General features: G+C 44.4%; 1 protein-coding gene across 1 annotated transcript; it reads right to left on the bottom strand.

Moving 5' to 3' along the window:
* Nucleotides 1-84,388: 84,388 nt before the first annotated feature.
* Nucleotides 84,389-136,661, bottom strand: casc3 (casc3 exon junction complex subunit; the record flags this gene model as incomplete). The annotated part of the gene is made up of 13 exons (XM_084328815.1): nt 84,389-87,043; nt 88,579-88,783; nt 97,062-97,258; nt 99,463-99,561; nt 105,617-105,796; nt 113,985-114,935; nt 115,092-115,159; nt 123,362-123,538; nt 125,628-125,776; nt 126,319-126,630; nt 132,680-132,735; nt 133,466-133,490; nt 136,470-136,661. 12 exons carry the CDS (start codon nt 136,659-136,661, stop codon nt 88,643-88,645), a joined length of 2,547 nt encoding a protein of 848 aa, XP_084184941.1. The 3' UTR covers nt 84,389-87,043; nt 88,579-88,642.
* Between the last annotated feature and the right edge of the window lie 7,518 nt (nt 136,662-144,179).

Here is a 144,179-nt window from a genome sequence, read left to right as displayed (position 1 = left end):
TGACAAGTAGTCCAAGGGTGTGGCTGCTGAAGAGAAAACGAGAGTAACGAACGCAAGGGTGGGGGCTAGTGAGGTGAGGAGAATGCAATTGATTAACAGAACTAAAGGAACAGAGCGAGTAGGCTTAAAGGAACAGAGCGAGTAGGCTTAAAGGAACAGAGCGAGTAGGTGAGCAGCGGACAAAACCTCACAATACTACTACTACTACCACCACCACCACCACCACCACCACCACCACCACCACCACCACCACTACTACTACTACTACTACTACTACTACTACTACTACTACTACTACTACTACTACTACTACTACTACTACTACTACTACTACTACTACTACTACTACTACTACTACTACTACTACAGTACTACTACCACCACCACCACCAATATCACTGCATCACACATCAATTTAAATTATATTATACCATGATATTATTTAAGTACAAAAGTGATACCATGGTGATACAGTAGGCCTACATGACCTTAACTCATTGAACGCCGACAACGTTTATATACGTGTTTGTCCGACAACCGTTGAACGCCAACCACATATATATACGTTATTTGATCGTTATTTCTTTTATTCTATATTTCTATTCATTACAGGCCCACTGACTCGGGGTTAACATGGGGAATCCTCATGCCAATGTAAAAGTGCAATACCGGCCGCATCATGCTAGACGGCGGTATCGAGCACCCTTTCTACCCTTGTATCTTTCTCTGTGGGACGGCCCCAGGTCTCGGGTTTCATTTTCCCTTGTTGGGCGAGATGAACGGTTGTCCCGGTTCCATCGAAGCCCGTCAAATATCTCCGATCCATATGTTGTGGTGAATTATGCCGTCGAGCAAATGGACATTGGATATAGCAGATGGCGATCAAACAATTGGAATATTGTTTTTGGATTACTCCCGGCCACAGGTAAGGGCGATTTGACGTACATTTTTGCTTGATCGTGCAATGCTTTCACACCGATCGGGCTGATAACCGTTTTTAGTGTTCAATGCGAATGCCGTTACTGAAAATCAAATAATCAGAAACGACCCCCGCCCCCCTTTCATGAATTCATGATGGAACATATTAGCTACGATCTAGATTTGATTTCGGAATAATAGTGGGTTCAGGCAAGAAATGGCAAAGTCTACAATGAAATCGACGTATACTGCCATAACTAAGCATTTCATGAATTACCCTAGACCGCTCTAAAACCATACTTATATGGATGGAAAAATTCTCTCTTTTTTACATCTTGACCGGAAGAAACTCAATGTCAAATGACTATTGTATTGTATCCATGGCTATAATATAGAATATAGATTTAGCTCTACAAACAAGGTGACTCCCATCGTTTACAGCGTGGCAGTAGCTACCACAGGATAAGGCTAATCCCCGGTGGCCAATGAGTTAAAATGTAAATTATTTATACTATGAAATTCTACCAGAACAAAGATGGTAAAATAATCAAACTACCATGTGACAAGAGATGTCACACCTCTATGTCACAACAAATTAGATCCAAGGGTTTGGGTTTGGGTTTGTTCATCAAATGGAGACTAAGCATACAGTATAACTTGTTCAACTAGACTTCCTCTTAGACCAGACCTGGGCCCTGTTTCATGTACGTGGTTCAACTAAGTCGATCAACATGTCCATTATCCAGCTTCAGTTAACCCGATGTTCAAAGCCGGGATTTTCCTGTTTCACAAAGGAGGATTCAGTCTCGTTAACTCAAGCCAGACTTGAGAGTCAGGCTCAAGTCAGGCTAGATGCGCGCTCCCGTTTTAGGTGGAAAGCCAGCACGTATCGATGGCAGAGACCCTGATTCTCAACGGCATTGATTGATTAATTGATTTAAGACTTTATTGACAGATTGCAATAGGCTCAATCGCCTCGCCGACAAGTTAAATGCGTTATCTATAGGCTAATTCTAAGTCCCTCATTACCTCAATCAATCAGATTATATTTCTTTAAACTTGCCTGCTGGATTGAATAATCAAATGAGATCTTGCTAGCGAAAATAACTAGTTAACTGTTATACAGAATTACGAGACGGCTTTCTTGCCCATTGATTGATGTATAGTCAATGTTTAACTTATCTCCAATGTGGTCTAATGGGTTGTTCTTTTGACTTCCACACGGACGACCCGGGTTCAAGACCGGGGTCCTTCTTTTTGCAATATAGGAATAATTCAATTTGGTGCACGTTGAGAGCTATATAAAGAATGACATCCTCAATGCATGTAGATTTATAATATTTTAACTTAAAACCAGGCTACTTTGGCGTATAATCATTAATATTATATTCAAAAAAATCATATTGGAAACACCGGGATTTGAACCCGGATCGCTAGGTTGGCAGACTTGAGCGCTACTGCTGGGCCACTGTGCCAGATGGGATAAATTCATTGTTTATACATTAATGAACGAGAGACCCGTGTTTAGAATATCCTTTGTTTTGAATGAAGTTTATCTCTTTATCCTCATTCATTCATGTGACGTCAACGGCTCATTCAATTTCTCAAATCCGTCAAACAGCGCATCTCATCAGACATCTTAATCCCAGTTACAATTAAAATAACCACATCATGTGTACATCGCACGAGCGAGCGCCACCGTCGCCACGGTATATATAACGTGCATTATTTAGGACAAAGTGAATTTAATATCAGCATTTTGGGTCTATTTTACATTTCAAAAGCCCCCTCTGGAAGAATGGAGCACAAAAACGTAATTCAGAATGGTATAATGCAGATCGTAGACTGTGGGAATAGTTTCAGGAAACGGGCTGTCACTTCTTTGCGGGGGCGTGGCGATAGTTCAGGCTAATTTGAACTTGAACTCTGCTTTCGAGCAGGCTCAAACTTTTGGATCTGTTGGCATGGTGATCTGGAAAATCCACGTATATGAAACCGGAAAGTCCGGCTAACCCAGTTATCCAGCTAAAGTTATCCGGCTAACTCAGTTATCCAGGTACATGAAACGGGGCCCTGGGCATTGATTCTGACCAGCCCACGAAAGATTACATGATTAAAAAAGAAATACATCTTTTATTTTTTATTTTTTTTTATTTTTTTATGTCAACGTTCACACGCACAATATACGCTTAGGAGACATGCTCAGAAGATGTTGGTTCTCTTTGGATCCACCTACATATGTGAACAGACATTCTCAGTCATGACGTTTACCAAGTCCAGGTACAGATCCTATCTCACTGATGAACATCTGGCAGCTGTGCTTCGCATCTCCACCTCAGACATGCAACCTGACTTTGATGGACTTGTTAAAGCTCAACAGAGACTGGATTTCTCACACTGAATGAAAAAAAAAAAGAACTGAAGAACACTAAAATGTGGAAATATAACAAGTGAAATGGGACACTTGATATTTTTCTTTCTTTTTTTTGCACAGTTCTGAAAACATTAAATGTTTAATATAGGCATGTAAAGTAAAAAAGGCTACAAAACTGGGACACTTTTCTTTACACAGTTCAGTGACATGTCTTGTTTATTTTTGCTATAAGATGATGTGATGTCTTTAGAAAGCTAAGAAAATCCTTGTTTCAATAGTATATGAAACTCAAAATGCCCTTTGTTATTAATGTTTCACATTTTGTTTATCATTTTGGAAATAAATTCTATTTGAATAAATGATATTTTTGAAAGCTAACCTCACCTTTTAATTGCCAAATAATAACATACACTCTTACCAGGGGTCAAAACAATGCCATTTACTGCTTTTTATATAGAAATAAAATGTATATTATGCATAATTGAGTTTGGAATTTTGGCCCGGCCCCCCAACATATTTTCAGTTGCTCATTCGGCCCCCTGGGAAAAATAATTGCCCACCCCTGTCTTAGACTGTGGTTACCAGACTCTAACATGATTCTATACTTCTCTTTTCTCTGGATCTCCATGGTCCGCTGGCCTCTCTCTAAGGTGAATAGTAAATACTGGATGGATGTGGACACATTTAAAAACAACAACAACAATAATAACAACAACAACAACAACAACAACATCAACAATAATACAAATAACAACAATAATAACAACAAGAAAAACAATAACAACATCACCAATAACAATAATAACAACAATAACAACAATAACAACAACATCAACAACAATAATACAATTAACACTTTGGTTGCCTAAGGTTAAATTAATGATATACCATAGATTGCCAGCGCTATTTGTCTATGGAGAAAGTCCCCTTCTTTGCAGGGCTATAACTTTTTAAATTCTATTGCTACATTGCCATTATTAGGGCCCATTCAAAGTCCTATATGTATTGTTCATTGTGTAGCAACGTTAAACTTTTTCATTCACATATTCATAGTAAAGTATGGTCTAATGTATAAGTATGTTTTCATCTCTTTCTGCAGCTTTCTCCAGAACGTGATATATAGCCCCAAATGCATTATATTGATGATGAAATACAGTTTGATGGCAATCAGCGCGATATAAAAAATTCCAACTAGACGTACTTCTAGAAGTTACTACACGTCATCTGATGTTGACCGGATGGGCGAGGGGGCGTTTATAATTCCGTGGGCAGCGTTATACCAATCATCTAATGTGGGTCAAATGTTCATCATAGCAGTTAGTGTCGAACACGGTAATATTACACGCTAAAACTCACCCCAGTCTCCGCGGGCCGTTGGGCGATCAGCGTGGGGTAGACAGTTTTCCATTATGGGATGTTGAAATAGTCGGTCCATTTCCAGGTTGTATAATAATATATACGTCCAAATCATGTTGTTTTTTCGAGTTATTTGCAGCGATCGATGTTCACTGTGTGAAGACGGAGTCTCTCTAACATTAGCGAGTGCCCGGACCCCATATGGAGTGAGTCCTACCGGGTTAAAGGTTGACATCCGGTTTCGATCTGCCGATCGGCCACCAGATGGCGGTCTTGAACCGCTAGAGGATTGAGAGGAGATCACACTTGTGTCTCAGGCCAGCGGAGGGACATTATGAATCCGATCGCAGATTTTTGAAATATTGATATAAAGACGACGTACAGCGTCCCCCGGCAACTTTAGCATGGCCAGCAAAGACGTCTAAAGACGCCCCCTGGCAGTCAAAGTGTTAACACTTTGATCGCCATGGGTTAAATTCATAATTTGCCATCCCTAGCCAGCTCTATTTGTCTATGGAGAAGTTCCCCTTCTTTGCAGGGCTATAACTTTTTTAATTCTATTGCTAGATTGCCATTATTATGGCCCATTCAATGTCCTATATCCATTGTTCAGGGTGTAGCAACGATATACTTTTTCATTCACATATTCATACTAAAATATGGTCTAAAGTATAAGTATCGTTTTCTGATAAAAAATTTCAACTGGACGTGGTTCTAGAAGTTACTACGTATCATCTGATATTGACCGGATGGGCGAGGGGGCGTTTATAATTCCGTGGGCAACATTATACCATTCGTCTAGTGTGGGTCATATGGTCATCAGAGCAGTTTATATGGAATACGTTAGAAAATAACGCTGGATCTTACCGTATGTTCCTCGCGCCGTTGGACGATCAGCGTGGAGTAGACCGTTTTCGATTATGGGATGTTGATCCTGATGAGCCATTTCCAGGTTGTATAATACTATATACGTCCAAATAACGTTGTTTATTGAGTTAGGGCGAGCGATTGATCATCCAGTGTGTTGAGATGGAGTCCGGCTACCGATCGTGAGTGCCCGGACGACATATGGATGAGCACTTCCTGTTTGGCGCGCCCCTCCCTCTTGGCCGATCTGCCGATCGGCCACCAGATGGCGCTCTCGAACCGTTGGACAGTTGAGTGGAGCTCACCAGTACATCTCATGGCTCCGGAGGAGAAATATGATTTCGATCACAGATTTTTGAATTATTGATATCAAAGACGAGTTACGGCGTCTTCGGCAGAATGAGCATGGCTAGGAATGACGTCTAAACACGTCATCGGTGATTAAAGTGTTAACAACAACAATAATAAGACTAATAATAACAACAACAACAATGGCAATAACAACAAGAAAAACAATAACAACATCATCAATAACAATAATAACAACTATAAGAATAATAATAATAATAACACCAACAACAACAACAACAACAACAACAACAACAACAACAACATCATCATCAACAACAAACAGTAACGTTCCACGTAGCTTCAAACAGTGCACCAGGGGTGCAGTTCTCCTCTGAGGACAGTTTGTTTATTACCGGTATTAAAATAAAACCGTACTCTCCCAGAATAACATGGTGCAAAACCTTTAATTCACTGTTTACCTTCCAAAGCATCACAATATCAAACTGCTGGGAATATCCCTGTAATATTACCTCTATGTGACGTGTGCAGACACGAGCTGGGCCCAGTGACCCACGCTGTAGTAGAGATGAGCTGGAAGAGGAATATGGGAGTAGGACAACATTGTGTGCGTGTGTGTGTGTGTGTGTGTGTGTGTGAGTGTGTGTGTGTGTGTGTGTGTGTGTGTGTGTGTGTGTGTGTGTGTGTGTGTGTGTGTGTGTGTGTGTGTGTGTGTGTGTGTGTGTGTGTGTGTGTGTGTGTGTGTGTGTGTGTGTGTGTGTGTGTGTGTGTGTGTGTGTGTGTGTGTGTGTGCGCGTGCGTGTGTGTGTGTGTGCGTGTGTGTGTGTGTCTGTGTGTGTGTGTGTGTGTGTGTGCGTGTGCGCGCGCGCGTGCGTGTGTGTGTGTCTGTGTGTGTGTGTGTGTGTGTGTGTCTCTCTCTCTCTCTCTCTCTCTCTCTCTCTCTCTCTCTCCCTCCCTCTGTCTCTCTTCCTCCCTCCTCTCTCTCTCTCCTCCTCCCTTCTCTCTCTCCCCCACTTATTTCCCAAACACTTACCTCAAAGTTGTTGAAATGGTTCAACTTCTCAGAGATGAGAGAGTCTGTCTGTTTATCGGGGGCTGACACCTTGATTACAAGGTCAAATTTGTTATTTTCAGTCCAAGTCTCATTCGATGCATCATGGCATACATGTCACACACACTCACATACATGTCATACACACTCACACACATGCATGCACACACACATGGATACACACAACATCTTTCTATGGATCTCTGCTATTTGTCAGTAACTGATGCATGATTCATACATTTATCTAATGACTGGTCACACACACACACACACACACACACACACACACACACACACACACACACACACACACACACACACACACACACACAAAGAAGGATGGAGGCAGGGTTGTGTGAGGGATAGGAGCTACCCGATGACATCATCTGGCTTCTTTGTGTGTCAGTGTGACAGTGACAATAGGATATACACACACACACACACACACACACACACACACACACACACACACACACACACACACACACACACACACACACACACACACACACACACACACACACACACACACACACACACACACACACACACACACACACACACACACACACACACACACACACATCCCAGCCAGCCCCCGTTCAGCTGTCAATCACAGCTAATCACCATGGTTACAGCACGGTACCTACAAAGCCTAGCTTCTGTAAACACGGTGACATTGAAGGGTTTGTAACTATTCTCAGCCTCTGATTCTGTTTTTACCTCATGCAACTACATTTGTTGCTAAGCGATATTCGGTTGGAAGAAGAACAGAAAAAAACACTGCTCTATTGTGTGGAAAGTGGAAACATTAGCTTATTATTAAAGATAACGGTGGTGTGGGAGCAGCTGCCATTGAATAAAGAATTTGGTGAAGAAGTAGCTTTCCTCGTGATATTTGGTGCAGATAATTGATACAATATAATTAACCACATCTGCCCAGTTGTACAGCCCTGGTCTATTCCTATTTCTATTAAATGTTTACTTATAATTGTACTATATTCTATTGTTCTATATTAGTTTATATCCCATATAATTTTATTCAACCTTATTTACAGGTGTACAGCCCTGGCCTATATTTTATTTCATAATTTTATTCTATTATATTGTGCTTAACTTAGCTCATAATTCATTTTATTTGACTCCATTTCTTTATTGTATAGTACATGTCTTGTAAATGTCTGTCCGCTAATGTCGCACCGATAACGTCCAAAGCAAATTCCTTGTATGTGAAAACTACTTGGCAATAAAGACCTTTCTGATTCTGATTCTGATTCTGATTCTGATTCTGATTCTGAGAAGTAGCTTGTTTCCTCGTGACATTTGATGCAGAAGTATAGCTTTCCTCGTGACATTTGGTGCAGAAGTATAGCTTTCCTCGTGACATTTGGTGCAGAAGTATAGCTTTCCTCGTGACATTTGGTGCAGAAGTATAGCTTTCCTCGTGACATTTGGTGCAGAAGTATAGCTTTCCTCGTGACATTTGGTGCAGAAGTATAGCTTTCCTCGTGACATTTGGTGCAGAAGTATAGCTTTCCTCGTGACATTTGGTGCAGAAGTATAGCTTTCCTCATGATGTCACACACTTGGCCCCTGAAAGGAGAGAGACTACTGTGGGGAACATTACCCAGAATGCCGTGCGGTCCACCTCAGAGCGAGCAACCACCGGGATGCTTTTAATGGAATGTGTACTGTATGGTCATAACACCCTCTTTGTGGCTGTAATGTTACTAGAGCAGCGGTTCTCAAGCTACAGGTCGCAACCCAAAGTGGGGTCGTGGGTAGGTGACAGTTAATTAAAATTAATAAAAAAAAAAAAAAAAAAAAAAAAAAATTTGAATAATAACAACATAGTGATGTAATTATATTTTGTAATTCAAATGTCTAAGTTCAACAACGTGTGCTTTTATTAAAAAAATCCTTAATTCCACATTGAAATGATGCGATACATTAAGTGTGGGGTCGCCAAAAACAATCCTAAATAAAATGGGGTTGTTGTATAAAAAAGTTTGAGAACCCCTGTACTAGAGCTACTGGGCTTTCTTATTATTTATTGTGCCTAAAAATGAATACAACCTTTAAGTAGACGTACTTATTGTTGTTCTGTAAAGTAATTCAGAACTGCAATTCTATAATGTACCTTAGAACGGGGGAAAAGACGGAGTAAAGAGAAATACAATTCTATAATGTACCTTAGAACGGGGGAAAAGACGGAGTAAAGAGAAATACCTATGGCTCTGACAGTACTAAACATCTAAATGGTAAATGGTGCATTTATATAGCGCTTTTATCCTAAGCTCTTTACAATTTGTTCCTCACATTTGACCCACATTCACACGCCGACGGCAAGGTGCCAACCTGCTCATCGGGAGCAATTAGGGGTTAAAAGTGTCTTGCTCAAGGACACGTCGACACACTGCCTGGGAGGAGCAGGAATCGAACCGGGAACCTCTAGTTTACCAGACGACTGCTCCACCTCCCAAGCCACTGTTCCAATGCTGTGTTGTATCAAATGGAACATAAAATAAAACATTGTCCAGCTAACACCATTAAAGATTAACTGCAGTCAAATGGGTCTATTTCACGAGCAACAGACTACAGATGGATGGATGGATGGATGGATGGATAGATAGATAGATAGATAGATAGATAGATAGATAGATAGATAGATAGATAGATAGATAGATAGATAGATAGATAGATAGATAGATAGATAGATAGATAGATAGATAGATAGATAGATAGATAGATAGATAGATAGATAGATAGATAGATAGATAGATAGATAGATAGATAGATAGATAGATAGATAGATAGATAGATAGATAGATAGATAGATAGATAGATAGATAGATAGATAGATAGATAGATAGATAGATAGATAGATAGATAGATAGATAGATAGATAGATAGATAGATAGATAGATAGATAGATAGATAGATAGATAGATAGATAGATAGATAGATAGATAGATAGATAGATAGATAGATAGATAGATAGATAGATAGATAGATAGATAGATAGATAGATAGATAGATAGATAGATAGATAGATAGATAGATAGATAGATAGATAGATAGATAGATAGATAGATAGATAGATAGATAGATAGATAGATAGATAGATAGATAGATAGATAGATAGATAGATAGATAGATAGATAGATAGATAGATAGATAGATAGATAGATAGATAGATAGATAGATAGATAGATAGATAGATAGATAGATAGATAGATAGATAGATAGATAGATAGATAGATAGATAGATAGATAGATAGATAGATAGATAGATAGATAGATAGATAGATAGATAGATAGATAGATAGATAGATAGATAGATAGATAGATAGATAGATAGATAGATAGATAGATAGATAGATAGATAGATAGATAGATAGATAGATAGATAGATAGATAGATAGATAGATAGATAGATAGATAGATAGATAGATAGATAGATAGATAGATAGATAGATAGATAGATAGATAGATAGATAGATAGATAGATAGATAGATAGATAGATAGATAGATAGATAGATAGATAGATAGATAGATAGATAGATAGATAGATAGATAGATAGATAGATAGATAGATAGATAGATAGATAGATAGATAGATAGATAGATAGATAGATAGATAGATAGATAGATAGATAGATAGATAGATAGATAGATAGATAGATAGATAGATAGATAGATAGATAGATAGATAGATAGATAGATAGATAGATAGATAGATAGATAGATAGATAGATAGATAGATAGATAGATAGATAGATAGATAGATAGATAGATAGATAGATAGATAGATAGATAGATAGATAGATAGATAGATAGATAGATAGATAGATAGATAGATAGATAGATAGATAGATAGATAGATAGATAGATAGATAGATAGATAGATAGATAGATAGATAGATAGATAGATAGATAGATAGATAGATAGATAGATAGATAGATAGATAGATAGATAGATAGATAGATAGATAGATAGATAGATAGATAGATAGATAGATAGATAGATAGATAGATAGATAGATAGATAGATAGATAGATAGATAGATAGATAGATAGATAGATAGATAGATAGATAGATAGATAGATAGATAGATAGATAGATAGATAGATAGATAGATAGATAGATAGATAGATAGATAGATAGATAGATAGATAGATAGATAGATAGATAGATAGATAGATAGATAGATAGATAGATAGATAGATAGATAGATAGATAGATAGATAGATAGATAGATAGATAGATAGATAGATAGATAGATAGATAGATAGATAGATAGATAGATAGATAGATAGATAGATAGATAGATAGATAGATAGATAGATAGATAGATAGATAGATAGATAGATAGATAGATAGATAGATAGATAGATAGATAGATAGATAGATAGATAGATAGATAGATAGATAGATAGATAGATAGATAGATAGATAGATAGATAGATAGATAGATAGATAGATAGATAGATAGATAGATAGATAGATAGATAGATAGATAGATAGATAGATAGATAGATAGAGATAGATAGATAGATAGATAGATAGATAGATAGATAGATAGATAGATAGATAGATAGATAGATAGATAGATAGATAGATAGATAGATAGATAGATAGATAGATAGCTGAATATCCTGCATTCTGCCTGCCTCTTGATATATATACATATTTATTCATTTATTTTAATTCTATAACTCAAATTAATTGAGAAACGTTATTGCACTTTTCTTTCTTCCAAGACAATTCCATTCAAAAGATTGAACTTGTATTCATTGTTTTCAATTGTAGCACATTATTGTCCGATTTAATTAGTATTTTCTTTATAAAAAAAACAATCTTTAATGAAAGAAGAGGGTGTGGGGGTGATTGATTGATTGATTGAAAACTTTATTAACAGATTGCAGAATGGGTACAGTACAGTACAGCTCAATACATACAATTGTTAAGGGGATGCAGACCAGAGAAAGACTTCCGTCTTGTTTACATCAGGGTCCCCCATTTTCAATTCATCATAACATATATGACACACATGACATACAGATAGATAGTACTGCTGTACAACTGTACAAGCAAAACTGTACATTGGAATATTGACAAAACCATACTTGGTCATTTACTGTACATTGGAGGGGGTTGGGTTAGGACATTTACAGGGGCCAGTTTCGAATTGCAGTCTCCCGTAGGTGTTTTTTGAGAGTGGTTTTGAAAGTGGGTAGTGATTCACATTCCTTTACAGCTTTGGGTAGGGCGTTCCACATTGATGTGGCATAATAGCGAAACGTGTTTAGTCCCTTGTTTGAGCCGAATCTGGGTTTAACATGATTTGTGGAGCTCCCTCTGGTGTTGTGATCATGGTATTCACTGACCTTTGGGAAGTATTTTGGTCGTGTAGTGTATCTTGTAGACCAGGCCCATTGCAAGTTGCTGTACTCTGTCATCTACTCTAAGCCATCCTAGGTTGTCAAAGTGGGCAGGGGTGAGGTGGGTTCTAGGAGTAAGGTCAAGCAGTAGTCTGACCAGTTTGTTTTGAGATGTTTGTAATTTAGTTTTTAGCGCCTTTGAGGTGCTTTGGTACCATGAGGTGCAAGCATAGTCGTAGTACCCTTGAATGAGTGCTCCTGCCAGAGTCTTCAGGGTATTCTTGTTTACCAGAGAGGAGATCCGGTACAAGAATCTAGTTTGTTGGTTGACTTTTTTTTATTACATTGGATGCCATTTTGTCACAGGAAAGATTTGCCTCTAGGATAGAACCCAGGTAGGTAATTTCTTCTTTCCTTGTGACAATATTGTCACCCACTGTAACTGAGAAGCCATCGGTCTTGCTGAGTTTGTTATTTGAACAGAAGAGAATGGACTCTGTTTTGCCCAGGTGTAATGATAGTTTGTTATCAGCGAGCCAGGTGCAGATTTTGCCTAGTTCCGAGCTGAGGGTTTTTTCAATCTGCAACTTGTTCTTGTCAGAGACCAGCAGGGCTGAGTCGTCCGCAAACAGGAACAAGTTGCAGTCACAAGCTCACGACATGTGGTGGTCTTATAAACAGGGTGCTCTTATTATATTCAGGTCAATACGGTAGCATGCTGCTGTTATTAAGCACACACACACACAACAGTTATATTGTCCCACACACACACCCACACCCAAGCCCAGACACCCAAGCCCACACGCAGTCAACACACACAGTCAACACAGCATAGAAACATGAAAAAGAAAACAGAGAGAGAGAATGGTGGGGGGAGAGGAGGAGTTCTATGTGGCTGAGAAAGAGGGTGTTTGTGTGTGTGTGTGCGTGCGTGCGTGCTTGCGTGTGTGTGTGCGTGCGTGCGTGCTTGCGTGTGTGTGTGCGTGCGTGCGTGCGTGCGTGCGTGCGTGCGTGCGTGAGGGTGTGTTTGTGTGTGTGAGGGTGTGTGAGGGTGTGTGTATGCGTGTGAGGGTGTGTGTGTGTATGTGCCATAATAACAAAAAGAGTTTGAAAGGACAGAGGGAGGGAGGGAACGGGTGGGTGGGTGGAGGAAAAGGTTGGATGGAGGAATGATTATAGAAAACAGAGTGGGAGAAGAGAGAGCGTGACAGGGAGAGAGAGAGGGGGGGAGAGAGGTGTGTGTGTGTGTGTGTGTGTGTGTGTGAGAGAGAGAGAGAGAGAGAGACAGAGAGAGACATAGAGAGAGAGACAGAGACAGAGAGAGAGAGAGACAGAGAGAGAAAGAGAGAGAGACAGAGAGAGACAGAGAGAGAGGTGTGTGTGTGTGTGTGAGAAAGAGAGAGAGAGAGAGAGAGAGAGAGAGAGACAGAGACAGAGACAGAGACAGACAGAGAGAGAGAGAGACAGAGAGAGACAGATAGAGACAGAGAGAGGGAGCATTTATCATAATGGTCAGTTAGAGTGTACAGGAGGGAAACTCTGTAATGTAATTGAAACAACTAATGGCTCTGTTCCTGGATACAGTCATCTCTCATAAATACCTCTGTATCTGGTTAGATAATATACACTTTCTTTTTCTCAGCACGTGTTACATCGTCAATCAAAAATAAAAGCAAGACTTGGCTTCATGTACAGGAATCGCTCCTGCTTTACTCCCTTTGCCAAACACTCCCTCATCCAAATGTCCATTCTCCCATTGTTTGACTACGATGCAATTTACATGCAAACAAGCGTGTCCTTGATCGCCTTAATGTTTTGAATCACTCAGCAATTAGGTTAGCTACAAATGCCAAAGCGCTTTACAATATTTTGTTCCACCCGTTCACTCACACATTCACACAACGACGGCAGAGACAACCATGGAAGGTGCCAATCTGCTCATTGGGAGCAATTAGGGGTTAAGTGTCTTGCTCAAGGACACTTTGGCACATTGCACGGGAGGAGTGGGAATCGAACAGGGAACCTTCCGACTACCAGTCGACCACTCTACCTCCTGAGCCACTGTCACCCGTCTTATACACATGTAGCATCCTGAATATTCTGCTAAGTATTCAGAAGTGCTGACTAACTGTTACTTTCCCTGTGTGTGTATAAAGTGTGATAAACAGTGTTCCTTTTGATATCTCGCCCGGTCTAATAACGAGGTGAGGTGCTACTCTTCTCCGGCTTCAGTATGGATCACTAACAATAACATTGAAGCATCTTTCTCCCGTGCTGAAGTGGTCCTATAGTGGGATCAGTTGCGGTTGCCAGCAGGGGGCAGTGGTGGCAGTGGTGGCAGGTGGAGCAGAGGAGAGAGGGAAGCAACGAGGAAGGGAGCCAGAGCACCAGGAAGCTCTCTTCGACCATGAACAGTCGCAACAGGGGCGTGTGCTCCGGAAAAGCCCTGTTGAAGGAGTGATGTTGAAGAGCCCCGTTGGAGAGCGACGGGTGATAAGAAGTACTTGCTAGTTGACGTGTTATCCTAGAAGTACCAGCGATAGTGTGTGAGTAAGCGATACAGAACGAAGGACTAACGTCCATAGTTAACGGGTTATAGTAGTAAGTGTGCGGTGTATTAGCATGCTGCTAACGGCTCCATCTGACTCCAGTAGACTACCGGTTGCGCGGCGCTGAAGACCGGTGGTACAGTCAGCCACGTTGCGTTAGTAGTACAACCGATAGCAGGAGGGTGCACTCAGACCCGCAGTTTAGCTGTGTTTAGGGTAGCCAAACAGTATTAGCTCGCGCGCCAGCATCAAACAACAGCCGCAGTGGACGTCTCCCCGACGCCGCAGAGGACGCCTCTTCCCACCAGCAGAGGTCGCCACCACAGCCCGCTCCTCCAGTTCACCACTGCCCATGCTGTTCACCCCAGCCCGCTGGCTGTGCTCGCGGGATCGCCCGACGCCATCTTGTCACCGGGACGAGAGGTGATAGGAGTGGGTCCGCCATCTTGGCTAAGTACGAACGGTACCTCGTGTGCCCACAGCAATGTCCATTCAAGCGAACGCTAACGACCAGTGTCTAAGGGGTACCCCAAACAATATAAGCCGGCTTTAGTGTAGGTTTTATTTGGTAACGTGGGCCCACATTTACTTGGTTTCTTTTGTATTTTTGTATTATTATTATAGTTATTTGAAATCCCAATGAATCATCTACTTTGTGCCTGGGTCTCCCCTAATCTAAGCAGGGTTATTATTAATGTATTGAGCACGCGGTTCCTATGATGGGAATAGTGTTCCCCTACATTACCAGTGAGAGCACCCGGTGCCGTTTATGAATATGTGCTATCTGAATAATCTGAAGTACAACTTGTAACTGATAAACTGACCAGGCTTCATATAAAGTAGACAGAATTGGGAGCACTGTGTGTGTGTCTGTTTCTTCCATATATGCTAACCTAACCCCTGGGTAAATACTTGTGACTGGTATAACTATTTAACCCTTCCACCCCATTCGCAGCACATTAATTAAAGGGTCTATACAGGTGGTCAAGGAAGGGTACAGCTTAAAGGGAAGCCCAATAACACTAATGAACTGACAGTCACCGGGTGTGGGAGGGCTGTCGGAGGTACTGGGGGAAGTGAGAGTGTGTGGGGAGCTACTGCTGACCGCCTTGGAAGGCGAGGGAGACCAGAGTACCATCCGCCAGGTTAGTAAATCCTGGGCCCCATCCACTCCTGCTGCACGCCCTCCAGAACGACGTTCCGGGCCAAAGACGGGGGTACATATAGATCCAATTCTATAGTATCCTGCTACCAGGTGGCTGTGTACTACTACTCCCATAAGCAGGGATAATCCACCCTTCTACACACATCTGTAAATTGGCCATCGTTTCACTCTCTATGAAAAATGCTTGGCTCACTCTCATTTACTCTCATTTACTCTCTCTCTCTCTCTCCCTCTCTCTCTCTCTCTCTCTCTCTCTCTCTCTCTCTCTCTCTCTCTCTCTCTCTCTCTCTCTCTCTCTCTCTCTCTCTCTCTCTCTCTCTCTCTCTCTCTCTCTCTCTCTCTCTCTCTATACTGCACTTCCTAACACATATAAATGCCTATCTTTAAAAAGTATTATGTCTAAGTGTCCTTGAGCAAGACACTTAACCCCACTTAAGCTCCCGATGAGCAGATTGGCACCTTGCACGGTTGCTTCCACTGTCTGTGTGTGAACGTGTGAGTGAATGGGTGAATGTGAGACATGAATTGTGAAGTGCTTTAAAAGTGCTATATAAATGCAGTCCATTAATCATTTACATGTACCATAATCCTCTCCACTTCTGGTTTTCCCACCATAACATCATCCGTTTGTTTACTGCTGTTGAAATTATGCTTCAACTGGATGTACGTGCTCTGCAGAGCCCCCTGCTGGTAGAGGTTAGTATGACACAATGCAGCCTGTTATTCTTGTTTCATTGTACAGTATTCATGTCCCTATGAAAATGATGCAGACATCAATGTTTTCAACCACATTTGTAAAATAGTACAATTTTATTGTTAGTTTTTTTTTATCTTATCTACTTTTCTCCCCATTTTATATTTTTCTCCCATCCCAATTCCGTATAATCCAATTCTACCCTCCCCTGTCTCGAACGTTGTTAGACCATGCCTCCCACTGGTCGGCTGCAATGTGGACCAAGCCTTGCATCACGTGTCCCCTCCGGTACACGAGGAGGCAGCTGTCGCATTTTTTCACCTGTACAGCGCGATCTCTCAGCGGCGAGGGTCTGCGTGGGAGGGACACGCTGCCCCCGTTGCTTCCTGATTCTGCTGTACAGGCGCACCAACCGACCTGTAGGAGTCACTGACCACAACGTCCGATCCCCACCCACCGGCTTTCCCACCCCCTAATACTGCCAATTGTATTAGTATGAACGACCAGCCAAGCCGGAAGCAACGCCGAGAGCTGGGCTCGAACCCAGCATATCCTGCGTTAGTGGCGAGCGCCTTGCCCACTGCGCCACTTAGCCGCCCAATTTTATTGTTAGTTAAAGAATAATATAAACAAAAATAAACAATTGTGACATTTATACAGCATATTGAAAAGGTGTGAATGGAGATCTGATGACGCGAATCAGCCACTGATTGGAAACTAAAATAATATATTAAATATTAAATGAAATCCCATAAATACTTGGTTTGGTCATCATCTTTTCTGATTTAGATTTCCTAGGACTGTTTTCTGAAAGTTAAAGCGCAACATGATCAGTCGTATCAAACATATTGAAATGTATCAAATGTATACATTTATTAGAAAATACTGTATTATGGGAATGCTGAAATTAAGTCCTGATTTACTGATATATAGAGAATAATCTTTCACTCAAAATTTCAATTTTGAATTTATTTTTTACTATTACAGACAAGGTTAAGCTAGGCCAGCAGTTCTCAAACTACGGGTCGCGACCCAAAGTGGGGTCGTGGGTAGGTGACAGCGCATTGGCAAGTAAAAAGAATAACCGTCTGTAGTGTGGTAGTGAAAGGTTAACCTTCTGTGGTGTCTGGTGTGGTAGTGAAAGGGTTAACTGTACTGGTACAGACAGGGCCGCCTCAGGGGGTGTGCGAGCAGTGCGGTCGCACAGGGCCTCGCGGGAAGGGGGGCCTCGCACAAAAAAAAATTAAAGAAAATAAAAAGAAAATATTTGTTATTTATTGTTTTTTTTATTTATTTTTTATTTATTTTATTTTTTTTGCGAGGCCCCCCTTCCCGCGAGGCCTTTTTTCATCACAGACCTAAAATCTAGTTTTGCTTATATGCTTATATATTTCACATTAGACACGTTCCTGGCTCTGAGGCTCTGCAGGCAGCAGAATTGGTTTCAATGAGGGGAGGGGTTACAGCCAGGTAGCGTCTGTTGAGTTCATTGTGTGTGTCTGTGTGCGTGCCGGGGGGGCGTGAACCGACTCATTGCCAGACGTGAGCGATTCGACTCACGCTCACGGCAATGAATCGGCTCTTATGAACGAGTCGCTCATGACCGACCCATCACTAGCGTCTGACTATTTTGCGCGTGCAGCATTGGAGGTTATGCCAGCCAAGATGAAGAGGACATCGTTCGGCAGATGGACTGAAGATGAAAGTTGTTGCATGTTAGACAGTTCAGTCAGGCTAGCCATCCCGGCTAAAGACAGGGACAGCTAGTTAGCTTTAGCTACGTTATAATATTAAGTGTGGTTCAGTCGGGATATAGCCATGATGATGTCGGCTAGTAGCTAGCTTAGCTAAAGGCTAACTAGCGTTAGCTAACCTAGAGACAGCGCGTGCAGCCAAGATGAAGAGGATGGTCGTTCGGCAGATGAACTTCGTCAACTCGACGCGGTTGTCTCCATCCTCTTGGACGTTTGGTGAGTTTTTAATGCACTCTATTCTATTCCCGCCATGGATCTCTCTCTCTCTCTCTCTCTCTCTCTCTCTGGAGCCAAACTGGCCGACTAGCTGTTGTAGTACTAGTAGCTAACGGTGTGTGGCCTGGTGTCAGCACCTGTATTGCTTTTCTCACATTGTACAGTTTTTCAGTGGTAGCCGCATAGCTTGCTTCTGCGTTAGCTAATGGTTAGCGATAGCCGTGTTGAGCTAACTGTTAGCCAGTTAGCTGTTTAGCTACGACGTTAGCTGCCGGCTGCGCTCGGCTGGGAACGTTAGTTTGATGCTATCAGTTAGCCTAGAGTTAGCTGTTAGCTTGTGCTACGACCATTGACATTAGCCGTGAGAATAGCAGGGGGTTCTGGCACTCTGACTACGACATCATCTTTGACAGAAGATGTAGTCGGGCCTGCACCATGACAAGGCTCCGGCCATAGCTTCTTTTTGTCCCGCCAGCGAGAGGCCTTTCGTCAACGTGGAGACCTGTGTTGCGGCCTTTCGCCCTGCGTTCCTTGGTGCAGGTAAGATGAATGAAAATGTCATGACATTACCCCACTCTTCCTTCCTTCCCCTCCCGAATGTTTTGTTAATAACGATGTTTTTTTCCAGGCAAAACATATGTTACTTCACAACATTTGGAGATACGACATGTGCTGTGTGTGAATTGTCTTGGTCGTTTGTGTAGCTTGGGTAGCATTGGGCCGTTGGCCAAAGCTGTGTGTGGCCTGGTGTCAGTACCTGGCTAGCCTATTTAGCCGATGTCGGCCATTGGCTCCTTGCTGCTTTGTTTTCTCTGGTATAGACCCTCTTCTCTTTGGATTTAAGTGTTGATCTTTGTCTTTTTGGATCTATGTATATTCATGTTGCCTTTGTGAAGTTATCTTTTCCTTCTGTTTTGTTCTTCCATTAAAAGTTGAATATCCTTTAGGGGCTCATCTTTGCTTATCTCTCTCATACATGCTCTCTCTCTAACACACACACACACGACAAACACACATGCTCTCTCTCTCTCTCTCTCTTTCTAACACACACAGTCTGCCTATGGCGGCCTTTCTCGATGGCTAGGCTGTGCTCGCTGAGTCTGTACCTAGTCAAGGATCTTCAGTCACAGTGCTCAGGTATTCTGCCACTGTGTACTCTCTGTTTAGGGCCAAATAGCATTTCAATTTCTTTCCAATGTGTCTCTCTCTCTCTCTCTCTCTCTCTCTCTCTCTCTCTCTCTCTCTCTCTCTCTCTCTCTCTCTGTACACTGTATATTGACTGTAGAACGGGAGCTCTCTCTCGCTCTCTCTCTTGCTATATGTTGACTGTATGTATCATGCCCAGCCTCGGGCAGCGCTATTATTTAAGAATATGTTGACTGTATGAAAAAAAAAAAAATCTTTTTTACCTTTTGGTGGGGGGGGCTCACGTTTAAATCTCGCACAGGGCCTCGCATTTCTCCCAGGCGGCCCTGTGTACAGATATTAGAGCATGATTGGCAAAGTCGACAGAGCTCAATTTCAAATGAACACTAGAATGGGTTCATACTGTAAAACACAGTATGAAGATTTGTTTTTATTTTTATTTTATTATTATATTAAAAAATGTCAGATATCGTTTGAAGAAGTGCGTCTTTAGTCAACGGTGGAAAATTGAGCAGGTTTCAGATGTCCTGACTGTGGTGGGAAGTTCATTCCAACATTGTGGAGAGAGGACAGAGAATATCTCTTTGATGACCCCCCAGGAGCACGAATAGGAGTGGGTCTGAGGCGGCCAGAAGCACATGGATGAGGCGGGACGATGGCCTCTGGTCCAGCCGCATGCTTTTTTTCCGTAGCCTCTGTGAGCGAAGACGCTCTTTGATTGCAGCGAAGAAGAAAAAGACGCTCTCCGATTGGCTAACCCTAACCCTAACTCTAAGCATAACCACTTCGAAAGAGGGCCTAAGCATAACCACTTCGAAAGAGGGCCTAAGCATAACCACGTCGAAAGAGAGCCTAAGCATAACCACTTCGAAAGAATGCCTAAGGATAACCACTTCGAAAGAATGCCGAGAATATATGTACAAGGCGGAAGAGACGCTTCGGAGCTAAACCAGTCAGAGAGGGTATTTTCTTCTTCGCTGTACTAGCCAATCAGAGACCATCTTCGCAAACAGAGGCTACGGGAAAGAATCACGCGGTCCAGCCTGCGTCTAGTTTTTTACCAACGGATTTCCAGTTCCGCGTTCTGCGATCTGATTGGCCACTGACGTTTCTGGTGCGATCTGATTGGCCACTGACGTTTCTGGTCATGTGACATGTGCGCCCAATCGCGTGACGCGCCCATTTCCGCCTCGAACAGCCTGCAAACTACCTAACGCCTAGTTTATCACTGGTTAAGCTTAGGCGACTCTTTCGAAGTTGGTTAAGGTTAGAGTTTGGAATCAGGGCTGGTGTTCTATCGCCATGCTCTAAGACAAACTCTAACCTTAACCAACTTCTAAAGAGTGCCTAAGCTTAACCGGTGATAGAAACAGGCGTCATACGATTGGCGCAGATGTCACACGACCAGAAACGTCAGTGGCCAATCAGATCGCAGAACGCGAATGCGGAACTGGAAATCCGTTGGTAAAACTAATCAGGCGTCCAGCAGCCCTCATGCAGTGGTTTTCAGCAAACACTCCCTGCCTGGCCAAACCCTATTATGCAGCTTAATCCCCTTTGGCCCATAGACTGTCCACAGCTTTTAATTTTTTTTTATTATGAAGATACCTCTAATAACTTTGTTAATTATCTACTTTTTATCATGAAGCCCGTTTATTTGGTGAAGTTGACTAGTAGAGCAGACAGCATCTATCTATCTACACAGTAAATTTCGCAGAGTAAATTTTACTCAAACTGAGTACATTTAATTTGAAATTTACTGTGTATCAGTTGGTGAAGTTGACTAGTAGAGCTGACAACATCTATCTATCAGCTGGTGAAGTTGACTAGTAGAGCAGACGGCATCTATCTATCAGCTGGTGAAGTTGACTAGAGCAGACAGCATCTATCTATCAGCTGGTGAAATTGACTAGTAGAGCAGACAGCATCCATCTATCAGCTGGTGAAGTTGACTAGTACTGAACAGACAGCATCTATCTATCAGCTGGTGAAGTTGACTAGTACATTCACATTTACATTTAGTCATTTAGCTGACGCTTTTATCCAAAGCGACTTACAAGTCATCAGGAAGGGTACAACACTATCAACTCTATCTAGTAGAGCAGACGGCATCTATCTATCAGTTGGTGAAGTTGACTAGTAGAGCAGACAGCATCTATCTCCCAGCTGGTGAAATTGACTAGTACTGAACAGACAGCATCCATCTATCAGCTGGTGAAGGATATCGGCACCTCTGGGAAGTTGTGGAGTGAGGGCGGCTGTCTGAGCCAGAATGAACTGGGCTGCTGTGGGCCAAAGCTGTGGGGGTGAGGGCCGAGACTGAAGCCATACCGAATGCTGCCGCAGGTGGGACAGAAGAGAGGTGTGAAGCTGTGCTGACCTGCGACTGGCGGTGGTCTCTCCATCTGCTGTGATATGGCCGTCTGGGTGTGGCTCACTGCATGTCTCTGTGGGGCTTGAGAACCGGCCTGGGTGCATGTCCTGAGCTCCCGCTGGAAGCTGTCGATGCGCTCCTGAACCTCACTGGTCGACCACTCTTCAGCCACCCTGATGCTGAGCCTGTTGAAGAGGACAGGGTCTGGACAGTACTCGATGAACATCATTGACACTTCACATCCTGGATCCTCAACCCTACACCCCTGCCTCTTTAGACACCCATCCGCTATATCGATAGCATTGTTCAGTCTAATCCAGTACTCCATCACTCCCTCACGTTGCAGTGGCTTGGTATTATGGAAGTCGGCCATGGGCATGGAGGAGTAAGATAGCTCACCGAAGTGCTGCTTCAGTATGTCAAAGTTCTGGTCGGGGGTTTGGATGGGGTCAAGTGTGGGGTTGTGTCGTGGCGTAACCCTCACTACATCTTTCGCCCGCCTCCATTAGCTTAGATCATATCTCTTGTGACTGCTGGTGTTTCGGTGTGTTTCTCTTCGTAAGATACACCCCCACTACTTCCACCCACTCACAAACAGAGTATTTATCACTGCTATCGCCCCTGGAAATCGGTGGCTCCTTAACATCCGACTGCACGATGAGTTTTACACCAGACAAATTCAACTCAGGAGCTCTCTGCTCCGATTTATGGCTCTCTGTTGACATGGACCCAGTAACACTGCTGATGGGCCAACTCTGAGATGAGAGCACGCAACTCACCATGAGAAGCTGTTTGTGGGGTTGGCAATTCACACCGGGGGATCTGGGCACCAGTGGAACAAAACCGTGGGGTTTGCAACCCTTGGCTCCCCTCATAGGAAAACAACAGACAACAGCAAAACAGCCGCCTGGGTTACCAATGTCGGTAATGAGCACGGACAGGTACCTTTTTAGAAAATGACATTCTAAAAATGTATTTCCCTAATCAATTACACAAGCACTACTTTGCTGATTGTTTTCTTGAAATGAATGGGCAGCCATATTGCCATCCTTCCTCCAGGTTATATAGTACCTCCATGCTCTGGTCTGCTCAGTTTATCTTTGCAGATTACAGTAAATCCCTTTGTTACTTGTACTATCTCTGATGCAATGAGTTGGGAGGGGCTTGACAGAGTCATAATACTGAAGCGAAAGCAGGGAAAGAGAAACCAACTGTATAGAACAGCGGTTCTCAAACTACGGGTCACGACCCAAAGTGGGGTCGTGGGTAGGTGGCAGTGGGGTCACGCATTGGCAAGTAAAAAGTATAACCGTCTGTAGTGTGGTAGTGAAAGGATAACCTTCTGTAGTGTGGTAGTGAAAGGGTTAACCTTCTGTAGTGTGGTAGTGAAAGGATAACCTTCTGTAGTGTGGTAGTGAAAGGTTAACCTTCTGTAGTGTGGTAGTGAAAGGATAACCTTCTGTAGTGTGGTAGTGAAAGGGTTAACCTTCTGTAGTGTGGTAGTGAAAGGATAACCTTCTGTAGTGTGGTAGTGAAAGGTTAACCTTCTGTAGTGTGGTAGTGAAAGGATAACCTTCTGTAGTGTGGTAGTGAAAGGATAACCTTCTGTGGTGTGGTAGTGAAAGGGTTACACTGTCTGTAACTGTAAAGTCGACAGAGCTCAATTTCAAATGAACACTAGAACGGGCTCCATAGGTTCCAAAATTCCATTCCAATAATCAGGGGTGGCAACCATGCAAGGTGCCAACCTACTCATCAGGAGCAATTAGGGGTTAAGTGTCTTGCTCAAGGACACTTTGACACGCTAACCCGGGAATCGAACCGGGAACCTTCCGATTACCAGACGACCGCTCTACCTCCTGAGCTACGGTTGTGTGTGTGTGTGTGTGTGTGTGTGTGTGTGTGTGTGTGTGTGTGTGTGTGTGAAAGATGTGTATCGTGTATGGAGGAAGAGAGGAGAGAGAGAGCAATAGAGAGAGAGGAGAGAGAGAGCAATAGAGAGAGAGAGGAGAGAGAGAGCTGAGTGTGTGTGGGAGGTGTTACATCACGGATAACGAGCCAATTAGAGAGCAGAAAGGTCCCGCTCAATACCAGCAGTCACTTCATGTCTCCAAGTCAACACGGTTACATAATATTTCCTCTCTCTCTCTCTCTCTCTCTCTCTCTCTCTCTCTCTCTCTCTCTCTCTCTCTCTCTCTCTCTCTCTCATTTTTCCTAGTCTCTTTCGCCTCTCTTGTGATATTCATGTTTTCCACGTCTTTCATTGGTCTGCATCCCCTTAACAATTGTGCGTATTGAGCCATCCTGTATTGTACCCATTCTGCAATCTGTTAAATAAAGTTTTCATTCATTCATTCACACACGCACACACACACACACACACACACACACACACACACACACACGGACACACGCACACACACGCGCGCGCGCGCACACACACACACACACATGCATACATTCTCTAGACATGGCTGCCGTCCCGTCCCAACCCCTGCTGAACACGCCGCCTTCAGCTGTCAATCAAAGGCTAAATGGCTAATCTGCATGGTTACAGCATGGTATGTATGTACCATGGCATACATTCAACAACAGACATAAGCTGCGTCTCAATTCAGGGGCCGTCTGCCTCAAAGGCTGCATTTGAAGAGCGTATGCGTCACAGCGGCGCGACATAGCATGTCCCACGCAGCAGCTAGCCTGTCCCACGCAGCACCTAGCCTGTCCCACGCAGCACCTAGCCTGTCCCACGCAGCACCTAGCTTGTCCCACGCAGCACCTAGCCTGTCCCACGTAACACCTAGCCTGTCCCACGCAGCACCTAGCTTGTCCCACGCAGCACCTAGCCTGTCCCACGTAACACCTAGCCTGTCCCACGCTGCAGCACCTAGCCTGTCCCACGCAGCACCTAGCCTGTCCCACGCAGCACCTAGCTTGTCCCACGCAGCACCTAGCCTGTCCCCTGCAGCACCTAGCCTGTCCCCCGCAGCACCTAGCCTGTCCCACGCAGCACCTAGCTTGTCCCACGCAGCACCTAGCCTGTCCCCTGCAGCACCTAGCCTGTCCCACGCAGCACCTAGCCTGTCCCACGCAGCACCTAGCCTGTCCCACGCAGCACCTAGCCTGTCCCACGCAGCACCTAGCCTGTCCCCTGCAGCACCTAGCCTGTCCCACGCATCACCTAGCCTGTCCCCTGCAGCACCTAGCCTGTCCCACGCAGCACCTAGCTTGTCCCACGCAGCACCTAGCCTGTCCCCTGCAGCACCTAGCCTGTCCCACGTAGCACCTAGCCTGTCCCACGCAGCAGCACCTAGCCTGTCCCACGCAGCAGCACCTAGCCTGTCCCACGCAGCACCTAGCCTGTCCCACGCAGCACCTAGCTTGTCCCACGCAGCACCTAGCCTGTCCCACGTAACACCTAGCCTGTCCCACGCAGCACCTAGCTTGTCCCACGCAGCACCTAGCCTGTCCCACGTAACACCTAGCCTGTCCCACGCTGCAGCACCTAGCCTGTCCCACGCAGCACCTAGCCTGTCCCACGCAGCACCTAGCTTGTCCCACGCAGCACCTAGCTTGTCCCACGCAGCACCTAGCCTGTCCCACGTAACACCTAGCCTGTCCCACGCAGCACCTAGCTTGTCCCACGCAGCACCTAGCCTGTCCCACGTAACACCTAGCCTGTCCCACGCTGCAGCACATAGCCTGTCCCACGCAGCACCTAGCCTGTCCCACGCAGCACCTAGCTTGTCCCCTGCAGCACCTAGCCTGTCCCCTGCAGCACCTAGCCTGTCCCACGCAGCACCTAGCCTGTCCCCTGCAGCACCTAGCCTGTCCCCCGCAGCACCTAGCCTGTCCCACGCAGCACCTAGCCTGTCCCCTGCAGCACCTAGCCTGTCCCCTGCAGCACCTAGCCTGTCCCCCGCAGCACCTAGCCTGTCCCCTGCAGCACCTAGCCTGTCCCCTGCAGCACCTAGCATGTCCCACGCAGCACCTAGCCTGTCCCACGCAGCACCTAGCCTGTCCCCTGCAGCACCTAGCCTGTCCCCCGCAGCACCTAGCCTGTCCCACGCAGCAGCTAGCCTGTCCCACGCAGCACCTAGCCTGTCCCACGCAGCACCTAGCCTGTCCCACGTAGCACCTAGCCTGTCCCACGCAGCAGCACCTAGCCTGTCCCACGCAGCAGCACCTAGCCTGTCCCACGCAGCAGCACCTAGCCTGTCCCACGCAGCAGCACCTAGCCTGTCCCACGCAGCACCTAGCCTGTCCCCCGCAGCACCTAGCCTGTCCCACGCAGCACCTAGCCTGTCCCCTGCAGCAGCACCTAGCCTGTCCCACGCAGCACCTAGCCTGTCCCACGCAGCACCTAGCCTGTCCCCTGCAGCAGCACCTAGCCTGTCCCACGCAGCACCTAGCCTGTCCCACGCAGCACCTAGCCTGTCCCCCGCAGCACCTAGCCTGTCCCACACAGCACCTAGCCTGTCCCCTGCAGCACCTAGCCTGTCCCACGCAGCAGCACCTAGCCTGTCCCACGCAGCACCTAGCCTGTCCCCCGCAGCACCTAGCCTGTCCCACACAGCACCTAGCCTGTCCCACACAGCACCTAGCCTGTCCCACGCAGCAGCACCTAGCCTGTCCCCCGCAGCACCTAGCCTGTCCCCTGCAGCACCTAGCCTGTCCCCCGCAGCACCTAGCCTGTCCCACGCAGCAGCACCTAGCCTGTCCCCCGCAGCACCTAGCATGTCCCCCGCAGCACCTAGCCTGTCCCACACAGCACCTAGCCTGTCCCCCGCAGCACCTAGCCTGTCCCACACAGCACCTAGCCTGTCCCACGCAGCAGCACCTAGCCTGTCCCACGCAGCACCTAGCCTGTCCCACGCAGCACCTAGCATGTCCCCCGCAGCACCTAGCCTGTCCCCTGCAGCACCTAGCCTGTCCCCCGCAGCACCTAGCCTGTCCCACGCAGCAGCACCTAGCCTGTCCCCCGCAGCACCTAGCCTGTCCCACGCAGCAGCACCTAGCCTGTCCCCCGCAGCACCTAGCCTGTCCCCCGCAGCACCTAGCCTGTCCCACGCAGCAGCACCTAGCCTGTCCCCCGCAGCACCTAGCCTGTCCCACGCAGCAGCACCTAGCCTGTCCCACGCAGCACCTAGCCTGTCCCACGCAGCAGCACCTAGCCTGTCCCCGGCAGCACCTAGCCTGTCCCCTGCAGCACCTAGCCTGTCCCCTGCAGCACCTAGCCTGTCCCCCGCAGCACCTAGCCTGTCCCACGCAGCAGCACCTAGCCTGTCCCACGCAGCAGCACCTAGCCTGTCCCCCGCAGCACCTAGCCTGTCCCACGCAGCACCTAGCCTGTCCCACGCAGCACCTAGCCTGTCCCCCGCAGCACCTAGCCTGTCCCATGCAGCACCTAGCCTGTCCCACGCAGCACCTAGCCTGTCCCCCGCAGCACCTAGCCTGTCCCACGCAGCAGCACCTAGCCTGTCCCCCGCAGCACCTAGCCTGTCCCACGCAGCACCTAGCCTGTCCCCCGCAGCACCTAGCCTGTCCCACGCAGCAGCACCTAGCCTGTCCCCCGCAGCAGCACCTAGCCTGTCCCACGCAGCACCTAGCCTGTCCCATGCAGCACCTAGCCTGTCCCACGCAGCAGCACCTAGCCTGTCCCACGCAGCACCTAGCCTGTCCCCCGCAGCACCTAGCCTGTCCCCCGCAGCACCTAGCCTGTCCCACGTAGCACCTAGCCTGTCCCACGCAGCACCTAGCCTGTCCCACGCAGCAGCACCTAGCCTGTCCCACGCAGCACCTAGCCTGTCCCACGCAGCACCTAGCCTGTCCCACGCAGCAGCACCTAGCCTGTCCCCTGCAGCACCTAGCCTGTCCCACGCAGCAGCACCTAGCCTGTCCCCTGCAGCACCTAGCCTGTCCCCTGCAGCAGCTAGCCTGTCCCACGCAGCACCTAGCCTGTCCCACGCAGCACCTAGCCTGTCCCACGCAGCACCTAGCCTGTCCCACGTAACACCTAGCCTGTCCCACGCAGCACCTAGCCTGTCCCACGCAGCACCTAGCCTGTCCCACGCAGCACCTAGCCTGTCCCACGCAGCACCTAGCCTGTCCCCCGCAGCACCTAGCCTGTCCCCTGCAGCACCTAGCCTGTCCCCTGCAGCAGCTAGCCTGTCCCACGCAGCACCTAGCCTGTCCCACGCAGCACCTAGCCTGTCCCACGCAGCACCTAGCCTGTCCCACGTAACACCTAGCCTGTCCCACGCAGCACCTAGCCTGTCCCACGCAGCACCTAGCCTGTCCCACGCAGCACCTAGCCTGTCCCACGCAGCACCTAGCCTGTCCCACGCAGCACCTAGCCTGTCCCCCGCAGCACCTAGCCTGTCCCCTGCAGCACCTAGCCTGTCCCCCGCAGCACCTAGCCTGTCCCCTGCAGCACCTAGCCTGTCCCACGCAGCACCTAGCCTGTCCCACGCAGCACCTAGCCTGTCCCACGCAGCACCTAGCCTGTCCCACGCAGCACCTAGCCTGTCCCACGCAGCACCTAGCCTGTCTCACGCAGCACCTAGCCTGTCCCACGCAGCACCTAGCCTGTCCCACGTAACACCTAGCCTGTCCCACGTAACACCTAGCCTGTCCCCCGCAGCACATAGCCTGTCCCACGCAGCACCTAGCCTGTCCCACGCAGCACCTAGCCTGTCCCCTGCAGCACCTAGCCTGTCCCCCGCAGCAGCACCTAGCCTGTCCCACGCAGCACCTAGCCTGTCCCCTGCAGCACATAGCCTGTCCCACGCAGCACCTAGCCTGTCCCCTGCAGCACCTAGCCTGTCCCCCGCAGCAGCACCTAGCCTGTCCCACGCAGCAGCAGCTAGCCTGTCCCATGCAGCAGCACCTAGCCTGTCCCACGCAGCACCTAGCCTGTCCCCTGCAGCAGCACCTAGCCTGTCCCAGGCAGCAGCACCTAGCCTGTCCCCCGCAGCACCTAGCCTGTCCCCCGCAGCACCTAGCCTGTCCCCTGCAGCAGCACCTAACCTGTCCTATTTCTGTCCCATTTCCACGGCTCCTTCAAACGCGGCAGAGAAACACTGATTCGGGACAGCCAAGTATCCCAGAATGCATTTCACACCAACCAGCGGCAATGGCAGAAGGCTGAAAGCTGCGAGCTGCCTCTCTTGATCCATATAGGTGTAAGTGTGTGCCGTGACGTGAGGGCTTCTCCAATCTGTGCCAATCTTGGCACCAAGAGGCTTCCTCCTGATTGGGCCCCCTGCGTCAGTCCCAATCTCCTCCGTGGACCAGACCGTCTCGGTTCAACCTTCACGGTCTACAAAGGCGTGAATTGAGACACAGCTATAGACTTGGTCTGAACGTTCGGTAGACTACGCGCCACTGTATTTAGCAGGCAAAATAAGCACATACTGTAAGTAGAGTTAAAATTACCTTGAAGCTCTCAGGTGTAACAATCTGCCCCTCCTCTACCTACCAGGCCATGGACTGTTCCTCCAGCTGTCTCTACCTACCAGGCCATGGGCTGTTCCTCCTGCTCTCTCTACCTACCAGGCCATGGACTGTTCCTCCAGCTGTCTCCTCTACCAGGCCATGGACTGTTCCTCCAGCTGTCTCCTCTACCAGGCCATGGGCTGTTCCTCCTGCTCTCTCCTCTACCAGGCCATGGACTGTTCCTCCAGCTGTCTCTACCTACCAGGCCATGGACTGTTCCTCCAGCTGTCTCCTCTACCAGGCCATGGGCTGTTCCTCCTGCTCTCTCTACCTACCAGGCCATGGACTGTTCCTCCAGCTGTCACCTCTACCAGGCCATGGACTGTTCCTCCTGCTGTCTCCTCTACCAGGCCATGGACTGTTCCTCCAGCTGTCTCTACCTACCAGGCCATGGACTGTTACTCCAGCTGTCTCTACCTACCAGGCCATGGACTGTTCCTCCAGCTGTCTCTACCTACCAGGCCATGGACTGTTCCTCCAGCTGTCTCCTCTACCAGGCCATGGACTGTTCCTCCAGCTGTCTCTACCTACCAGGCCATGGACTGTTCCTCCTGCTGTCTCCTCTACCAGGCCATGGACTGTTCCTCCAGCTGTCTCCTCTACCAGGCCATGGACTGTTCCTCCAGCTGTCTCCTCTACCAGGCCATGGACTGTTCCTCCAGCTGTCTCCTCTACCAGGCCATGGACTGTTCCTCCAGCTGTCTCCTCTACCAGGCCATGGACTGTTCCTCCTGCTGTCTCTACCTACCAGGCCATGGACTGTTCCTCCAGCTGTCTCCTCTACCAGGCCATGGACTGTTCCTCCTGCTGTCTCCTCTACCAGGCCATGGACTGTTCCTCCAGCTGTCTCCTCTACCTACCAGGCCATGGGCTGTTCCTCCAGCTGTCTCTACCTACCAGGCCATGGACTGTTCATCCAGCTGTCTCCTCTACCAGGCCATGGACTGTTCCTCCAGCTGTCTCCTCTACCAGGCCATGGACTGTTCCTCCAGCTGTCTCTACCTACCAGGCCATGGACTGTTCCTCCTGCTGTCTCCTCTACCAGGCCATGGGCTGTTCCTCCAGCTGTCTCTACCTACCAGGCCATGGACTGTTCCTCCAGCTGTCTCCTCTACCAGGCCATGGACTGTTCCTCCAGCTGTCTCCTCTACCAGGCCATGGACTGTTCCTCCAGCTGTCTCTACCTACCAGGCCATGGACTGTTCCTCCTGCTGTCTCCTCTACCAGGCCATGGACTGTTCCTCCAGCTGTCTCCTCTACCAGGCCATGGACTGTTCCTCCAGCTGTCTCTACCTACCAGGCCATGGACTGTTCCTCCAGCTGTCTCTACCTACCAGGCCATGGACTGTTCCTCCAGCTGTCTCTACCTACCAGGCCATGGACTGTTCCTCCAGCTGTCTCTACCTACCAGGCCATGGGCTGTTCCTCCTGCTCTCTCTACCTACCAGGCCATGGACTGTTCCTCCAGCTGTCTCCTCTACCAGGCCATGGACTGTTCCTCCAGCTGTCTCCTCTACCAGGCCATGGACTGTTCCTCCAGCTGTCTCTACCTACCAGGCCATGGACTGTTCCTCCAGCTGTCTCTACCTACCAGGCCATGGACTGTTCCTCCAGCTGTCTCCTCTACCAGGCCATGGACTGTTCCTCCAGCTGTCTCCTCTACCAGGCCATGGACTGTTCCTCCAGCTGTCTCCTCTACCTACCAGGCCATGGACTGTTCCTCCAGCTGTCTCTACCTACCAGGCCATGGACTGTTCCTCCAGCTGTCTCCTCTACCAGGCCATGGACTGTTCCTCCAGCTGTCTCTACCTACCAGGCCATGGACTGTTCCTCCAGCTGTCTCTACCTACCAGGCCATGGACTGTTCCTCCAGCTGTCTCCTCTACCTACCAGGCCATGGACTGTTCCTCCAGCTGTCTCTACCTACCAGGCCATGGACTGTTCCTCCAGCTGTCTCTACCTACCAGGCCATGGACTGTTCCTCCAGCTGTCTCTACCTACCAGGCCATGGACTGTTCCTCCAGCTGTCTCTACCTACCAGGCCATGGACTGTTCCTCCAGCTGTCTCCTCTACCAGGCCATGGACTGTTCCCCCTGCTGTCTCCTCTACCAGGCCATGGACTGTTCCTCCAGCTGTCTCTACCTACCAGGCCATGGACTGTTCCTCCAGCTCTCTCTACCTACCAGGCCATGGACTGTTCCTCCAGCTGTCTCCTCTACCAGGCCATGGACTGTTCCTCCAGCTGTCTCCTCTACCAGGCCATGGACTGTTCCTCCAGCTGTCTCTACCTACCAGGCCATGGACTGTTCCTCCAGCTGTCTCTACCTACCAGGCCATGGACTGTTCCTCCAGCTGTCTCTACCTACCAGGCCATGGACTGTTCCTCCAGCTGTCTCTACCTACCAGGCCATGGACTGTTCCTCCAGCTGTCTCTACCTACCAGGCCATGGGCTGTTCCTCCTGCTGTCTCCTCTACCAGGCCATGGACTGTTCCTCCAGCTGTCTCTACCTACCAGGCCATGGACTGTTCCTCCAGCTGTCTCTACCTACCAGGCCATGGACTGTTCCTCCAGCTGTCTCCTCCTGCTGTCTCTCCTGCCACGTCATGGTCTAATGTTCTATCATGGTTTAGTTTTTCAAGTTTGTTTCAAGTTTCAAGTTCAAGTTAGTATTTATTTGTCACATATAAGTAATATGTTCTGTATGAGCCCCTGAGAATGTGCTTCAAAATTAAAGGAGGAATAACACTATACAATATACAATACAATATACAAACTAAAGTACAACCTAAGTACAATCTAAGTACAGTGAAAGACAATGGCTGCGTTTACATGGACAGTTTATTCCCCTTTTCATTCGGAATTAACGTTAAATCCTATTTAAAGTTATCATGTAAACATCTGAAAATACTTAATTCCGAATGAAAATGGCCATTCCGAAATAAAATCCATTCCGATGTAAGTGGCCGGTTTATTCCGTTTATCATTCCGAATTAAAGCTTTTTCTGTCCATGTAAACGCTTTTTCGGAATTAGTTCCCCCCGGTCTTTCTGCGCATGATCGCGCATAGGCTACAGTACACATAGATGATCGCGAACAGGGGCACATATTGTTCCATAGCATACGCCTTCAGTTGATCATGACAAATCCTCTCTTACCTTGACGATTAAAAAGCCTCCATAATTTAGTAAATAAAGCTGTAGCCAGCCAGCTAGTATTGATGCTATACAAAATGCTATCCACAAAATAGCTACATAGCTAACCAACTAAATACAATGGTATCCTGAGGTAACGTTAGATACAACGTTTGCTAGTCGAAATGACTGGACACACACAGGGACAAGTTAAACATCAATCAATTAATTTATTCCAACAGGTAGTTTGAGCTGCATATGAGCCGCGGTCTTTCTCTCCTCTCCTTTGGAAACTAATGATGATACGTAACGTTAGCTAGAAAAAGCACAGAACCGGCCGGCAAAAGTCAAGCTGCTAGCAACAGACACTATAATACTTCCGTCGAAGGATTTCAAAATAAAAGAGCGACGTCTAAAAGCACCGTAAATAGGTTTATTTTGTACATTATCTAACGTTAACACGAACCTAAACTAACTTTAGATTAGTTTAGGTTCGTGTAACGTTAGATATTGTAAATAATAAACGTATTTACGGTGCTTTTAGACGTCGCTTTTATTTTGAAACCCCCCGCCCGGAAGTAAAAATTATGCTTATTTGTCTGCTTGTTATCAATGGGTTGCTACATACGGGGTACAATGTTACATAGGCTGTGCGTCGATGTTGCAGAAGCATAAAGGCCTGCAACACCTTTGCTTTGTCGATGTTGTGGTGCAGTTGCTTTGAAGTTGCTGTAGCATTTAGAGGCCTTTAACGTTAGCAGAATAGACACACCGAGAGTCTGGTTAATGTTGTTTGGTACGCTAGCACAGTAGCTGAGAATACCGGTCGCAGCTGGTTTGTTTACTTCTGGTAAACGTAATGACGTTAACATCCTGTTTACGTTTACCCAATCAGAAGCCTTCCCAACCCCAAACCTTACGATGACTCGAAAACTCCCGATTAGACAGTGACTTTCATGTAAACACCTTGTCGGAATTAAGATTTGACATGTAAACTCGCATGATTTTTTTTTACATCCGAATGATTTGATTCCGAAGTTATAATTCGGAATTAAAAGTCACCATGTAACCGCAGCCAATGAGGTACAAATGCAGACTTAATGAGGTACAAAACCTTTAAGGCAAGGTGCAAATGCAAATGAGGAATGAATGTAGTGCAAATCTTTCAATAATAGATTAATATAATGTAGTGTTAAAGTGTCTAAAGTAAGTGTTAAGGTGAGGGTTTGTTTAAAGTGAGTGTGTGCATGTGGATGTGTGTGCAATGAGTGTAGATGGATGGGTTGATGATGTTACATAGAGTCATTGAGCATCCTGATGGCCTGGGGATAGAAGCTCCTTCTGAGTCTCTCTGTGCTGGCCATGAGACTCCGGTAGCGCTTGTCTGACCGCAGCTGTGCAAAGAGGCAGTTGTTTGGGTGACTAGAGTCTTTAGTTATTCTCTTAGCCTTGGCCCTGCAACGCTTGGTATAAATGTCCTGGAGAGTGGGAAGCCCACCTCCAATTGTGCGTTCGGCCGATCGGACCACTCTCTGTAGTCTGCTGCAGTCGTCTGCTGTGCTATTCCCAAACCAGGAGGTGATGTTACCAGTCAGGATGCTTGAGTAGAACTTCTTAAGGATCTTCTGACTCATATTGAACTTCCTTAGGCGCCTAAGGAAGTAGAGGCGTTGCCGTGCCTTCTTTATTACACTGTCAATGTGTGTGGTCCATGTCAAGTCCTCGGATATGTGGACTCCGAGGTACTTAAAACTCTCTCGACCGGTTCCCCGTCGATGCTGAGGGGGCTGTAGTCCCTAGCCCCCGACCTCCTAAAATCCACAATCATATCTTTTGTTTGCTGACGTTCAGGGAGAGGCTGTTCTCCTGGCACCACAGCGCCAGGTTCTCTACCTCTCCCAGGTAGGCCCTCTCGTCGTTTGCAGAGATCAGGCCCACCACAACTGTGTCGTCAGCAAACTTGATGATTGTGTTGCTGTTGTGCTTTGCCACACAGTCATGTGTGTACAGCGAGTAGAGGAGGGGGCTCAGAACACAGCCCTGTGGGGCACCTGTGTTGAGAGTGATGGATGAGGAGGTGCATTTGCCTGCTCTCACCACCTGGGGTCTTCCTGTCAGGAAGTCCAAGACCCACTGGCAGAGGTCGTACGTAGTTCAAGCCCAGGTCTCTGAGCTTGACTACGAGCTTGGAGGGGACTATGGTATTGAATTGGAGCATGGGGCATCATTGATCAAAATATTTTCAATTGGAGACAAATGAGCAGCTACTCCCAGCTGCAGGTGAATACAACAGGACAACCAGGCATACTATCACATACTGTGCCTTTAAAGGATTAACAGGGCCATACTGCAATCACATACTGTGCCTTTAAAGGATTAATAACCAGGGCCATAATGCAATCACAGGTGTGTGTGTGTGTGTGTGTGTGCCTTTAAAGGAGTAACAGGTCCATACTGCAATAGCTGACTGTCTCTTTAGTAACAGGGCCATACTGCAATCATTGACTGTGTATTTAAAGTGTCTTTAAATCAAACTCTGGCTTGAATAAATCATCCAGGCACTATTAAAGCTACACTGAGATCGTATGAGCTCTTCATTGTGAACTAGCAGCAAGTTACAACCTGCAGCTAAAGACTGCTATTCATAGAATTATAACACACACACACACACACACACACACACACACACACACACACACACACACACACACACACACACACACACACACACACACACACACACCTGCTTCAACCATCGGTAGGCTCTCTATCGCCGCAGGCATGAATATTCATAAAAAAAGGCAGGTGGTAGTGAATATTCATGATACACATATTATCTCATCTGACATGATGTGATTGGTGGAGAGACAGTCTGTGTCTGGTTGAGTGACGTGGACCAGGGCCAATGAGATGCCAGGCTAACTCCTCCTGCTCATGAATATTCACTACCACCTGCCTTAGCTGATAACACAGGCACAATAAGACCAGGGCCCAATCCATTCAAAAGGCAGTCCACTGCACAATGGAAGTCTAAGCCATATAGGACAGGCGTACGGTTTAAAGGCTAATATGACTCAATTCAAGAATTCACATAGAATAGAGACCCAAAAAACCAAACAGCAAGAGAAGGCTTTAGCCCTAGTCAATAGACACACTGATACAACCCTAGCGCGTAGACACATGGCAAAGATAAACGCCACTCTATTTTAAATGATTGTGTCACCATTATTAAAGAATACAATTTGACTTTAGTCATTAAAGGCAGTAAGGGGAACCCCAACTTAATGTTTACTGGTAATACTGTCACCCCACAGCAAGAAGGTCCTGGGTTCAATTCCCACGTGGGGACTAGGTTGCCAGGTACCCAGGTAAGATGACCCTTTATTGATCCCCTTGGGGAAATTCGGGTTTCAAAGCAGCATGGGGGGGGGGGGGGGGGGGTACTGGGTGGGGGATGCACAGCTTCACAGTCCTATATACACTATAAGTATACTTAAAGTATAGATACAAATACAATATAATATAATAAAAAAAAAGTACAAACACAAGATAGTCCCGTGATGAGAGTCCAGTGATATTAGTCACTAGTGCAAAATACATGTGAGTGTGAGTCTCTGGGTGGGGTATCTCCCAGGCCTTTCTGTGTGGAGTTTGCATGTTCTCCCCGTGCTTGTAAGGGCTTTCCCCTCCAGAAAAAGAGATAAACCCAATGGAAAAACATGCAGAACAGATCGCTAACGCTGTCGCGTCCCTGGCGAAGACGGACAGGAGCGCTTGGATCGGTCCCCGGGGCGCGGCCCCTATCTGCTCCTGGCTGCCCCCTGCTGGGGGAAGGACAATGGGGAGGATCAGGAACAGAGAGGACATTTAATTGGCGACCCAAAGTAAAAGACTTCTTCAAATCCAGTTTAATCTTAATCTTAATCTTAATATTTTGAGAGTGAGTATTCAGATACCCGCTTGGAAACACAGAGGAGGAGTATTCAAAGTCTGTCAAATGCTATTCGTGGACCAGCTTTAGTTGATACCTTTTAATCTGATTCTCATCGTTTATAATATATTGCAACTCTACAATGTACAGAATATGTCAGTGTGGTAATAACACGATTGATATACTACATATCGACCCAGAGAATAATTTAGTTATTGACAGTTATTGAGAGTAAATTAGTTTGAATATGGCCACCGGTGATGTTATCTCTACACACTCTCACTCCCTCTCTCTCTCGCTACCCCTCTCTTTGTCTCCCCCCCCTCCCCCCATAACTCCCTCTCTCTCTTTCACTTCCTCTCTCTCTTTCACTCCCTCTCTCTTTCACTCCCTCTATTTCCCTCGCTACCTCTCTCTCTTTCACTCCCTCTCTCTCTCTCTTTCACTCCCTCTCTCTTCCACTCCCTCTCTCTCTTTCACTCCCTCTCTCCCTCGCTCCCTCTCTTGCTCGCTCTTTCTCTTTCACTCCCTCTCTCTTTCACTTCCTCTCTCTTTCACTCCCTCTCTCTCTTTCATTCCCTCTCTCTCTCCCTCACTCCCTCTCTCTCTCTTTCACTCCCCCTCTCTTGCTCTCTCTCTCTTTCACTTCCTTTCTCTTTCACTCCCTCTCTCTCTTTCACTCTCTCTCCCTCGCCCCCTCTCTCTCTTTCACTCCCTCTCTCTCTCCCTCTCTCTCTCTTTCACTCCCCCTCTCTTGTTGTGAGTTTGAATCTGGCATAACACCCTCTCCCCTCTCCTGTGGTTTCCCATAGTGTCCTATCTAGTGAAGCAGAAACGCCATGAGAGGAAATACAATTATATATATATATATATATATATATATATATATATATATATATATATATATATATATATATATATATATATATATATATATATATATATATATATATATATATATATATATATATAAATACATATACATATCTCCCCATATTCTTCACAGGCCTAGGATCAAAGAGCGGGGAGCTGTAGAGAGAGAGCAGCATTAGTCGAGCTGTTTAGCCTCTGCCTCTTCATCACTGGCTCTCACAATATACTGTGCCATGCTCTTATTTACACTGGAGGAGTACACAGTCTTTATGTAGTAATATAGTACTGTGGTATTATTTACACCGGAGTAGTACACAGTCTTTATGTAGTAATATAGTACTGTGGTATTATTTACACTGGAGTAGTACACAGTCTTTATGTAGTAATATAGTACTGTGGTATTATTTACACTGGAGGAGTACACAGTCTTTATGTAGTAATATAGTACTGTGGTATTCTTTATACTGGAGTAGTACACAGTCTTTACTGTAGATGGGTGTCAATCTGATAATGATGCTTAATGCCTGAGAAGGCATCCATCCAACAGCAACAATATCCCTTTTTACAAGTTGATTTTTATAAATGTATTCAAAGTCAAACCTTTATTTAACCTCAGAAAACTCATTGAAGGCTAGCCCTCATTTTCAATAATGTCTGTCTCTAAACACTGTCTCACAAGAGACATGATAACCTGTCTGTCTCTACACACTGTCCCACAGGAGACATGATAACCTGTCTGTCTCTACACACTGTCCCACAGGAGACATGATAACGTAAGGTTATGTATATAACCAAGTTCTGTGAATGCTAGTGACGCTCAGTGTCATATTGCATATATCTCGCTTCAGCGTATATACACTGAATAATTTCAAAATGTACCTTTACATACCAACATCCGTCTGACCACACCCCCATCTGCTGCCTATATAAGCAGGGGTGGGGCCACACACTCATCTCCTTCCCAAAAAATGTCACCACAATGAAAGATCAAGGGCCGCAGTGGCGCCTAGACGCTGAGCGTCACTAGCATTCACAGAACTTGGTTATATACATAACCTTACGTTCTGTTTCATGCTAGCTTCCGCTCAGCATCATATTGCATAACAGGAGCTGAGCGGGAGCTAGAAGCTCGACAAATGTACCCCACTGAGGCCCCTCACGACCATCAGACCGAAGAGGACCCAGCCCCCCGACCCTCCCTAATGGAGGGATACCCTCCCTATTGGAGGACGGGAGGGAGACGGATCCGACCGTGCGAAGAGAAACTCGAGCAACTCAACGCACAGGGTGAGCAGACCGTGGCTTGACCCCACGACTATGCACATGCACAACCCGCATGCCACCAGGGAACGGACGGAAGGAACAACCCTCGTTACTGCCCCCAAAATCACGGGGTCAAGACCAAACTCAACACTGTGGCAAGGCCGTAGAAGCGGAGCGCGAAGGAAGACCCAGACCCACTGAAGGGACTGGAGCCCCTGGAAAAAGGGGGCCCGGAGAGGTCAATGACGCCAGGCATCAAGACCTCACCAGGCGGTCACTTAGTGACACCGCCCCCCACATTGCCAGCGTATTCGGACAGGGCCCCTCCAAGAGCGGGCCATCCCCCCCACTAGTACGCCGCCTGGCACACTGACCCTGCAACACAGGCAGTCAGCATGGCCGTAACTTGAAGCACTCAAAAGGCTAACCATACTATTCTCCAACGACGGAAATTAGAGAACAGTACGGGATAAGATGGGACATGGACAAGATTAAATACTTAGGGGTGAACATCACAAGAGGGGTGGAGAAACTGTTTGAGGCGAATTATACACAGATAAATCAGAACATAAAGAGAGACCTAGAGAGATGGACAGTAATGCCCTTGGACTTCAATTCAAGAATAGAGGTCATTAAAATGAACATACTATCAAGGTTACTGTACCTATTCCAGTCACTACCCATACAAATACCACAGAATCAATTCAGGGAGTGGGACAGACTGATATCGAGGTTCATATGGGCGGGGAGAAGACCACGGGTCAGATATAAAACACTACAACTACCAAAGGAAGAGGGAGGGATGGCAGTACCCAGCCTACAAGATTATTACTATGCAGCACAACTGAGAGCAGTGACGTGCTGGTGTAACGACAGATATGAGGCAAGATGGAAAGACATTGAAAAAGAAGGGGAGGGATACAAGGTACAAGCTCTGGTGGGGGATAGGGAACTATTTAAAGAAAAAGAGGGACTATTAGATCCAATCACCAAATGCACCTTGACCATATGGAACAGAGTAGTAAAAACACACAAATTGGAGAAGCAGTCAGGGGTCCTGAGATGGGTAGCACATGACAAGAGATTCAAACCAGGGAGGTTAGACCATGGATTCAGAAGGTGGGAGAGGGGGGGGGCAACAGCAATATGCAAAATGATAGAGAAGGGAGAAATGCAGACACTACAAAAATTAAAGGAGAAATTTGGACTAGAAAACAGGGACCATTTCAGATATCTACAGGTTAGAGACTACTACAACAAAGAAATAAGGGGGGCCAAAGACGAGGAACAGAATGGAATAATAAAGATGATAGTATGGGCATACGAAGGGGGGCAAGGAAGAGTAATATCAGCAATATACTGGGCTATAATGACCAGCAAGGGACACACGACCGATTATATAAGGGAGAAATGGGAGAGAGAACTAGAGATAGGAATAACAGGGAAGGAATGGGGGAACATATGTGAGGTACAACATTCAACAACAGGATCGAGAATATGGAAAGAATTTGGATGGAAAAACATAATCAGATTCTTTATAACCCCAGAGCTGAAGGGAAAATATGCACCAACACAAAAAGCATGCTGGAGGATGTGTGGGAAGGAGGGGGCAAATCACACGCACATATTCTGGGGATGTCAGAAGCTGAAGGGGTATTGGGAGGAGATAGGGGAAGCAATGATCAGAATATTAGGATACGGGCTACCACAAACAGGACTGGTGCTTTACTTAGGAGACCTGACACACGAGGGAATACAAGGGGGGGACAAATATTTAATAAAGATAATGTTGATAGCGGCCAGAAAAGCAATAACGAGACTGTGGTACAAGGAAGACCCACCGACAATAGCAAAATGGGTAGGAATAGTGGAAGAAATACAGGATATGGAAAGGATAACACACATGCTGAGGTTACAGGAAGAGAAATTTGGGGAAAGATGGGGAAAGTGGGAGGATTATAAAAGGAACGAGAACGACATCACAGAGGAAGAACCAAATGCAACACAAGAGAGCGAAGGGTAAAGGAGGAAAGATGTTCAAGCAGGGTCTATGAACCCATGTCACACACCTGTACTTTAGTTAATATTTTCTATTTTGTTTTTGGGATATTACAAGTGCTGAATGCTTTTATACCTTATTATTTATGTCTGTTTAACGGTGTGATATTAAATATTCAGGGATGAGGTGGTTTGTGTATGGGTGAACCAAAAGGCAAAGTGAAAGTTAATAAACAAGAGAAAAAAAAGAAAGGACGAAGGAGAAGGGAAGAAAGAAGCTCAAGGAGGGTCTCTGGACCCAGATCACACATACAAACCTTAGTCAGCATTTATCGTCTTTGAGTAGGAATTACCTGTTTATGCCTGTTTAAGGGAGATACACAATCAACCTTTATATCAAATACCTAGAAAACAACAGTAGGGGAACCAGACAACTAACCAAGTGATACCCATGTAAATATTTATGTGCACTGTTTTTCTTTTTGTTTTTATTGTGATGCTAGTTTCTTCATTTTTTATTATTTATTTTTTGTAAGTGCTGTCTGTCTAAATAACTGTTAATAAAAAATTTAAGTTTAAAAAAAAAAAAAAAAAGGCTAACCATAATGGAAGCAGGCAGCGCACCGGGGAGACGACCCCAGAGGGGTCGATCCCTTAAACCAGGCAGCAGGCTTTAGACCCGAGCCTGGAGCACTGCGGGCGAGACAGGCGCCAAAGGGGTCAACTGAAAACAGCACCCCGGCGGAAGGGGCGTATGCTGGCATTGTTGCGCACCATGACAAAGCCTCCACCAAAAACCCCCACCCAGAGGGGTCGAGGCAGAGAAGGCTGACACAATTGGCAGACGTCATGAACGTGCAGGGGCACACTCAACCGGGTAACCCGGGAGTTGACTCTGCTCCAACACACCAGGGAATCAACCACCCTCTTGGTACCACATGCGGTGGTTGTTCCTATAACCCCTCAAGAAAAAACTCCAAAACACACCTGCCGGTATACACTGGCTATACCGCAGTACAAGTGTTTCAGTTTTCAAAAAGGGTTATTCCAGGCATATGGGTCGACGAAACATTACTTCGGACCGGGCCCGGCGGCTCGGGAAGCACACAGGGTTACCAGAGGAGGTCCAAAAGACCACCCCAACAGCCCCCTCTTCGCCATGCGTGAGAAAGGAGCGAAAAGAAAGGAGAACCAGCCCCTTCATGATAGAGCCAGGTACAACGTGTACCCAACAAAGGGTCTCCATGACGCCCAACCCTGTGACACCCGGGCCGACCCGGCATTTTTTCCCCCGAAAAAAGCACAAGTCCCTCAGGGTACCAGAACAGCAGATCTGCGTCCCCGGCGGACAACGGGTTAACTGACCTGGACCAGCGTGACCAGAACCAGTCCTGTGCCCTAACCACGCCGACATCCCCACTCCAAGAGAGGGGGTAGGTACGCGTGTCGATCTAAAACATGAAAAGAGGGCGCCACCCAGACGGTCCCATTCGTACCACGCTCAGTGGCCCACCCCAAGGGCGTGAGACCCCTCTACCTATGTTCTGATCTATTCCGTTAACATCCCCCAGATATGAACGAGAATTCGTCAAGACAAACCTAGTAAACTGGCGCTCGGAAGAGACAAACTCCAACCCAGTTGCCCTATAAAAACGCAGTTTTAATAACGAGCAACCAAGGCGCACCAGCCTCATGCGTGATTCCTATCAGAAACACCCAGAGCCAGCACTATGTACGCATCGAGACCCAAACACATCAATGGATAGTCTAACAAGACACCAGACATTGTTCCTCCAAGTCGCCTGGGAGAACGACAAGGAGCCGTCGTGCTTCATGTTCTTTCCTATTTTTATTTAAAAAAGAAAGAAACACAGACTGACATGAATCCCACGTGACGCGGCTGAGGGTAAAAATAATTTTTTCATTTTTACATCCCACCACCCTCTCCACAGGGAGGAGACGGGAATCCCCAGAGAGACTTCCCACGCGAGCTGTATAGATTGAAAAGAAATATTGCAACATTGAGCTATGTAACACTTGGGTTAGGGCTCTCCGAGGAGGAGGCACTGAACCAATACACACTCAATAATCGAATTGAATCGAATACACACACAATGGAGCAGAACTCCTTTTTGAAGTTCTACTCACCTTGACAATCTGAGGAGAGTCCGAACTCACAGAAGGCACTTCTCCCCAAGGAGGAGCTTCGTGAGGAGGAGCTCTGACAACTCCCTGAAACAGATCCATAACATGGAACCTGAACAACTCACAGAAGTCTTACCAATAGAGACGCGCTCAGTGACGTACTCTATGGCGGGGAAATTTCGGCGGTGCACACGCCCAATCTTTCAGGGCGTGGGACCAGGAAACTCCCCCCCCCCCCCCCCCCCCTCCACCCTGTAACGTGCCAAACAGCAACGTGACAGGAACCTTGAAGGACAGGGGGTTTTAACCCCTGACCAATCAGAAAAGGGGAGGAAAGGATTACCAGTTCACCCCTTTACGACCCGTCACCCCTGATACGATGTAATGACAAAGTAGAGCATGACACAGTCATAGCATGCTACATGAAGCATCTAACAGCTTCACATAGCTCATGTGCTAACCTGCTATCTGAGTTTTGCTAAGGAAAAAACACAGCACAGAGAGGGCCCCTTTAAGAGCCCCGGTCCAGACTTACACATGTGCTTCTGTGGGCCAAACCTAACCCAGTTGTAGATCACAACGACACACACAACCCTTCATCACAACAAAAAATGGCAAAAGTACACTCTTACTACAGAGGAACGCCGTTTTTCATAACGAGAGAAGACACAAGTCCTCGATTATGTAATGGCCACAGACATTGCTAAGCACACATGATAAGTGACCAAACAACCGTTTCTTTAGGAAAAAATAGTTTCTCAAGCGGAAGCACAACCCCAGCAACTTAAGCTGAGGGTTACATCGTATCCCCACAAACACAGTGACACAATATATTGTAACCAAACATGTCTGAGAGGAGGAGGGGGGGAGCCCCAGGGAACCGGGGGGGTCCCCCCTCCTATCTTACCCTTGATACGACCAAGTTGAACAGGTACCCCTGTTAATATGTGAACATGCTGTTCATTGTCATCACAGGCTGAGAAAAAGATTCATTCCTCAATTACATGTCACTAAGCATAGCTTCACAGGTTAACTAACCCTCTTAGTTGTGAGTTCACCCACGTTACAACGTTACATGAACACACATGTTCTCATCACAACTAACCAGTTCATTTTCACACATGTAAAAACAACGCCGATTTACTATGGAGAGAGAAGCTATACCAGTGACAAGACAATTCACACACAACACGAGTCGTATCCTCAATGTATTGCAGCAACACATGTTTTGGAAACATCGTTATTACAAAACATTTAGAAGGGAAGAAAAGAAGAAGTGTTTAAAGTCCGGTCAGGACTCCTACCTTCACCCTGAGCGCCGGCCGAGAGAACTGCTGAAGTGGATTTCCCAAGCTATTTCGGTTCTGCTCTGTTCAGAACCGGGTTGTTTAGTACTCTGCGTTGTGATTCAATACCTTTAAAGCTCTGGGAATCACTTCTCTTCTTTCAGCGGTGCAGGCAGAAGGAATTAGGAGGAAAAAGGTTATATAACAGCTGTTTAATCAAAGTTTAAGAGTGTATACAAATTACAAATAAAGAATGCTATAGTTGTGATCAAAAACACTATGCCGTAATTGAACAAAACTAGGCTAATATAACAGTAAAGAGAATGCTAGTTGATAAGTGGTTGAAAGTCTTTGTTCTCTTGCTGATAACAAAGCAGTTGGTTTTCCCTCCAAAAAGTTCCTTTGTCCTTGCCCGCCTTGCTTGTGGATGAGATGGTGAAGGAGGTCTTGTCGTGTCGGTTGGGTTTTTCAGAGTTCCTCTCCCCCTCCCCACATCCCATTATATCCCCAAGGCCCAGTGTCTCGGAGTGATGACATCATCACATTCTTTCCTCCAATGCCAGGCCGGCTAAGCTTGCATTTGAAAATAGGGGTTTGGCTTAATAGGCCAACCCCCTTCACATAAACCCAGATATATTTCTTTACCACAAAGCCTGCTGACTTTCAATAAATTGCTACCAAATCTAATCATTCTGTTAGCTTACATCAATATTTTATAAACTGAATAGACTATAACTGAATAACAGATTAAATTAGAACTGGATAGAATAGACCAGAATAAAACTGATTAGCATAGATGAAGAGGATAGAACAATCAATTAATCAAATTGAACATAACTGAAAACAGAACAGACACATTAACTAATTGTAGACATTGAATTTCTGCAAACTGTAGTTCAGATCAATACAAAATGCTCATATCTCTGATCTGTGTGTGTGTATATATATATATGTATGTGTGTCTATGTGTGTCTGTGTGTGTCTATGTGTCTGTGTGTGTGTGTGTGTGTGTGTGTGTCTATGTGTGTGTGTGTGTGTGTCTGTGTGTGTGTGTCTATGTGTGTGTGTGAATGTGAGTGTGTGTGTGTGTGTGTGTGAATGGGTAACTAAAGCTTCCTGCCCCCCACCCCGGACGAAACCCAGGTGGCTGATTGCGTAAACAGTTGTTGTAAACAGTTCCTCTATTGTCTTGGTTTGAAACTTGTCTACTCAGCTGTTCTCACAGGACCGTGACTCTGTATCTTTAGACTCGGCTGTTGCCCACACTTTGTATGCAAATTCACCTTTGTTTGTGAACTCAAGACCGGCAAAAGGGCAGAGTAATCTAATCACCAGAAACATATATTTGGCTGACTTGACTTTAGCAGCTGTTTTCTCTAAATATAACACATTGTTTACCATTTGAGATCTATGTTGTTCCCAGAATCTACCACATTCCCCACTTGGATAGTTTACCTATCCTTAATATGTCAAACATAGATATCAATCTCTACACACTACTATCTAGATAATACTTAAGACATTTTAAATCATATTAGGATAAAATATATATGGTTTGCCATACTCAGATCCTAAAATTCAAATTAGCAATTTCAGTTTTTGTGAGCGTGTGCACAGTCTTTAACAACCTGTTCTCGTACCAAGATCAATTTCCATTGGTTTCAACTGTGAGTTGTCAAATTCTGACTTGGAGCATTGAGGAGGGGGGTCTATGTTTTCTAGATTTGACCCGGCCTCCTCTTTATTGCTCAGAGCTGGTGCAGTTCACGACTGCTGGGTGCAACTCCCCATTCTGGGAGGTGGAATTTAGAAAGCAAATTGCCTTTCTTATCACACCCCATCTTCTGTCAAGAACATCTTGACTCGTGTTGACCTCTATTAGGGGGTAGAGCCCCCTGCTGTATTTTCTATTGCTTTCACAGTGGTGGGGAGGTCGTCGCTGGCTGCTCGACCCCTGTTGATCCTTGGATGTGGAAGAGCTCCACCCTTTCGCTGGTTGACTCCCTGGTCAATGGTTGAGGCCTTGCTTCTGTTGACAGCCGGAGTTGTTGCTGAGGCCTAGCCGCCTGTCTCCTCGTTGGTTGCCTGTCGTTTCCCTCTGAAGCCTCAAGACTCGGTCACTGCGTTGGCCGAACCTCTCCCGGTCCTAGAGGTAGGCGTCCCCTGGTTCTCCGCAGTGTTGTGGCTCCCCATGGAACCGCTGGGTAGACACTAGCCAGTGTCCTGGATCAACAGTACCGATGGAGTCCTTGGTATTCCTTGTACCACACTTGGATGACTGCTGACTCCCCAACCTCCCATCCGTATCCTGCAGTGAATATATATCGCTTCGGGGGACAGTGCAGGTCACTTCTTACCACAACAATTGATTGAGAATCCATACTTTTCCTCCCTCAGACTCTCTTTACTGGTCTGAGCTTTGACAACTTCCTTTTCCAAATCATTTATCTATATATTTCATGGCCTCTAGATCATAAATATTCAAAATTCTGAAAAATTCACATGGCTCTCATTATATTATGCTGTCAAAACAGTATACTCCTCCACCTCTCGATGTGGAATACACATTCAAACATCGTTACCTTCGTCCTTTGGACAGCTGCACCCGGACCGGACGGTCAGCACTGACACATCCACTCTCCCAGTAATCCTGTGTGTATGGCAACAAATCACAGTCCGCCTTAAACACACATCTTCCACACCACAAGCCAATTATCAATTGCACATGTTCACACCCTACACAAGACTAATTTGGCCAATAGCGACCAAACCTATTGAGCTTCATTAATGTACAGAGAATCATGCTTCCCAACACTTTCACCAATCACGACACACCCCCAGCCCCTAAAACCGGGTATTCAATGGGCGGAGAACAAAAATCCATAACTAGCTCATGTTCCTTCACTTTGTTCCCAGTCCATTTTACAGACATATACTACCCAGTCCTGATGTGTCGAGATCACTCCCAGCTTGCCAGGTACCCTAAGAAAAAATATACAGAAAGAAAGAAAACAGAAAACAAAACATACAAAGAAAAACGCTTGCCAAACCAAATAAATGAAAAAATAAACTAAACTTGTGAGCTCTTCTTTTTTCTTTTCAACTAATTTTTAACCTATCATCTAGAGGCCTATGCACCCCTGTATTAACTAAGAAACAAAAAGGGATATCAAATGAATAAACAAAATGAACGCTCCCGGCCTAAGTCAGGAATTGCTCGTAACACACTAGAAAAGAGAAGTAAAAATAAAAGTAAATAAACACCTATATCTATTGCTCATAACTGTTAATACGCTTCTATCAATACCATAAAAAACTAGAAACAACTATGGGTCTTTTTAATTTCTTAATCATGCAGTCCACCCCTTGACCAATCTGAATGTTGACCAAGCATGGATAACTTACTGACCACTAGCTTCCGCAGTGTCACATCATCACACTGTCTAATATTGAATACCTAATATTAACTGTTTAACATAATTTGATCCTCTTGTTAGTCTGATTAGTTCATGCATTTGTCAGTTAATCACACAACCATTTTAGTAACTTCCATTCATAGCCTAATCACCTAACCCCTCTCTTTATTTTTTATTATTCTATTTTTATTCTAATCTAATTAGGAGCATTTCTTATTATTCAATATATCCCATCTGTACCCTAATCAGTTGTATATGTTTTTATTCTGCCGGTGGCCTCTGCAGACATGACCTTTGAAAATGACCTTTCAGTCCACAGATCCAGCAAACCTGTCCGTGTCCCCTGGGTTGTGGGACCCGGTGGGCCGCCCGCCTGTGATCGGATGGCCCTGGGGTCATCGGGCCCAGAACATGTCCTGGCGGTATGCCATCATCGCCATGGTTCCCTGGAGCCTGTTCGGAGGAGAAAGCCACGTACCTATTTGGTCCAGTCACAGTTCCTTGAGAGGGACCCGTTGTTGGGAGGGGCCCGCCACCTGTTTCTGTACAAACACGCCCTGTTGTCTTATAAGGCGCCGCCTCTTTCCCCATCTCAGTGCTGGCGGCTTGACTCCCCATTGCTGGGCTCCGCCTCTCATCTTGGCTTTGGTGCTGCGGGGGTCCTGGACAGGGGGAGTTCGCGGGCTGTGGACACTGTACTTGATACCGACCTTGATTTTGCCCACGTCCACCTCCTCTGTTCCCCCCTTGAGGACCTCCTGCTGTGGATAGATAGTGCCCCAGGCCACATTCCCGTGCAATATGACCAGTCTCCCCACACGTCCAACACACCACCTTCCGCACCGGGAATCCATTCGGATTCCTGCCTCTGCCTCCACCTCTTCCTCGTGGGTGCCACCTCGTGGGTGGTCCTATTGGGGTTTGTTGTTGTTCCGGCGCAGGACCCCCTGGTGGCCCCAACTGGGCCCGTCTCTGGCCATCTGGTTCCCCATTGGAACCTGTCTCCCCTCCGGGCTGTGTGGACTGGATTAGGCCTTGGAGATATTCCACTACCTGTCTAGCCTCGGCTAGCTGTTGTTCGAGAGGGAGGCACGTCTTTAACTGGCAGTCATCTGCAACGGACACTTCAGCGTGGATCGACTCGGGTAATACAGTTGTCTCTGGGTCGCTCGCTGCAACGACTCCCTGTGGCGGAGTAAAAGACATTATTTCCAGTCCCTCCGTCACACTGGACACCAGCGGGGAGTCGATCACATTCCAGTCAATCAGGTTAACGTCACTGTCCAATTTGGTCAATGTAATGTCTGCAGAGGTTATCAGCATTACCCCACTACCGACATTATTTCTTTTTATCACCTTTCGTAATCTCTTTTTCTGTTTCTTAATTTGGGTACGCATTCTATACCGGCCTCCTTTAACCACAAGGTTCTGTAATGGCCTGAATATCTTCGGCCATTTTTTCGTCACTTTTATCGTGACATCTCCCGTCGTTGAAATAGACAGATTGTCTACCCTTTCTATGGTCAATGCATCTAACCCTCCGGTTGCTCCTATCTGTGTATTTTCCATTCTCACCTTTCTTCAAACACTCGTAACGTCACCGTTTGGAAAGCAAGTTTCTCTGTATTCAAACTATTTTTACCAAACTTGAGTTAATTTCACTCACACTTCTATATTGGTGTAAACAGGAATTGATAACTCGCTCTTGTGATACTATACCCCCTGACTGTCAACAGTCTCTTTGATTTCCCTGTTGGGGTTCGGAATTTTCAGTGCTGGCCATCCGTCCTGGAGCAGCTGTGAAGAGAGAAGCAAAAAATACACTTAATTATCAGTGACATTTCCCATTCACAATCCATCATTTATCTTTAAGCATGGAATGTCGGGCATCTCCTATACTAAAATCACTTGAGAGCATTTGTGCAATCTTCGTTTTTGATTTATCAATGACACAGCCTTAATCTTTTTTCAGTTGTCTCCATTGGAAAACCAGACTCTCAATCCTGTTGTCATGACCCTCCTTAATACAACTCCGGGGAACTTATTTTGCACCAGCCTCCTCCTTCTGTTGGTCAATCAGAAATTTGTTATTTACAGCCTATCATTTCTAAACATCTGTATTGGACATGGTAATTTAGGTGCATAATCTCACTTTTACTCTAATTGTTCTTTGCAAATGACTATGTGTATGTGTAACTATATTTATTTCTGTCCGTGAAAGCCTAGTATGTATTTCGCTCATATTACATTATACATATCAGTAACATACATATTTTCCATTCATAATTTCTCACACAGTTACTATATTTCCCCCGTAACACCTAACCCTTTAGGTGTTAAATAACGCGCTCCTCACGAGAACAGAAATCAATTTTCAGTGTCTTATGTCACTGAAGTCCCCGTGCATTTAGAACAGTGTCACACAACCCGTTCATAACCACAGGCGCCGACTCCATCCCCACATTGAAAATCCTGCCGACCAATGACATTCCACTGGTCAACTCGTCCTGTGGCCCACGGCATCACCCCCAGTTTGCAACCTGGAACGCGAAACCCCGGGCCCCCTACTCAAGGATATTCAAAGATCATTCCACTCACAACCACTGCCACACACATACCGCACCTCTGACACCACTCAACCACCGTAACCACAGTCACCCAAATACCCACACACAATATAATCCGATGTGCGTAGTGTGGCAGCGAGCCTTCGACGAGTGCACGCATAGCGCACCCCCGTTAATGCGCGGTGGCAGACAGCGAGCCCACCCCCGCCACGACGTTTAGCAGTCCCCGTACCCCTGTTAAAATGAAAAATGTGCGCAGTGTGGCAGCGAGCATCGACGAGTCGCACACATAGCGCATCCCCGTCAAAGCGTGGAGGCAGACAGTGAGCTACGACGAACTGTCTACCCACACCCCCATCGCAGGCGCAGCCGAGCAGAGTAATTATGCTCCGACTTACGGCCCACCAACATGAACGCCACACAAAAAACACTGACACGGAGCCCCCGCCTTACCAGCCGGAGCTTGTCCAAATGCAAGGAAAGAAGTACGAGCGCCTTGTCGACCAAAGCGTAGCGCCACTGGTTCAACACGACCGGCCGCCACCCAGGGACCACATCATATGGTCCATACGCAGCTTCGTCAACCTGAACCCACATTGCCCCGGGTCAGCAGCGCTACATTTCCCCGTTAAGCCAGAGACCGGAAGGTAGCCCGAGACCTGGAGAGAGCCAGAGAGCACGGCCCCATCGCCGGTCGAGTACGACATCATTGCCCTAACGCCAGCCAATACCACCACCAGCACTAGAAATCCCCTAAAAATAACAATAAAACTGAATATGGAACAACAACATACGCATAATAAGTCCCAAACTCAACCAACCGCCTTTGAACCCTACAGTAAACAGCAATAAACAATAAACCTAGCACTACACCGCGTTTGAAACCCATAAAAAAAAAAACATACTTATATACAGGCCCAAACTAGGAGAGAAAGAGAGAGCGTTTCGGGGGGGCCGAGGGGGGAAAAAATATATGGAAGTGAGGCGGTGTGGGAACAAGAGCCCTCGTCCATACCACACCACATCACAACATAATCTGTGCCCATAACCATGAGGGGAGTGAGGGGGAGGGAGTGAGAGGGGGGGGGGGGTAAGAGAGAGAGAGAGAGAGGGAGGGGAGGTGAGAGGGAGAGGGAGAGAGGGGGGGGCGAAAGGGAGAGGGAGGGAGGAGAGGTGAGAGGGAAAGAAAGAGAGGGGGGGGTGAAAGAGAAAGAGAGAGAGAGGGAGGGGAGGCGAGAGGGAGAGGGAGAGAGGGGGGGAGGTGAGAGGGAGAGGGAGAGAGGGGGGGGCGAAAGGGAGAGGGAGGGAGGAGAGGTGAGAGGGAAAGAAAGAGAGGGGGGGGTGAAAGAGAAAGAGAGAGAGAGGGAGGGGAGGCGAGAGGGAGAGGGAGAGAGGGGGGAGGCGAAAGGGAGAGGGAGGGAGGAGGGTGAGAGAAGGAAAGAAAGAGGGGGGGGGGGCGAAAGAGAAAGAGAGAGAGAGGGAGGGGAGGTGAGAGGGAGAGGGAGAGAGGCGAAGAGGGAGGGAGGAGGGTGAGAGAAGGAAAGAAAGAGAGGGGGGGGTGAAAGAGAAAGAGAGAGAGAGGGAGGGGAGGTGAGAGGGAGAGAGGGGGGAGGTGAAAGGGAGAGGGAGGGAGGAGGGTGAGAGGGAGAGGGAGAGAGGGGGGGAGGTGAAAGGGAGAGGGAGGGAGGAGGGTGAGAGGGAGAGGGAGAGAGGGGGGGAGGTGAAAGGGAGAGGGAGGGAGGAGGGTGAGAGAAGAAAAGAGAGAGAGGGGGGGAGGTGAAAGGGAGAGGGAGGGAGGAGGGTGAGAGGGAGAGGGAGAGAGGGGGGAGGTGAAAGGGAGAGGGAGGGAGGAGGGTGAGAGAAGAAAAGAGAGAGAGGGAGAGGGGGAAGGGTGAGAGAAGGAAAGAGAGTGAGAGAGGGGGGAGAGAAGGAAAGAAGGAGAGGGGGGGGGGAGAGAAAGAAAGAGAGAGAGGGAGAGGGGGGAGGGTGAGAGAAGGAAAGAGAGAGAGGGAGGGGGGGGGGGGGTGAGAGAGAGTGTACGAGGGGGAGGGGGGGCCAAGGCCCCACAATCCACCGCCAGACTAAAGCACAACAATTCAATCTCACTCTACCAGCACACTAACCCCCTAATGAAAACGTTCTGTGAGCAGAATCCAAAAATATTCATCCTGTCCTCTTCCGCCCCCTACCGTATTCCCAAATAAACTCCACCCTCCCCTTAACAATGGACGCTTGGTGCCCTCCCAAGATGGACGCCGGTGCCCCTGCTAAGATGGACGCCCCCCGCGAGACATCCCGAGAGCCCCGCCATGCCATGACGTCAGCACAGTTAGCTTAGCTCCGTTAGCCACGTCGCGGGCCGTCAGACCGCGCACCCTTAAGACGTCACAACCGGCGACCAATTTAGCCGTTAGCGCGGCTAGGTAGCATTAGCTTAGCTTCACCCATGACCCCATAAAAACGTCCCCCAACGACCCAACGACCCGTTCCGCCGCGCGGGCCGACACCTCGCAATGTTAATATAACACCACATTCCCCACAACAGAATCCTAATTCCCTCAAAACGCCAGTGTAGCGATCTAAGCAGAAATATAAAAACATAACAGCCCTCAGGCCGCCGCAAAACTCTAGTTTGACCCCTCTGTCGTCACCACCGGCGAGCTTAGAACGACTTCCGGGTCCCCACAACATATAATCCCATTCACCTAAAACATTATACAACTATTTTATCCGCCACGAATATGAAAACGTTTAAGTGCCTTACACATCCCCGTAATCTCAAGACACCATCGATCGACCTTATACATTTGAACCTATGTCTATTTGTCCGCCGTATCCTCCGGTCGCCTCAGAGGCTAATACAACAGCTAACTGCTGCTGCGTTCCACGGGCCCCGAAAAACCGGCGTTATCATTACATTTCCCCACGGCCAACCGGTGACTTAAATTACACATTAATACAACAATATTCTCATACATCGCTTTGACCCTTTTAACCTCCTTCCAGTTAAGAGTACCCTCCTCCCGTTCGGATGCACTCCTTCCCCTACTTAGATGCACCTCTCCCCGTAAGGTTTAGGCAGTCCGCTACGACGGTACAACCAGCTCCTTTCTTAGGACTGCCTTGTCCGACGCCGGCCCCTCTCCCCCAACAGAGATGCAGGTCTCCACTTCCGGCGGTAAGGTCTCCTCACATGAACGGAAGAAGTCCCCTTATTTTACCTTCAGGTGCAGTTTAAGGCTGGGTCCCTTTCCAATCTTAGGAGAGACAATCCAGATTCCTCTGAATTGACACCCCTCATCCCTCTGCTTCCCAGCATTTTCTTTTCAAAAACACTGATCACAGAAGCACAACTCGCCTACTAACCCTGTATCGGCTAGTAAGGTTACTGTGGCCTGACTGTACATTGAGCCAGGTGCATTTATGGTCTCCGCCATAACGCTCTCCCAACCGGCTGGCGACCCAGTCGATAGCGACCTCATAGTCCGTCATCAAGTCAGGACCCCAAGCGGCTGACTGTCCGTAGTACCTATCAGCCACTCAGTTTAGAAACCGACGGTCTTGTCCCCACCCCGCTTGCTCTGGGCATGGAAATATTGACCGTTTTCGCCAGCCTTGCCTGTTCACGGCAGGAGCTGTGCCCCCTACGGTGCACCGCCCTGCTCCTAGGTGTGGACTGTCGCCCACGTACCACCCAGTGCCCACACCAACTTACGTGCGACGTTTCCTGGGCCGACTAGGCGGTACCACAGTGGTATGTTATTTCATACCTCGTTACGCACGAGGGCCTTCAGTTTCTCCCCAGCACTATAGGATTGTGTTTAACGTGCGCCCAGACTCTTGCGAGCCCACTGCCGCCTGTTAGTGGCTAGAGGTTCGGGGTGCCTAATCCCCTCCCTAACCACCAATCATACCTAACCATAGCCATTCTCCAACCATTCAATCATACACGCTTCCTAACTACAAATAAAAATACAAACCTCCATTCAGACTCACATACTATTGTCCCTCGAACGTCGCACGGCAGCTCTCACATCCCGTTTCACTCTATTCAATAACTACCGCGCGACTATTAAACCCGAAATCAAACGTAATCGCACACACTTTTATACTGAATGTATAAAGCTTACCATAGCTGTGTAATCGAATTCCCACTAAGTACTTATCAGTCACCTTAACCGAATTGTTTTTAAGCACATAGTCCTCCTTGTATCACAGCGCACGCAATTCAATCAACACGCCGGTTCGCTGAAGATTAAAAAGGATCTCCGGACCCGCTCGATATTATGCCTAAAGACGAACATATATCTTCATTTAATTCGGCCGATAGTTTCCCGCAGACACATGTTCCGTCTATCATGCTCAGCCAGCAAACCACTATTATTGAGCCTCTTGAACACGCCGGCCCCGTTTATATTAATCAATCTCGTGATATTCCTGTAATCGCACAAACCACGTTCCCCGATTACGCAGGTCCTAAATCATCTTATACCAAGCCGATTTACATGTTCTAAATAGCGACAGAGCCCATCTATACAGTATACACGGCTCTCTCCCCATTCAGGACAAGCAAATTCCCCAACTATTACAGCGCCCTCTTCCTGAGAATAATTTTAGGGATCTCATATACTCAGGACGCGCCCCTGTCGCACGCCACCAGATTACCGCGCTTCCTGGCCAGAAAAGCCTTTCATCTGTCGCCATCCGACGCTTTGACCATTTCCCATAACCAGATAGTTTGTGCCCACAATACGTCTTCATATTACATGAGGCCTCCTCTTTACTTCACATATTTCTACATGAGGCATTAACCTTTCCCAACCCCTTGTTGTTCGAACTGAGCAGCCCATTCTTCTTCAACACTCACCTCTCTCACAGGAACGAAGCTCACGCAGTTGTGTCCTCCGTCGTCCGCCGATGAGGTTGATGAGTGAAGGGAAAAAAATTATTCTCGTCCAGGGCCGCCACTTGTTCACGGGTCAAACGGCACCAAAATGAAGTGGATTTCCCAAGCTATTTCGGTTCTGCTCTGTTCAGAACCGGGTTGCTTAGTACTCTGCGTTGTGATTCAATACCTTTAAAGCTCTGGGAATCACTTCTCTTCTTTCAGCGGTGCAGGCAGAAGGAATTAGGAGGAAAAAGGTTATATAACAGCTGTTTAATCAAAGTTTAAGAGTGTATACAAATTACAAATAAAGAATGCTATAGTTGTGATCAAAAACACTATGCCGTAATTGAACAAAACTAGGCTAATATAACAGTAAAGAGAATGCTAGTTGATAAGTGGTTGAAAGTCTTTGTTCTCTTGCTGATAACAAAGCAGTTGGTTTTCCCTCCAAAAAGTTCCTTTGTCCTTGCCCGCCTTGCTTGTGGATGAGATGGTGAAGGAGGTCTTGTCGTGTCGGTTGGGTTTTTCAGAGTTCCTCTCCCCCTCCCCACATCCCATTATATCCCCAAGGCCCAGTGTCTCGGAGTGATGACATCATCACATTCTTTCCTCCAATGCCAGGCCGGCTAAGCTTGCATTTGAAAATAGGGGTTTGGCTTAATAGGCCAACCCCCTTCACATAAACCCAGATATATTTCTTTACCACAAAGTCTGCTGACTTTCAATAAATTGCTACCAAATCTAATCATTCTGTTAGCTTACATCAATATTTTATAAACTGAATAGACTATAACTGAATAACAGATTAAATTAGAACTGGATAGAATAGACCAGAATAAAACTGATTAGCATAGATGAAGAGGATAGAACAATCAATTAATCAAATTGAACATAACTGAAAACAGAACAGACACATTAACTAATTGTAGACATTGAATTTCTGCAAACTGTAGTTCAGATCAATACAAAATGCTCATATCTCTGATCTGTGTGTGTGTATATATATATATGTATGTGTGTCTATGTGTGTCTGTGTGTGTCTATGTGTCTGTGTGTGTGTGTGTGTGTGTGTGTGTGTGTGTCTATGTGTGTGTGTGTGTGTGTGTGTGTGTCTGTGTGTGTGTCTATGTGTGTGTGTGAATGTGAGTGTGTGTGTGTGTGTGAATGGGTAACTAAAGCTTCCTGCCCCCCACCCCGGACGAAACCCAGGTGGCTGATTGCGTAAACAGTTGTTGTAAACACTTCCTCTATTGTCTTGGTTTGAAACTTGTCTACTCAGCTGTTCTCACAGGACCGTGACTCTGTATCTTTAGACTCGGCTGTTGCCCACACTTTGTATGCAAATTCACCTTTGTTTGTGAACTCAAGACCGGCAAAAGGGCAGAGTAATCTAATCACCAGAAACATATATTTGGCTGACTTGACTTTAGCAGCTGTTTTCTCTAAATATAACACATTGTTTACCATTTGAGATCTATGTTGTTCCCAGAATCTACCACACTGCAACACTGGTTAACGGGACACAGAGTCGAACCCAGCATCTCCTGCGTTGGTGACGAGGGTATGTCCGCTACGCCACCCAGCCGCCGTTCTCCATGTTGACGAAGTCCTCGCTGGCACTGGCACCCGGGTGTAGGGTCGACTAACATCCTCTGTCAAAGATGACGTCGTAGTCAGAGTGTTTAAGGCATGTTATAGTCACAGTAACATTTCAACAGTGTAGCATTAAGCTAACAGCCGTCCGACTGATAGCAACAAGCTAACGTTTACTAGCCTAGTAAACACAACGAGCTAGCGCCGCAACTAACAGCTGACTGGCTAACACAGTAGGTCACAAACTAGCACACCAGCTAAGCAGCTATCACCTGAACTGTACACAACGACATAATAAGCCACACTTCAGACAGGCCGCCGCCTGAGTCCCTCCCCATCCTAAGAGGGAAAAGAAAAAGAAATGTCAAACACAGTTTTCAACTGTGATTTACCAGACATAGAGCGGAGCCAGCACAATTCCCATCCGGGCTGCAGCCGACTTGAGCATGGAACTCCCGATAATGAAGATCCATGCCCACATTTCCTCGTTTAGGGTGTACTTCCACATTCATGTGAAAGATGGGGCCTGCACGGGACAGAGAAGCATCCGCTCGTCCAGAGAATCCCGGGTTTTAACCAGGTCTCGGTCGCGGCCCACTAGGTTGACCATCATGGGCGTCAGACCAAGATCCTTCGTCCGCCGCTTAAGAAGCCGAGCAGAGGACCCCAGTCCGGGGTCGGCTTCCGTAAAATTGTCAGCTAACCCCCAAGCGTTAACCGACAACTAGCGCTTGCAAGCAAAACAGTACTCACCCAACACGAAAGCACCCAGTTTCTCACAACAGCCGGTGCCTCCCACAGTCCAGCTGTGTGACCGGAGGGTCAATACCCATCCAGCCGCAGCAAGGAGGACTGCAGTTGGGGAGTATATCAGCGGCGCGAGCCCCTAATACGAAAAATCCGGTGGAGGTCAGAATGATCATCATCTTCCAGACACTCCAGTGACGAAGACAATATCGCCGTATTTTCTCGAAAATAGTGAGAGAGAAAATAAAGATATAATGTCAACGTATCTCCTTGTTCTTCTGTTTTCCTTTCTCCAGCTAATACTTTCTTTTCCTCGCCAAGTGATTGGTATACAGGCACTTTCTTGTGGTTGAAATTTGAGAAGGAGATGAGTGTGTGGCCCCACCCCTGCTTATATAGGCAGCAGATGGGGGTGTGGTCAGACGGATGTTGGTATGTAAAGGTACATTTTGAAATTATTCAGTGTATATACGCTGAAGCGAGATATATGCAATATGACGCTGAGCGGAAGCTAGCATGAAACAGAACCTGTCTGTCTCTCTACACACTGTCCCACAGGAGACATGATAACCTGTCTGTCTCTACACACTGTCCCACAGGAGACATGATAACCTGTCTGTCTCTCTACACACTGTCCCACAGGAGACATGATAACCTGTCTGTCTCTACACACTGTCCCACAGGAGACATGATAACCTGTCTGTCTCTCTACACACTGTCCCACAGGAGACATGATAACCTGTCTGTCTGTCAACACTGTCCCACAGGAGACATGATAACCTGTCTGTCTCTACACACTGTCCCACAGGAGACGTGATAACCTGTCTGTCTGTCTCCACACACTGTCTCACAGGAGACATGATAACCTGTCTGTCTGTCAACACTGTCCCACAGGAGACATGATAACCTGTCTGTCTCTACACACTGTCCCACAGGAGACATGATAACCTGTCTGTCTGTCAACACACTGTCTCACAGGAGACATGATAACCTGTCTGTCTCTCTACACACTGTCCCACAGGAGACATGATAACCTGTCTGTCTCTCTACACACTGTCCCACAGGAGACATGATAACCTGTCTGTCTCTACACACTGTCCCACAGGAGACATGATAACCTGTCTGTCTCTCTACACACTGTCCCACAGGAGACATGATAACCTGTCTGTCTGTCAACACTGTCCCACAGGAGACATGATAACCTGTCTGTCTCTACACACTGTCCCACGGGAGACGTGATAACCTGTCTGTCTGTCTCCACACACTGTCTCACAGGAGACATGATAACCTGTCTGTCTGTCAACACTGTCCCACAGGAGACATGATAACCTGTCTGTCTCTACACACTGTCCCACAGGAGACATGATAACCTGTCTGTCTGTCAACACACTGTCTCACAGGAGACATGATAACCTGTCTGTCTCTCTACACACTGTCCCACAGGAGACATGATAACCTGTCTGTCTGTCAACACTGTCCCACAGGAGACATGATAACCTGTCTGTCTCTACACACTGTCCCACAGGAGACATGATAACATGTCTGTCTCTACACACTGTCCCACAGGAGACATGATAACCTGTCTGTCTCTACACACTGTCCCACAGGAGACATGATAACCTGTCTGTCTGTCTCTACACACTGTCCCACAGGAGACATGATAACCTGTCTGTCTCTACACACTGTCCCACAGGAGACATGATAACCTGTCTGTCTCTACACACTGTCCCACAGGAGACATGATAACCTGTCTGTCTCTACACACTGTCCCACAGGAGACATGATAACCTGTCTGTCTCTACACACTGTCCCACAGGAGACATGATAACCTGTCTCTCTACACACTGTCCCACAGGAGACATGATAACCTGTCTGTCTCTACACACTGTCTCACAGGAGACATGATAACCTGTCTGTCTCTCTACACACTGTCCCACAGGAGACATGATAACCTGTCTGTCTCTACACACTGTCCCACAGGAGACATGATAACCTGTCTGTCTCTCTACACACTGTCCCACAGGAGACATGATAACCTGTCTGTCTCTACACACTGTCCCACAGGAGACATGATAACCTGTCTGTCTCTACACACTGTCCCACAGTAGACATGATAACCTGTCTGTCTCTACACACTGTCCCACAGGAGACATGATAACCTGTCTCTCTACACACTGTCCCACAGGAGACATGATAACCTGTCTGTCTCTACACACTGTCTCACAGGAGACATGATAACCTGTCTGTCTCTACACACTGTCCCACAGGAGACATGATAACCTGTCTGTCTCTCTACACACTGTCCCACAGGAGACATGATAACCTGTCTGTCTCAACACAGGAGACATGATAACCTGTCTGTCTCTACACACTATCCCACAGGAGACATGATAACCTGTCTGTCTCTACACACTGTCCCACAGGAGACGTGATAACCTGTCTGTCTCTACACACTGTCTCACAGGAGACATGATAACCTGTCTGTCTGTCAACACTGTCCCACAGGAGACATGATAACCTGTCTGTCTCTACACACTGTCCCACAGGAGACATGATAACCTGTCTGTCTCTCTACACACTGTCCCACAGGAGACATGATAACCTGTCTGTCTCTACACACTGTCCCACAGGAGACATGATAACCTGTCTGTCTCTCTACACACTGTCCCACAGGAGACATGATAACCTGCCTGTCTCTCTACACACTGTCCCACAGGAGACATGATAACCTGTCTGTCTGTCTCTACACACTGTCCCACAGGAGACATGATAACCTGTCTGTCTCTCTACACACTGTCCCACAGGAGACATGATAACCTGTCTGTCTCTCTACACACTGTCCCACAGGAGACATGATAACCTGTCTGTCTCTACACACTGTCCCACAGGAGACATGATAACCTGTCTGTCTGTCTCCACACACTGTCTCACAGGAGACATGATAACCTGTCTGTCTCTACACACTGTCCCACAGGAGACATGATAACCTGTCTGTCTCTACACACTGTCCCACAGGAGACATGATAACCTGTCTGTCTCACTCTCTACACACTGTCCCACAAGAGACATTGTAAGTGTGTGTGTGTGGGTGGTGTGTGTGTGTTAATCTGATGACAAATAAAGACTTATATTTCTACGTATAATGCGACCCCTGTGGGGTCAGTCCCCGTACATATGGGAATATGTAACTGGGTGGAGAGATAAGTCTCTTCACTCAGAGAACCACGGTTACGATGTAACCCAACATTTTGCTGACCACCAATCACCAGCAGTATAGGAGAGAAGCTCCAGAACCCTCTCCCTAATCACATGTCTGGGTATCACTGGCCTAGTTGTGTCATAGCCTCAGCCTACTCGTGCCCTTAGCAAACACTGCCACCTGCTGGTAGACTCAGTGAATAGCAGGCAAAAGACAGATACAAATATAGAACTCTATCCACACACAGCGTGAATTCCAATAGAATATAATATGTTACGATGCAGGTAGGATTTGAGTTCCAATTGTAGAGGAAAGAAGGAGACGGAGATGTGGTTTTGCTCTTCTTCAATAGTGTGTCCTTTTTAATGTAAGAACACTAGCAGCAAGGATAGCAAATGAACACAAGAAAGACGCCAAGCGTCAACTGAGAAAAGACTTTAAGGCTAAATACAAAATCAAAGTAACAGCCACGAAAGGTTCCAGCACAAGTTCTGAAGACGACTGCACGCAGGACTGTCTGAAGCTCCAACAGGGAGAAAGAGAACAGGAGGTCATTATAAAGCCACATTCAAGACATACCACAGGCATCAATTAGTGACAGCATAAGTGACAGCCAGTGACAGCAAACCAGAGGTGACAGTCAATCAGTGCAGTGCCAGCAAACCAGAGGTGACATTCAATTAGTGCAAATACCAACAACAGGGTGAAGGACTCCAGAAAGACAGTAGGGTTCCTAGTCCTAGAATAGGACAGAAACCCAGAACGTTACAAGAATATAATAAAGTATATTACATAATATGTATATTGGGATAGATACATATTGTGAACATGAACAACTGTCTTCAGAGAGTATGGGCTCATTACATTTACATTTAGTCATTTAGCTGACGCTTTTATCCAAAGCGACTTACAAGTTCTGTATACGACAAGTCATCAGGAAGGGCACAACTCTACTAGCTGAGTAACAATGTTCATCAAAGTGTTGAGTGCTACAGTGTAGGTTAGTATATTAGGACAAGTGCATGACAATATAAGGTATAGTTGGGGTTAGATTTTTATTTTTTTTCATTGTGGGGCAAGGACTGAGAATAGGCGGCTTCTCCTTGATGACCCTCCCGGAGCTCTGATAGAAGTGGGTCTGAGACGGCCAGAAGATGCAGAACGTAGGGGTCTTGGGTCCGTGTACGTCTTGATAGTTAGTTTTTCGTTTCAAACGGAAATACGGGGAAAAAACTGAAATACGAGGTGTTTTCCTATTTCCGTTTGAAACCAAAATCGAAAAAACGGGGGGAAACAGAAATACGGAGCTGTTTTTCGTATTTTGTTGTCGGAATCAAATTAAGAAAAGGAGTAAATAATGGCCCAATTTAGGTTTTTGCCCATTCCTTATTTCGTTATTCCTTTTTTATTTGAAGAGTGAAGAACAGAACCACGTGACAAGTAAAATAAAGGGTGCATTACCATCCGGGAGACGATAGGGGGCGGTATTTTCCCAATGGAGCTCAGAGAGAGTTTGCAGCACTGACGTGATACTAGATTGATGAAATATGAATTCAAATCGCTAATAATAATAAAAAAAAGCTATATCGCGTCGTTGGCAATAAACGGTCGGCATGAACAAACGACATATAGCGTCGTTGGCATTGAAAGTGTTAAGAGGGACCCCCCCCCCCCCCTCCCGCCATCCACCCCGAGAAATAGGACTCCCCCATATCCCAGGTCCGCTATACCCGGGTCCGAGCACCCAGCGACACAGGACCCTTGAATTAAATTGGGCCAGGCTCAGTAGAGGGGAAGGAGGGACTCCCCCCCACCGAGCCAAGCCCGCTACCCCCCATGTCACCAAGAACCCCACCCCACGCACATCGACCCCACAACACACAAGACCCCACTGGGCAAAGCTCAGCCGCTCTGACCCCCTTAAGAGAAACCCCTCCCTCCCGCCATCCTCCCCAGAAACAGAACACCCCCATATCCTAGGTCCACCATGCACGGAGCCGAGCACCCAGAGCCCCCACCCCGACCACCAGGCCCCCGGCCCACTAGAACCCCAAGCCCAGGCCCGCAGTGGCCAGAGCACCACGTTTATTATTGTCCAACATTTTATTTGAATTTTTATCTTTCATATGATAGTTCAGTTCCAGAGCTCCCGGTCAGGTTTCCGAATGTGTTCCATCTTGTTCACAACCGTCTTAGTTGTGCGTCATGTGTGTTAGTGTCTTCAGTTTAGTCTAGTACGTGATATTTATATTATATGTCCCGAATCAAGACCCAATTTTTCCCAACTAATGTGTTCACCTTGTCTGTATTCTCAGTGGATTGTGTGGTATTTGTAGTGTGTCTCGAGTCATAACATCTATTCATTATCAAATAATATGCATATGTGGTATTGAATCTTGGTTGGTGTGTGTGACCTCAGTGCTTGAATCCTGTTTGGTGTGTGAGATCTCGATATTTGAATCCTGGCTGGTCTGGCTGGTCTGGTTGATCTCGGCGCTCGAATCCCGGTTGGTGTGTGTGGCCTCAATGCTCGAATCTTGGGCGGTCTGGGCGATCTCCGCGCTTGCATCTCGGATGGTCCGGTTGACCTCTGTGCCCAAGTCCTGGTTGGTCCGGGTGTATCCAGCGTCTCTTTGTCCTTCTTTTGGGGGAGGGGGCCATTTGTTTTATTTCTTTTGAATTAGCCTCCATGCTGCTCTGAATATTCTGTATTGCATCGAGTCCGGTCTGCATGTTGGTTTACATGTTAGCATCGTTAGCGTTCTGCATTGCTTCTAGCCCGATCCGAATGCTAGCTTGCATATTCATTGTGTTAGCTTCCATGTTAGCTTGTAGCTTCATCATCCAGCCAGGCCTCGCTGTGGTCTAACGTTATGTTAGCTTGTTTTACCTGTTGCGTCATCCCCTCGTGTTGTACCTTTCCCTTCGTTGTATTTTCTTTGTTGGGGGTCATTCTTCTCTCACTTCTCGAGTTTTGTGCACTGGGTCTCGTTCATCGTTCTTTTATCTTGGAGTTGTTACTTTTTATCGTGTTTTATAACTTTTTATTACCTTTCTTGAATTTTGGACCGGGAGCTCTTTTGAAATGTGGACGCTGAGGAAGATGCTGAAGATAACATGGAAGGATAAGATCAAGAATGAGGAGGTACTGAGAAGAGCGGATATGCAAGGAGGACAGCTGCTGGAGAGGTTGAAAAAGAGAAAGATGGAGTTGTGCGGGCATGTTCTGAGAGGATCCAGCGGGGAGATGTTCAAGAAGGTGGTGATGGGGAAGGTGGATGGAAAGAGAGGAAGTGGAAGACCAAGAAGAGGCTGGGTAGACGACGTCTGTGATTGGAGCGGAGTGAGAGGCGGAGTCACGGAGTTGGAGAGAAGAAGTGGGGACAGAATGGGTTGGAGAGTGATAGGCAACCTTCGGAACGAAGAAGCCACCTAATGATGATGATGAGCTCTGTTCTGCAGCTGCTCACCTGCTCCTCGCCAAACTGGAAGTCGCTACATGATATTTTATGTGAAGTAATAGCCTAATATGGAAATAGCCTGTGTGGTCCGTGTAGCCTACACTACAACCTCGATTCTTGAATGGATCAGTAAGCCGTGACATAGTCGACAAATCATATTGATTTGCAGTAGGCAGGCTTTTTATTTGATCAACAGCAAAATAATCGTAACTACATGTAATGTGTATTTTGGCGCATTCGTATAGCCTCCGGTATTTCATCAGTGCAATACAGAGACGTGCCTATATGCCTAATTTCTATGCGCAATTTGTATATGTCCATCGTTACTTCTGTCACTGTGTATTCTAACGTGCAGTAAAATATTACATGGACTTTGTAAATACATGTAGAGTTAAGTGTGGAAAAACATACCATCTAAAACTATACTTACAGAAACTGACCAGCAGGTGTCGCACTGTCAATTATGAAGTGTGGTATTACAAATAAATTTCTTAGGCCTGCCTGCCACATAATTATGGCATCACTCACCCAAATGTGCTTTCTTTTTCCTCAGACATTTCATAATGTAGGCTATTTGGTCTAAAGACTGAGTTTCCACTGTGCTGTGGAAGAAGAAGCTTCTATCCCCAGGCCATCAGGCTGCTCAACGAACAATAAACACTATGCAACAACCATCAAATGCACACAGCACACACACATCCACACGCACACACTCACTTTAAACAAACAACACACTGCAGCACCCACTCTCCACACTTTAGATCACCTAAACACACTTTATATTTATTGGTAAAGGATTTGCACTACAACTCGTACACCTTACTGTAAATTGTACCTAAATTGTACCTCATCCCATTTCTGCTTTGCACTATATAGTATTGTATATTAGTATATTGCATAGTATATTGTATATTGTATGGTAACTCAGTTACTTCTAGTCTGCATCGAACATTGTACATATGTCTATACTGAACACTGTGACCTCTATTTTTACTTCTTTTTACATGCTACTTTATTTTATTTCATACTTATCTTGTCTAGCACAGTCTCTGGAGCGTAACAGTAAGAAGCATTTTGTATAAAAGTATTCTGTACTTCTGTATGACAACTATTAAAGAAACTTGAAACTTGAACTTGTATGCCTTTGGAAGATAGCACAGTTACTCCTGATGAATTGAAAATGGGGGACCCTGATGTAAACAAGACAAAAGTATTTCTCTGGTCTGCATCCCCTTAACAATTGTGTGTATTGAGCTGTACTGTATTGTACCCATTCTGCAATGGGATGGTGGTAAGTTGGAGGAGGGTGGTTATGGGTAAGGAAGGTTAAATACTAGGGAGAACAGGTAGGTTTTGAGTCTGGATTTGAAGGTGGAGAGTGAGGGAGAGTCTCTGATGGTCTGAGGGAGGGAGTTCCAGAGTCGGGGTGCAGCTCGTGAGAATGCCCGGTCACCAAAAGTAACTTTTGAGTTTGGATGACGGGACAGTGAGGGAAAGAGTGGAAGAGGACCGGAGGGAACGGGTGGGGCGGTAGGGGAGAAGGAGGTCAGTCAGGTAGTGGGGGGGGCAGGCTATGGAGGGCTTTGAGGGTGAGGAGTAGTGTTTTGAAGTTGATGCGTTCCTTGATCGGGAGCCAGTGGAGGGAGTGGAGGACAGGAGTGATGTGTTCGCGGGACCGGGTGTTAGTGAGGAGGCGGGCGGGCGTCAGGTGACACTCCATGGCCAATGGGCTATGAGTACACAGTATCTATTCTCTAACTCCAGAGTACACAGTATCTATTCTCTAACTCCAGAGTACACACTATCTATTCTAACTCCAGAGTACACAGTATCTATTCTAACTCCAGAGTACACAGTATCTATTCTCTAACTCCAGAGTACACAGTATCTATTCTCTTTTGAACAAATGTTTTTTATTTTTCCTTTTTTAACATGAAACTAGACAAACAATACAGTAACAGTAATAATCAATGATAAATCACAGGACAATGACAGACATAATAATAACAATAATGACAGTCCAGTAATTACAGTATCTATTCTCTAACTCCAGAGTACACAGTATCTATTCTAACTCCAGAGTACACAGTATCTATTCTAACTCCAGAGTACACAGTATCTATTCTAACTCCAGAGTACACAGTATCTATTCTAACTCCAGAGTACACAGTATCTATTCTAACTCCAGAGTACACAGTATCTATTCTAACTCCAGAGTACACAGTATCTATTCTAACTCCAGAGTACACAGTATCTATTCTAACTCCAGAGTACACAGTATCTATTCTAACTCCAGAGTACACAGTATCTATTCTCTAACTCCAGAGTACACAGTATCTATTCTCTAACTCCAGAGTACACAGTATCTATTCTCTAACTCCAGAGTACACACTATCTATTCTAACTCCAGAGTACACAGTATCTATTCTAACTCCAGAGTACACAGTATCTATTCTCTAACTCCAGAGTACACAGTATCTATTCTCTTTTGAACAAATGTTTTTTATTTTCCCTTTTTTAACATGAAACTAGACAAACAATACAGTAACAGTAATAATCAATGATAAATCACAGGACAATGACAGAAATAATAATAACAATAATGACAGTCCAGTAATTACAGTATCTATTCTCTAACTCCAGAGTACACAGTATCTATTCTCTAACTCCAGAGTACACAGTATCTATTCTAACTCCAGAGTACACAGTATCTATTCTAACTCCAGAGTACACAGTATCTATTCTAACTCCAGAGTACACAGTATCTATTCTAACTCCAGAATACACAGTATCTATTCTAACTCCAGAGTACACAGTATCTATTCTAACTCCAGAATACACAGTATCTATTCTAACTCCAGAGTACACAGTATCTATTCTCTAACTCCAGAGTACACAGTATCTATTCTCTAACTCCAGAGTACACAGTATCTATTCTCTAACTCCAGAGTACACAGTATCTATTCTCTAACTCCAGAGTACACAGTATATATTCTCTAACTCCAGAGTACACAGTATATCTCCGTGCTCTATTCTCTAACTCCAGAGTACACAGTATCTATTCTCTAACTCCAGAGTACACAGTATCTATTCTCTAACTCCAGAGTACACAGTATCTATTCTCTAACTCCAGAGTACACAGTATCTCTCTGTGCTCTATTCTCTAACTCCAGAGTACACAGTATATCTATGTGCTCTATTCTCTAACTCCAGAGTACACAGTATCTCTCTCTGTGCTCTATTCTCTAACTCCAGAGTACACAGTATCTCTCTCTGTGCTCTATTCTCTAACTCCAGAGTACACAGTATCTCTCTCTGTGCTCTATTCTCTAACTCCAGAGTACACAGTATCTCTCTGTGCTCTATTCTCTAACTCCAGAGTACACAGTATCTCTCTCTGTGCTCTATTCTCTAACTCCAGAGTACACAGTATCTCTCTGTGCTCTATTCTCTAACTCCAGAGTACACAGTATCTCTCTCTGTGCTCTATTCTCTAACTCCAGAGTACACAGTATATCTCTGTGCTCTATTCTCTAACTCCAGAGTACACAGTATCTCTCTCTGTGCTCTATTCTCTAACTCCAGAGTACACAGTATATCTCTCCGTGCTCTATTCTCTAACTCCAGAGTACACAGTATCTCTCTCTGTGCTCTATCCTCTAACTCCAGAGTACACAGTATCTATCTCCATGTTGTCTCTCTGTCTTCTTGGTCTGTCCTTCTCGTTGCGGAGACTCAGAGCAGCGTAATGGACGTTGTCTTCGTTGTGGCTCTGGTACAGACAGAGAAAATCAACCAAAAGTCAGACGTGGAAAGTACTTTTACTCGAGTATTATACACAAGTACAGTTTCGAGTATTTTTTATTTTTGAGTATAAAATATATATATTTAGTTTTTACTCCACTACATTTATCACTGCATTTATTTACAAAATGTTATTGCAGTTGCTTTGAAGACCAAGGTTTTGCATATGAATCATAATGTATTGATTAATTATATGTTGATAGAAAATATCTTTCAAATTGTAAGTCTGCCTGCCAATATTACGTAAAAGAAAGTAAGGGTCAGCATAACTGATCATCAACCACTTACTGTAACATAACATTTAGAGGTTCCATTAACATGGAAGAGTGAGCACTCCAAAGCAATAAAAGTTTGTAAAACTTTTTTTCTACAGTAAAATTGCCCTTGGAAAACCTTATAAAAACACAATACAAATAAATGGATAAACACACCACTGCATCTGGATGAGAAGCTGTCAAACCCGCCGAATGTCCTGAAATGTATCATAAATAATGTGATCAATCAAGCCATCAATTCCACATCAGTACTACTGCAATGCAATGTAAGTCATTTGGACGTTACTTACCGCTACACTGTAGACATGTTTTCTTATTAATCTTGATGATGTAAGCCAAGACAATTATCAGGATGAAGAAAACTGCCAATGCTGCACACAGACAATACACCAGGACAGGCACCGCTGTTAGACCAAAGAAAATATGAGGAATATTAACTTTATATATAATTAATTATATATTTCTTTATTTTTTTATTTCCTTCAGCTCTCTCAGCACTTTTATAGGGATTCTGGTTCACAGAGGGAGCAACTTGTCTGAAGTGTAAAGAATCAGTTGAGTAAGTGTAGTTGTTGGATTAATCTTTATTCTATTTTATTCTTATTTTTAATAGTATTATTATATTCTTATTCTTATTTTTGTCCTATTGACTACCTAAATGTTTATTGTTGATCAATGTGAGTGATCTGTAGTGCCAAATTTCCCTCGGGATTATTAAAGGATTTGAGACTAAACACATTATATCCCAGGGGCGTCGTTTTGGTATGGCAAGGTATGGCACTCGCCATACCTTGGCTTGTGACAAAATCATCTAATTTGCATGTCATTTGTGACCCTCCCTCCTTGCCATACCTTGGCTTTACTGAAACGACGCCACTGTTATATCCTATATAATTGTATAGGAATTCCTCGTTTCTTTGTTTACATACATTGTTTACAGCTTGTTATATTATGTTTTCTTTTTTTGTGGCCATCTTGGTCTACATACTTATTGTTACGTATACTATATATACTTATTGTTTATGTGTCTTGTAAGCCCATATGGGCATACATCTGTATGTAAGAAAAAAAAGAAAAAAAAAACATCAATCAATCTATTCTATTCTATTAATCTTTTAGCACCTACCTTTGATCTCCAGTGTGGTTCCGTTTCCAAACTGCATCTCCTCACACGAGGCCACAGCGCAGTAGTAAGTCCCAGCGTCAGAGGAGGAGACGTTCTTCATGGGGAGGCTGTAGAAACAACTCTTTGTTGTTGCTGCTGCTGTTCTATGGCTCTCCCTACATTGATCTGTATGGCTGTTAATTAACCCCAGTTTAGCGTCTCCTGAGAGTCTGAGCCAGTAGACAGTGTGGTCTCCATCACAGGTACTTTGTACTGTACAGTTCAGAGTCACAGAGTCTCCTGGATGGACTGACTCAGACACCGGCTGCTGAAGCACAGCTTGGATTTTGGACCCTGAACTTTTCACATGGAGCATTACTACTGAAGATTGGATATAACCTGACAGTAGTATGTGGCTGAATCTGACAGCTGCACTTTGGAGATCTTGAGATGGTTTATTCCTTTTTCACTTTGAACTGAAAAACGAGGATTATCCTTAAACTCATCGTAAAATTTTGCCTGCTTGTCAAGCACCATGCGGGATGCTACTAGTTGGAGGTTCCCTCCCCAGGTTAGCTTGCGCCAGGTTAGCCTGTAGTCATCAAAGTCACAGGGATAGCAGGCCAAAGTCACTGTTCCTCCAACGTCGGCTGTCACCAAACCTCTCTGCGGTGGTTCTCTGTCTGAGATCTGAGCCATATGGCCTGCAACACAAAAATGTAATGAGGGATTTTCTGGGAAAAGGGAGTTCTCTTTTTGGAGAGCATTACAGGAGGAATAATTATAGTAAAGATGTTTAAAATCACCTAAAACTTAAATACCACTCAGAAATCTAAAAGATCTACAGTATATTGCACGCCCTGTGTATTCCAAGGTTCAAAACAGTTATGGGCAAATGTTCTTTTAAATTCTGGGGAGCCACAAATTGGAATTTGCTAAAATACAGCTAAAATGCATCAGTAGCCGACACACAATTTTAAGAAAAAAGTGAAATCATGGCTCCTCGACAATGTCAAAAACTAAATCTTAAAATGCATGAAAATGTTGTCTGATACATTGTTGTCTGTGGCTATGTTTGTATTGCATTTAAAATGTGTATGCAGTTTGTCAAATTGTTATTTATGGGCATGTTTTGTATTGCTTGTCTGTCTGAGACCAAGGACCACAATGGAAATAAGTCTTGACTTTTTTGTGTAGCATCCTTGACGTTTTTCTGGAATCTTGTATTTAAAAAAAATGTCTAATAAAATAAAATCAAATAAAATCAAAGCCCATTTATTATACCATAGCCTACAGACCAAACTTGGAAAATCAGCCATTCATTATAGTGCCCCTACTACATGGAACTCTCTTCAGATAAAACTACCTATAACACAGGGGAAGTTCAGAGGTTTACTTGCAGGCCTGCCTGCAACAGTCTGTAACTGTTTTTAACATACTTATATTAGTGCATTGTATAGGTGATGTGGTGTTCTTCCTAATGCACTTCATCTATGTATATGTTTACTATGTAATGAATGAATGAATGAATGAATGAATGAATGAATGAATGAATGAATGAATGAAAAAGTTTATTTTTGAACATGTATTCTCCATATTCCTCCAAACAAATCACAATATCAAGCTCTGTCATACATAACAATCATAATGAAAAAGAAATTAATCAAAAAGTCAAGAGCAATGTAGTTAGTTTGTTGACATGTTCAAAAAACGAGTAGAGGGAAGCTAAGCTTATTGATCCCTACCCCATTACATTTAAAAAAAAATCTTCCATTAAATTTTACTTGATTTAACATAATTTAGTATAATACATTATATACTATACTTTGACTTATAGTACAAAAAGAAAAAACGTGAGTCACTTGACAGTAAATACAATACCACACTACATAACACAATATAACATAACTTTGTTTATCCGCATTACTCAAGTCTATATTTCTCGAATGTGTTTTTTTAAGCTAAATTGTGCAATATGTTTACTAATTTTGATGTATTCAGGTAAATCATTCCACAACTTCACTCCACAAATGGATATGCACATGCTTTTCAGCGTAGGGTGTACCATCAGTGGCGTAGTTTCAGTAAAAGGCAATATGGCGAGGAGGGAGGGGGGTGAAGGGGGGGGGTTTCCCCTCCTTGGTGGATTTTTTTTGTCAGATCAGTTGTGCAATAGTCACTTTTGGTGAGTTGTTTCTATACAATTCAGTTATATGACATTTAGGTATGACACAGGACTACACAAGCATTTTTAGTATAGAAATGTGTCAACAGACTAAAGCAGGGAACCACAATATTTTGCATACGAATTATGCAGAATATAATATCATAACTATCTATTACTTTTCTTGCAATTACGCCAATTTTCCTTAGGTACGGTTTTGAGGTGTGTTCAACAGAATGTAGTATCAAAAACACATTCACAAAAAGTATGGGTTACTGAATGCTGAACTGCACTGTTATAATCACTAAGCCATTGTAAGACCTTACCTGTGTCCCTGTATCACTTGTCTCTGCTGCCCTTTGATTAAAAAACGTCCCTATGTCCATTTTCCTTTTTTTGGCATATTTCAGTTAGTCACAGTAAAAGTCACCTACTGTAGTAAAAGTGAGATCATTGACAATATCAAAACATGCTAGGGCTGTACCGAATAGTTCGAAGCTTCGTTCATAATGTTGACATTCAAATTCTAAATGAACATAAACAATTGTAATAATAAAAATTTAAAAAATTTCTCTGAACCATCTTTGAATGTTGCCTGGGATTAATTTATATCTGGCTTTGTATACAATGAGAGCAGTTTTGAAATCAACTAGGTCCATAAATTTCAATGTTTGTAGCTTTATAAATAAGTTATTTGTGTGTTCATAATATCCAACATTGTTTGATTGATTGATTGATTGAAAAGTTTATTAACAGATTGCAGAATGGGTACAGTACAGTACAGCACAATACATACAATTGTTAAGGGGATGCAGACCAGAGAAAGACTTTCGTCTTGTTTACATCAGGGTCCCCCATTTTCAATTCATCATAACATATATGACATACATGACATACAGATAGACAGTACTGCTACATCTATACATTTATGACATATCAGATTTGCAAATACAGTACTGTTTGTGATACAAAAGTGTCCAGCAAAGGAGTGTATATACATTTGGCATAGAAACTGTACATTGGAGGAGGTTGGTTGGGTGGGGTTGGGTGGGTTGGGTGAGGGCTGTACATTGGAGGTGGGGGGGGGGGGGGGTTGGGAAGGGGACACACACACATTTTACACTGTACATTGGAATATTGACAAAGCCTTACTTGGTCATTTACTGTACAACTAGGTTAGGACATTTGTAGGGGCCAGTTTCGAATTGCAGTCTCACGTAGGTGTTTTTTGAGAGTGTTTTTGAAGGTGGGTAGTGATTCACATTCCTTTACAGCTTTAGGCAGGGCGTTCCACATTGATGTGGCAAAATTGCGAAACGTGTTTAGTCCCTTGTTTGAGCCGAATCTGGGTTTTACATGATTTGTGGAGCTCCCTCTGGTGTTGTGATCGTGGTATTCACTGACCTTTGGGAAGTATTTTGACTATTCTTATTGCTTTTTTTTGCATGGTGCATATTGGTTGTAGAGTGCTTTTGTAGGTGTTACCCCACACTTCCGCACAGTAGTTCACATATGGAAGGAAGAGCGTACAGTACAGTGTATACAGTGTTTTTTGGTTTAGAATGTGTCTTATCTTACATAAAACACCAACACTTCGTGCCAATTTTGTTCTGACATATTTGACTTGAGGTTTCCAGTTGAGTTTGTGGTCTATTATTACACCCAGAAATGTATTCTCAAATACCCTTCCTAGTTTAATACTATTTAATACTAACATTTATTTTATTGTATCACTATGTACATATTGTAAATAATGTATGCATTGAAATGTCTGTAAGTCTCGACGATATTGAAAATGAGGGTGACCTCAATTGTCCTTTTTGAGAATAAATAAAGGTTTGAATGAATGAATGAATGAATGAATGAATATGTTGTTGTCATTGTACCAGCACAAGTACACCGCAAGTACAACAAACCAGAGTGCAAAGTAGTAGTAAAGTGCATACCTTTTCCCACAAGAAGTAGAAATATCAGACCCAGTGTGATGTTCTTCATGGTAGTCATCTGTCTCTTGAACGGAAAGAGTTGAGGAACAAACACAACTCTTAAAGAGACGAGGATGTGTGTGATTGGTTGAGCTGGTTGGTTTGCTCTGTACTACCACCTACTCCTTCTAAATCTACATGTCTCATGTACAACAACTTTGCCAGACTTATGAAGTCCGCCATATTGGAATTTCCACCATCTTGGATTATAAAAAAATATATATATATTTTCCCTACTCCCCCTAGCCTGTTCACCTGAACACAGAGGTCCTCTACAGGAAGGGACAAGGCAGGACAACACAGAGGTCCTCTACAGTCTACAGCAGGGCTATTCAACTGGCGGTCCGCGGGCCAGATCCGGCCCGCGGGATGATTCTGACCGGCCCGCCAAAGATTACATGATAAAAAAAATATATATATATATAATTTTTTTTTTTTTTTTTTTTTTTACTTTTTTCTTTTCATGTCAACGTTAACACGCACAATTGAGCCAAAAGTCACTCAATTAATGACAGATTTCATTGATAAATTGAGGGAAAACTTTGCAAGTCGATTTGATGAATTTGACATGTCCAGAGAATTGATGCATTTTGTGAGCAACCCATTTGCCAATGTAGCTGCTATTTCCACAAAAGGACAAGAGTTCCTTGCATCACTTCACATTGATGAAGGTCTCCTGCAACTTGAAATAATTGACATGCAAGCATCATCTGCTCTGAAGCAGGCACTTGAGAATGAATCCACCACAACATTTTGGATAAAGTGTATTCATGTCAAGACATTCCACAAAATAAAAACGCTGGCAATATCTGTGCTAACAATGTTTGGCTCAACATACACCTGTGAATCCAGTTTCTCTCACATGAATGCCATTAAAACAAGCAACCATGCCTCCTTGACAAATGAGCATTTGCATCACTGTTTGCGGGTAGCCCTCACTTCCTATGAACCCTCTTTCTCTGCCATTGCCCAGTCAAAGAAGTGCAATCGCTCTCATTAGATGTGTGTATGTAGGCTAGGCCTGTCTGCCCCCCACCCCCCTGATGTTTGAGAGTTAAGAGTCGACAATAAGTGCTAATAAGATGCTGTGATTTGCTGTTGTTGCACAGACATGAAGCACTTTTTCATAAGCTCAGCTGCACTATAAATGTGTTTTTTTGTTCAAGTGTTGATGTTAGAATGTTCAGATGCACATCATGCACTTGTTTGTTTTTTATTTTATTTTTATATTGAAATGTTGAAGAGGAGATGTTGCAGTTGTTGCACAGTCATAAATGAAGCACTTTCTGCAGGAGATGTTGCAGATGTGGCACATAAATGAAGCACTTTTTTTGAAAAGTATACTAATTTTGCAATGTAGTTAAAGGGGAACTATCTTATAAATGGCCTTTTTCAGTGTTTAGCATTGTTTCCTAGCTATGTGGACTTATATTAATATGATCTATGTCTCTAATTCTCATATTGGCGCATTCTTCCAATTCTCCTCTCACAATATTCACCCTCACTGAACTGAGTCATCTGAAAATGTGCTGATTTGTGATGTCAGAGAGACACCGCTGCATGATAATCAGCTGAGTTTCCACACAGTTCCCACTGTGGTTGGAGCCCAGGCTCAAAACGGCAAAAAGTGCCCAAATAGTGAAAGAAATTGTAAAATAGTTCCCCTTTAAATAAAAGTTGTGAAAATGTGGTTGCGTGTTGTGTCAAGTGTACATATATTCATAGCACGGGGAGGCGCCGTGGCAGTCCGGCCCCTGGCCCCTTGGGTTTCTGACAATGTGGCCCCCTGAACAATTTAGTTGAATAGCCCTGGTCTACAGGAAGGGACAGAGCAGTACAACACAGAGGCTCTACATCTACAGGAAGGGACAGAGCAGGTTGTTCTTCCTGAGGAGACTCAGGTCCTTCAATGTGTGCAATAGACTGCTGCAGTCGTTTTACCAGGCTGTAGTAGCCAGCGTCCTCTTCTATGCTGTGGCATGCTGGGGGGGCTACATCAACTCGAGGGACACCAACAAACTGAACAAGATGGTGAGGAAGGCTAGCTCCGTGGTGGGACTTGAGCTGGTCAAACAATTTTTCCTCATATTTCTTTATATTCACATCTAATTGTATTGCCTATATTTTAGTTTTTCAACTATTTCCCTGCCCATACCTGTACCTCCCCACCCCCCTCCCCCATGCATGCTGATTCCCACATGTCCTCTAGGCCGGGGATCAGTAAAGGAATATCACAGTTATCAGGGAGGTTTTACATCAAGTTGATCCAACTAAATAAAGTAGTGGTTAACTTTTTTTAAGAAGCCCGTCTGAATTTTCATTTCAGTTGAACAAGCACTTGCTGTTTATTTTTTCATTTTTTAATTGACTTTGCTATTTACTATTTTTTTAATTATTATTATTATTATTTTTTTTTGGCTATTTGAAGCAGAAGTACATTGTACATTGGAGGGGGTTGGGTTTGGACATTTACAGGGGCCAGTTTTGAATGGCAGTCTGCCGTAGGTGCTCTTTGAGAGTGGTTTTGAAAGTGGGTAGTGAGCCGTTCCTTTACGGCTGTGGGTAGGGCGTTCCATATTGATGTGGCATAATTGCGAAACGTGTTTAGTCCCTTGTTTGAGCCAAATCTGGGTTTAACATGATTTGTGGAGCTCCCTCTGGTGTTGTGGTCGTGGTATTCACTGACCTTTGGGAAGTATTTTGACATGTACATGGGTACCTTAGTGGTGTAGTGTATCTTGTAGACCAGGCCCATTGCAAGTTGCTGTACTCTGTTGTCTACTCTAATCCATCCTAGGTTGTCAAAGTGGGCAGGGGTGAGGTGGGTTCTAGGAGTAAGGTCAAGCAGTAGTCTGACCAGTTTGTTTTGAGATGTTTGTCATTTTGTTTTTAGCGCCTTTGATGTGCTTTGGTACCATGAGGTGCAAGCATAGTCGTAGTACCCTTGAATGAGTGCTCCTGTTAGAGTCTTCAGGGTATTCTTGTTTACCAGAGAGGAGATCCGGTACAAGAATCTAGGTCTTTGGTTGACTTTTTTTTTATTACATTGGATGCCATTTTGTCACAGGAAAGATTTGCCTCTAGGATGGAACCCAGGTATGTAATTTCATCTTTCCTTGTGACAATATTGTCACCCACTGTAACTGAGAAGCCGTCGGTCTTGCTGAGTTTGTTATTTGAACCGAAGAGAATGGACTCTGTTTTACCCAGGTATAATGATAGTTTATTATCAGCGAGCCAGGTGCAGATTCTGCCGAGTTCCGAGCTGAGGGTTTTTTCAACCTGTAACTTGTTCTTGTCAGAGAACAGCAGGGCTGAGTCGTCCGCGAACAGGAACAAGTTAGTCACAAGCTGATGATGCAGAGAGACGTGTAAAGAGACAGGCAGAGAGCTGAGGGCCAGTCTTCCTGTGGTTGACACCTTGACGATGATGTTTGTCGCTGCAGTGGAAAATAACAGGGGCACAACCAACGCTACACAGTAAATTTCGCATCATCAGCTTGTGACTGCAACTTGTTCCTGTTCGCGGACGACTCAGCCCTGCTGGTAAAATTTACTCTGCGAAATTTACTGTGTACTATAAAAGTAACATCAATGTTGGGTGGCTGGGTGGCGCAGCGGACATTGCGCTCGTCACCAATGCAAGAGACACCGGTTTCGAATCCGGCTGTCGGCGTTGCCTCCGGCTTGGGCTGGCCGTCATACTAACTCAATTGGCAGAGTTAGCGGGTGGGAAGTCGAAGGGTGGTAGCCTGGTCGTTGTGAACAGCGACTCCTACAGGTCGGTTGGGGCGCCTTCACAGCAAAGTCAGGAAAATGGGGGCAGTGTGAGCCTCCTACACATTACTCCTCGCCAAATGAGAGTCCGCGCTGGCAGGTGAAAAGATGTGACAGGCTGCCTCCACATGTATCGGAGGGGACATGTGATGCAAGGCTTCTACCCTCCCTACAACCGGCCAGTGGGGGGCATATGCGAGCAACGATCAGGACAGGGGAGGGAGAATTGGCACGAGAGGTAAATTGGGATGGGGAGAAAAATCACAGAAAAAGGAGGAGAAAAAGTAGATAAAAAAAACATCAATGTTGATATTTAGATAAAAAGATTATTTTGTTTAAAACAACCTATTGTCCGTACAACTCTCAAAAGCAAGTGCATCTCAGTTTGTGGGGTATCCATTTGGAATGGCCTTGATGTAGCAATAAAAACAAGTAATATTATTGAAATGTTTAAATGCAGATATAAACAGGAATTCTGCAAAATGGTAGGCTTGGGGTGATTTGTGCCAAAGGGCCTGGGTTAAGTTGTGCCAGATATTCTCTTTGTTAAGTTGCTCCAACTTATTTTATTAACTATATATATTACTTTATTGTATTTTATTGTTATTGTACATTGCATTCTTGCATTTGATCACTAAAACGATGTGATATTCTTAATTTTAGACCAAAATCCATCATGCCACGCAAATATACAAACGGAAGACAGACAGGGTTTCAACTCCTCTTGAGAAGTTGGAAAGAGCAGTGAAAGAGGTGCAACAGGGGAAGACTATACGTCAGGTTGGAAAGGAGATGAAGATCTGCAGGATGCTTTTACCGCTTTTGAGATTAAAATGATCTGTTTTACGTAAAATTATCAATGGCACAATTTACCCCAGTGTATTCTCTCTAATGTCACAACTTACCCCGCACCGGGGGCAAGTTGTGCCAGAAAACCACATTTTTTTCTAAAGCTATATTTCTGAAACAGTTTATTTAAGGTCCAAAGTGATTGTCCCCAGGGATGCACAACATCCTAAACTATATGTACATATTTTAGTTGGGGGCATTACTGTAATCCCCTTGCTTTAAAGGCACTTTAAGTAAAAAGTGGCACTACTCACCCCACTCTTCCCTACTGTTTGTGATACAAAGAGTAAAACAATTTTTAAAAGAGAGTTTGATGAAGAAACTGTACATTGGAGGTGGGGTGGTTGGGTAGGGTGGGGAACTGTACATTGGAGGTGGTTGGGTAATTAACTGTACATTGGATTATTATCGACAAAACCTTACTTGGTCCCACGTGGTATCGTGGTATTGCTGATTGGCTCTAGCATGGTATGTTTGTGTACAGCGAACAGGTCTATATTCCACCATTACTTTTCCTGATATTTTAGGTTTTTGCAGTGGTATCGTTTTAGAATCGGTATCGTGATACTTAGGCTGGTATCGGTATCGAAGTCAACATTTTGGTATCGTGACAACACTACCTACTATACTAATATGTCTCTACTACCATGCACTCAACACTTCAATTTGACAATGTTAATTAATTTAACAAACATGATGGTTTTACAAATTCCAAGTGTTGTCTTGAGGTGTTGATACATTTATAGATATCCACTGGAACAGTGTAGATTGTTTTAGGGTGGATTGTCCTTTTAAGTCATCTCACATATAACAGAGGTGAGTCGATACAGAAATATATTGTGATATTTTACAGGCAGATATAAAAAGGAAATCCCAATATTGTGACTAGTATCGTGATAATATCGTATCGTGGGTCTTCTGGTGACTCCCACCCCTAGTAATTTACACTTGGTGTAAAGTGATTCTAAAATTAAGTAATTATAAAATGAACACAAACAAAACAAAGCAACTGTTTACTATATACTTTATTCTTCCGTCTCTGGACTAAAACAAATCTCCACAAACAACAAACTAAACATTTGTCGTCATCGTTGCCGTTCTAACATTGAAACGGCTGTGAACAGTACGCCTCCTTTCACAGTGAACAGTCAGGTGGTCGGGTCAAATATATAGAACAGAGATATGCCATCAGAACCAGGAACTGTTGGGCCTCAGTTCACTTCAGTTCAGGGAGGTGGGCTTTTATTTAACTCAAAATATTCGAAATATCGTGAACATTAACGATCTGTTGAGTGGAAACCATTTTAATGTTTTTACGTTGGATAATAATTCTAATGTGTACTTGGTTCTGCATCATATGACCTTGTATTATTTGATCCAGTTCATCCATTTGGAGACACAAGGCTTTTCCCACTTAGACTTGGAAACACTGACGTGATACAAGTCACGTTGTCATGAAAGCTCAAATTATACCAAGTGAATAACATGTACATTGTTTTGAATAGATTGAAATAGAATCTAAAGGGATTTCAGATCCCTGGTTAAGAACATAAGTTCTCCTCAATAAGGCAGACGAGACGAGAACAAACACCAACGCCAGGGCTGCTGCACATGACAAGAGGCTCCTCTCCCCGGGGGATGTGATCAAGATGCTCCTCTAGTTAGGGATGTGATCCAATGACACTTTAAATCAAGATGCTCCTCTGCTTGGGGATGTGACCAAGATGCTCCTCTAGTTAGGGATGTGATCCAATGACACTTTAAATCAAGATGCTCCTCTGCTTGGGGATGTGACCAAGATGCTCCTCTAGTTAGGGATGTGATCCAATGACACTTTAAATCAAGATGCTCCTCTGCTTGGGGATGTGATCCCAATAACTTTTGGGATGGGACTAGTGGGGGGACCTGGGAATACAAAACATCTGAATTCTGAAAATGTTTATTTTAGATTTGAAAAACTTAAACTGGGTGCTCAATCTAGAAATGCTAGATTAGGGATGTGATCGGCACCAAGTGAAAAAGTAGGGGAACACAAATTTGCATTATAAGTGGTTCACACGCATTATGACTATACAGCTAATAAACAAGTAAATCTTGTACCAGTAGAGATGAGAAAAACATCCCCCCAGCTCTCCTAAGGTGTGAGAAAAACATCCCCCCAGCTCTCCTAAGGTGTGAGAAAAACATCCCCCCAGCTCTCCTAAGGTGTGAGAAAAACATCCCCCCAGCTCTCCTAAGGTGTGAGAAAAACATCCCCCAGCTCTCCTAAGGTGTCATGACGATGAAAAGCACTTTTAGGAACTAGAAAGTTCCGTCTCAAGAATAATATACATATCTTTTTTTAACGTTTGAACTAGCCTACTTAAGGTGTGCTCGATGTTGCCTGCCGTACCCTTGAAATAGCCCTAGAAAGTGTTAACGTCAACATCACTTACAAAATAAGCTCAACAAAGCACCCTGGGTTTTTTTTTCTCCCATCCTTTCCAACATTTTAAATCTCGTGTTTGAACTGATAATATGACTGGCTAAAGCACAGGGCATAGAACACCTAGCATGATGATACTAGGCTGAGTCATGTTGCCATGGAAACATTTGAAAATTACGAGTCCCATAATAAGCAGCAGCATGACTCCTCCCAGTCTCATCCTGCTCTTATTATCCTAGTAACACACACACTTTGGAACAAGAACACTGCTTTGGTTCAAATTCAGAGGAAAATACTAAAGGTTGACTTTATGGTTTAGATTAAAATAAGAAAAGAATAATTCTGGTTAAGTGGTTATCATCAATCTAGATGTGATAAATTTCTCATCAATTGAATTCCATAATGAAGGGAGTTTTTTGTGGACACTTCAAAGTTCACTGCAGACTCCAGGTGTCATTCCACCCGAAGAGGCAAACCGACAGACAATGTTACCAAAAACGAAATCTCCACAAACTATAATATATATATTCTTTCAAACATATCCAACTGCCTTCAGATAGAACTATAAGGATGGGTCAGTGTCGTCATAGCAACGTTCCAAAATGTCTTCCCGTTAGCGTTGGAGACAAATGGCATTGCAAGTAGGGCTGACCTTCGAATTTTTTTTTGGCAATCGAAGCTTCGGGGCCGAGCTTCGATTTTAATTTGAAGCTTCGAATTAAAAAATTTTTTTCTTATGTTGTGGGACTTGTACAGCACTTTGGTAAACTTTGTTGTTTTTAAATGTGCTCTATAAATAAAGTGGATTGGATTAATGAATTAAGTAGCCCCTTTCGTGACTGTGACACAGCCAACACGGCTGTGTGATTTTATTCAAGGTGGATCGCTGTTGTCTTTTGAACAACTTCAGATTTCATGGGAACTACCAATCCCCCAAATCAAGAATGTTTAAGATGAATGAAGTAAGATTTTGATTATTTGAAATATGGCCCGTGTAGACTAAACTATGCACAGAATTATGTCAGTCTACAAGGTCCGGCAATGTAGACCTTGTAGACTCCACTACAGACCAATAATCAGTGAATGTTCATGCATTTTTAAGAAGGGCTACTTCCACAAAAAAACAAAGAACTCACCAAAACATCTCAGTAGCACCTTATCTAAATGTTCTATTTCATATATGGAGATTCATATTTATTTATGTATTGCATGCATTTCTACATTTTATTTCCCATTTTGTTTATTCATCCCAGTATCTTTCTTTCTTATGTGGAATTCTACAAGGCATTTACATTCACATTTACATTTAGTCATTTAGCTGACGCTTTTATCCAAAGCGACTTACAAGTTCTGTACGACAGGTCATCAGGAAGGATACAACTCTATCAGCTGAGTAACAATATTCATCAAAGTGTTGCATGTTACAGTGTAGGTTAGTTTATTAGGACAAGTGCATGACAGTAAGGTTAGTTAGGGTTAGATTTTTTTAAATTTTATTTCAGATAATGGTTGAAGAAGTGCGTCTTTAGTCGACGGCGAAAGATTGGACGGGATTCGGCTGTCCTAACTGGGGTGGGTAGTTCATTCCACCATTGTGGGGCAAGGACTGAGAATAGGCGTGTAGGTGGTGTATATGTGTTTGAGGATGATATCCTTCAAACAGGCAATAGTGATGATATAATTTGGGCAGTGCTGAGCTGGGTTACTTTCCTCCAGTGTATTTGTCCCCCGGCCCCACCCAATGGCCCCATGCACACACACACCCCGAAGTTTATTAAAAAAAAAAAAAAAAAAAATGAAATCTTTTTTTTTTAAACTTCGATTTTTTTTTTATGTTCGAAGCTTGTGCCATCGAACAAAGCTTCGAAGCTTCGAAGTATTTAAGACAGCCCTAATTGTAAGCCGTAGCATTGTCTCCCAGTATAGACTAACTTGTGAGTGTTGAGGCTGTGACCGTCATTATTCTAGCCTTTGTCGAGAAAATTTTTTCTGTTAAAATGTTTTAAGCCAGCAGAGATGTAGCCAGAAACACAACTCTACTCTATTGAGATCGACATGACAAGCTTTTGGTCTCTACACTGTAAAACTATTTTGTTGGCTCAAATTATATTTTTAAGTAACCTTTTTGTTGAATCAACACAATAGGAATGATGATATTTACCCTGCTCCTATTCAGTTGATTTAACAAAAACAAATCCAATGGAAAAAGGTTAGTGCACACTGTAAAGATATTAAATAAAATTCTCTGAACTTCTATTTTGCATGTTTTTTGCAGTGTAGGTTGAACACAACAAGAATTACCCTTTAAAAACAAAATGAGAATGGCGGCTAAGTGGCGCAGTGGGCAAGGCGCTCGCCACTAACGCAGGATATGCTGGGTTCGAGCCCAGCTATCGGCGTTGCTTTCGGCTTGGCTGGTCGTTCATACTAATACAATTGCCAGTATTAGGGGGTGGGAAAGCCGGTGGGTGGGGATCGGACGTTGTGGACAGCGACTCCTACAGGTCGGTTGGTGCGCCTGTACAGCAGAATCAGGAAGTATCGGGGGCAGCGTGAGCCTCCCATGCGTTACTCCTCGCCACTGAGAGATCGCGCTGTGCAGGTGAAAAGATGCGACGGCTGCCTCGTGTACCGGAGGGGACACGTGATGCAAGGCTTGGTCCACATTGCAGCCGACCAGTGGGAGGCATGGTTTAGCAACGTGTGAGACAGGGGAGGGTAGAATTGGATAAAAGGTTAATTGGGGAAGGGAGAAAAATAGAAAATAGGGAGAAAAAGTAGATACAAATAAAAATAAAAAATTAGAATGGTGGGCATATTATGTCGTTTAACCTCAACGGTGTCAGAAATCTACGTTAAACGAAGAATATACACTTAGCGGTTTGCATAACAAGATGGATGCCATTCTGTACGTCAGTGCTTCTCGAACCTTTGCGTGTTGAGGCCGAGGACTTCCATCAGGGATCCTCGTCTTTGAAGATATTTGATGTCACATGTGATTTAATCCATTATTCCATAACAGTCTATACTGTAGGCAGAGAGATAACTAGAGGGAAGAGCAGAATAGTCATTCTTAAACTCTCTCTAACATAGTGACGCTGGGGGTCCCCGAGCCCCACGTTGAGAACCACTGCTCAGCCCTCGAACCTTCCCTGGCGATACGCTACGTGATGCCAGTTCTGACAGGAGTGACCTGGGCTCAGCGGGCGCAGCAGCCTACATGCCCCACGCTACGTGATGCCAGTTCTGACGGGAGTGACCTGGGCTCAGCGGGCGCAGCAGCCTACATGCCCCACGCTACGTGATGCCAGTTCTGACGGGAGTGACCTGGGCTCAGCGGGCGCAGCAGCCTACATGCCCCACGCTACGTGATGCCAGTTCTGACGGGAGTGACCTGGGCTCAGCGGGCGCAGCAGCCTACATGCCCCACGCTACGTGATGCCAGTTCTGACGGGAGTGACCTGGGCTCAGCGGGCACAGCAGCCTACATGCCCCACGCTACGTGATGCCAGTTCTGACGGGAGTGACCTGGGCTCAGCGGGCGCAGCAGCCTACATGCCCCACGCTACGTGATGCCAGTTCTGACGGGAGTGACCTGGGCTCAGCGGGCGCAGCAGCCTACATGCCCCACGCTACGTGATGCCAGTTCTGACGGGAGTGACCTGGGCTCAGCGGGCGCAGCAGCCTACATGCCCCACGCTACGTGATGCCAGTTCTGACGGGAGTGACCTGGGCTCAGCGGCCTAGATGCCCCACGGTCAGTAGGGAGAGTTTCTCAAGTGTGGAGGAATTCTCTGAATAAAGACGAGGGGAAAAAACTAAAACAAACTCGAGGGATTCGTTAACGTCTTCAAAAACAAATTTAAACAACTGGGATACAGTTAAATCCACAACAAGGGGAAATCATTTCAACCCCAATACAAAATGAAACATTTTGGGATTAAAACAAGACAAAGAAAATAATAAACAACATTCTGGGAGTAAAAACAAAACTAAAAAAATAATAATCAGAAAGGAAAGTCAAAAATAAACAATAAACCGAACTGAACATTGGAGGTCCCTGCCGACGCTCAAAAGTGACCATTTAAGAGTTAGCTAGCTGGTCGGTTGCACTAGTAGTATTACAATAGGTTTAACTCTGCTTTTCCTCATATCAAGCTTCTATATACACATTTAGATATCTATGTACAGCCACGTAGTCAGACAATTGTCAAACAGCATTTACAAACAATTTCCTAGTCTTTTTTTTTACCTGCTTGGAATACCACATCAGAACAATTCAATATAGTTTGTCCATCCCAGAAAAGTATAGTAAATCTAACACCCACCTGGCAGCCCAGTATAGTATGATAAATCATTAAAAAAAAAAAAAAAAAAAAGCATTTGTATATACTATTGGGCCAAGGCCTGCATAATAACTTGCATCCTCCTCTCAGTAGTCTAACAGTAGTATAACATGTCTGGTTATAACTACACTTATAGGTAACTGGCACTAACTGGAGAGCCATTTTGGGTCCCTTAGGGTATCATTCTGAATAGGAGGAGACACAAAATGGCTACCAAAAGAGAAGCACGGCATCAAGGGAAACCAAAGTGATCAATGTATGCGAATATAGATAAAAATATATATTAAATGACAGCTGTAAGGATGGAAGCACACTACAGGATTTCTTGAACCAACGACACGCCGAAGTTGCCGTCCCAGACAGATGAGCCTCTGCAGGAAACAATGGTGTAGGATGTAGTTTTAAATATTGATATTCCTTTAGTTTTCTAAATCTTGGTCGTGTTCATCCACCCTTTTGAGTTCCATCAATGCTCTTTGTCTGGGGCAGCAAGGGGGCGGAGCCTGGAACATCTGGGATCATTCTATAAGTTCCAACAGGCCAGGCTCACTAAGCCAAGCTCAGAAATGGAGGAGAGGGGGGGGGAGAGACAGGATTTAAGATTTAAAGTCATTTTCCCTTGATGAGTGGATTTAATTATGCTAATAGAAAATGACACAAATAATACAGTATGACTGAAACGGAAACACGGGTGCTTTGCTGGGAAGAAGGAATGGAGAGAATCGGGAGGGATGAGAATGAAAACCAAAATATACACCTGTCTGAGACCAACAAGAACCACTCGTGTGACTCTGGAGGCGTTCGGTAGGGATGGTATGACTGCGTGTGGGAAACACAACTTTACAGGTTTGTCGATTAGTCGACAAAGTGACTAGTTGTTGACTAGGAACATCTTCTAGTCGAGGACAGCCGTACTGGCTAACTGAGAGACACGTCGACGCTTGGTGGAACGGGACTCTGACGTCACCGTGAAAGCAAACACAAGCGTAACACTTCCAAATCAAGAGATTCACTGCGCCGCCCTCCGCGTGTCATCCGTCGCCGCTGAGGTCGTCACCAACGGCAGGAGTAATAGCAGTGGCGCTTTAACACATTCGAATTTTTTAATATAGCGTGTATGGGAAAGAAACGGCAATCGATAATCTATATAAATGCGTTTGGGCCTATAACTAGCGTTTTTGGAATTACAGCAGAAAAGATTAAAAACATACTTATATTCTAGAAGGTATTAACACAACAATGTATGAATGAAAAAGTATAACGTTCCCACATCCTGAACGATAGATAATCGATGTTGAATGGGCCATAGTAATGTCAATATATATAGCAATACAATTTAAAAAGTTATAGCCCTGCAAAGAAGGTAAACATCTCCATAGGCTTTCAACGGTGGCAGACTGGGTACTTTGATGGGCACAACCCCCGGCGCGCAATGTGTTAAGAAAACTGAGAATATTGTTCACCATGGAAACAAGAACGACCACTTCAGAAACTATCCATCACACTGTCCTGTCCGTCTGTATCTTATGATGATAAATGCAGGGATGACAGATAAACACAGGGGAGGAAGATACTTTGATAAATTCCACTTTTTTTTAAAGAAATTTCACTTTAAAATAAAATATATTTTAACTCAGATTTGAGTTTATTTTTGTCAGTATTCAATATGATGCATTCTGACAATATAGTCAGGCTCATATCGTTCTGCAGCTGGATATTCATATTGAAAATGACATCACACACAACACACGAGTTGGTATGCTTGTCGTTTTATCAATTTTTTTTGTTTTTCCAGACTTAAAACAACGCCCACACAGAGACCAGCAAAGCATCAAATATATTTTCCATGTTTCACCAGACCGGCATAGGGAGGAAACGCTCCACATGCCGGTACCACCTGAGGTTCCGACCCGGTCCTCAGACAGACGGACAGAACACATCCTCGTCTGAACACCACCAACCATCACCTGCTACTACTTTTAAACAACAACAACACAAAACTGAAACCATACCAAATGGAAAAACAAAAACCAGATGTTCTGGACTGCAGACCCCCCCCCCCCCTCTCTCTCTTGACATGTGTCCATCCCTCCCTCTGTTGCTTCTTTATGTTGTTGTTCAGACCCCTTCTCCTCACCGCCTCTCCCACCCTGCTCCTAGAGAGAGAAAGAGAGAATGGGGAGGGGGGGGGCAGATCACAAATCAAGACTGAACTGTCCATAACATATTGTCGTTGCAGTCATGCAAAGCCTTGTATCTAGAAAAAATTAAGAATTAAGAAAAACAACTTGATTTTTCGACCCTGCGGCTTAACTTTCACTCGCTCTTCTCTCACAGGCACACAGCTGCTGCAGCAGGGCACGCCTTGCCCCTCCCCCTCCCCCCCACAGACCCAGGTCAACAAACCCTTACGGCTCAGAGCTCCTCTTTCAACATAACTGAAGCATTAAACAAAATGGCCCAGTCAACTATTCACTTTAGTTTAATACGTGAGGCATTGTCTAACGTTATCTAGCTGGCTAGCTACTGATAACTCGTGATATCAATGGCTGATATCAGTTTGGCATTGGTTTTCGCAGGTGCTGGCTTGCGTTGGCTAACTAGCTATCGTTCCGTGAGCTAACGTTAGTACCTAGCTAACGTTACTGTTTAAACTAAAATGTTAATAAATGGGAGCTTCCTCAAACAGCCATCTCTTTCCCGACAATCCCCTCTGTGCACGAACCCTTACATATGGTAATTAAACATTAAAACACCTGCGGCTTATATATGTACACATCATTCAATTTAGCTGCTGCGGCTTATATTCAGGTGCGCCTTATAGTCCGAAAATTCCGGTATGTAGTTGTGACATTCTATCCATGAGTTTGAATGGATTCAGGCAGGGTTTTAAATGCATTATGCTGCGTTCAGATTCAGGCAGGGCTTTAAATGCATTATGCTGCGTTCACAGACTCAGGCAGGGCTTTAAATGCATTATGCTGCGTTCACAGACTCAGGCAGGGCTTTAAATGCATTATGCTGCGTTCACAGACTCAGGCAGGGCTTTAAATGCATTATGCTGCGTTCACAGACTCAGGCAGGGCTTTAAATGCATTATGCTGCGTTCACAGACTCAGGCAGGGCTTTAAATGCATTATGCTGCGTTCACAGACTCAGGCAGGGCTTTAAATGCATTATGCTGCGTTCACAGACTCAGGCAGGGCTTTAAATGCATTATGCTGCGTTCAGATTCAGGCAGGGCTTTAAATGCCTTGGGCAAACGTTCTACCTGCCCAGAGCAGAAAACGGCGTGCCCTTGAGCATTACCCATGCTTGACTCGTGTAGGGCCAGGGCCCTTTCGTATATAGTCACAACGTCGGCCTACACGTTATGGAGTGGATTAACCGTTTCTGCTGACCGTCTGAAGCTTCCCGGTCCGCAGGGGAACCAGACCAGAACTGTACTACTGGCACTTGCATCCACAAAATGTGAACTGTCCCTTTAACCCTTCACTGCCACACTACAGAAGGTTAACCCTTTACTATCACACTACCGACGGCCGTCGGTAGTGTGATAGTAAAGGGTTAACCTTCTGTAGTGTGGCAGTGAAAGGGTTAACCGGCTGTCGTGTGGCAGTGAAAGGGTTCTGTGTATTGTCGCAGTGAAAGGGTTAACCGTTTGGTGCAGTGAACATCGAGGTCAACTCACCTGTGTCGTTAGTCTGTGTGAAGGGTGGAGTCAGGGTGGACAGGTCGGAGGTGAGGGGGAGGGGCTACTCGAGGGCGTAGGGCATGTCTGGGGGGGACTTGATGGTGACGGGCTGGGAGGAGCGGCGGGGCGGCGAGGGTTTGGGCTGCGCCTGCTGCTGCATGGTGTCATAGTAGGTGACCCCACCGTACACCTGGTGGTGCGCCTGGGCAGAGGGAGAGAGAGAGAGAGAGAGAACATTTGTTGTAGTTAAAAGAAGAATTCCACCAAACTCACAATGATTGTGTAGCTTTCTATGGGGTGGTGGAGGTTTTGGTTGAGGTAAGAGAGGCTCGAGTAGTCCATTGGAAAGATACCTTGCACTTTAGTTCTGGGTGATGTGAAATAAGTTAATATTGAGTATTGATTTATATACTGTGCATTTATGTGAATATTAATAAGTGGTAGTTGACTAACTATTGATTAACTATATTATTTCATTTTGGATGTATGGAATGTATGGAATTATATTATTTCATTTCGGATGTATGGAAGTGCACTAGTTAAGGCTTTTGCATTGAGATGCTGTTTATAATTCACGTGTGATCCGGGGACTTAGCGGGGAGTAAGGCTGTAATTGGTCGAAATACGTCACGTGGGGCGTCTGTGAAAGAGGTAAACAGGAAGTTGCGGGGAATTTGTCAGTAGAGAAGGGACAAGAGAAGGAACTGGTGAGTGGATGTGAGAGTAAACTAATTGTTTTACAGAACGATAGTAGTGATGTGTTGGTTGACTGAATGTTTGATTGTTTCAAGGTTTGTAACCTGTTGGAGAAAAACTTTAAGAGAATTCGACAACGGAGTGGCATCCTGTCTGTAACTGAGGGGTACAATTCCCTGACTGTATTGAGTGTATGGTATTATTAAACCACTACTTAGTTATGTACTTTAATTACTGGCCATACAGTACATGAATATATATGGTGAACACCCACACAAGAATACGGCAATGACACATAAAGTTCTATTTAGAGGGTATTTATTATTATCAGAGCAAGCAACGTTAGGTTACAGATTGAGAATTATACTCGCGCTTGTAAGGCGAAGAACACACGTAAAGTAGGTCAAGAGCGTAAGTCAATGAGAATAGTAAGATGGGTCTAAACTGACGCCACCTGTAGCATAGCAATTACATAAGGCACACTAGTACCAGCTGGAGACACTGGGGGGTTCCCTCCGGGTGTAAGCCGGCAGGGTAGAGGAATGTTCGGGTACAAAGTCTGGGTCAACGAGGAATAAAGAGGCTCCAGCTACGGGAGTCGGTACATGTACTCCCTTGATCGGCAGACAAAGCAGCAGTTGTAATCCAAGTATGCTCGACAGCATGGACGACAGCCAGCCAGCCTCTTCCTAGAGGCGGGCTCGAGTGATGATCCTCACGGGGGGTAAATCCCAAACGATAGTGGGTCGACGGTTCTCTGCTCCAGCAGTCACGGTACCAAAGCAATATAATCCAACCAGAAAGGGTTCTGCAGTCGCCGGTGTAGATTCTCCTGTGCACTCTGCTTCACATTAAACTAGGTTGAACTTGACGTTATTTCACTAAACTCCGACACTTTTACTATCCTATTCGCACATGTTCTAAGTGCTCTATTTAGACGCAAGGTTGCTCACTTCACTTGGTCGTTGACTCGTGGTGAAGGGTTTACTAGTAATGAACGAACTGCTGCTGTTTACACCTGCGCCGTATTTATACGTAAGTGACAATCTAGTGCCAACCTGGTCACTCTTTGGTTCTGAATCACTACACTGCCAAAGGCATGTTGTAACATGCCCCAAACTCGCCCACTGCACCTGTCTGAGTACGAGACTGCCTGGAGCCTGGGGGGGGTGTCCAATAGGAGAGCGCATATTACTCTGGTTTGTACGCAGGTAAAGGGATATTCCGTGTATATACACAAATAATATACAGGGGGTATAAAACGATATACAAATATTATACAAGGGATATCAAGCAATAAATATATATATTCGGTTTAATCTGACCCTTTGTAACACTGTCCATCCCTTCACCCCAGCTGCGGGAGTATAGCAGCACAATGATTAACTGGTCTCTGACACTACTGGATGTCATTTATATGGGAATCTCTCCTGCATGTGTAATTGGAGTGGGACAGGCCAGCATTGAGCTGTGGGTCGCAGCGGCCGAGAAGGTTAAGGCCACTATCTAGCAGCGGAGCGGGGTTGGGATGTTGGTGTGTTGGTCCTGGGGGAGGAAATGTCTAATGTCTTTTGTGGCGTTTGTGATAATATAATGTTTGAATTTTTAGGTTCTGTATTTATTATTATTTTTATTTTTGTATCTACCTTTTCTCCCATTTTCAATTTCTCCCATCCCAATTTCGTATTGTCCAATTCTACCCTCCCGCCTCGAACGTTGTTAGGCCATGCCTCCCACTGGCCGGCTGCAATGTGGACGAAGCCTTGCATCACGCGAGGAGGCAGCCGTCGCATCTTTTCACCTGCACAGCTCGATCTCTCAGTGGCGAGGAGTAACGTGTGGGAGGCTCACGCTGCCCCCGTCACTTCCTGATTCTGCTGCGCAGGCGCACCAACAGACCTGTAGGAGTCGCTGTCCACAACGTCCGATCCCCACCCACCAGCTTCCCACCCCTAACACTGCCAATTGTGTTAGTATGAACGACCAGCCAAGCTGGTAGCAACGCCGAGAGCTGGGCTCGAACCCAGCATCTCCTGCATTAGTGGCGAACGCCTTGCCCACTGCGCCAATTAGCCGCCCTTGTATTTATTATTTGTATTACTTTTTTTATTCTACTGTTATTCTATTGTCATTATTGTCTGGTGTTGTTCTGTTTATTATTATTATTATTCCTGTATTATGTGCGGTCATGTTTTGTTTTATATTCTATGTAAAAAAAATTATAATAATTCCACCCATAATTCACATTATGTTCTTCCTGTGCCTCAGGACAGTTTAGTCAGTATTTGTGAACACGCACCACTCTCTCCCAAAGCGATCGAGAGTGCGAGAGAGAGAGGAGAGAGAGAGAGAGCGAGAGAGAGAGAGAGCGAGAGAGAGAGAGAGCGAACCCTCCAATCGGTGATGTCACTGGGATGTGAAATCTGGGGCTGCTCCTCAGACGATGCTCTTGACTTTATGGAGGCCATTAAATGTTTTTGGTTGAACGTCTAATATAGCCCAGGAACCAACTCCAGGTGTAATACCAGTACCATGGTCAAGGACGATGGCAGGAAAGCTAGCGTGTCTTTAGGTGTGGGAGGAACCAGAGTCCCTGGAGGAAAGCTAGCGTGTCTTTAGGTGTGGGAAGAACCAGAGTCCCTGGAGGAAAGCTAGCGTGTCTTTAGGTGTGGGAGGAGGAACCTGGAGGAAAGCTAGCGTGTCTTTAGGTGTGGGAGGAACCGCCTGGAGGAAAGCTAGCGTGTCTTTAGGTGTGGGAGGAACCACCTGGAGGAAAGCTAGCGTGTCTTTAGGTGTGGGAGGAACCGCCTGGAGGAAAGCTAGCGTGTCTTTAGGTGTGGGAGGAACCACCTGGAGGAAAGCTAGCATGTCTTTAGGTGTGGGAGGAACCACCTGGAGGAAAGCTAGCATGTCTTTAGGTGTGGGAGGAACCACCTGGAGGAAAGCTAGCATGTCTTTAGGTGTGGGAGGAACCACCTGGAGGAAAGCTAGCGTGTCTTTAGGTGTGGGAGGAACCACCTGGAGGAAAGCTAGCATGTCTTTAGGTGTGGGAGGAACCAGAGTCCCTGGAGGAAAGCTAGCGTGTCTTTAGGTGTGGGAGGAACCCCCTGGAGGAAAGCTAGCGTGTCTTTAGGTGTGGGAGGAACCACCTGGAGGAAAGCTAGCATGTCTTTAGGTGTGGGAGGAACCAGTGCACCTGGAGGAAAGCTAGCGTGTCTTTAGGTGTGGGAGGAACCAGTGCACCTGGAGGAAAGCTAGCGTGTCTTTAGGTGTGGGAGGAACCACCTGGAGGAAAGCTAGCGTGTCTTTAGGTATGGGAGGAACCACCTGGAGGAAAGCTAGCGTGTCTTTAGGTGTGGGAGGAACCAGTGCACCTGGAGGAAAGCTAGCATGTCTTTAGGTGTGGGAGGAACCAGTGCACCTGGAGGAAAGCTAGCGTGTCTTTAGGTGTGGGAGGAACCAGTGCACCTGGAGGAAAGCTAGCGTGTCTTTAGGTGTGGGAGGAACCCCCTGGAGGAAAGCTAGCGTGTGTCGTATCCATTGACTTGAACATTTTTGATTTCAACAAATAATAATGTGTAACTGTGACTGCTGAAATGCCAGAAAACAGGTTGAAACAACAAGCAGGAAACTGTGGGCTAAATAAGACTGTAGATCGCTTACTGGACGTTGTAAAACCCCCACCAGGAACAAGCAACTGCTCGTCTGTGTAAACAGCACCACATTCCGGGGTGTGAGCATTGCATCAGTGAACAGGAGGCCAAATGGAACTGATGTGCCTCTTTGGAACAGGACATTAATGTGTAGAACTGTACTATCAAAGGAGACAACTGAGAAAGATAATCTGTGTTAAACAGGTATTCTCTAGTCATAAAGCTCAGTACTTTACAGGGTTTAAAGCATACTGTGAATATTGGACAAAGGCTATTCTTAAAACATAATTGAATATAGGTGTGATCTTGCTCCGTCTATCTCTCTCTGAGAAAATACATGTAGAGTTCTGGGGTATTAACTGTTTCAACTGTTTATTATGTATTCCATACAATACATAATAGAGATTCATAACTAAGTGTCTATACATCTGTAGAATGTAAGTTTACAGGCATTCTAAGTAACTGCCAGGGCCTAACAAAAATAATGGTTGGTTTCAGGTTGCCGACCGACCCTGCCGATTTAGGTGCGACCCAATATATTTTATGAGTTTTAAAAAAAAATTATATATTAAAAAAAAAAAAAAAAAAAAAATCCGATTTTTATTTTTTTTAAATAATAAAGTTTCATAGAAATCTTAGTCAAACATTTAGTATTATGGATATTAAACATGCTGGCAGAGTACATGCATCCATGTTGTTGTGAACATTTTAATTAAATAAAGAAATTCCCTATCCATAGTCGCCGTGGGAAAGAATAAAATAAAAAAATAAAATAAAATAAATTCCCTACCTACCCATGGCCAAACTGACAACCAACCTGAAACCAACTATTATTTTTGTTAGGCCCAAGCAGGCTGTTGGTACATCACTGTAAATGCCAATGTCTGTCATTATAGTTTAATTCAAATATAGACTGCTTAGCATTGAACTATGGCTAATTACATACACCGGTTGAATATTACATTAGAAGTTATGAAAATAGATCTGTTTTCATTGGGGTCATTTGCTACAACAAGTACTGGCTTTGCTCTGAGTAAAACCGGGGGAGAAGTCAAAATGCCACCTCAGCAAGATGTCACAGAAGGGGACAGCAGACCCCCTTTAGGTGCAGACAACACGCCTATATATGGGCAGAAAGGATTTGGAGGAAGAACCCAGAAAAAGCACAACTCTTGTTTTGTTTTGAAGACATCTGATCGGTAGAGACAATGTTTTGGATGTAACTATGATTGGCTGAAAGTAGTCTAACCCGTGATGTCATGCTTAGTATAAAAGAGAAAAACAGTAATAAATCGAGAGGTCAGACACCCAGTCTGAGCCTCCTCCGTCCCCATTCTTCAGATGACAATATGTGTGAGTACTATTCTGTTTTGAATGTATTGGAGGAGAGGTCAGGCACCCAGTCTGAGCCTCCTCCAACCCATTCTTCAATTGACAAACGTGTGAATATGTGAGTATAGACTTGTTTGAATGTATAGAACTGAACTGTTAGTTTGACTAGATGTGTAAAGCCAGTTTGATGGGCTCCAGGAATGAGAGAGTATCTATAACCATGTATTCATATTTGTTAAATGATTAATCCCTGCGGCCGGCCATCTTTGTCTCCCGCGTTGTCTTTGTCCCGTCTGATCTCCGTTGGCCATTCTTGGCATGATAAAGTGTCTCTAAACTCCTCTTTGAGTCCGGAGTTTAGGTCAATAAGTAACTGGCAGTCGTATGACGTCCCCGCCAGTGATGTTTCGATAAAAAAAGTAGTAAAAACAAACAAAACAAAATAATAACTAAAAATGTGCACATTCGCTGAAACCAGTGACTCCTGATCACAGCATCTCTCCCTCCAACTCCTTCACCATCTTCAGAGCGGACCGTACAGAGGCCTCCGGGAAGAGCATCGGCGGGGGTCTCTGCCTTATGACCAACAACGGCTGGACTAGCCCCGGGGAAGTACAGATACTCTCCCATTCATGCTCCGCCGACATGGAACACCTCTCGATCCAATGTCGCCCCTTCCATCGTCCACGCGAGTTCACTGCAGTAATCATGACTGCAGTATACATTCCTCCCCAAGCGAACGTCGGCAGGGCGCTAGCGGAACTACACAACCATCTAAACACACACCAGATCAAGCATCCAGACGCGGCCATGATTGTAGCCGGGGATTTCAATCAGGCGAATTTGAAAAAAGCCATGCCGTCTTTCTTTCAACACATAGTCTGCTCCACAAGGGGAGGAAATACACTCGACCACTGTTACACCCCGTTCAGAGCCGGATACAAGGCTGTACCGGCTCCACCATTAGCGGGAGCGACGAACACGTCGGATCATGCCGCCATCTTGTTGGTCCCTGCTTACAAACAAAGATCACGTGACGCCGTCGTGTCACGTGAGGTAAAAAGATGGACCGACCAATCAGAGGCCACGCTTCAGGACGCATTCGATGACGTCGACTGGGGAATGTTCGAGAGAAGCACCAGTGACGTCAGCGAGTTCACAGACACCGTTGTGAGCTTCATAACAACACTCGCTGATAGTATCGTCCCCACAAAGAAGGCGAGGGTGTTCCCGAACCAGAAACCATGGGTGGACAGTACTATCAGAGCAGCTCTGAACTCTCGCACCACTGCTTATAACCTTGGCAGAGAGTCAGGAAACATGGAAGAGTACAAGACAACAGTCTACACTCTGCGCAAGGCTGTTAAACTTGCTAAGAGGACGTATGCCGACAAGATGGAGGCACAAATGGCACAGAATGACACAAGAGGCTTATGGCAGGGACTGAGGACGATAACTGACTACAAAGTCAGCGCCCGCTCAATGGGGAGTGACGACGCCTCCCTTGCGGACCAGCTCAACACCTTCTACGCGCGGTTTGGTGCAAACAGTGGCGCTGCTAGCTCAACGGCTAGTGACGTCACTGGTGCGCCGGCTGTTGTGGAGGGGGGGGGGGCATCCGCGGGGGGGGCGGGGACACGCTAGCTTTCCTCCAGGTGGTTCCTCCCACACCAAAAGACACGCTAGCTTTCCTCCAGGTGGTTCCTCCCACACCTAAAGACACGCTAGCTTTCCTCCAGGGGGTTCCTCCCACACCTAAAGACACGCTAGCTTTCCTCCAGGTGGTTCCTCCCACACCTAAAGACATGCTAGCTTTCCTCCAGGTGGTTCCTCCCACACCTAAAGACACGCTAGCTTTCCTCCAGGCGGTTCCTCCCACACCTAAAGACATGCTAGCTTTCCTCCAGGTGGTTCCTCCCACACCTAAAGACACGCTAGCTTTCCTCCAGGCGGTTCCTCCCACACCTAAAGACATGCTAGCTTTCCTCCAGGTGGTTCCTCCGGCTCCCACACCTAAAGACACGCTAGCTTTCCTCCAGGCGGTTCCTCCCACACCTAGACATGCTAGCTTTCCTCCAGGTGGTTCCTCCCACACCTAAAGACACGCTAGCTTTCCTCCAGGCGGTTCCTCCCACACCTAAAGACACGCTAGCTTTCCTCCAGGGGGTTTTCTTTCAGAGAAATATTTTATTAGCATATTTTTATCATCAGAAGCATGAATAGTCTCTCCACTACAATAAAAAATAAAGATAAATAAATAAACATCTAGACATGATTTTTGAACGTTAACAGTAGGCTACCGGGTAGCCGCTAAAACGCGAATCAGTTGACTATCACTTTCCGTAGCTAGCCTAGCACGCTAGTCAACTTTCTCGGCTCATCTGCAGTCAGCCGCCAGAGGCGAAAATGTGTGACAAACGAAAAGGAGATGACGGCAGCTCATCTGCAAAAAAAGTTAGGACCTACAGCAATCGCGAAAATTACATCACCATGGGCTTCACTGAGGGACCAGACAAATGACCTGAGTGTGTGATTTGTGGAGAAAAGTTGGCAAACTCGAGCCTGAAGCCCAGCAAGCTGAAGAGACATCAGGCGTCTAAGCACCCAGAAACCGTTGGGAAGCAGTTTGTTATTAAAATGAAAAAAAAAAAGTATTAAAATGACAAAAAAAAGTATTTTATGGTATTTTATTAGGAGGGGGGTCCAGGAATTTCATCAGAGATGTTTGGGGGTCCCTGGGGGAAAAAAGGTTGGGAACCCCTGCTCTAATTGATTTACATGAATAATGTTTGCGTGTACCTGTGGGTTGTGTACTTGTGGGTTGTGTACTTGTGGGTTGGGGTACATGGTGGGGTAGGGGAAGGTCATGACACCAGGAGGAGGGTAGAAGGGCGGAGCCAACAGCTGTTGGGGTTGCCCTGGCGACAGAGACACCGGAGGGGCTCCGTAGAGGGCGGGGTTAGCCATGGGGCCGCCTGATTGATGGGGATGGAGACCTGGAGAGAAAGAGAAGGCATGATGAGAAACGCTACAAGGATTTTGGATGGATTTTTTATTTTAATGTTTTTTTTTTTTTTTTTTTTTTTTACAGGAGAAATGCCACTAACTCAGTCATTCACTCTGCCCCTAGTGGCAGCTCACATGTATGGTACTTAGTGACCAGTTCAATGAACATCTTTGACACCATTATTATCAGCTAGCCTTTATTTCAAGCTTTGCCGCCAACTATAAAACTATGTGAAATAAGCAGCTAAACAAAGCTAGGATGTGAAGACCAGATAAAGATGTGAAAAAAGATGTGAAGACCAGATAGATGTGAAGACCAGATAGATGTGAAAAAGATGTGAAGACCAGATAGATGTGAAAAAGATGTGAAGACCAGATAGATGTGAAAAAGATGTGAAGACTAGATAGATGTGAAAAAGATATGAAGACCAGATAGATGTGAAGAAGATGTGAAGACCAGATAGATGTGAAGACCAGATAGATGTGAAGACCAGATAGATGTGAAGAAGATGTGAAGACCAGATAGATGTGAAGACCAGATAGATGTGAAGACCAGATAGATGTGAAGACCAGATAGATGTGAAGAAGATGTGAAGACCAGATAGATGTGAAGACCAGATAGATGTGAAGAAGATGTGAAGACCAGATAGATGTGAAGACCAGATAGATGTGAAGAAGATGTGAAGACCAGATTGTGAAGACCAGATAGATGTGAAGACCAGATAGATGTGAAGATGTGAAAACCAGATAGATGTGAAGAAGATGTGAAGACCAGATAGATGTGAAGAAGATGTGAAGACCAGATAGATGTGAAGAAGATGTGAAGACCAGATAGATGTGAAGAAGATGTGAAGACCAGATAGATGTGAAGACCAGATAGATGTGAAGAAGATGTGAAGACCAGATAGATGTGAAGAAGATGTGAAGACCAGATAGATGTGAAGAAGATGTGAAGACTAGGGATGCCCCGATCACGTTTTTTGCCACCGATACCGATCACCGGTCGTCGTGAGCCATATCGGCCGATACCGATCCGATACCGATCGTTTTTGATTAAAAAGAAATTAAAATTTATTTTATATAATTTTTTTTTATATATAAAATATATATATTATATAATTAGACTTGTACTTGTATTATCTGCGAGACATCGCCACCACGCAACAAGTCAAAATGCTCGCTATCTGCAAACCGCGCCACTGTCTGTGTACTCTAGTAGCCTCCAGCTCCAAAAAGGATTCTCCGGCGCTGCAGCTGGGCCCTATTGGTATAACGTTACTACTGTCACATTCAGCAAGCCCTCAGCTCGAATACGCATTCAATCAATGTTATAAGACATTGATATCAGGAGCTATCTGTAGCTACTGCTAGCCGGCTAGATGACGGAAGACAACTATTTAGTTCAATCGGACATTTCGTTTTGAACTGTGAACTAACGTCAGCTAACGCAAGCTAACGGAGATATCAACATGGACTACTAGACTTCCTGGGGCATTTGTTGATATCCGGAGCTATCAGTAGCTAGCCGGCTAAATACCGTTAGACAATGCCTACTAAAAGTGAATAGTTGACTGGGTAATTTTGTTTAAACAGTAACGATAGCTAGGTAGCTAACGTTAGCTCAGGTCGAATGCACTATCTAGACTCAGCAGAGGAGGTCCGCCTCCTCTGTGTTTACAAACTCTACACGGGTACGGGCGGGGCTAGGGAGGAGGAGCAGTTTGCAGGTCCTGTGCGTCTGAGACAAGCGAGTGAGATATCCACTTGATCAGTTTCCGAGATCGGCGAATATGACTCATTATCGGAATTCCCCGATCGCATATTTATACTGATTATCGGCCGATAACGATCGGTGGCCGATCGATCGGGGCATCCCTAGTGAAGACCAGATAGATGTGAAGACCAGATAGATGTGAAGAAGATGTGAAAACCAGATAGATGTGAAGAAGATGTGAAAACCAGATAGATGTGAAGACCAGATAGATGTGAAGACCAGATAGATGTGAAGAAGATGTGAAAACCAGATAGATGTGAAGAAGATGTGAAGACCAGATAGATGTGAAAACCAGATAGATGTGAAGAAGATGTGAAGACCAGATAGATGTGAAGAAGATGTGAAAACCAGATAGATGTGAAGACCAGATAGATGTGAAAACCAGATAGATGTGAAGACCAGATAGATGGCTCCACTCACCAGGGTGAGGGATGTGCATCTCCGGTTGGACCAGCATGGCTTGCGGTGGGATGGGAGCAGGGCTGTCTCCGTGGGCATAGATTGGTCCCTGGTACGACACTGCAGAACAATTTCAAACGTCAGCAGTATAGATGGGTGAATAATCTAAGTAAAAGCCGTTAGTCAACAGTATGTTTAAAAATTTAATAAAAAAAAAAGTGTATCAGTAAGGCTTAAATATCCAATTCATAATGAACAACTTTTTATCTAAAAGGGCTGTACGTTTACTTTTTTTGCACATGGCACTGGTGCTACAGAGGTTGATAGTTTTGTACCACAGCCCAAAATCTTGTAGTAGTATAGTATAAAATTATGGATACCCCGATCACGTTTTTTGTCACCGATCGTCTGAGCCATATCGGCCAATACACTGCCGATACCGATCGTTTTTGGTTTTATATAAATAAATAAAAAATGTAAATATATAATTTTTTTTATATATAAAATATATACATTATATAATTATACTTGTAGTTGTATTATCTGCGAGACATCGCCACCACGCAACAAGTCAAAATGCTCGCTATCTGCAAATAGCTCCACTGTCTGTGTGTATACTCTGCTTTCGTCAAATCACATTCAGCATGCCCTCATCCACGCGCAGCCTATGAACCATTGTACCCCGGATGTTCTAGGTTCCCTAGATCAGGGGTTCCCAAACTTTTCAGGCCAGGACCCAGAAAATAAGGCGTCAGAGAGCCCCGGCCCAATGCACATCGTCAGGCTTTTTTTTTTATTTTTTTTTGCCAGGCGACCGATTTTTTAAGCCAAATATCACTTCAATCCTATTAAGTTAGTTCAAGTTAGTTATTCATTTATATGTGCCATTTATGAGAGGGCTAACTTGTTGCAAATAATAATAGCCTCATTAAAATACTATTGTTGCTTCGGTTGTTTTCAGCGTTTTATGTGCATAATCTGTTATTTAGTTTGAAATGTTCGTTGAAATAAGTAGATTTTTCGTTTTTGTTTATGTATTAAGTTAATATAAAACCATATAGTCACATTTTAGAATACAATAGAATAGAATTTTAGAATACAACTAGAAACACTGTCCTGGCCTGCTTCTAAGTTCAGTGGCCTCCAATTATTTTTTTTTAATCATCTCGCGGCCCACCCGTGGCTGCTCGCGGCCCACCTTTGGGTCGCGACCCCGACTTTGGGAACCACTGCCCTAGATAGATGAAACTTCCCTTCTCAACCAACCTATTGATAACAACCCATATAATAGCCATGTTTATGTTTGCTCGTGTTCTTGTATATGGTGTAATATAGTTATATTTAGTTTGTTAGTTAGTTCGTTAGTTTAAACTTTAGGATAGTTGTAACGTTAGTTTAGCTTCGTTTTAACGTTAGATAATGTACAAAATAAACGTCTTTCCTGTGTTTTATTTTGAAACCCCCTGACCGCAAGTATTTATGATGCTTCGCTATCTGCTTGTGTAGTCCGGTTCTGTGTTTGTTCAGTTGGTGTCTTTAGATTGTTGGTGAACAACTAACTTTAGGTTAGTTTTAACATGAGCTAGCAGCAGGGATGGACGCCGTTGTGCAAATGCAGGCAGCTACAGGCACTCGAGGAAGAGCTGCTGAATTTAATCGGCAGGAGAGAGAGCTCGTCAAAGCCGCATATCCCTGTGGCTGTGGTGCGGTCGTATAGGCACGAAAGTGCAGCCCAAACTACCTGTTGTATTAAATTAATTGATTGCTGTTTAACTTGTCCGTGTCCAGTCCTTTCGATTAGCCCCACCGTTCATTGTAAACAATGATGCATGTAATTATATTAACGTTACTGTGTTGTTGTAGCTATGTTAATAAATTCTGAATGGCATTAACGTTAGCTGGCTGGCTACAACGAATTCTCACAAGCTGGCATCGTAAAATATCAACACCAGCCATGGGTATACCGTTTTCTAAATTGTGGAGGCTTTTAATCGTCAAGGTAAGAGGATTTGAAGGCGTATGCTATGGAAGTCCCCTGCGGCTCCACTTTGTTGAAATGTACATAACTAGGGCTATAGGATAACCACCGCTTAATTCACGATCGATCGGGCATCCCTATATAAAATGTATCTAAAATCTCTAAAAACAACCACACGTAGTGCAGTTCATTACTTAAATAGGTATGTGACTGGCAAAGGACATGAATCTTGCATACAGGGCACACAAAATCCAAACCTAAACAAGAAATGTTTTCAGACAAACATTTTATCTTTATTTGTCCATAATGGTAAATTGCAGGGACATAACTGTATACAAGACATCAATATGTTACGCTTCAAATTAGCAGAGCAAATCTGTTTAAATTTGTCATACAATGTTTTTTTATTGAGAAAGTGTGTAAATCACTAATGGAACAAAAACAACAAACTGCGTGTGTGTGCGCTTGTAGTACTCCTTGAATGAGATCATCACACACACCATTGCATTACGGTAATCAGGAGTACAAGGAACTCTGCATACCTTTGTTTCACAATGAAAAGTGCTTTAAAAATAAAATTATTATTATTATTGTAAATAACCCCATAAAAGGTTTATTATTTTTTATGGTACTTGCTTCCTATTTGTGATGTTACTGGTTTCTAGGGCTGACCTTCGAAGCTTTTTTTGGCAATCGAAGCTTCGGGCCGAGCTTCGATTTTAATTCGAAGCTTCGAAGAAAAATAAATTAACACTTTGATCGCCATGGTTCAAATCAGGGTTCGAAATTAACAGGGGCTTGGGGCAAAATGCCCTCGAAAATTGACCAAATGCCCTCGAAAATCAGTTAAGGGGGGCAATAAAAGCAGTTTACTAATTATATATATAATTATATATATGCTCTACAGTGCGAGCATTTCCCTCGTATTTGCCCCTAATAATATGTGTGTGTGCGAACCGGAAAAATCATTTACTTGCAGTGTGCGAGTGAAGATTACAAACAGCTCCGCTGTTAATAGTTGAGAAACTGGACTGAAATTCAGTTTTTGGGTGGAATGCCAGGTTTGTTGCAATGAGGGAGGGAGGCGGGGCCCGCTGCGTGTTACAGGGTGCTTTGAGAGGGGCGAACACAGACAGGGGGAGAGCTCTGCTTTCATCAAGCATAAGCATTACACTGCTATCTTAACGTTAGCAAGCTAAGCATCTGCATAGCGCGACCTGTGTAACGTTAAGTAACTTGTGTTCGGCGGGGAAAGACCGTTCCATTTGTAACACAACTTCAAAGAATAACATCCAAATCCGATTTCCTTCATTCCACAGCGCTGAGCGCGCAACGTATTTCATTGATACTCTGGCCAGAGCCTATACTCAAACGTTCCAGTGCTGTATCAATTTGAAACAAGCCTCTTGATTGTTGGAATTAGGGATGTTAAAAATAAAATGGCTAATAATATTATTCAATATTAGACATTCATTGATCCAGAGGCAACCAGCTATTCGTCTGCTATTTGTAGATATCAAGACAACAACACAACTTACCCTCAGGGACAATCATTTAATCTATTTAGATAGAGTATGTATTAGGGATGTCCCGATCCACTTTTCAGAGGATCGGGATCGGATTTTTTTTTAATAAAAATCGGCAGTCAAAAAAAGATTTTTTTTATTTATTTATTTTCAACAAACATGACCATGTTCACGTCTTAAACTCATACGGAGGCCTTAGTTTTGGTTTTAAATTACATATAATATATCATTAATGTATTTATTGTCACACAGAGCAGAATAATTGTCCACAACAAACACATCCCCTTTAATTTACACCGTTGCAACAAACACATTCCCTTTAATTTTAGACGCTCACATCACAACAACACGTTGTTCCCCGAAACACGGTTATCCACTGACTTGAGCAGCTGCTAGAGGTTTGTAACTAAGCATTTTAAAATAGAAAGTCAAGCCAGTCCAACAGCAATTGCAATGTTTGCAAGGAGGACATTTCGCGTGGAGGAAAAACTCATGAAGCAGCAAGAGGCGGAGTTTTCAGACTAACTTTTCAGATAACGGCAATTATTTGCTGTGTGACTGAGGATTATCGTCGGCGTTTCAGACCAGAATGGAGCTAATCATTACGTAAGTCGAACACTGAATGTATACTAATGTGCAAACATATATTGAAACTTTTAATATTTCTCATATGAAGCACATGAATGTAATAACAAGAGCCGCCGCGCTCGCGCCCCGGACTATAGGCAACAGAGGGGCTTCTTGCTCCGCCAGTTTCTGACACAAATGCGTCAAAATTGATTACTAATGTGAAAGATCGGATCGGGAACGATCGGAATCGGTAGATATTTAAAATCACATGATCGGGATCGGATCGGGAGCAAAAAAAGGCGATCGGGACATCCCTAGTATGTATGTATTATTTACAGATAATTGAAGGTACCTCAAAACATGAAACCAAGCCATGTCACACATCGTGTGTGTGTGTGTGTGTGTGTTACTTGAACAATTGTCACTGTGCTCCTAAATTTCTTTGTGTGCTCCTAAATTTGTATTTAGATTTTATTTATTAACATTTTATTTAGGAGCACATGTGCTCCTTGGGAAAAAGGTTAGCGTAGAGCCCTATATATGGAGACATTAACATTACATGATCAAACATAGGGACGAAGACTGTAAAAAAAAGTCTCAACAATGTTTTATAATCTTTATGTTAATTTTCATTATAAAAATTGTGCCCCCGAAATAATTTAAAAAAAAAGCCCCCGAAAATCAATTAAGGGGGGCAAAAAAAGCCCTTGAAAAAAAATGTTAATTTCTAACCCTGGTTCAAATTCATAATTTACCATCCCTAGCCAGCTCTATTTGTCTATGGAGAAGTTCCCCTTCTTTGCAGGGCTATAACTTTTTAAATTCTATTGCTAAATTGCCATTATTATGGCCCATTCAATGTCCTATATCCCTTGTTCAGGGTGTAGCAACGATATACTTTTTCATTCACATATTCATACTAAAATATGGTCTAAAGTATAAGTATGTTTTTATCGTTTTCTGCAGCTTTCTTCAGAACGTGATTTATAGCCCCAAATGCATTATATGCATGATGAAATACAGTTTGATAGCGATCTGTGCCAGATAATAAATTTCAACTGGAGGTACTTCTAGAAGTTACTACGCATCATCTGATGATGACCGGATGGGCGGGGGGTCGTTTATAATTCCGTGGGCAGCGTTAGATGATTCATCCAGTGTGGGTCATATGATCATCATAGCAGTTTATATGGAACACGTTAGAATATAACGCTGCAACTCACCGTGGCTTCCTCGCGCCGCTGGCAGATGAGCGTGGAACAGAATTTTTTCTATTATGGGATGGAGAAATGCCCGATCCATTTCCAGGTTGTATAATAGTATATACGTCCAAATCATGTTGTTTTTTTGAGTTATTTGCACCGATCGATGTTCACTGCGTCAAGACGGAGTCTCTCTAACGATAGCGAGTGCCCGGACGACATATGGATGAGCACTTCCGGTTCGACAAGTAATTTCCTGTTGGCGATCTGCCGATCGGCCACCAGATGGCGCTCTTGAACCGCTAGAGAGTTGAGTGGAGCTTTGCAGTATATCTCAGGGCCCCGGAGGGGAAATATGATTTGTATTGTGTGAGATGATGACTGAATAAAACTACTATCTTCACAGAGTTTTGTTTCGATTGTTCGCTAGGAATTATGGGATTTGGTGTTGGATGTATGTATGGACTCTACGCAGACTGCGACATGGTCTTTAATCGCACGATAGACTACAACTACCAAGTAGAATATCGTGGCCCAGGCTACGCTGTAAATTCATTCATCGCACAGTGATTTTTTTCATAGCACGTGTCGTGCATATATGTCGCACTGTACAGCCCTGCTTAAAAGGCTTTTTAAATTGGGTAGTATTAAAAAAAAAGTATAAACCAATATATAACAATGACAAGTATCATTATGGTTAACATGACATTTAGCTTATAAGCCCTCCACTCAGTATATATATTTATTAGTAGAAGTAATATTACTAATACCAGCTATATTGGGTGGAACTACATCAGTGATATAATTTATTAGTGGTAGAAGTTGTATTACTACTAATGCCAGCTGTAATGGCAGCAGTATTACTCATACCAGTAGTAATAGTAGTATTATGGACTCACTGGGTTCGTAGTAATGCCCCTCCATCACACCCAGGTGCATGGGTGGTGGTGCCGGCTCCGGCACGGGCCTCTGGCGCTGGGAGGAGTAGCGTTTGGCACGGTTGGCGCCCGGACCCATGATCTCCTCCATGCCGGAGAACTGAGGAGGAGCCCCGGGCATGTGCATGGGGCTGGGGATGCCTGGGGAGAGAGAGGGGTCCAATACAGATGGATAAGAAACAATACACACACACACGCATATATATATATATATACACACATAGTCACACACATATTATATTAGGGATGTTCGATATTGGCTTTTTTACCGATACCCCGATATTGTCCAACTCTTAATTTCCGATACCGATATCAACCGATACAGATATATGCAGGGTTTCCCCCCCCAAAAAACACAACATTACGCATACTTTTCACAATAAATAAAATAAGATTTTGTTTCTACTTGCTTGCCTGGGTAAATAAAGGTTAAATAAATGTAAAAAAAAAACGATACCGATCATTTCCGATATTACATTTTAATGCCAATATTGGCCGATAATATCGGACATCCCTAATATATATAGATATATACATACATACAGTCACACACAGGGGAAAATACAGATAAGAGATACAGAAAGATAACACTGATAAATACAGAGAAAATACAGAGAGATGGACAGATACATTACAGAGAAAATGAGAAAACCAAGACATCCATCCCCATTCACCCCTATAGAAAGACATCCCCATTCACCCCTAGAGAAAGACATCCCCATTCACCCCTAGAGAGACATCCATCCCCATTCACCCCTATAGAAAGACATCCCCATTCACCCCTATAGAAAGACATCCCCATTCACCCCTAGAGAAAGACATCCCCATTCACCCCTAGAGAAAGACATCCCCATTCACCCCTAGAGAAAGACATCCCCATTCACCCCTATAGAAAGACATCCCCATTGACTCCTATAGAAAGACATCCCCATTCACCCATAGAGAGACATCCATCCCCATTTCCTGTTGGTTGTCAGTTTGGCCATGGGTAGGTAGGGAATTTATTTTATTTTATTCTTTTATTTTATTCTTTCCCACGGCGACTATGGATAGGGAATTTCTTTATTTAATTAAAATGTTCACAACAACATGGATGCATGTACTCTGCCAGCATGTTTAATATCCATAATACTAAATGTTTGACTAAGATTTCTATGAAACTTTATTCGTTAAAAAAAATAAAAAATCTGATTTTCCTTTTTTTTTTATCATTTTTTTTTTTTTAAACTCATAAAATATATTGGGTCGCACCTAAATCGGCAGGGTCGGTCGGCAACCGGAAACCAACTATTAATTTTGTTAGGCCCCATTCACCCCTAGAGACATCCATCCCCATTCACCCCTAGAGAGACATCCATCCCTATTCACCCCTAGAGACATCCATCCCCATTCACCCCTATAGAAAGACATCCCCATTCACCCCTAGACATCCATCCCCATTCACCCCTAGAGACATCCATCCCTATTCACCCCTAGAGACATCCATCCCCATTCACCCCTAGAGACATCCATCCCCATTCACCCCTAGAGAGACATCCATCCCCATTCACCCCTAGAGACATCCATCCCCATTCACCCCTAGAGACATCCATCCCCATTCACCCCTAGAGAGACATCCATCCCCATTCACCCCTAGAGAGACATCCATCCCCATTCACCCCTAGAGACATCCATCCCCATTCACCCCTAGAGACAGGGAGCGAAATTAACTTTTTGACTCACCGGCCAGTGGCGGGTAGATGGGAAGAGTCTACCCGCCAAGCATATTTCTTACATGCCAAAATTTTTTTGATTAAAAAAATATATATATATATTTTATATAAAAAATTTTTTTAAATAAAATATATATTATATAATCATACTTGTAGTTGTATTATCTGCGAGACATCGCCACCACGCAATAAGTCAAAATGCTTGCTATCTGCAAACAGCTCCACTGTCTGTGTGTGTATACTTGAGTAGCCTCCAGCTCCAGCAAGGATTCACCGGCCCTGCAGCTAGACCCTATATTCAGCTAGACCCTACATTCAGCATGCAAGGATTCTCCGGCGATGCAGCTGGACCCATTTATAACGTTACTGTTCTTGTGTCAAATCACATTCAACATGCCCTCAGCTAGAATACGCATTCAATCAATGTTATAAGACATTGATATCAGGAGCTATCTGTAGCTACTGCTAGCCCGGTAGATAACGTTAAGACAATTTAGTTTACTGGGACAGATCGACTAACGTGAGCTAGCTAACGAGGGAACGGAGGTATTATGCACTCGAGTCGACTATTGCTGGAGCATTTGTTGATATCAGCAGCTATCAGTAGCTAGCCAGCTAGATACCGTTAGACAATGCCTCGTCATGTATTAAACTAAAAGTGAATAGTTGACTGGGTCATTGTTTAAACAGTAACGGAGGTCCGCTCTTCTAGAGCAGACTGCCTGTGTTGACATGAGCACTGCGAGCAGAAGCCCTTAGCCAATAGTATCCCGCTGCAGGGCTGGGCGGATATGACTCGTTGCCACAGTTTTTTTCAAAATAAGAGTATCATACAAACCTAATTGTTGCTAACTGCCAGAGCCATCGATATGACTGGAGATGCGCTTGGGGCGGAAATGAGACCCGCACAGATTTTCAAAATAAGAGTATCGTTATGAACTTGATTGATTACACGTCACACGGCGGGCAGCCCTCTAAGTGTCAAGCGCCAACGGTAAAAACTGACCGCCCCTGGCGGGCGGCGGGCTTTAGTTTCGGTCCCTGCCTAGAGACATCCATCCCCATTCACCCCTAGAGAGACATCCATCCCCATTCACCCCTAGAGAGACATCCATCCCCATTCACCCCTAGAGACATCCATCCCCATTCACCCCTAGAGACATCCATCCCCATTCACCCCTAGAGACATCCATCCCCATTCACCCCTAGAGAGACATCCATCCCCATTCACCCCTAGAGAGATATCCATCCCCATTCACCCCTAGAGAGACATCCATCCCCATTCACCCCTAGAGAGATATCCATCCCCATTCACCCCTAGAGAGACATCCATCCCCATTCACCCCTAGAGAGACATCCATCCCCATTCACCCCTTAACCTCTTCTTAAGCCCGACGGGCACGGCACAGAGCCGAGATTCATATCACGCCATAAATCTACCAATACAGAGTAGGGATGCACCGAAAATGGTTAAAAAGGCTCTTTCGGCTTTCGGCCAAAAGGGTTTTAGCACCGAAAATATATCACAGAATGTCAAAGAACAGGGTTACGTAACGTTCGTAACCTAAAGTGTTGTTGTGATGACGTAATCAAATTTTGTTGTATGCAAAGAGAAAATGTTTAAATTGTACAATCTTTCAGCAGTCAGTCTGGAATTAATGTATGCATTCAAAAGTACTGAATAAATGTTTTATGGGCCCATAATAGTGATTATTAATATTATTTAAGTAAAGTTTTGCCATAATCATGTCTTTTGCCATAATCAGGTAGCTAAAAAAAAAGAGAAATACATTATATATTAGGCCTGCCGCGATAAGCAATAAATCGATTAATTGCCGCGATAATTAAAATGAATGCAATGATTTTGACGGGCGCGATTAATTGCTATTTGCGCGTTTGTTTTAATGAGGCGGAACCAGTGCCCCTTGTCAGTCACTGTCCGTGTTGGGAGGCGGGCCGCTGGCTTTACTACAGAGCACAGCACAGGAGCTCCGTGGGGCTAACGTTACCCCTCATTGTGTCTATTCTACTAGCATTAACGTTACTCATACAAACAATCAATAGAGAGTTATATTGATCACGCTATGTACGATAGCCATGCTAAAACGCTAGCACAACATTAGCTAGCACCTAACAACAAGCCTTAACAAGTCAGCGATCTTTTTGCGAGACTAAACTCTCCGCTCGGTGGCAAATTGTGTTGATGTCGGTTTTGTTTAATCAATAAATGAGGCAGAATACACAGTGACTGTATCCTTTGTTTATTGCACTTGTGCCTGCTGCAAACATAATGATTATGAAATCCTATGAGAGACATTAAAGATGGCGGCTTTCTGTTTTCGTTCAGACTCCCTCAGACTCTCCAACGAGTGACGCGTCTCTATTCTGACCAATCAGTGGTCTGCAGTGTTTCACGTGACTTTTCTGGTACCACTTCTACTCGCTTGGAACCACGACAGAGCAGGGACTAAAAAAGTACCCAAAAAGTACCTAAGGCCTAACAAAATTAATAGTTGGTTTCAGGTTGGTTGTCAGTTTGGCCATGGGTAGGTAGGGAATTATTTTATTTTATTTATTTTTTTTATTCTTTCCCACGGCGACTATGGATAGGGAATTTCTTTATTTAATTAAAATGTTCACAACAACATGGATGCATGTACTCTGCCAGCATGTTTAATATCCATAATACTAAATGTTTGACTAAGATTTCTATGAAACTTTATAAAAAAAAAAAAAAAAAAAAAAAAAAATTATAAATTTTTCTAAAAACTCATACAATATATCAGGTCGCACCTAAATCGGCAGGGTCGGTCGGCAACCTGAAACCAACTATTAATTTTGTTAGGCCTAATAATCACAACAATACTTCCGGTCCGGTCGGTGGGCTTCAAAATAAAAGTCTAAAACACTGGAAAAGACGGAGCGGTGGGCTTCAAAATAAAAGTTTTGGGGAAAAAAATTCTCAAAAAAAAATTCTCTAACCGGTCGCAATAATATCGCTTATCGCGATATTTTCGGGGGCAATTAATCGCCCAGCAAAATGTGTTATTGTGGCAGGCCTATTATATATATATTTATATTAGGGCTGCAACGATTAGTCGACATAAATCGACAACGAGGAATTGTTGCGTCGATTAGTCATAAAAAATATATATATTATATATATATATATAATATTTTTTTTTTTTTTTTTTTGCACTACCTATCTTTGTGAAAGTGGCTTCTCAGCTCTGGTCCAGCCAGCTGAAGACTTCTTAGCTTAACATAACAGACAACAGTAAGTTTGGGGGAACTAATGGGATAACTGGGGATGTTGTTTGGTCCTGACAAGAGTCTCAAAGCAACTTTGAGGTCATGCTCAATCAGGGTTTCCGTTAGAAAAAATTGTTGCCGGCCTCAGTGTCCGGTAGATCACAATCTACCGGTCAAATGAGAGAAATTCCGGTCAGAGTTTATTGAGTTTATCTTTTCCGGTGTTTTAGACTTTTATTTTGAAGCCCACCGACCGGACCGGAAGTATTGTGATTATTAGGTACTTTTTGGGTACTTTTTTAGTCCCTGCTCTGTCGTGGTCCCAAGCGAGTAGAAGTGGTACCAGAAAAGTCACGTGAAACACTGCAGACCAGAGCTGAGAAGCCACTTTCACAAAGATAGGTAGTGCAAAAAATTATACCGGTAATTTTTTATTTTATTTTTTTTAATACAATTGTTTTTCGATTAGTCGACTAATCGAAAAAATAAGATAGATTAGTCGACTACCAAAATAGTCATTAGTTGCAGCCCTAATTTATATGAATCATTTTCGGCCTTTCGGCATTCGGCCAACTGTTTCCTATTTTCGGTATCGGTTTCGGCCAAGAATTTCCCATTCGGTGCATCCCTAATACAGAGCATATGAATTAATGTTGCGTCCCCCCCACGCCCCCCCCCCCAAATGTAGCCAAGAGTAAAGACCATAACCCTGTCAAAACAGCAGTCAATGTGTATATTTTCAGCACTACGTTTGTTTACCAATGATTTTTAAGTGCGATTAGTGAAATGAGTTTATAGAAATCTCAGCGCATCGAGTCAGAAAAAGACGCTTATTGATGTGAGGATTTGGCACAACCTAACTTGAGTGTAGTCTTTTGAGAGAAGAGACCCAGTTATACAGAGAGTCTGATTCAAGGTTCTCTTGCGTGCTAGTCATGCTTACTAATAAGAAGTGCTGTGCTCTCATTGCTCACCAATCAGAAGTAGCCCAAGGTAGCCATGTATATGCCCAACAACAGCAGCTTGTGTGTGAAGATGTTACAGCAGGGCTCCAGAGCACGCGCCTATTGGGTCGCATTTTGCGACCGAGATAATTCCTTGTTTTTTCCCCTGTGCTGTTTCTATGTGCAGTGAAAACTCGAATGCGTCTAACAAGCTTTGCATCCTCGTCATTCCTGATGCCCATCACGGGGTAAACTAACATTAGCCGCTAATGCTAACTAGGCTAAGCTAGCTAACAGACAGAGAAAACAGGGGAGTTCCAATAGTAGGAGGAGGGGGGGGGGGGGCTGAGCCCGTCTCTCTCTCTACTGTACATTCAATTAACATTTAAGTAGGAAAACTAGTGGTGGGGGAAAATATCGATACGTAGTAGTATCGCGATACTTTGCGTGGCGATACTGTATCGATACAGGGACGCCAAAGAGATTTAATTATTTATTTATTTATAAAAAAAAATTAATAAAAGATTTTGTATTTTCTTTTTTTGTATAAGGAAGTTGCATTGTTAATTTCAATACCTGTAATAGTACAGTAGTCCACACACATGTGCATTCAGTTAAGTTGGACTATGACTAGGGATGTCCCGATCACATTTTTTTGCTCCCGATCCGATCCCGATCATGTGATTTCGAGTATCTACCGATATCGATCTTTCTCGATCCGATAAAAAAAAAATAAAAAAAGTCTCCCATCCCAATTTCTCACATTACATTCACCCTGAATGTTGACGTTATCCAGGTGAAAAGTTAACTTCATTCAAGCGAGGCATTGCAACCGGAGTAATATAAAAACTCTGCCTCCAACCTGCTGCTTCATGAGAGCAATGGCGCCATCGTCTGTAAAAATCAGGTGACTGCAAGTTCTGCAACTAATGGATGTCCCTCATCCTTGACATAAATCATTTGATGTATAATTAAATCAAAGGAAATGAGTTTGTTTTGGCAAAATTCTTCTGCTCTGTGTGACAATAAATGAATGATGATATGCAATTTAAAACCAAAACGAAGGCCTCAGTATGAGTTTAAGACGTGAACATGGTCATGTTTGTTGAATAAAAAAAAAAAAAAAAAAATTTAATAATAATGTATCGCTAATTTAATCGCAATATCTGTCAGAAAAATCACAATTAGATATTTCCCCAAAAACGTGCAGCCCTACACGGAAGACCAGATCAAGGCTGATAACAATCAACAAAAGGCTGAAAACACCATAATCTATCAGGTTCATAGATGTCCCTAGATACCAGGAACATGCAAATGGACCTTGTAAGAAGTGGAGCAATCTTCCATTTACTTATGTACTTTTAGGCAAATTTTCAGAAAATATGGCTAGGGCTTAACAGTTTGAGTGCCAGCCATTTAACATTGGAAACCCTGTTGAATGCCAGCACCCACTTCAATGATAGCGTTGTGAACGCATAATCTCTATCCTAAATTATGGCTATGCGTCTAATCTGCCCGTCGTTTATCAATGACTTGTTTGCAGTCAACATTGTCGAAACGGATAGTTTTTTTATCGGTTAATTTTCGTTTTATAGCATTTTGAAAAGCCCTCGTTTTCAAGGAAAATATATATTCTGTGATAAACGGCATTTACTGGAATATTCTAGCATACAGAAAAACGTTGTAATTTTTCTGCCTATTTATGAATCGTTTTCAAATAAACGCTAGATTATCGATAGTATATGTGTACTTATGCACGCTATAGAGGCAGGCTGAAAAATCGATTCTCTCATTTCCTCATCAGGAATCACCGCACACACACAGGGCAAAAGCTTATATCTCCGTGAAAACAGGTCTGATTATCCTAAGACTGGTAAAATAAATTCCTTACCCGAGATCAGATGTTATCCAAAAAGATTATTCCAATTCCTGATCGCCATTCCAAATATCGATCACGCTCATTGATTACAGCGTTGGTACTGTAAATACATAATCCACGCTGTTCTGAGGGCCGGCGATCACTTGGTCTCTTCAGATGCCTTGACGGAAAAGTAAAATGAGTAAACTGACCACTCCCCCTGCATCAGTCTAACGTAATGGGGTGCAGTTACACAGGGAGAGACGATAGGGGGCGGTATCTTCCCAATTGAGCTCAGAGAGTCTGCAACACTAACCTGAGGCTCGATTGATGCCAATAAAATAAAATAAACGCCAAACAGACGCTATATAGCGTCGGGGGCACTCAAAGGTCGGCATGAACTAACGACAAAAAGCGTCCGTGGCATCCAATGTGTTAAGAGGTTAATAAAGAGCAGCTAAGCCATTGCAGGGCGAGAGGCTTAGCCAGCGAATCAGAGAGAGAGACCGATCAGGGAGCAACAAAAACACAAAGCAGGATCTAGACACACGGCCCCCACTCACCCCTCATCTCGGACCGCAGGTACGAAGCCGGGGGCAACACCTGAGTCGGCCAGTTCTGCCCGGCCAGACTCAACCTGGCCAGGTCCTGGTCCAACCCGGTCAGGCCGCCGGTGCTGGGGCTGCTCCCGGCCCCTCCTCCTCCCTGGCTGGGCACAGCGTCTTCTGTGGCCCAGTCCTTCCCTCCCACGTCCCCAGAGGTCGGGGTCGGGGTCGTGGCCACTGTGGCCACTGTGGCCGCCTCCTCCACGGAGGGCTGCTTGCTGCCCAACTCTGCCGGCCGCGATCGAGTCCTGCGGGCCAGCGAGTATGACTTCCTCTCCACCGGCCGTTCGGCGGGAGGGGACGACTCCCGATTGGTCGCCGGCGACTGAGAGGAGGGTTCGGAGGAAGAGGTAGCCAATCCCGATCGGTCCGAGTTTCCTCGTTGCTCCTGTTGCTGCTGTTGTCGTCGTGGCGACGTGGACCGGTAACCGTGTTGGGAAGCCGACGTCGTCACAGAAAACTCGTCGCCTTCCTCCCGCTCGTTGCCATGGATGTGGGTAACCTCCTCAACGACCACCGAAGGACCTCCCCTTCCTCCGCCACCACGCGCCCTGTGAACCCCGCCCCTTTCCCCATCAACCAATGTAATGCATTGCCGGTGGCCGGGCTCCGAATAGGTCTTGGGACCCTGTCTCTCTCTGAGATGAGGTGCGTTCGACTCGCCGTTTCTATACTGAGACTGCGGGGGGAGGTGCGCTTGATTCTGCTGCGGTCTGCCACTCTGGAAGCCCCGGTTGGGCGGGGCATTGTGGGAGGGCAGGGCTCTGTTGGAGGGGCTGTTGTTGTGGTTGCGTGGGGAGGAGGAAGGAGGGAGAGAAGAGGGGGAGGAAGAGGAGGGATGGAGGGGCACAGAAGGAGGGGGACCTCGGGCAGAACCGCCGGGACCCTGCCAGGAGCGGACAGGTCGCTCTCCTCCTTCACCCTGCCAGGAGCGGACAGGTCGCTCTCCTCCTTCACCCTGCCAGGAGCGGACAGGTCGCTCTCCTCCTTCACCCTGCCAGGAGCGGACAGGTCGCTCTCCTCGTTCTCCTCGCTCTCCTCCTCCACCACCTCCACCACCTCCACCTCCTCCTCCACCACCACCACCTCCTCCTCCTCCTCCTCGCTGGTCTCTGCTGGGGGAGGTACTGTATCTGCAGTGAGCGGGAGAGAGAAAAAGAAATGTAGGTATATATTATTAGAGTTGTTCCGATACCGATACCAGTATCGGAAATGCCGCCGATACTGCCTAAAATGCTGGTATCAGTATCGGCGAGTACCCTCTAATTCTGCGCTCCGATACCATATGACGTAATTTATCAACAACACTGCGGTCTGCCGAGTGAGCATTATAAAACAAACGTGTTTTTAACCGACCGTGAATTAAAGTGTCAATGCCATTTGTCATTTTAACAGCAGATACTTTCTTAAAATGCCATCGTCCCGACAGAGCGCTGTTGACTGGGAGCTCTGATGGGTTCGCTTGGTGGTGTTATTAGTAGAGTTGTTCCGATACCGATACTGGTATCGGAAAAGCCGCCGATACTGGCTAAAATGCTGGTATCGGTATCGGCGAGTACCCTCTAATGCTGCGCTCCGATACCATATGACGTAATTTATCAACAACACTGTGGTCTGTTGAGTAAGCATTATAAAACAAACGTGTGCTTAATCGATTAAAGTGTCAATGCCATTTGTCATTTTAACAGCAGATACTTTCTTAAATGTCATCGTCCCGACAGAGCGGTGTTGACGGCGAGCTCATGGGTTCGCTTGGTGGCTGGTGTTATTAGCATTGAACGGCTAACCGAAAGCTAGCTTTAACATTACCTTGGCTAAAGTTGGGGCTATTCATATAATCCAGCAATAATGGCTGCAGACCTGCAAGCAAAGTACAGCAAGTTGGCAAAGGAGTATTCCAAGTTAAATCACAATGTCACCAGTAACGTTACAGTCTTCTATGGTCTTCCCATATACCGGTAGCTCATGCTAGCTAACGGTAACGTCGTCATTGCACAATTGCACGTCGCGTACACAATTAATGACATGTTGCGGACAGCCATATCGGCGACAATGTTTAGCTTTTAGTGCCAAATGATAAGAGTCTGAGGCGGAGTCTCAAAAGAGAATGTTGAATATTTATTGTGCAAAAATCACAAAAGATCCGTCTGCTACTGAACGGAGCCTTGTAGACAGACTGAGTAGGGTATATCTGCAGAGCCAGTGGGTAGCGAGTGCAGCAACGTATAATGTCCGTGTGGATCATTGGAGTAGGGTATATCTGCAGTGCTGAAGCCCCATACTCATTGATTAATGATACTAATACAAATCTATACAATCACCTGTTGTTGAATAAATACCATTACTTTCTAGTTATGACTAAAAAACAGTATATATAAAACAGTATTTGTTAAAAAAAAAAAAATATTATATTTATAAAAAATTTATATAATATCGTTTTTTTTTTTTTTTTTATGTATGCACTGGTATCGGATAAGTATCGGTATCGGCCGATACCCAAAGCTTAGTTATCGGAATCGGATCGGAAAGGAAAAAATGGTATCGGAACATCTCTAGTTATTAGCATTGAACAGCTAACCGAAAGCTAGCGTTAACTAACGTTAAAGTTTTAGCTTTAACGTTACCTTGGCTAAAGTTGGGGCTATTCATAATCCAGCAATAATGGCTGCAGACCTGCAAGCAAAGTACAGCAAGTTGGCAAAGGAGTATTCCAAGTTAAATCACATTTTCACCAGTAACGTTACAGTCACATTAACGTCGTCACTGATCGACCACCTCGCGTACACAATTAATGACATGTTGTGGACAGCCATATCGGTGACAATGTTTAGCTATTAGTGCCAAATTATAAGAGTCTGAGGCGGAGTCTCAAAAGAGAATGTTGAATATTTATTGTGCAAAAATCCCAACAGAGCCTCTGCTACTTAAACGGAGCCTTGTGGAAGCAAGTGCAGCAACGAATAATGTCCGTGTGGAACTAATGTGCCAACAACCTTTCCGTGGATGAACTCATTGAGATAGTTTTCAATTACTGATACTAATCTATACAATCACCTGTTGTTGAATAAATACCATTACTTTATAGTTATTACTAAAAAACAGTATATATAAAACAGTAGCTGTATAAAAAAAGTTTTATAATTAAAAAAAATTTAATGTATGCACTGGTATCGGATCAGTATCGGTAGATACCCAAAGCTTAGGTATCGGAATCGGATCGGGAAGGAAAAAATGGTATCGGAACATCTCTATATATTATTAGGGTCCTATGGAATCCGCAGAAAGGATTTCACGGAATTTAGATATTAACACTTTGATCGCCATGGGTTAAATTCATAATTTACCATCCCTAGCCAGCTCTATTTGTCTATGGAGAAGTTCCCCTTCTTTGCAGGGCTATAACTTTTTTAATTCTATTGCTAAATTGCCATTATTATGGCCCATTCAATGTCCTATATGTATTGTTCAGGGTGTAGCAACGTTAAACTTTTTCATTCACATATTCATACTAAAATATGGTCTAAAGTATAAGTATGTTTTTATCGTTTTCTGCAGCTTTCTCCAGAACGTGATCTATAGCCCCAAATGCATTATATTGATGATGCAATACAGCTTGATGGCAATCGGCGCAATATAAAAAATTCCAACTAGACGTACTTCTAGAAGTTACTACACGTCATCTGATGTTGACCGGATGGGCGAGGGGCCGTTTATAATTCCGTGGGCAGCGTTATATCAATCATCTAATGTGGGTCAAATGTTGATCATAGCAGTTAGAAACGAAGACGGTAATACTACACGCTAAAACTCACCCCAGTCTCCTCGCGCCGTTGGGCGATCAGCGTAGAGTAGAAATTTTACCATTATGGGATGTCGATTTACCCGGTCCATTTCCAGGTTGTATAATGGTATATACGTCAGTGCATGTGAGCGGATCGGAGCGTGAGCGGCGCGGGGCGCGGAGCGGCCGGTTTTGACGTGAGCGAGGAGTGGGTTTTAAAATGAGTCGGCGCGACGTCCGGAGCGAGAGTTCTCCTCCGCTCCAATCCACTCCAGGCCGCTCACAGTGGTTTAACACTGATGTAATATATACATGCAGTACAATGCCAAAGCAACAGATGGCGATGTACAAACATGAAGGCCATTTTCAACCAATGAGAAGGGTGAACCTGTGATAGGCTGTTCGTTCAGGCTTTGTCACTGTAGAGACGCCCACACTCACTCCAGTTAGAAAAAGTATATCGACGCCATTGTTGTTGACGTTAGCTTACATGCTAACGTTAATGGCAGCGACCATAGCATTGTGGCTCGGCTAGCCTATCATCGCTTAATAGAGATAGTGAATGGATAAACAACGTTATTTAACATTGCAGAATGGCTACAATTACAATGCGGCTCAATACAAACAATTGTTAAGGGGCCCAGGGGGTGTAGACTGTTGTAGTTTGAGCTCATTTACACCATGCTCCAAAAAAAGAAGAAAGAAAACTGCCGAGCGATCTGGCGCGGGGAGCGCTCGATTCAAGGTGAGCGGGGAGCGACTTGGGGGCGGGGTCAACATGAGTGATTAGCGGAGCGGACCAAGCTTTAAAGAGCGAAGAGCGGATTTCTCGGCCGCGCCGATCCGCTCACGTGGTCTGATATACGTCCAAATCATGTTGTTTATCGAGTTATTTGCAATGGATCGCTATGTATTGTGACGAGTCAGAGTGCCGGGAGCCAAACCGAGTGCCCGGAAGTAATATGGCCGAACAGCACAACCTCCACAGCACTTCCTGTTTGGCGATTGCGCCGATCGGCCACCAGATGGTGCTCCTGAACCGCCAGAGAGCTCAGTGGGTCCTCCTGGTGGATCTCAGGCCAGCGGAGGGGAAATATGAATCCGATCACAGATTTTTGAAATATTGATATTAAAGACGCTGTAAAGCGTCCTTCGGCAACTTGAGCATGGCCGGGAAGGACGCTGTAACACGTCTTCTGGCAGTTAAAGTGTTAATGTTTCACATTTTGTTTATCATTTTGGAAATAAATTCTATTTGAATAAATGATATTTTTGAAAGCTAACCTCACCTTTTAATTGCCAAATAATAACATACACTCTTACCAGGGGTCAAAACAATGCCATTTACTGTTTTTTATATAGAAATAAAATGTATATTATGCATAATTGAGTTTGGAATTTTGGCCCGGCCCCCCAACATATTTTCAGTTGCTCATTCGGCCCCCTGGGAAAAATAATTGCCCACCCCTGTTCTAGAAGTTACTACGTATCATCTGATATTGACCGGATGGGCGAGGGGGCGTTTATAATTCCGTGGGCAGCGTTAGATGATTCATCCAGTGTGGGTCATATGATCATCATAGAAGTTTATATGGAACACGTTAGAATATAACGCTGCAACTCACCGTGACTTCCTCGCGCCGCTGGCAGATGAGCGTGGAACAAATATTGATATCAAAGACGAGTTACGGCGTCTTCGGCAGAATGAGCATGGCTAGGAATGACGTCTAAACACGTCATCGGCGACCATAGTGTTAACACGGAATTCTGAATTATCGCTGCATTTGCTTAAATTATACATAAATCGGTTTTCATATAAATCAATCTTCACTGCGACTTTAAAACGGTGACGCGGCACGTTCTACGGAGACACAGAAATTACGGCTATACCAAATCCATTCCAAGACAACGGAACGCAGTGCGTGCTCCACAAGTCACTCACTTGCATCGCGCGTAACAAGAGTCTCTCTCTCAAGTAGTGTTGTCAAAAATATCGAAGTATCGATACATATCGATACTGAATATTTAAAAAGGCTTCGATACTCATTTCCCGAAGTACCGATACTTTCTGCAGTATCGGTACCACCAGCTGGCGAGTGTTCTACCCAGGGTTTCCGTTAGAAAAAATTGTTGCCGGTCTCCGTGACCTGCAAGATTTCAATCTACCGGACAAATGAGATTAATTCCGGTCATAGTTTATTGAGCTTTAAAACAATTGATAGGCAGGCTATATAAAGAATGTCATCCTCAAGGCATGTAGATTTATAATATTATTACTTAAAACTAGGCTACTTTTGCGTATACAGTCATTAATTAATATATTCCAAATAAAATAAGTCCCTCGATACTCCGTGCTGCTGCTGACTTTATCCGCGTATGTGGGCAGTCGGTCCGACACTAAACAGCAGTTATAATCACATTTTTATGAGCTAACGAATTCCGTTATATTGGACATTTGTATTAATTATATCAAGCGAAGAACTGAGAAAGCAGAGAGACGGCAACATTATCGTGGTTTGCGTGACGACTCTCTCCACCTCACAACGACTTATTTGCAAAGAGTATGGCGCTGCAGAGAAGCTGATTTAGCTGTTATTGGCTCTTTTCTGGGAACCGCACAGCAGCGCCCCCCACCCAACATTGGCTGAAAATGGCTGAATTGGAGTACTGCTGGAATACTGCATTGGGCTGCTTGTGCTATGGCTCTGCAGCTTCACAAAAGTTTGCACACCCAGCACTAAGCTCTCGCTCGCTGACAACGTCGTTGTCATTATTAGAAGCAACGAGGAAACAAATGTAATGATCGTTTCGTTCATCGCATAGGCTATTTAATTTTAGCCTATTTTAATACAATTCAAATAATCAAATTGTGCTTAGACTCAGGGAATTATTTTCACCGGACATTAAGACCGGAGAGATGAAATATGTCGGACTTAAACAGATTTTGCCGGTCAAAAACCGGTAATTACCGGCTAACGGAAACGCTGGTTCTACCGCAAGTTGTTGACGCGCTGTTCAGAGCGCTCAGCGTGCTTGCCCCCCCGGCTCCTCCGAGTCCAGCCCTCCCCCTCACAGAGTCACAGAGAGCCGTCTTCTTCAGTTAGTAAACAAACATTTTAGCTGAAGATGGTAAATGCAGAGCCTCCGCAACTTGTGCTTGTGGATAAAGAAAGCAGCAGAAGTGCTGTTTGGAGGTACTTCGGGTTTCAAGTAAACAACGAAGGACAAGCTACAAATGCCCCAATGCTATTTGCAAGCGGTTATAGCAGTGCCAGCGCCGATCTCCATAAAGAAATGAAAGAGGTTCGTGACAGCTGCTCTTTCAACGTCACTGTGACTGAAGCATTAAACCATTAACTCTAGTTTAATACATGATACGTTGTCTACTGATGGCGCATAATATCAACAGCTGCTTCGTTGTAACGTTATAGCTACCAGCTAAAGTTAGCCCCCTTAGCTTAGCTGGCCACAGTTATAAATACTGCATGGAAACGGAGTAACGTTAACGTGTAAACGTTATGTCGAGGTCATACAATACTACAGTCGACATAAGGTTAACGTTACCCTGTTTCCACCAAGTGTTTAAATAGCAGCAATCTTGTTGAAAATGTAACATTACTAAAATGCTCCGAGCATAGCCTCTCTGTCTCTCTCTGTCTCTCTCCATCTACTGCTACCTCTCTCTCTCTCTCTCGCTCTCTCTCTCTCTACCGCTACCTCTCTCTCTCTCTCTCTCGCTACCTCTCTCTCTCTCTCTCTATCTACCGCTACCTCTCTCTCTCTCTCTCGCTCTCTCTCTCTCTCTCTATCGCTACCTCTCTCTCTCTCTCTCTATCTACCGATACCTCTCTCTCTCTCTCGCTTGCTCTCGTTATCTTTAAATAAAAACTGTTACTAACTGTTCAGTTTGTGAGGTACATGCAACACAGATTACAGTGTTTACATCTGTCTGCTTGAGAAAATACCATGTTCTGCATTTGCAATAAAAATGATTGAAGTGAGATGAACAGTTATTTTTAAATGTGTGATCTAAAGATAAACAAAGGGTTTTAAAAGTGTTATATTTATCTTCTCTTATAGTACCAGACTCGAAGCTGAGGAGAATCAACCAGCAACAAAAGCTAAATTTGTTAAAAAAAAATATATATATATATATATTTTTTTTTTTTTTCTTTTTTGGTATCGAAATGGTATCGAAGTATCGATACTTTTCAAGGTATCGTATCGAAGTCGAAATTCCAGTATCGTGACAACACTACTCTCAAGTAGCCAAACGTTACACTATAAAAACTAACTGGTTAGTTGATTTAGCCATTCTCCCTTTCTCCGTGTGTGTGCAAGCGTTTGTGTTTGTAGTCATATGAGGAGGAGACCCAGGGCTTTCGAATGGCGTTGGAATTTCGAAAAACTACACTACCCATGTTAAGCCAGCTCCTGTCAATCAAATGACTTGTGGATTAACTTTTATTTATCTTATTTTTCGGGATTATCTACCACAAAACTGAACGTTATTGGCATAAATTAGAAAGCAGTACGTTTCTCTACCTTTCTGTGAATGTCGAGCAAAAAATGGCGTTGCAATCTGATGAAAAATGGCGGCGGAATCTACATAATAAAAAAGTAACTGTACTTACAGTAGATTTCATTCACGGTTCTTGCTGCACGCCTGGTGATACTAAATCCAGATTGAACTCTGCCATTGGAAAGAGGAGATTTGGCCCGATCCATAGATGTGGATATAATAAGGTCATTTATAGGCCTGATATTCTATAATCATATTTCAAATTGCATGTGTCCGGATGGCAGAATTCAGTACTGTATCTACAAAACCTTCTGTTTAATCATTTGCTTCGATTTTTTGTACACGTGATCTCAAGAAGGTGCTGAACGAGCTCAGTGGCAGTTTTTCATGTCTGGTCATTTTTAGCATAGTGATATTCACCGTCGGAAGAGGTTAAATTAATTATCATTTAGTTATTGCACTGCACTGGCAACCAAAAATAAACTCATAACTGCACTGGCACTGTTTGCAGATGTACCGTTATTAAAACATAATTTTATTTTTGGGGGGTTAAATCCAAAGGAAAAAATTATAAATCCGAAAAATCCGAAAACAGGACAATTTAAAACCGAGAATTCCGAAAACAGGAAAAGATAATCCAGCCGGGAGCAGACCTCTAATGAACTGCAGACACCATTTCCTCAACGGTTTCTTAAACTGCCCTTGAGTTGGACCTACTACAGTTGAAAATAGTTGAGGAAATAGCTTCTGCAGGTTCACTAAGAAGATAATCCCTTATTGATCCCTTTGGGGAAATCCGGGCATCATAGCAGCATGGGGGAGGGGGCGTACAGGTATGGGCAGGGTAATGGTTGAAAGAGATAAATATAAGCAATAAAATTTGATCTGAATATAAGAATATGAGAGAAATACCGGTAGACTGTGCAGAGCAACAAACGGTGCAGATGAGTCTGTAGGCCCTAGAGGTCTGCTCTCCGATGGCAACATGATGAAGTGATAAGTGCGTCTGCCTGCGAGTGCAACAGTCCTCACCTGGGTCTGCGCTGCTGTCTGTACGAGCGGTCCACGGCCCCGCCCCCGTTCCGGATGTCGTAGCCGTATATGGCGATGAGCTCGTCGCGGGACTTGGGCGCCTGCTCCTCCTCCCTGAAGCGGTCGTGGTCCCAGCGGCCCTCGTCCTTCCACAGCTTCCTGTTACGACCTTTCGGCCTGTGTGAGTGAGGAAGACATGTTTTAGTTCGGGGGCGAATAATCCACTGAATCAAATATTTAAAAATAAATAAATAAATGGCTGCATCGATGCTTCGAAACATATCATTGGTGACATCTGTGGGGGAAATAGGAGCTTGTCTCCTCCCTCTGTCCCCCCTCCCCTCTCCTGGGTATAAAGGAGCGCCCTCTCTGTGATTCTCTACCCAGTTTATGGTGTTCCCCCTCCCCTCTCCTGGGTATAAAGGAGCGCCCTCTCTGTGATTCTCTACCCAGTTTATGGTGTTCCCCCTCCCCTCTCCTGGGTATAAAGGAGCCCCCTCTCTGTGATTCGGTCTCTTACTTCCGGGTCTCCTAGCTAGTCACTTGGATGAGAGCCATTCAGCCAATTCTCTGACTATTTTGTATTGATACTTTCATCCGAGTTAATAAATTGTATTAACCGAGGGGCGGCTACGTGGTGCAGTGGGCAAGGCGCTCACCACAAATACTGGAGACTGGGCTCGAACAGGTACGCCTCCCTGTTCGAGCCCAGCGCTCCACATTGCTTTCAGTTTAGCTGGTCGTCCGCACTAATACATTGGCAGTATTAGGGGGAGGGAAACTGATGGGTGGGAATCGGGCGTTGTGGACAGCGACTCCTACAGGTCGGTTGGTGCGCCTGCGCAGTAGAATCAGGAAGCGACAGGGGCGGGGCCCCTCCAAAGCCCAGACCCCAACGCTGAAAGATCGAGCCGCGCAGGTGGAAAGATGCGACGGCTGCTACCTCGAGTATCGGAGGGGACTCGTGTTATGTATGACTTAGTCCACATTGCAGCCGGCTTGTGGGACGCATGAAACAGCGTTCAAAGACAGGGGAGGGTCGAATTGGATGATACGAAAAATTGGGATGGGAGAAAAAAGTGGATCAAAAAAAATGTATTAACCAGATCCATTAGACTGAGTAAGTTATTACATGTTTCACACGCGTCTAATCTGATGGAAATACAAAAGGAAGACTGAGAATCCTTTCATTCAGACGCCCCAAGACTTCAGTGGGCATTCACGGCAAAACGGGCACTTTTATTTCATTAGGCTATATATTTATGTTCTTCTTATGAATCGGAAAGAGTCCTTTCTCAGCACAATCCATGCTGTTCCATACTAGCTCTGGATAGTTAGCCACCTAGCTCACCTAGGTCTAGTGTGGTTGACATGCATGCAGTCTCTCATGGCTCAGTGTTGAGGTAAGATTATCTGCTAATTTAATTACATATTTTCATAGTTACTCAAACTCAAAAGTTCCGTTATAATTGCATTGTGCACAGCGCAAGTACTCACCAGAGGGGCAAGAGGTGGATTGATTACTTTACCTCTACCTAAGTAACATTTTATGAAAAGGGCGGTATTTTAATAGTATCCTGAAACGGTCTTCCTAGCGATGTTCGGAACATCAAAGGAAAGGCTCGTTTTTAAAATAAATCTTAAACACTATTATTTACACTCAAAATACAATTTTTGTCTTCAGCACAGCTTGAATACATGCACACCCTGATAAATTGTTTTATTTTGTTCTAACTGCATTTTATCTCTTGTTTTTTCATCCCGTTTTATATTTATTTTTATTCTATGATACATGTTTTTTCTCTATTCTATGATTCATTTTCTTTGTGATATATGCTTTTCTTATGTTCCATCGGTGTATGTTATCTTGTGTAAGAATGTAGTTGGACCCCAGGAAGACTAGCTGCCGCTTAGGCGTCAGCTAATGGGGATCCGTTTAAATAAACAAATAAAACAAACCAATGCAAAGTCAATGGGGTCAAGCTCCCGTCTACACAAGCTGCCTCGTTGAAATCTACTCCGCACAAAGTAGGATTTCAGTCAGCTTGTGCAGACAGGAGCGCGACCTCGTTCACTCTGCATCAGAGGACGTCCACGTCGAGTACATTTTAAACTATGTACTAATGTGGCAACCAATAGGGCTAGGGTTACTCATTGAGGGAGTTAGTGACATCACAGGTCCTTGGAAAAACAGGGCCTTTACAGGGAACTATGTCGCGTTTCTTTCTTTCACCCATCCATCCATCCATCCATCCATCCATCCTACCTCTCCTCTTCTTGGGTCTGTCCTCGGACATCGTGTTCGAAGAACAGTCCCTTCCTGGGGATGTAGGCAGGGTTCTTCCGGTCCTCGTCATCGTCTAGCTTCTGACCAGGCATTCCTCCAGACTTGGTCTCGAGGTCATCTGTAGACTCCTGTGTTGATTATGGGATGGAGGATGGGGTAATGTTAGTGGTGCATACATCTGTTAACACGCATTTCCCCTCCATTTAACCCCTTTTGTCTGAACCTGGTTCTCATCTACTTACTGTATCACTATGTGGCAATGGAAAACTATATTTCCTTCTTATTTTCGTACTAAGAAATCCACTGTTTTCCCTTTGTCGAAAATGTACCTACTCTGTAGTGACACAAGGTGGTGTGTTAAAGTCTAAATGTTAAAATGAGACATGTTATAATATAATGTTAAAATGAGACATGTTGTGCGTCTTTTCTGCATCTTATTAGGACTTGTTTGAATAGGTGGACATATTATAGAAAATGGTATGATGTGCATTGGTTCTGCCGATTTGTCTAATTTGACTAATCGATTAGTCCGACTGATTTGTCGATAAAACCAACTAATGGATTAGGCCGTTAGTGGATTAAGGATCCATTCATCACAGTACACACTCAACTTCAATCCCTCATTCTCCCAGACTCCATCCATGCCTTCCTCTGATGCCTCCATCATTACCTGTCCATCTCCACTCTGCCTCTCCCCTGATAGGTTTCTTTTCTCATCTGTCTTGCCCTCCTGCTTGCTCCCTCTCTTCTTCTCCTCCCCGCCCTGCTGCTGCTCATGCTGCTGCTGCTCCTCCTCCTCCTCCTCCTCCTCCTCCTCCTCCTGCTGCTGCTGCTGCTCCTCCTCCTCCTCCTGCTGCTGCTCCTCCTCCACCTCCTCCTCCCCCTGCGTGGGGCCGTCGGCAGCGGAGGGTTTAGACTCTGTAGCTGCAGCGGGAGCCTCTTCGTCGCTGTAGTGCTCTGCCTCCTCTTCCTCCTCTCCTCCCTGGAGGAAATGACAAGTAACATTTTATCAATACTTTGTTTTCTCAGATATTTCGATGAACGGATAACTAATTCACTTCCATATTTAGAAACACTAAAACTACGATGTTGGGAAAACAATTACTGGTTGACCTTAACCTCTTATCATTTTGGGACCAGTACCGACCCCGTCGGGCTTAAGAGGTTAAGCCTGACTGGTCCGGTACCGGTCCCAAGATGACATCACATCATAAATCAATCTCTCCAGACTGTATGACATTTTTACCCCAAATGTATCCAAGAGTAAAGACCCTAACCATGTCACAAGAGCAGTCATATTGTATATTTTCAGCAATATGTTTGTTTACCAATAGGTTAAAGTGTTATTAGTGGGATTTTAGTTCATGGAATGTCTAAAATAATTTAGCGAATATCCGCCATTTTGAATTAGCTGCGAGTCGCCAGTTGTAGTCATATGAGTCATCGAATCCAGAGCTCTCAATGAGCGTTGACATTTAGAAAAACTACCTTTCGCAGCCGATTCCAGCTTCCTGCAAGCAAATTACTTCTGTATGAATTTTTTTTTCTTATTATTTCTATGGATTCTCCATCACAAAACTGAACATTATTGGCATAGATTGGAGCGCAGTTAGTAGGCCTGCCACGATAACACATTTTGCTGGGCGATTAATTGCCACCGAAAATATCGCGATAAGCGATATTATTGCGACCGGTTAGATAATTTTTTTTTTGAGAAATTTCCCAAAACTTTTATTTTGAAGCCCACCGCTCCGTCTTTTCCGGTGTTTTAGACTTTTATTTTGAAGCCCACCGACCGGACCGGAAGTATTGTTGTAATTATCAGGTACTTTTTTAGTCCCTGCTCTGTCGTGGTTCCAAGCGAGTGAGATGCATGCATCTTATTGGTAGAAGTGGTACCAGAAAAGTCACGTGAAACACTGCAGACCACTGATTGGTCAGAATAGAGACGCGTCGCTCGTTGGATAGTCTGAGGGAGTCTGAACCAAAACAGAACGCCGCATAGGATTTCATAATCATTATGTTTGCAGCAGGCACAAGTGCAATAAACAAAGGATACAGTCACTGTGTATTCTGCCTCATTTATTGATTAAACAAAACCGACATCAACACAATTTGCCACCGAGCGGAGAGTTTAGTCTCGCAAAAAGATCGCTGACTTGTTAAGGCTTGTTGTTAGGTTAGGTGCTAATGTTGTGCTAGCGTTTTAGCATGGCTATCGTACATAGCGTGATCAATATAACTCGCTATTGATTGTTTGTATGAGTAACGTTAATGCTAGTAGAATAGACACAATGAGGGGTAACGTTAGCCCCACGGAGCAGCCGTACTGTATTGTACCCATTCTGCAATCTGTTAAATAAAGTTTTCATTCATTAATTCATCCTGTGCTGTGCTCTGTAGTAAAGCCAGCGGCCCGCCTCCCAACACGGACAGTGACTGAGAAGGGGCACTGGTTCCGCCTCAAACAAACGCGCAAATACAGTAGCAATTAATCGCGCCCGTCAAAATCATTGCATTCATTTTAATTATCGCGGCAATTAATCGATTTATTGCTTATCGCGGCAGGCCTAGCAGTTAGTGTGTCTACCCTCTGTGAACATTTAGCAACAATCCCTGCTGCAATCCGATCCAAAATGACGGCGCCATATCCATTATAAGAATGGAACTGTACAATACAGTCGATTTCATTCAAGGTTCTTCCTGCACGCATGGAGATACTAAGGCATAAGAGAAAATATTGTTTGTTTCCTGTTGGTTGTCAGTTAACCCTTTATCTGCCAGGGATTATTCTGATCTTAATCCACTGTCTGCCAGTACTGTAAGTCTATGGAGATGTTCCCCTTCTTTGCAGGGCTATAACTTTTTAAATTGTATTGCTAAATTGACATTACTATGGCCCATTCAACGTCAAGTATATCGTTTAGGACAGGGGTGGCCAACCAGTCAGAGACTAAGAGCCACAAAAATTACTGTGGTACCACAAAGAGCCACACCATATACCAGCGTTTCTCAACCTTTTTTTTCAGTCACGGCACCCTTCATGTGTTTATAGGTCTCACCCTCTGGCCTCTGAAGTTGCTAATGTCTTTTTTATTTGGGCCTCACAGGGTTAAAAGTACCCTGTGAGACCCACGGTTGCAAAATTACAAAATCACTTTTAGCCATTTAAAAAAATAATGTTTATTTAAAAAATGTTAAAGGGGAACTATTTTACTATTTCTTTCACTATTTGGGCACTTTTACACAATTCCTGCAAGTCTATGGAACACCTAGGTTTTTTTCAAATGGTGAGGTAAGTACCACGTCCTTCCTTCCTCTAGATTTAACGTACGGTTTGTATTTCTAATCAAGTACTCAAAAACCGCATTTTTCGATCTCAAGATCTTAAGTCGTTTTGAGGCTGGGCTCCAACCACTGTGTGGCCTGGTGCCAACTGCCACATCAACTGCCACATTATTATGCAGCTGAGAAATCTCTGACATCACAGATATGCAAATCTTCAGATGACTCAGTTCAGTGAGGGTGAATATTGTGAGAGGAGACATAGATCCTATTAATATAAATCCACATAGCTAAGAAACAATGGTAAACACTGAAAAAGGCCATTTATAAGATAGTTCCCATTTAAGCACATGTATAGTCAATTGGTCCTGTTGTTCAGCCTCACAATGCTATTTGATAGTAAATGTGTTTATATGTCCCACCCTCTGGCCTCTGAAGTTGCTAATGTCTTTTTAATTTGGGCCTCACAGGGTTAACCTCTTAAGCCCGAGATATACAGTAAAAGTGTATATTTTCAGCATTACGTTTGTTTACCAATTATTTTAACTGTTATTAGTGAAATATAAGATTATAGAAATCTCAGGGCATTGAGTCGGAAACCGGCACATATTGACAGGAGGAAGTGGCACATCCAAAAGTGAGTGTAGTCTTTTGAAGGAAGAGACTCAGGGCTTTCAAATTTTGAAAAACGACCCTACCCAGCTCATACCAGCCCCTGTCAATCATCTGACTTCTGGATTAACTTTTTTATTTCTCTTATTTTTTGGGATTATCTCCCACAAACCTGAACGTTATTGCCATAAAACAGAACGCAGTTAGTTTCTCTACCTTTCTGTGAACGTCTTGCAAAAAACTGTGTTGCAATATGATGAAAATGGTGGAGAAATTCCCTAGATTCAGATACCAAGAACATGCAAATGGACCATTTAAAAAAGAAATTAAATGTTTATTCTACGTCCTTGTGGAATGAGTGACATAAAAAAAAAAGAAAAGTAAAAAAAGAAAATTATAATATATATATATATATTTTTTTTTATGGATGGAAGAGCCGCACATTGACGGGCAAAGAGCCGCATGCGGCTCGCGAGCCGCGGGTTGGCCACCCCTGGTTTAGGATGTAGCAACGTTCTACTTTTTCATTCACATATTCATACTAAAATACGGTCTAAAGTATAAATATGTTTTTATCGTTTTCTGCAGCATTCTGCAGAATGTGAGTTATAGCTATAAATACATATATTACATCATCAAATGTAGTTTGATACCGATTGACGTCAGATAAAAAATTTCAATTGTACAAGGTCCTAAACGTCATGCCTCATCATCTGCTGGTGACCGGAGGGGGGGGGGGGGGGGGGTTTATAAGTCCGTGGCCGACGTTAAATCATTCATGTAGTATGGGCGATACAGATCACAGCAGTTTATATGGATCATAATATTCAAACACGCTGAAACTTACCGCAGCTTCCTCTGACCGTTGGGTGGTCAGCGTGGAGCAGAAAGTTCGCGATTATGGGATGTTGATATATGCGATCCATTTCCAAGTTGTATAATAGTATATACGTCCAAATCATGTTGTTTATCAAGTTATTGGCAACGGATCGCTATCCAGTGTATCAAGCTCGAGTCCCGGGAGCAATAGCGAGTGGCCGGACGAAATATGTTTGAGCACCACTTCCTGCCGCGTCACTTCCGGTTTGGGCGATTAACCGATCGGCCACCAGATGGCGGTCTTGAACCGTTGGAGAGTTGAGAGGAGATCAACAGCAAGTCTTAAGTCTCCGTGGGTAAAATATGATTGACATGACAGATTTTTTAAATATTGATCTCAAAGACGCCTTACGGCGGCATTGGCAGATTACGCATGGCGGAGAATGACGTGGTAACACGCCATTGGCGAATAAAGGGTTAAGGCCATGGGTAGGTAGGGAATATATATATATTTTTTTTTATTCTTTCCCACATTTTAATTAAATAAAGAAATTCTATAGATAGGGAATTTCTTTAAAATGTTCACAACAACATGGATGCATGTACTCTGCCAGCATGTTTAATATCCATAATACTAAAGGTTCGACTAAGATTTGTATGAAACTTTATTGTAAAAAAAAAATAAAAAAATTTGTCACACCTAAATCGGCAGGGTCGGTCGGCAACCAGAAACAAACAATTTTTTCTTTTAGGCCTAAATCCAAATTGAACTCTGCCATTGGAAAGACAAGATTTGGCCTGATCCATAGATCAAGTTTCAAGTTTCTTTAATAGTTGTCATACAGAAGTACAGAATACTTTTATACAAAATGCTTCTTACTGTTGCGCTCCAGAGACTGTGCAAGACAAGATAAGTATGAAATAAAATAACATAGTAAAATTAGAAGTAAAAAAATGAGGTCACAGTGTTCAGTTTAGACATATGTACAAGATGTGCGAGTTGGCTATGATAGTAATTTATAGGCCTGCTATTCTATATTCTATAATAATATTTCAAATGGCATGTTCAGTACTGTATCTACAAAACCTTCTGTTTAATCATCTTCCCTTTATTCATTTGCTTAGATTTTTTTTTTTACACATGATCTCAAGAAGATGCTGAACGAGCTCAGTGGCAGTTTTTCATGTCTGGTCATTTTTAGCATGGTGTTATGCAAAGAAATTATTATTTATATTCTCCTTTGTTTCATCAATATTTACTCAAGCCTAGTAACAGACAATATTTCTGACACTGGGAATACATTCCATGAGATCCATAGATGTCCCTAGATAACAAGAACATGCAAATGGACCTTGTAGAAGTGGAGCAATCTTCCATTTACTTAGGTTTGGCGGATTTTCAGAAAATATGGCTAGGGCTTAACAGGTTTTTTTTTTTATCCACTTTTTCTCCCATTTTCTATATTTTCTCCCATCCCAATTTCGTATCATCCAATTCAACCCTCCCCTGTCACGAACGCTGTTTCTTGCCTCCCACAAGCCGGCTGCAATGTGGACTAAGTCATACATAGCACAAGTCCCCTCCGGTACTTGAGGTAACAGCAGTCGCATCTTTTCACCTGCGCAGCTCGATCTCTCAGTGGCGAGGAGTAACGCGTGGGAGGCTCACGCTGCCCCCGACACTTCCTGATTCTACTGCGCAGGCGCACCAACCGACCTGTAGGAGTCGCTGTCCACAACGCCCGATCCCCACCCATCAGTTTCCCACCCCCTAATACGGCAATTGTGTATTAGTACGGACGACCAGCTAAACTGAAAGCAATGTGGAGCGCTGGGCTCGAACAGACAAGCCCAGCGTCTCCGTCATTCGTGGCGAGCGCCTTGCCCACTACGCCACGTAGCCGCCCGGGCTTAACAGGTTAAAAGGGGCACTTCACCAAAAAAACAATGCTGATGCATATAATCTCAGACACATCCACAAACAGTTTTGGTTTATTGAGTGTAAATATGGCCACTAGTGATGTCATGATGGACATTGAATCCCTGTGGTAAGATAAACACTGTAACATACATTATGCATGCGCTACAGAATAAAACCTTTGAAACAAACCCCAAAGTGTCCTCATATGCAGATAAAGGGGTTTGTAAAGGCTGAGACTGGAGCAAATGTACCAATTATTGAGATCAGTCTGACCCTGATACTATTCCTATAAATCCACAGACTTCAGAGAAAACAGGGAGAGGGATAGAGTGTGCAGACGAGAGGAGTCAGAGAAAAACAAAAAGCAGAGCGAGGTAGAAGATGACATGTTTACCTCTGAATGGGAGCCATTTTCTTCAGGATCTGCACTCTCGTAGTCAGACAGCACAGCTGCACAGGGAGAGGGGAAAGACAGCAAGATAAACATTAGTTCATTCCACTATTTATTAAAAGAAAACAGGGTTTTTATGGCTCAAATTCAGTTAGGGTGGTACCTTACAGTTGTAACACCATTTGTGCATGAGTAGTAGTAGACCAATAGTAGAGGAATCAACAGTGATGCTTGTCTGGGCTCATATATCAACGGACAGACCAATAGTAGAGGGAATCAACAGTGATGCTTGTCTGGGCTCATATATCAACGGACAGACCAATAGTAGAGGGAATCAACAGTGATGTTTGTCTGGGTTCATATATCAACGGACAGACCAATAGTAGAGGGAATCAACAGTGATGCTTGTCTGGGTTCATACATCAACGGACAGACCAATAGTAGAGGAATCAACAATATTGTTTGTCTGGGTTCATATATCAACGGACAGACCAATAGTAGAGGAATCAACAGTGATGCTTGTCTGGGTTCATACATCAACGGACAGACCAATAGTAGAGGAATCAACAGTGATGCTTGTCTGGGTTCATACATCAACGGACAGACCAATAGTAGAGGAATCAACAGTGATGCTTGTCTGGGTTCATACATCAACGGACAGACCAATAGTAGAGGAATCAACAGTGATGCTTGTCTGGGTTCATACATCAACGGACAGACCAATAGTAGAGGAATCAACAGTGATGCTTGTCTGGGTTCATACATCAAAAGAAAATAAAGAAAACTCACCTTCTCCCACTCCGTCTTCACTCTCCTAAAAAACAGAGGGAAGAAAGAACATATTAATCATTACTACTAGAGGTGAGACTTCTAAAACATGTTAACCATGACGGACTACTAGAGGTGTCGTGAGACTTCTAAACATGTTAATCATTACTACTAGAGCTGGGACATCTAAACATGTTAACCATGACTACTAGATGTGAGACTTCTAAACATGTTAATCATTGCTACTTAGGGCTGACATTCGATTATTTTTTTTGGAATTCGAAGCTTCAAGGCCGAGATTCGATTTTAATTCGAAGCTTCGAAATTAAAAAATTTTTTTTTTTTTTTTTTTTTTTTTTTATATATGTTGTGGGACTTAGACTAACTAAACACTTTGCTTCCATGAAATATTGTAAGCAGTCATTTGAGGCTTTATAAAAGCAGCACAATGAACACAAATATGTCAGTGCCGAGTCCGACCTCATCTTAAATAACAAACAGCTTGTTGTAATTAACAAAGAGAGGCAGAGTTGATTTTGCAAAAAAATAAAAATCATATATATATAATTATATTTCTTTTCATAATCGATTTTTATTTTCATTTTCATATTCGAATCCCATGCCCATCGAACGAAGCTTCAAAGCTTCGAAGTATTTAAGACAGCCCTATTGCTACTAGAGGTGAGACTTCTAAACATGTTAACCATGACTACTAGAGGTGGGACTTGTAAACAACATGTTAACCAAGGTCAAGCGAGTGCATTGTGAATGCGGTCACTATTGCAGATTTGCACTTATTCCCCTTTTCAGGGGAGTGGCCACTTCTTTTTGACACAGACTGCAGGCTGAGGGGGACAGTATGCAGGCTGAGGGGGACAGTATGCAGGCTGAGGGGGACAGTATGCATGACGTGGTTGCAGTGGCAGGTGTCTCAACCACACCACCTCATCTGACCACCGTGGAAATAACAGTGCTGTTCTACTAAACAGAGCACTAACACTGCCAGGCAGAGTTAGAGATAAAATTCACTGTACAGACTTTGGTAAACTTTGGGAAGCTGACACTACATTTCTGGGGCAAGTGGACATTTACAGAAGATCACTCCGGCTGACTGTGTGTGTTGTTGACAAGAGGATTTTTGGGTGATGGTCTGGAAGTCTTGTGTAAAAAGCTGCTACAGGAACCATCATGGGAGAAACCTGCCTCTACTGTTCTTGTTCTCCATCACTTCCTCGGTTTTTGTACATTATGCAGTTGCAGCGATTTCCCAATGCAAACCGGTGTAGGATGGTGACTGGCGTCTTGCAGCAAGCGTCTTAACTTCCCAAGCCTTCTAGTTCACTGGGTAGAACACGGCACTAACACTGCCATAGTTAGGGGTTTGATTTATCGCTGGGGCCATGCTGAAAACAAGAAGTCACCAAATGGCATTTCTGATAATTAAGCCACCTGCAATGCAGACGGATCATGATTACAATGTGTAATCGCCTCGGGTAGTGTAATATGGCTAAGCCGTGACGGTCTTCTACATTATGGCCCAATGCAATGAAAATATAGAGGAATACATCCATGACCAGATCCATGTGTATATCAAGGCTAAGATGCCATTAACTAGCAGCACAAGCTCTGTGTGAGACTGCATGTGTATGTTAATGTTTATCACTGACCCAGACTACACTTGTTCGACACCTAAGTTAGAAGCAGAGATCAAACACAACTCCGAAACAAAGTATAGGTGTCTTAAGTGTTGGCTGGCGTGGCAAGAAGTCAACAACATTGGTTTTATAGAAGTGACCCATGACTACAGTCCCAGAGACACACTTAACCCTTTATCGTGCCTACAGTCCCAGAGACACACTTAACCCTTTATCGTGCCTACAGTCCCAGAGACACACTTAACCCTTTATCGTGCCTACAGTCCCAGAGACACACTTAACCCTTTATCGTGCCTACAGTCCCAGACACACTTAACCCTTTATCGTGCCTACAGTCCCAGAGACACACTTAACCCTTTATCGTGCCTACAGTCCCAGAGACACACTTAACCCTTTATCGTGCCTACAGTCCCAGAGACACACTTAACCCTTTATCGTGCCTACAGTCCCAGAGACACACTTAACCCTTTATCGTGCCTACAGTCCCAGAGACACACTTAACCCTTTATCGTGCCTACAGTCCCAGACACACTTAACCCTTTATCGTGCCTACAGTCCCAGACACACTTAACCCTTTATCGTGCCTACAGTCCCAGACACTCTTAACCCTTTATCATGCCTACAGTCCCAGAGACACACTTAACCCTGTATCGTGCCTACAGTCCCAGACAGACACACACTTAACCCTTTATCGTGCCTACAGTCCCAGAGACACACTTAACCCTGTATCGTGCCTACAGTCCCAGAGACACTTAACCCTTTATCGTGCCTACAGTCCCAGACACACTTAACCCTTTATCGTGCCTACAGTCCCAGACACACTTAACCCTTTATCGTGCCTAGTCCCAGACACACTTAACCCTTTATCGTGCCTACAGTCCCAGACACACTTAACCCTTTATCGTGCCTACTGCCTAGTCCCAGAGACACTTGTCTTAACCCTTTATCGTGCCTACAGTCCCAGACACACTTAACCCTTTATCGTGCCTACAGTCCCAGACACACTTAAACATTTATCGTGCCTACAGTCCCAGACACACAGCCCTTTGGCTGAGCTGCCTCCTCGGTGCTTACCCGGTGCCGGTTAGTGGGGGTGATTTATGGACGTGGCAAACTCACATGATGGGGATTGAGCGTGGCCTAGTTAGTTAGCTAGCTGCTAACCGCTACACAACGACCACATTGGGTGGACGACTCTGACTCTCATCACCCCGTCGTGCGGGGGGGGGAACATGGCACACGACTACGCAATGGGCCGGTTATTAGGCGCGAAGCAACGGCGAAACAACCCGCAAAGTTGTTCCGTAGAAAAGCGCGAACGCAGAGGCGTTAGCGGCTAAAGCTAACTCAGTAGCCAAACTGACACTCACACACTCGGACTGCGCGTCGTTCTTAGGCACCACCCGCACGACCGGGGTAGCCTCCGCCGGTTCGGGTTCCCGCACTCGGTTCTTGGTCCCCGGGGAGCCGGACCTCCTCCCGGTCTCCGACCCAGAACCGGACTCGTCGTCCTCCTCGCTGTCCTGAGACGCGCGCCTCCTCCGCCGCCGCCGGTCCGCCATCTTAGGAATTGGAATGTTTGGCTGTCGATGTGCGATTCGTGAACGAATCGTTTCAAATGAACGGTTATTTGTATTATTTTTCCTCTTGCTGCATGAAGGGCAACGTCGGAGAAGAGTGCGCTCGCTGCAGTAGGCTACTGTATATTTGTAGATCTGGTATGTCATAAATGTCTAGATGACACAGTACTGTCTATCTGTATGTCATGAGCTGTACTGTACCCATTCTGCAATCTGTTAATAAAGTTTTCAATCAATCAATGTATGTCATATAATGTTATGATGAATTGAAAATGGGGGGCCCTGATGTAAACAAGACGAAAGTCTTTCTCTGGTCTGCATCCCCTTAACAATTGTGTGTTGATTGATTGATTGATTGAAAACTTTATTAACAGATTGCAGAATGGGTACAATACAGTACAGCTCAATACACACAATTGTTAAGGGGATGCAGACCAGAGAAAGACTTTCGTCTTGTTTACATCAGGGTCCCCCATTTTCAATTCATCAGGACATATATGACATACATGACATACAGATAGTCAGTACTGCTACATCTATACATTTATGACATACCAGATTTGCAAATACAGTATACTGTTTGTGATACAGAAGGAGTCAAGAAAAGGGAGTATATACATTTGACGTAGAAACTGTACATTGGAGGAGGTTGGGTGGGGGGGGTTGGGTACGTTGGGATATTGACAACCATACTGGGTAATTTACATTGGAGGTGGTTGGGGCGGGGGGGGGGGGGCACACTGTATAAACAAGCAAAACTGTACAATGAGGGGGGGGGGGGGGAGACACTGTACAAACAAACAAAATTGTACATTGGACTATTGACAAAACCATACTAGGTAAATGACTGTACATTGGAGGGGGTTGGGTTAGGATATTTACAGGGGCCAGTGTTGAATTGCAGTCTCCCGTAGGTGTCCCTTGAGAGAGGTTTTGGGGTAGTGATCCACATTCCTTTACAGCTTTGGGTAGGGCGTTCCACATTGATGTGGCATAATTGCGAAACGTGTTTAGTCCCTTGTTTGAGCCGAATCTGGGTTTAACATGATTTGTTGAGCTTCCTCTGGTGTAGTGGTTGTGGTATTCACTGACCTTTGGGAAGTATTTTGACATGTACATGGGCACCCCGGTCGTATAGTGTATCTTGTAGACCAGGCCCATTGCAAGTTGCTGTACTCTGTCGTCTACTCTAAGCCATCCTAGGTTGTCAAAGTGGGCAGGGGTGAGGTGGGTTCTGGGGTTCAGGTCAAGTAGTAGTCTGACCAGTTTGTTTTGTGATGTTTGTAATTTTGTTTTAAGCGCCTTTGAGGTGCTTTGGTACCATGAGGTGCATGCATAGTCATAGTACCCTTGAATGAGTGCTCCTGCCAGAGTCTTCAGGGTATTCTTGTTTACCAGAGAGGAGATCCGGTACAAGAATCTAGTTCGTTGGTTGACTTTTTTTATTACATTCATTTTTAGTACATTCATCATCTGTATCATGTTATATTGTGTGTACTTTTTTGATGAGGAACACTATGGTGGTCTTAGTTTTCCGGGAAACACCACCTGGCAGGCCAAAAACATCAGACATATAACCAATCAGATGTTTGCATCGAACAACTAAGACCACCATCATAGAGTTTGCTCTGCTTCTGCTGGGCAGCTACTGTAAACTCACTCTGGCCCAGTTCTCTGACAGTTTCTTCGTCAAATGTATATACTCTCTTTTTTAGACTCTTTTTGTATCACAAACAGTACTGTATTTGTAAATCTAGTATGTCATGAATGTCTAGATGTAGCAGTACTGTCTATCTGTATGTCATGTATGTCATATATGTTAAGATGAATTGAAAATGGGGATTGATTGATTGAAAATTGTATTAACAGATTGCAGAATGGGTACAGTACAGCTCAATACACACAATTGTTAAGGGGATGCAGACCAGAGAAAGACTTTCGTCTTGTTTACATCAGGGTCCCCCATTTTCAATTCATCATAATATGACATACAGATAGACTACTGCTACATCTCTACATTTATGACATTCCAGATTTACAAATACAGTACTGTTTGTGATACAAGAAGAGTCTAAAAAAGAGAATATATACATTTGACGAAGAAACTGTACATTGGAGGAGGTTGAGGTTGGTAGGTGGGGGGGGAACTATACATTGGATGTGGGGGGGGGGGGGGGGGATAACTGTACATTGGATTATCGACGAAACCTTACTTGGTCCCAAGAAGAGGGTCTTGTGTATTATTGGGTTTAATAAGACTTTTTTTTTGTATCTACTTTTTCTCCCCCATTTTTTCTATTTTTCTCCCATCCCAATTTTCGTATTTATCCAATTCTTCCCTCCCCTGTCTCGAACGTTGCTAGACCATGCCTCCCACTGGTCGGCTGCAATGTGGACGAAGCCTTGCATCACGTGTCCCCTCCGGTACACGAGGAGGCAGCCGTCGCATCTTTTCACCTGTACAGCGCGATCTCTCAGTGGCGAGGAGTAATGCGTGGGAGGCTCACGCTGCCCCCGATACTTCCTGATTCTGCTGTACAGGCGCAACAACCGACCTGTAGGAGTCACTGTCCACAACGTCCGATCCCCACCCACCGGCTTTCCCACCCCCTAATACTGCCAATTGTATTAGTATGAACGACCAGCCAAGCCGGAAGCAACGCAGAGAGCTGGGCTCGAACCCAGCATCTCCTGCGTTAGTGGTGAGCGCCTTGCCCACTGCGCCACTTAGCCGCCTGATTAATAGGACATTTATTGTACATTGGAGGGGGTTGCGTTAGGACATTTACAGGGGCCAGTTTTGAATTGCATGAGTCTCTCGTAGGTGCTCTTTGAGAGTGGTTTTGAAAGTGGGTAGTGATTCACATTCCTTTACAGCTGTGGGTAGGGCGTTCCACATTGATGTGGCATAATTGCGAAACGTGTTTAGTCCCTTGTTTGAGCCGAATCTGGGTTTAACATGATTTGTGGAACTCCCTCTGGTGTTGTGGTCGTGGTATTCACTGACCTTTGGGAAGTATTTTGACATGTACATGGGTACCTTAGTCGTGTAGTGTATCTTGTAGACCAGGCCCATTGCAAGTTGCTGTACTCTGTCGTCTACTCTAAGCCATCCTAGGTTGTCAAAGTAGGCAGGGGTTAGGTGGGTTCTAGGAGTAAGGTCAAGCAGTAGTCTGACCAGTTTGTTTTGTGATGTTTGTCATTTTGTTTTTAGCGCCGTTGAGGTGCTTTGGTACCATGAGGTGCAAGCATAGTCGTAGTACCCTTGAATGAGTGCTCCTGCCAGAGTCTTCAGGGTATTCTTGTTTACCAGAGAGGAGATCCGGTACAAGAATCTAGTTTGTTGGTTGACTTTTTTTTTTATTACATTGGATGCCATTTTGTCACAGGAAAGATTTGCCTCTAGGATGGAACCTACAACCTAGGTATGTAATTTCATCTTTCCTTGTGACAATATTATTGTCACCCACTGTAACAGAGAAGCCGTTGGTCTTGCTGAGTTTGTTATTTGAACCGAAGAGAATGGACTCTGTTTTACCCAGGTGTAATGATAGTTTGTTATCAGCGAGCCAGGTGCAGATTTAGCCTAGTTCAGAGCTGAGGGTTTTTTCAACCTGCAACTTGTTCTTGTCAGAGACCAGCAGAGCTGAGTCGTCCGCGAACAGGAACAAGTTGCAGTCACAAGCTGATGACATGTCATTTGCATAAATTAGGAACAGTAGCGGTCCTAGTATGCTTCCTTGTGGAACACCACAGCTCACTGGGAGGGGGGGGGGGGGGGATAGGGTACCGTTTACCTCCACCATCCGTTCTCTCCCCTCCAGGTATAGGATTGCATCCAGCTCACTGATCAAAACCAATTGCTTTTAGCTTGTCAATCAGAATGGAGTGATTGACAGTGTCGAAGGCCTTTTGTAGGTCCAGCATGACCATGCCGCAGTATTTGCCCGCGTCCACCTCTTGTTTGATGTGGTCGTTCAAATAGAGAAGGCATGTGTCAGTGGAGTGGGATGTTCTGAAGCCAGATTGGAATTCGTAGATTAGATTTTTTTTCGCAAGGTAGTTTTCGACCTGTTCGTATTAGGGCTGGGCGATATGGCCTAAATATGATATCACGATATTTTCTGACCTTTCGGCGATACACGATACACATCACAATGTTTTTCTTTTTTACCCCAAACAATTCATTATGAGGCTTACCAAGACAGTATTTGATTTTGCAAGCTAACATTAAAGACAAAATAAAATACCCATGCATTTAGCATTTTTATATTATATATTAGATTTAGATTATTAGATTATATATTGCATATATTTAGCAATGAGATATTATATGATTTAGATATGAAATATGATGAATTGAAAATGGGGGACCCTGATGTAAACAAGACTAAAGTCTTTCTCTGGTCTGCATCCCCTTAACAATTGTATGTATTGAGCTGTACTGTACCCATTCTGCAATATGTTAATAAAGTTTTAAATCAATCAATCAATCAATCAATCAATCAATAGCATTTTAATGAAACTACTGTATATATGTATGTCTCTAAATGTTTTGATGAATTGAAAATGGAGGACCCTTATGTAAAAAAGTCGTCTTTTTCTGGTCTTCATCCCCTTAACAATTGTATGTATTGAGCTGTACTGTACTGTACCCATTCTGCAATCTGTTAATAAAGTTTTCATTCATTCATTCATTCATTCATTCATCCTCCTGTACTGTATTGTACCCATTCTGCAACCCTTTAACAAAGTCTTCACTCATTCATTCTGACGGAAACATATAATTTTGATTGACAGTCGAGTCTGCCAATTACGTCACAGCGCTTGCACCCGCCCTGCTGTTCTTAGCACCAATCGGCAAGCTCCTAGTTTTTTACTTCCTGAATGTCCTGTGGCTGAACAACGTCAACAAAGCTACTAACGTTAGCTCCCCGTGGCCGTCGAGTAGGAGACCAGTGCTCAACAGGATGACTAAATGAGGCATAATGATTTTACTACAACGAATGTTATAATAAAAGCCTTTCCATACATCTGTCTGATTGAAAACTTTATTAACAGACCGCGGAATGGGCATATCTCAGCACGGGCTGAGATATGAACGAGTAACGTGTGGACAGATTGACGCGACACAATCCTCTTGGGCAAAACATCACGATATCCACGATACGTTGAAAAAGTGTATCGTTAATGAACTGTACCCGATATTTATATAATATCGTCATATCGCCCAGCCCTAGTTCGTATACTCTTTTTTCCATGCCTTTCGAGATGGAGGTAAGAATAGAAACAGGGCGGTAGTTGCCTGGGTCTAATTTGCTGCCCTTTTTGTGCAGGGGTGTTACTCTCGCAATTTTGAAGTCTTTTGGTACATGTCCCTGTTTTTTTTTTTTATCCACTTTTTCTCCCATTTTCTATATTTTCTCCCATCCCAATTTTGTATCATCCAATTCAACCCTCCCCTGTCACGGACGCTGTTTCTTGCCTCCCACAAGCCGGCTGCAATGTGGACTAAGTCATACATAGCACAAGTCCCCTCCGGTACTTGAGGCAACAGCAGTCGCATCTTTTCACCTGCGCAGCTCGATCTCTCAGTGGCGAGGAGTAACGCGTGGGAGGCTCACGCTGCCCCCGACACTTCCTGATTCTACTGCGCAGGCGCACCAACCGACCTGTAGGAGTCGCTGTCCACAACGCCCGATCCCCACCCATCAGTTTCCCACCCCCTAATACGGCCAATGTGTATTAGTACGGACGACCAGCTAAACTGAAAGCAAATGTGGAGCGCTGGGCTCGAACTGACGAGCCCAGCGTCTCCAGCATTTTGTGGCGAGCGCCTTGCCCACTAGGCCACGTAGCCGCCCAGGTACATGTCCCTGTTTTATGGAGAGGTTTATTATGTGTGTGATGACTGGGGTGATGGCGGCTGCTGAGTCTCTGAGGAATTTGGAGGGGATATTGTCATGGCCAGTGGCCTTGTTGATTGATTGATTGAAAACTTTATTAACAGATTGCAGAATGGGTACATACAATTGTTAAGGGGATGCAGACCAGAGAAAGACTTTCGTCTTGTTTACATCAGGGTCCCCCATTTTCAATTCATCATAACATACACGACATACAGATAGACAGTACTGCTACATCTATACATTTATGACATACCAGATTTGCACATACAGTAGTTTGTGATACAAAAAGAGTCCAGAAAAGAGTATATATACATTTGACGTAGGTTGGAGGGCGCTCAGTTTTTTGAGTACCTCATGCTGTTGTTACCATTTCTAGTTTGAAATCGTCTTTGCTGACCCCTAGGTTATTAACCCTAACCCATAACCCCTAGGTTATTGTAGGCTATGTGTTCTACCCCAAAATGCCCATGAGTGAGAGGGGGACCCTGATGTAAACAAGACGAAAGTCTTTCTCTGGTCTGCATCCCCTTAACAATTGTGTGTATTGAGCTGTACTGTATTGTACCCATTCTGCAATCTGTTAACACAATTTGCAATCAATCAATCAAACTCTGAAGTTGGCTACTGCAGCTTTAAGTGAACGAATCGATTCGATTATGATAAACTCGTTCAGCAACCGCACATCACTCTTTTTCTACTGAGCCGCGCTGAGAGGGAAAGGTGAATTGATTGATTGATTGATTGATTGAAAAGTTTATTAACAGATTGCAGAATGGGTACAATACAGCTCAATACATACAATTGGTAAGGGCATGCAGACCAGAGAAAGACTTTCGTCTTGTTTACATCAGGGTCCCCCATTTTCAATTCATCATATGACACACACGACATACAGATAGACAGTAGGCCTACTGCTACATCTATACATTTATGACATACCAGATTTGCAAATACAGTATTGTTTGTGATACAAAAAGTGTCCAGAAAAAGAGTGTATATACATTTGACATAGAAACTGTACATTGGAGGAGGTTGGGTAGGTGGGGTGGCGTTGGGTGGGTGGGGCTGTACATTGGAGGGGGGGGGGGGGGGGGGGGGTTGGGTAGGGGGGACGACGACACTGTACACTGTACATTGGAATACTGACAAAGCCATACTTGGTCTTTACTGTACAACTGGGTTAGGACATTTGTAGGGGCCAGTTTCGAATTGCAGTCTCACGTAGGTGTTTTTTGAGAGTGTTTTTGAAAGTGGGTAGTGATTCACATTCCTTTACAGCTTTGGGTAGGGCGTTCCACATTGATGTGGCATAATTGCGAAACGTGTTTAGTCCCTTGTTTGAGCCGAATCTGGGTTTAACATGATTTGTGGAGCTCCCTCTGGTGTTGTGATCGTGGTATTCACTGACCTTTGGGAAGTATTTTGACATGTACATGGGTACCTTGGTCGTGTAGTGTATCTTGTAGACCAGGCCCATTGCAAGTTGCTGTACTCTGTCGTCTACTCTAAGCCATCCTAGGTTGGCAAAGTGGGCAGGGGTGAGGTGGGTTCTAGGAGTCAGGTCAAGCAGTAACTTTGTTTTGAGATGTTT

The sequence above is a fragment of the Notolepis coatsorum genome (assembly GCF_963971535.1).
Source record: "Notolepis coatsorum genome assembly, chromosome: 14".
Taxonomy (NCBI): Eukaryota; Metazoa; Chordata; class Actinopteri; order Aulopiformes; family Paralepididae; genus Notolepis; species Notolepis coatsorum.
Note: the sequence above shows the minus strand (reverse complement) of the source record. Positions and strands in the feature narration are given on the sequence as shown.